Raw genomic sequence first — 143880 nt, 5'->3', positions numbered from 1 at the left:
TTCCGTTCACCTTCACACTCCTGGGCCAGACTACACTCAATCATAGGACCTACTGAAGAGATGAGTCTTCAATAAAGACTTAAAAGTTGAGACCGAGTCTGCGTCTCGCATGGGTAGGCAGACCATTCCATAAATGTGGAGCTCTATAGGAGAAAGCCCTGCCTCCAGCTGTTTGCTTAGAAATTCTAGGGACAATTAGGAGACCTGCGTCTTGTGACCGTAGCGTACATGTACAGTAGGGAGAACAAGTATTTTGATACACTGCCGATTTTTCAGGTTTTCCTACTTACAAAGCATGTAGAGGTCTGTCATTTTTTATCATAGGTACACTTCAACTGTGAGAGACGGAATCTAAAACAAAAATCCAGAAAATCACATTGTATGATTTTAAAGTAATTAATTTGCATTTTATTGCATGACATAAGTATTTAATCACCTACCAACCAGTAAGAATTCCGGCTCTCACAGACCTGTTAGTTTTTCTTTAAGAAGACCGCCTGTTCTCCACTCATTACCTGTATTAACTGCACCTGTTTGAACTTGTTACCTGTATAAAAAGACACCTGTCCACACACTCAAACAGACTCCAACCTCTCCACAATGGCCAAGACCAGAGAGCTGTGTAAGGACATCAGGGATAAAATTGTAGACCTGCACAAGGCTGGGATGGGCCACAGGACAATAGGCAAGCAGCTTGGTGAGAAGGCAACAACTGTTGGCGCAATTATTAGAAAATGGAAGAAGTTCAAGATGACGGTCAATCACCCTCGGTCTGGGGCTCCATGCAAGATCTCACCTCGTGGGGCATCAATGATCATGAGGAAGGTGAGGGATTAGCCCAGAACTACACAGCAGGACCTGGTCAATGACCTGAAGAGAGCTGGGACCACAGTCTCAAAGAAAACCATTAGAAACACACTACGCCGTCATGGATTAAAATCCTGCAGCGCACGCAAGGTCCCCCTGCGCATGTCCAGACCCGTCTGAAGTTTGCCAATGACCATCTGGATGATCCAGAGGAGGAATGGGAGAAGGTCATGTGGTCGGATGAGACAAAAATAGAGCTTTTTGGTCTAAACTCCACTCGCTGTGTTTGGAGGAAGAAGGATGAGTACAACCCCAAGAACACCATCCCAACTGTGAAGTATGTGTCAGGATTTGGCCAGGGTTGTTCCAGTTTTGGTCACTAGATGCCCCCATTGTGCTTTTTGACCCTTTTGTTTTCCCTTGTTTCCAGTTATGATTTGCACCTGTGCCTCGTTTCCCTTGAGGGTATTTAAACCCTTAGTTTTCCTCAGTTCTTTGCTCTGTGTGTGAATGTTAGCACCCAGCCCCAGCGATGCTGTGAACATTTGTTACTCCAGTTGGACTCTCTATAGGTACTCTGGTTTTGTTCTCGTTTATTTATTTTTGATTATTTTTTCAGGCTTTTTTCTGCTGTACCTACCACCTTGTGGATTTACCTTTGAGTTGGAGGATTACCTTTGTTCTCTTGGAATTACTTTTGACGTTGTGGATTTATATTTTTGCCTGAAGAACTTTCCTTTTTACTTTATTAAAACACCGTTTCCAGGACTGCTGTGTCTGCCTCATCTTCTGGGTTCTGCCGACTATTAGTGGCTCAGTTTGCTAAGTGACTGTTTCTCACACCGGAGACCTGAGTTCGTAACTGGGTCCTGACAGTATGGAGGTGGAAACATAATTCTTTGGGGATGCTTTTCTGCGAAGGGGACAAGACGACTGCACCGTATTGAGGGGAGGATGGATGGGGCCATGTATCGCGAGATCTTGGCACACAACCTCCTTCCCTCAGTAAGAGCATTGAAGATGGGTCGTGGCTGGGTCTTCCAGCATGACAACGACCCGAAACACACAGCCAGGGCAACTAAGGAGTGGCTCCGTAAGAAGCATCTCAAGGTCCTGGAGTGGCCTAGCCAGTCTCCAGACCTGAACCCAGTAGAACATCTTTGGAGGGAGCTGAAAGTCCGTATTGCCCAGTGACAGATGCAGAGCCTCAGTCTGACGCCATTAAAAGGTCATTTACCACCTTCACAAGTGCAATCTCAGTGCCATGATGGGGTCTAAAACCAGACTGAAGCATTTCGTATACATTGTTTGTCTTCAGGAAGGCAGTGAGTTGCTGTGCAACAGCTGTTTCTAAAATTGAGAGGAATGGGAGATTCGAAATAGGCCGATAGTTTTAAATATTTTCTGGGTCAAGGTTTGGCTTTTTTTGGGGGTCAAAGAGGCTTTATTACTGCCACTTTTAGTGAGTTTGGTACACATCCGGTGGATAGAGAGCCGTTTATTATGTTCAACATAGGAGGGCCAAGCACAGGAAGCAGCTCTTTCAGTAGTTTAGTTGGAATAGGGTCCAGTATGCAGCTTGAAGGTTTAGAGGCCATGATTATTTTCTTCATTGTGTCAAGAGATATAGTACTAAAACACTTGAGCGTCTCTCTTGATCCTAGGTCCTGGCAGAGTTGTGCAGACTCAGGACAACTGAGCTTTGGAGGAATATGCAGACTTAAAGAGGAGTTTGTAATTTGCTTTCTAATGATCATGATCTTCTCCTCAAAGAAGTCCATGAATGTATTACTGCTGAAGTGAAAGCCATCCTCTCTTGGGGAATGCTGCTTTTTAGTTAGCTTTGCGACAGTATCACTTTTTTTTTGGATTGTTCTTATTTTCCTCAATTAAGTTGGAAAAATAGGATGATCGAGCAGCAGTGAGGGCTCTTCGATACTGCATGGTACTGTCTTTCCAAGCTAGTCGGAAGACTTAGTTTGGTGTGGTGCCATTTCCGTTCCATTTTTCTGGAAGCTTGCTTCAGAGCTCGGGTATTTTCTGTATAACAGGAAGCTAGTTTATTATGACAAATGTTTTTAGTTTTTAGGGGGGCGACTGCATCTATGGTATTGCGCAAGGTTAAATTGAGTTCCTCAGTTAGGTGGTTCACTGATTTATGTCCTCTGACGTCCTTGGGTATATCTCCTACAACTTTCACTGTGTACTATTGTATGTGGCTAGCTAAGTTATCTAACGAACTAAAATGCATTTCCATCAGCTGTTTAGATGTGCACATCGTGTGTGGGAGCCAGCTAGGGTTGTGACTGGACTCTTCTCCCATTGTACCCTGACTTCCGTGAATACTTTCTCCACTTCCAATGTATCTCCAGCTCGTAAGAAACGCAGTCCATACAGTTCCATGGACAGCAGACGCTACTCTACACTTGTCAAGTCAGTTGTATCCCACTGAGTCAGTGCTCAAAATACCAAGATCCTAAAGGAGCCAGATGCTCAAATCTACGGACATGTGAGAAAATCCCAAACACCCTCCTAACGACTGCCACCCAAAGTGTTTAAAATGCTCCACCCGTTGCTTAACCGCAACAGGGCATTTTAATCTGGCGAAACTGAGCTTGGATGTGTGATCCATATCCTTCAGCAGACACTGTACCCGGAACAAAAGTTTTACCTGGAGAGGTGTAGGAGGAAGATGATCACTCAACTGGTAGAGGATGGCTTTAAGGAATACAATATGAGGTAGTAGGTGTAAGCAGAACCCTCTGATTGTAAAAGTTGATTTAATCATGAGGACATGATACACACAAACAAACATGTCAGATCTATTCAGGCAAGGGAAGCTTTTCCACATGACCGTGGGGAGTGTTTGCCCATTGACAACAGAGGAGGCCCCAGCAGATCCTGAGAAGGCACCAGAGGTTCCAGCAGAGGTAGAGGGGTACATGGAGAGTATGCACCATGTGTTGGAGGACGTTAGGGGAGTGAGAGCCATCGAGAGCCGTGTGCAGCATGACAAACTAGGCTATCTTTGATTTGTGGACTGAGTTGCTTTCTACAGGTGAGGATGGCCATGTTCCAGGCTAACTACATTGCAGACGACTACCAGATCTCCCAACAACTGGATAGATGTTCAACATATCAGCTAACCACATAATTTGATGTAATGCAACGTCTGCAATGTTGTCAGCCTGGAACGCGACCAACATCTTATCAAAGAAAGGACTAGAGGCTCTACCTGACCTGTAAGTTTATTTGGCCAACTCAGACTTTTAGTTATTCTTTCCAGACACAGATAAAGCCTAGTCCTGGACTAAAAAAACATGCATGCTCAATGGAGAATCTTAATTGAAAGTGCTTTTAACGGAAACAGAGGTTGAAAACTTTCCTCATCAACACGTACAACAACCCCCTACAGGTAGCAGACTATGTTGGGGCCTTAAACAACGACGAACTACAACTACCAGGTGTGAATGACCTAAACTACAACTACCATACTCTCTCATCCTAATTCACTTCCTACAGCACCTCCTTGGCACTAATCCTTAAATGTTAGCAGTTCTGAAGATTCTGGATAGGAATAAGCAGTGTAGTGATGGAGCTAACAGTATTGCTGCCACCATACAAAACATCAAAGAGTTAGGGCCAAGGTGGAAGAGCTGTGAGTTAAATGAGTCTCTCTCTCAAATGTCTTTATTTCCTCCATGGTTTCTTGCTCTCCCTGCAGGTTGAAAATGGACAGATACTAGTGAGAAAAAGATGGTTCCATGGCCCATGTACTTAGCTCAGATCCAGTGCTACGTTACTGGGAGAGATGGCTGGTAAGGCTGGAGGAGAGAGGATGTGGATTAATGGTGTCTTTGCTGCGGATGGTGCAGTTGGTTTCATCTGCATGTTTCATGTCTATGGGCGGTAGGTAGCCTAGTGGTTAGAGCATTGGGCCAGCAACCCGAAAACAATCCCCGAGCTGACATGGTGAAAATATGTTGTTCTGCCCCTGAACAAGGCAATTAACCCACTGTTCCCCGTTAGGCCGTCATTGTAAATAAGAAATTGTTCTTAACTGACTTACCTGGTTAAATAAAGGTTCAATTTAAAAATCCTTTCAGTAAGGTGATGCAAGAAAAATGTGCCCATTTGATTGCTGACTTTGAGTAAGGAGTGTGACAGTTGGCTCAGTATCTGACAATTAAGCATTTCATACTATGTCCTGTGACTGTATTTTGATCCATTACTCTATTTTGAGCCTGACACGTTTGACAACAACCATTATTTTAACGTTGTGTTATTTCAAGCTGGAAAATGCATCATTGACCTTGCACTGTGTTGAGAATGTAAAATTGTTGTCTTAAACAACCTTTCCTCTAGTCTAAATGTTTTTTTTTTTTGCTTTTCACTTCTGAGGAACTCTAACCACTTTGGTAGCATCAGCCTGTGAAGTTCAGTACTAAACAAAGATGAATAAGAAATATTTTCTATCATGTTTTACACTATTAACATGTTTTAAACTTGATAGTCCTCACTATCAACTGAATTTATTTTCAGCAAACTTAACATGTGTAAATATTTGTATGAACATAACTCGATCCAACAACTGAGACAAACTGAACAAGTTCCACAGACATGTGACTAACAGAAATTGAATAATGTGTCCCTGAACAAAGGGGGGTCAAAATCAAAAGTAACAGTCAGTATCTGGTGTGACCACCATCTACATTAAGTACTGCAGTGCATCTCCTCCTCATGGACTGCACCAGATTTGCCAGTTCTTGCTGTAAGATGTTGCCTCACTCTTCCACCAAGGCACCTGCAAGTTCCAGGACATTTCTGGGGGGATTGACCCTAGCCCTCACCCTCCGATCCAACAGGTCCCGGACATGCTCAATGGGGTTGAAATCCGGGCTCTTCGCTGGCTATGGCAGAACACTGACATTCCTGTCTTGCAGGAAATCACACACGGAATGAGCAGTATGGCTGGTGGCATTGTCATGCTGGAGGATCATGTCAGGATGAGCCTGCAGGAAGGGTACCACATGAGGGAGGAGGATGTCTTCCCTGTAATGCACAGCGTTGAGATTGCCTGAAATGACAACAAGCTCCGTCCGATGATGCTGTGACTCACCGCCCCAGACCATGACGGCCCCTCCACCTCCAAATCCATCCCATTCCAGAGTACAGGCCTCGGTGTAACGCTCATTCCTTCGACGATAAACGCGAATCCAACCATCACCCCTGGTGAGACAAAACCGCGACTTGTCAGTGAAGAGCACTTTTGCCAGTCCTGTCTGGCCCAGCGATGATGGGTTTGTGCCCACAGGTGACGTTTTCAGCCTAATGTGGACAGTGACCACTGATGGAGGGATTGTGCGTTCCTGGTGTAACTCGGGCGGTTGTTGATGCCATCCTGTACCGGTCCCACAATTCATTTTTGGATGTACCGATCCTGTGCAGTTGTTATCTTTGAAAGACAGGGTCCTGAAAAAGGGACGTTTCTTTTTTTGTTGAGTTTAAATTGTATTTATTCTATTTTTTTTTGTTTTTGTAAACATAACCTCATTTGGAATCAGAAATCTAAACAACACTGATGAAGTGTTATAGCTCAGAATACAATTAGCATATTTTACTATGCAGCATTCTAATTACACCACACTGAAAATAAGCCTTGAGAAACAAACATCATGGGGTGCCGTGTGGCTCAGTTGGTAGCATGGTGCTTCCAACGACAGAGTTGTGGGTTTGACTCCCACAGGGGACCAGTAAGGAAAAGTAAAAAAAATGTAAGCACTCTGGATAAGATTGTCGCTAAATGTAAGATAATGGAATCGTTGCCAGTCTAAAAGGTATTTGAATTGTGTGCATAGATAGTTTAGTAACTGTTTAGTAACTGTTCAAAGTAATATTTGCTCAATGTCCATCCTGCAATGATATGATCTCTTCACACACTGTCTTTTTTCGGAGATAATAGCATAGCTTTTAATGTCAACATTGATCTCTATGCACGACCTTAATCACAAACTGTTAAAGTCAAACCATGCAGCCCTGTATTGAGGGTCCTCAGTAAAGCCCAGGTTGGTGAAAAGGTTGTAGGACAGTGTATTCTCCTCCTCAACGAAGCAGTACACTGGGAAGCCCTGAGAATAGAGTCTCCTGGACATGCTGCTGACCAGGGCTTTGGCCAGGCCCTGTCCTCTGTGCTCCTGCAGGGTGTACAACATACCTGTGACGGGGTAGGAACCATTGTTTTGGTAATTGTTTCCCAGTGCGCCCAAAATAAGGAGGGACATGTAAAATGTATAAAAGCATTCATTAGTCCTATACAAGTGAGAGCTGTGTACAGTGCCTTCAGAAATTATTCACACCCTTTAACTTTTTCCATATTTTCTCTGTGTGCAATAATAATGTTCAACATGATTTTTTTTAATGACTACCTCATCTCTGTACCCCACACAGAATTATCTGAAGGTCCCTCAGTCGAGCTATGAATTTCAAACACAGATTCAACCATAGTGGTGGCTGCATCATGCTATGGGTATGTTTGTAATCATTAAGAAGATGGGAGTTTTTCAGGATACAAATTAAATGGATGGAGCTAAGCATAGGCAAAATCCTAGAGGAAAACCTGGTTCAGTCTGCTGTGCACCAGACACGGAGAAGAATTAACCTTGCAACAAGACAACCTGAAACAATGCCAAATCTACACTGGAGTTGCTTACCAAGAAGACATTGAAATGTTCTGAGTTACAGTTTTGACTTAAATCTACTTGAAAATCTATGGCAAGATCTGAACAAATTTAAAGATTTGACAGAGCTTGAAGAACTTTGAAAATAATAAAAAGGGGAAATATTGCACAATCCAGGTGTGGAAAGAGCTGAGAGAATTACCCAGAAAGACTCACAGCTGTAATTGCTGTCAAATGTGATTCTAACATTTATTGACACAGGGGGTTGAATACTTACATATCTAATCAAGATTTTACAAATGTTACATTTTTTCTTCCACTTTGACATTAGAGTATTTTGTGTAGATTGTTGACAAAAAATGACAATTAAATCCATTGTAATCCTACTTTTTAACACAACAAAATGTGGAAAAAGTCAAGGGGTGTAAATACTTTCTGAAGGCACCGTATATATTCCACATACCCATGGCACAGGAGGGATAGGTCAGAACCCAGGCTATGGGCAGCTGGCTCTCTGCATCCAGCACACAGCAAGATGGGTAGTGCCGGATCATGTTCCGGATCATCTGGAAACTGTTCTCCGTGTTCCCGAACTTCCAGGTTTTGTTGACAAGATCAGCATGGGATTCGTCCAGTGAGGATATCATTGATTCAATTGCACTGTGGATTTGAGAAGGAAAGAAAGAAGTATGAGATAGATATCATATCGTAGAGCGGCCGCCTGGGGTAACTCCGTCGGGGTCTCAAATTACCATTGAGAGTTAGAAAAGTAGAATACACAAGGTTCACTTAATATCATTAAGGACCTAAGCCACCGAGCCATGGTCTGTTCACTCTGCTACCATCTAGCAGGTGCATCAGAGCTGGGACTGAGAGACTGAAATACTACTACTATCTCAAATAAAATGTTATTTGTCACATACACATGGTTATCAGATGTTAATGCGAGTGTAGCGAAATGCTTGTGCTTAAGTTCCGACCATGCAGTAATATCTAATAAGTAATTTAACCGAACAATTTCACAACAACTACCTTATACACACAAGTGTAAAGGAATGAATAAGAACATGTACATACAAATATATGAATGAGTGATGGCCGAACGGCATAGGCATGATGCAGATGGTATAGAGTACAGTATATTATCTCCAGGCCATCAGACTGTTGAACAGCCATCACTAGCCTGATACCTGCCCGGTACTCTGCCCTGCACCTTGAGACTAATGCTCCATGTATATAGAGACATTTAACACTGGTCACTTAATTTACTTTTTATATACTGTTGTTTACTCACTGTGTATGTATACTGTATTCTCCACATAGCTCATCCTAATATACCGACTACTGTACCTACCATTTTCTTTTCCAAATGATATGTCTATACACACCATGTATTTATATTCTGGATTTTTACGTCGCTCACTCTAATATAGTATCTAATTTGGATTTTTAATTGTACTTGTTATCATTTATTGTTTAGATTTCTTTATTATTTGTGTATTGAATTTGCTAGACATTCTACTGCACTGTTGGAGCTGGTAACGTAAGCATTCACTGCACCTGCTATAACAACTGCAAATCTGTGTACGCAACCAATAAAATGTCATTTTCAATTTGGTATAGTGCATCCTCAGTTTTCCTCTTGTTATATGTCAGTCACTGACAGTCACTCAAGTAGCCCATGTCAGCATTGGTACCCCCCATGCAAGCAGTGCACTTGCCATTGATTTTGTTTGAACGTGACACTCAGATATCATAAGTCATGGCAAAATGTGTAGAATTGCAGAAAATAAGCTTTAAAATTGCAAAAATGTCTCTCCCTATGGTAAAATGAATTGAGCTGAGCCCATCATACCTTTCTACAGGTGGAAGGCGGGATGGATCCTGGAGCATCATCATGTGACTCACAGACACTTTATTCACGGGCACCTTTCTCTCAGAAGCCACCACCATCACCATCTCCTCATAGCAAAGACTGGTGCCTAAAATAGCGGAGGGCTGTAAAGTTGGCAAACAACTTCTACGAAATTGAACTTTGTGCTATATGGTGTGTGACTAATGAAACCACCCCAGATCCCAGCAGTCTAGAGACAACCAGAGACACCAGGGGCCGTATCTATCAAGCATCTCAGAATAGGAGTGCTGATCTAGGATCAGTTCCTCCTTCTTCATAATTATGCAAAACTGATCCTAGATCAACACTCCTACTCTGGCAAGCTTTATACATACAGCCCAGGTCTTTCTTTACTTGTAAAAGAGGTCTTCTGACCCCAATGGGACTTCCTGGATAAAGCAATAGGTTAAATTAATAAAACACAATGGGGAGCTCACCATCCCCTGTTTTATGTGCTCCTATCTGCTGCAGCAGGGCAAGGCTGAGATTGTGTGTAGCTCTTGTCCATGTTGTTGGTGCACATTCCTCCACTATTTTAGTAGGGGAAGGTGCAATAATGACCTGAACCAGAGCTCAGTTTGGGGGAGCATGAAAGAGAGCTAAAGAGGGCGTTACACTCCGAATGGAGAATTCTCAACATGGTACATGCATTTTAAGGTCCATGGGTGATGGTTTTAGGAGAAAGAGAAACAAGAGACAGAGGGGGGTGGGGCAAGCAGGCAAAGTGCAAGTGGCAGGTACTGTAATTACAGTGTAATTACCTAAACAGAGGAACTTTGTCCAGTCAATTATGTTGTTCTCTCCAAGGATATTCCTAAAAGAAGCTTCATCTTTAGTAAAAACACATGTGTCTTTAAATAGGTCCCCCTCCTGCAAAATGGGCAAATGAGGAGTTAAGCCAAAAAAATACACATTATTTCTATTAAGTTTGGGACATGTGTATCTTTATGAATGTATCTAATGTTACCTTCCCATATGGTGGTTTGCAGAGAATGACATTGAATTCTGGCCAGCGGTCCACAAAAACCTGAATCGGGTCAGCCATAACTCTGTTCATCAGGAAAATGTAACCATAAACCTTGACAGACAAGGCAAAATAACCCTTAGACACTACAGATCAAATCAGACATGTACCTGACAGTTCCCTAGATGCCTCCATTAGAAAACAAAGTATGAACTCTATCCTTGTTTGATATAAATGAAATACTGAATATATGTTATCTAGCATTTGTATATGTTATGTTTAAAGTCCTGTGTGGCACAGTTAGTAGAGCATGGCACTTGCAAAACCAGGGTTGTAGGTTCGATTCCCACGGGGTGCAGTATAGGAAAAAAATATTAGGAACACCTTCCTAATATTGAGCTAATATTGTTTTGTACACTCACTATGTTTTAATACCTTTATTTAACCAGGTAGGCTAGTTGAGAACAAGTTCTCATTTGCAACTGCGACCTGGCCAAGATAAAGCAAAGAAGTTTGACAAATACAGTTACACATGGAATAAACAAACATACAATCAATAATACAGTAGAAAAAAATATATACTGCCTGTGCAAATGAGGTAGGATAAGAGAGGTAAGGCAATAAATAGGCCATGGTGGCAAATTCATTACAATATAGCAATTAAACACTGGAATGGTAGAATATGCAGAAGATGAATGTGCAAGTTGAGATACTGGGGTGCAAAGGAGCAAGATAAATACATAAATACAGTATGTGGATGAGGTAGATTGTATGGGCTATTTACAGATGAGCTATGTACAGGTGCAGTGATCTGTGAGCTGCTCTGACAGCTGTGCTTAAAGCTAGCGAGGGAGATATGAGTCTCCAGCTTCAGAGATTTTTGCAGTTTGTTCCAGTCATTGGCAGCAGAGAACTGGAAGGAAAGGCGGCCAAAGTAAGAATTGGCCTTGGGGGTGACCAGTGAGATATACCTGCTGGAGCACGTGCTACGGGTGGTGCTATGGTGACTTGTGAGCTGAGATAAGGCAGGGCTTTACCTAGCAGAGACTTGTAGATGACCTGGAGCCAGTGTTGTTTGGCGACGAGTGTATGAAGCAAGGGCAAGCCAACGAGAGCATACAGGTCAGTGGTGGGTAGTATATGGGCTTTGGTGACAAAACGGATGGCACTGTGATAGACTGCTTCCAATTTGCTGAGTAGAGTGTTGGAGGCTATTTTGTAAACAACATTGCCGAAGTAGAGGATCGGTAAGATGGTCAGTTTTACGAGGATATGTTTGGCAGCATGAGTGAAGGATGCTTTGTTGCGAAATAGGAAACCGATTCTAGATTTAATTTGGGATTGGAGATGTTTAATGTGAGTCTGGAAGGAGAGTTTGCAGTCTAACCAGACACCTAGGTATTTGTAGTTGTCCACATATTGTAAGTCAGAAACGTCCATAGGAGTGATACTGGTCGGGCGGGCTGGTGCGGGCAGTGATCGGTTGAAAAGCATGCATTTAGTTTTACTTGCAATTAAGAGCAGTTGGAGGCCACGGAAGGAAAGATGTATGACATTGAAACTCATCTAGAGGTTAGATAACACAGTGTCCAATGAAGGGCCAGAGGTATACAGAATGGTGTCGTCTGCATAGAGGTGGATCAAAGAATCACCAGCAGCGAGAGCGATATCATTGATGTATATAGAGTCGGCCCGAGAATTGAGCCCTGTGGCACCCCCATAGAGACTGCCAGAGGTCCGGACAACAGGCCCTCCGATTTGACACACTAAACTCTATCGGAGAAGTAGTTGGTGAACCAAGCGAGGCAATCATTTGAGAAACCAAGGCTGTTGAGTCTGCCAATAAGTCAAAAGTCTGGCTGAGCGTGGATGAGGTTCACCCATGACCAGCTCTGAAACCAGATTGCATAGCGGAGAAGGTAAGGTTAGATTCGAAATGGTCGGTAATCTGTTTGTTAACTTGGCTTTCGAAGACTTTAGAAAGGCAGGGTAGAATAGATATAGGTCTTTAACAGTCTGGGTCTAGAGTGTCTCCCCCTTTGAAGAGGGGGATGACCGCGGAAGCTTTCCAATCTATGGGAATCTCAGACGATATGAACGAGGTTGAACAGGCTAGTAATAGGGGGTGCAACAATTTCAGAGGATAATTTTTAGAAAGAGAGGGTCCAGATTATCTAGCCTGGATGATTTGTTGGGGTCCAGATTTTGCAGCTCTTTCAGAACATCAGCTATCTGGATTTGGGTGAAGGAGAAGTGGGGGAGGTTTGAGCGAGTTTCTGTGGGGAGCGCAGGACTGTTGACCGGGGTAGTGGAGCCAGAAATCTTTCTGATTGAGAGGGGGTCAAATACTTATTTCCCTCCTTAAAATGCAAATCAATAACATTTTTGAAATGCGGTTTTCTGGATTTTGTTGTTGTTATTCTGTCTCTCACTGTTCAAATAAACCTACCATTAAAATTATAGACTGATAATTTCTTTGTCAGTGGGCAAATGTACAAAATCAGCAGGGGATCAAATACTTTTTTCCCTCACTGTATGGACTTGAAGTTTATGTCAATCAATGCCAGGGGGACACGAAACCTGTTGAAGAGGAAAGCTTTTTGTTTTTGTTTTGAAAGGACTGCAACGCAGATCTTGTATTCGTTCAAGAAACACATTCATGCAAAGAGGACTATAATTATTGGAAAAATCAGTGGGGCAATGTCATTTTTTTGGGCCCACGGGACTAGTCATTCAGCTGGGGTTGCAATTTTAGCACACAATTTCAAATGGATACCAATGGACATTGGCGAGTAGTGGTCATCAACCACATTGACAGATAATCTGTGTTGTGTAATGTATACGGATACTGTTTTAATTCTCCAAATAACTTACTTCTAGAGGAAATTGAAGAAAGTCTTAAAAGTCTTGAGAAAATATCCATCCAGTCAGATTATAGTTGGAGATTTTAATATGGTTTATTCTAATGAGACTGATAGATTACCCCATAGGCCTAACATTGGAGATCTTTGTGGGCTATACTCAGCCTTGTCTCAGGATGGTAAGTTGGTGGTTGAAGATATCCCTCTAGTGGTGTGGGGGCTGTGCTTTGGCAAAGTGGGTGGGGTTATATCCTTCCTGTTTGGCCCTGTCCGGGGGTGTCCTCGGATGGGGCCACAGTGTCTCCTGACCCCTCCTGTCTCAGCCTCCAGTATTTATGCTGCAGTAGTTTATGTGTCGGGGGGGTAGGGTCAGTTTGCTATATCTGGAGTACTTCTCCTGTCCTATTCGGTGTCCTGTGTGAATTTAAGTGTGCTCTCTCTAATTCTCTCTTTTTCTCTTTCTTTCTCTCTCTCGGAGGACCTGAGCCCGAGGACCATGCCTCAGGACTACCTGACATGATGACTCCTTGCTGTCCCCAGTCCACCTGGCCGTGCTGCTGCTCCAGTTTCAACTGTTCTGCCTTATTATTATTGGACCATGCTGGTCACATCTTGGCCGTGTTCTGTTATAATCTCCACCCAGCACAGCCAGAAGAGGACTGGCCACCCCCATAGCCTGGTTCCTCTCTAGGTTTTCCTAGGTTTTGGCCTTTCTAGGGAGTTTTTCCAAGCCACCGTGCTTCTACACCTGCATTGCTTGCTGTTTGGGGTTTTAGGCTGGGTTTCTGTACAGCACTTTGAGATATCAGCTGATGTACGAAGGGCTATATAAATCAATTTGATTTGATTTGTGTGAACAAGTTGGTGAATTTCTGCCAAAGCCTGGACTTAATTGACATATGGAGAGTTTAAAACCCTGGAGAGAAACAATACACATGGAGTAAGAGATCGTTCTCTATAATCAATAATTTATTTGTGGGTTTTAACCTCTAGTCTTGAGCCCAACACTGTAGAGATAAAAATATTGCCTGCAGTCCTGACGGATCATAAAGTCATATGGTTGACTGTAAGAATGTGCAGTGATGGTAAGAATTATGGTAAGAAATACTCGGGGGGTTATTGGAAATTAAAAAACTCATTGTTATTGCATGATGATTTTAAAAAATGTGATTATTAAGAATCTAATTTCCGTTTACTGAATTTTATAGATATCTAATGCAGAATTTGGGAAACATCGTGAACTGCTGAAATGTAAGATCCGCTCAGCCTGTATTACTTAAGGAAAACGGCTTGCTTTAAGAAGGAGATGTGAGGTAGCTGAACTCTAAGACAACTGCGGATATCGCAGAGATTGAGCATCTTGATCTTAATGAGAAAGCGAAATTGAATGACTTACAGAATCAACTAGATACATTGTATGAGGAAAAGGCTAGAGGAGCTTTGTCACGTTCTGACCTTAGTTCCTTTGTTTTGTCTTTTGTTTTGGTATGGTCAGGGCATGAGTTGGGTGGGTTGTCTATGTTAGTTTTTCTATGATTTTATATTTCTGCGTTTGGCCTGATATGGTTCTCAATCAGGCAGCTGTCAATCGTTGTCCCTGATTGAGAACCATATTTAGGTAGCCTGTTTTCCTTTGTGTTTTGTGTGTGGTTATTTTCAGTCTTTGTGTCTGCACCAGACAGAACGGTTTCAGTTTTCACTTTGTTGTTTGGTAATTTGAAGTGTTCAGCTTGGATTATTATTAAATAAAATGAACACTAACCACGCTGCACTTTGGTCATCTCCTTTTTCCACCTCTGAATGCTGTAACAAGCTTTCATAAGATCCAGAAAACAATGGCTTGAAAAAGGTGAAAAGAACAGTAGATACTTTAATTTGGAAAAGAGGAGAGGGGAACTGAACACATTTCGGAAACTGGGTTACCACTGAGGATAGAGATGTTATCAGATTATACCACTAAGTCTTATGAGAATCTTTACTCCTTAGATAACAATTTGGATGACTAAGGATCTCCTTGATTCTATAGAGAATGTTAATTCAGTTAGTGAAGAATTCAATCGGTCTTGCTGTAAAGGTTTATCCATTATGGACATCCAGTATGGGATTGCTCAGAAAATATAACTCCAGGTTGTGATTGATGGATTAACCTCTGAATTTTACAAAACATTCACTGAAGAAATAGCACCATTTTTACTTGAAACCTTTAAGGAGGCTTTAAAGAAGGGGTTATTACTTATACCTAAACCACATAAGGATCTCTTAAATATTGATAATTGGCGTACAATCACTCCTCAATAACGATTACAAAATTATAGCCTTAATCTTTGCAAAAAGGTTAGTCTTGCTTGAATGTTCTGATTGAATGTCAGAGTTTAAGGGTGCCATATATCTAATAATCTGAGACGGGTGTTAGACTTGGTTGAGTATTGTGATTTATTGGATGACTTCCCTGTTATTGTCACATTCTGACATTAGTTATTTTATTTATGTCTTTGTTTTAGTATGGTCAGTGCATGAGTTGTCTATGTTCCATTTTCTATGTTGCGTTTGGCCTGGTATGGTATGGTTCTCAGAGGGAGGTGTCGTTAGTTGTCTCTGATTGAGAATCATACTTAGGTAGCCTTTTTCTACTTGTATTTCGTGAGTGTTTTTTCTGTTCTGTGCTTTATTTCACCGTTCAGGACTGTTAGTTTGCCGTTTTATTTCAGTGTTCACTATTCGTATTAAAAGTCAAGATGAACACTTACCACGCTGCGCTTTGGTCCTCTCCTTCATACGATGACCGTTAGTTATACTATTTTGGGATTTTCAGAAGTTGTCTTTTTTGTTGTTGATGCCGCCACTCTGCATAATGGTGGATAGCTGTATGCAGAGTGGTGATTTTTTATTTTATTTTATTTTTTTACATTTTACCTTTATTTAGCCAGGCAAGTCAGTTAAGAACATATTCTTATTTTCAATGACGGCCTGGGAACAGTGGGTTAACTGCCTGTTCAGGGGCAGAACGACAGATTTGTACCTTGTCAGCTCGGGGGTTTGAACTCGCAACCTTCCGGTTACTAGTCCAACGCTCTAACCACTAGGCTACGCTGCCGCCCCGCAATACAAGGTTGTCAAATTTCACTTTTTTTTTTGTATCTCAAATTTTATGTTCATTAGTTCATAAAAGTCCATTTGAAGGCATTACATTCTAGACCAGAGAGAGATCAAGATATCCCAACTGGCAGATGAGACGTTTAAAACTTTTTTTTTTTAAGTGTCACAAGCTAGATTAGCATTGGATATCGTGAAGTAGTTCTCCAAAATCTCAGATTTGGTATTAAATCTTTCCAAATGTGAGATGTTTGTTCTAAAAGGAGCTGTCAATCCAGCAGATTGTAACATCTCTGAAAAAGATACTGTAACCTACCTCAGTGTAAAGATCACCAACAATCTTAAGGCTGTGAATGATCTTAATTTGAATCCTTTAACTGAATCTGTCTGTCACGGCCGTTGAATGAAGAAATCCAAGGTGCAGCGTGGTGTGCGTACATATTCCTTTATATGCCGCCAACAATAAACAACCGTGAAGCTATAGTGTCAACATTCCACACAGAAAGAAGGGAATAGGGCTACCTAAGTATGGTTCCCAATCAGAGACAACGATAGACAGCTGTCCCTGATTGAGAACCATACCCGGCCAAAACATAGAAACACAAAATCATAGAAAACGAAACATAGAATGCCCACCCCAAATCACACCCTGACCAAACCAAATAGAGACATTAAAAGGCTCTCTACGGTCAGGGTGTGACACTGTCTAAAACAAAATATCCTCGTGGTTAGGGAGGGATTTAAGTCTTCAAGGAAGGGTGCTTTTATCCAAAGCCGAGGGGCTATCTTTTTTTGTCTATTGACATTCCCAAATCCACTTGCTGTACCTTAGATAGGCTATTGTACAACTTCATATGGAAAAACAAGCCACATAAGATAAAAAGAGATGTTATCACCAACAGGGTTTGTGATGGTGGTCTAAATGTCTTAGACTTCACTCTCTTCAATCAGATATCAAAATCAACTGGGTTAAAAAGGTACATAAAAAATCCTCATAGCTTCTGGAATATTATACCTCAATATGTTTTTCAGAAGTTCGAAGGGCTTCATTTTTTACTACAATGTCCATATATTGTGGGTAAACTTCCTGTGAAACTGGTGGCTTTTCACAAGCAGGCTTTAATGTGCTGGGCTTTGTTGTATAAACACAACTTTTCACCTCATACTGTAAATGTCTTATATGGAACAACGGGTCGATATTACATAGAAACAAGATGTTATTTTACCATAATTGGTTCTCGAAAAACATTATCCTTGTCAGCCAATTAGTTAATATTAGTGGGAACCTATTTACGCAGAGAGAATTTATGGAAAGATACAACTTTGAGGTATCAAGCAAGGAATATGACACTGTAATTAAAGCTATACCTAGTGGGATAAACTTTACTTCAGAATAATGCATATTTTGGAATATCTCCGATTGCAAGCGATATCCAGGTGAATGGCATAGGTCTACTAGATATGAAATTCAACAATAGTTTATTAAGGGATATTTTCTACAGGAAGTCTATTCCCTCTGCGATATTTTTTTTTTTTTTTGCTTCGTCGTTTGATGTAATCTGGCACCGTGCGTGGCTCACTCCACACACATTTATGGTGGCCAATAAAGTAAAGGAGATCTCCTTTAAGATTATCCATAGATTCTATCCGTGTAATAGCTTGATTTCTAAATATATACCTGATGTTACCAGTGAATGCAGTTTTGTGAACTAGAAACTGAATCTATTGAACACTTATTGTCATTGTTTATATAGTCAAGTGTTCTGGACTGATGTAAAACTATATTGGCCTCAAATTGCATACAACCATTGACATTTCTAAGTTTGACATATTTTACTACACTGATTCCATAATTGAACGTGAGTATGTCATAAATCTCTTTATTTTATTAGGAAAATGTTTCTTTCACAAATCAAAATTTATAAAGAAAAAAACCTTTTCTCAAATGTTTTATCTAATGTGGAATGCTATTTAGAGTCATTAAAATGTATACAAAACAAAATGTTTAAAAAATGTATTCGATACATGTCTGTATTTGAATTGATATAATGTGGATTCGTTTTTTTTCTTTTTCTCATGTCTTTGTGGAATCCCTCTGGCTGTTATGTTTATGTTTCGCATGTTACTGTTAATAAAAAAATAACCCCCCTTAGCTAGTAAACTGGCTAGCATCAGTTGAGGTATTCCAGTTCGGAGGAAAATAGAAATACTTTAGAAGAAAAAAAACAGATCCACGCCATATTGGGTGAGGCGGGTTGTAGGAGAGTATTTTGAAGTTGATGATTAGGAAAAATATTAAAGAGAATGCGAAGTCTGACTGCTACGCCATCTTGGAAATCTTTAAGCTCCATCTATTCCGACTTGCCACAAATAAAGTAGTTTCCTCTAGGAAAAATTATGTTATAATATATAATAATGTAATCTATTCCAAAAATCATTATCTTTGAATTATCAAATCACATTATTTTTTTTTAAAGTGCATTTAAACCTTAATAAACTTCACAAAGTATAATTTAATAATAAAAATTAATATAATGCACACTATACTACCTTAATACCCACCTGCTGCGACTGAGGAAATAGCTCTTTCAGTTGGGTCTCAACAGTCTTCAGCTGCATTTCATTTAGTTGCTCCATTGTTGTTCCTCGTTCTGACACTTGCATGACTTGACACTAAACAAATGCGGGCAAATCATTGCTTCCTGGATTTATTACGCAATCGTGAACACTTCACTTAACACGTTTTACAACCTTCAGTACTTTACTTTCGGAGTTACGACGGAGGGGACAATGACTTCACATCGGCCACTATGCAAACATATAGAAACTATGCATAGATTAATGTGGCGAACTGCCATACTAACAGCGGTTTGAATAAAACATCCCGAATCAGCTGTGAAAATAAGGCACATGCTGCAAACACTGCATACAGGCTAGGTTGAAGATGGTATATTATGAACCAACCATGAAGATAAATATACCGTTTTAAAGCGGGCAAGAATATTAGTTGTTCATTTTATCGAAAGCTAAAGGCACAACGTAGATTCGAGCCAATTACTTAAGAAGTTGTATATGGTATTACTCCAACTTCGTGAAAGTGACAAACTGACACATTTTTTTTTTAGTCAAAAACAACTTTAAATCGAACGTGTCTATGCACATGCGCAGTTCGGCGCAAGACGACTGTTAGACCCGATGACGTATTTGTACGCTTACATTTATCTAGCCAACGTCGCCATGACATCGCCTACCAGCCTGATTGGGGATTTATATTCGAGAAACAGTTTTAGCCTGTCTTCATACTGTTGTAGTCCAACAAACAGGTAACAATTAGTTACCTCTGGTTATTTCAGCCATTCCTATGGGGAAAATTAGTCGGGATAGAATTGGGTTTTGGGATAAACGCCGAAAATAAGGTCTGAGGTTAACACAGGCTTAGGATATCTTATAAGTTTTGTTCTATGAGATAATATCAGTCAGTTAACATGACCTTTATGCTTTCTGAAGCTTTTTATGTGCTTTTTTAAATGATTACATAAATGCTTCAAAATGCTCAAAAAGTGACATCTTAATCAGTTTATCTCAGAACAAAATTGATCAAATCTGCTAAACCTTATTTTCGGGGTTTATCCAAATGCCCTTAACATGCACTTAACATGTGTAAATATTTGTATGAACATAACACGATTTAACAACTGCCCCAACTACCCTCCACCTCGATCCCGCTCCAGAGTACAGGCCTCGGTGTAACACTCATTCCTTCGACGATAAACTCGATTCCGACCATCACCCATGGTGAGACAAAACTGCAACTCGTCAGTGAAGAGCACTTTTTGCCAGTCCTGTCTGGTCCAGCGACGGTGGGTTTGTGCCCATAGGCGACGTTGTTGTTGGTGACGACTGGTGAGGACCTGCCTTTATAACAGGCCTACAAGCCCTGAGTCTAGCCTCTCTCAGCCTATTGTGGACAGTCTGAGCACTGATGGAGGGATTGAGGGATTGTGCATGCCTGATGTAACTCGGGCACCCTGAACCTGAACCTGTCCCGCAGGTGTGATGTACGGATGTACCGATCCTGTGCAGGTGTTGTTACACATGGTCTGCCACTGCGAGGATGATCAGCTATCCGTCCTGTCTCCCTGTAGCTCTGTCTTAGGCGTCTCACAGTAGGGACATTGCAATTTATTGCCCTGGCCACATCTGCAGTCCTCATTCCTCCTTGCAGCATGCCTTAGGCACGTTCACTCAGATGAGCAGGGACCCTGGGCATCTTTATTTTGGTGTTTTTCAGAGTCAGTAGAAAGGCTTCTTTAGTGTCCTATGTTTTTATAACTGTGACCTTTAGTTCATACCATCTGTAAGCTGTTTGTGTCTTAACAACCATTCCACAGGTGCATGTTCATTAATTGTTTATGGTTCATTGAACAAGCATGGGAAACAGTGTTTAAACCCTTTACAATGAAGATCTGTGAAGTTATTTGGATTTTTACAAATGATCTTTGAAAGACAGGGTCCTGAAAAAGGGCTGCTTCTTTTTTTGCTGAATTTATTTGGGTTCCATGTAGAACCATCTGTGAAAAGGATTCTACATGTATCCCAAAAGGGTTCTACCTGGAACCAAAAAGGGTTCTTCAAATGGTTCTCCTATGGGGACAGCCAAAGAACCCTTAGGTTTTATATAACTTTTTTTTTCAAGAATGTGGCTTACTTTCCAGTGCCTAACTATGCAACCTTGTAAATCATGTTTACACTGTGTTGTAGGAGTATGGATTCCTGTATGATATCAACAGAAGTAAGCCAAACACATTGGAAATAGTTATGACAGCAGGCCTGATTTTAAGGTTGTTATTGCGGACCAGACACAAAGGTGAGCTTTATGGTGTCACATAGGTCCATATTCTCTTGAATTTATCCATCCCGTATCCGGGATCGTGAATACAGCCTCAGGCTCATTACCATAACGCAACGTTAACGATTTCTAAAAATCGCAAATGAAATTAAATAAATATGCCTGCTCTCAAGCTTAGCCTTTTCTTAACAACACTGTCATCTCAGATTTTCAAAATATGCTTTTGAACCATATAAAATCAAGCATTTCTGTAAGAGTTTTGATAGCTATTGTAGCATTTAGCGTAGCATTTAACACATAACATTTTCACAAAAACCAGAAAAACAATAAAATAAAATAATTTACCTTTGAAGAACTTCGAATGTTTTCAATGAGGAGACTCTCAGTTACATAACAAATGTCCAGTTTTTCCTGAAAGATTATTTGTGTAGGAGAAATCGCTCCGTTTTGTAAATCACATTTGGCTACCGAAACGAAACGAAAATTCAGTCACCAAAACGTCGAACTTTTTTCCAAATTAACTCCATAATATCCACCGAAACACGGCAAACGTTGTTTGAATCAATCCTCAAGGTGTTTTTTCACATATCTCTTCATTGATATGCCGTTCGTGGAAGCCTGCTTTCGTCTCAGAATCCCATGGAAAAATACCAGCAGCTGAGTTTTGCGCACCAATTTCCACGCAGGACACCAGGCGGACACCTGGCAAATGTAGTCTCTTATGGTCAATCTTCCAATGATATGCCTACAAATACGTCACAATGCTGCAGACACCTTGGGGAAACGATAGATAGGGCAGGCTCATTCCTGTCGCATTCACAGCCATATAAGGAGACAATGAAAAACAGAGCCTCAAAAATCCTGCGCATTTCCTGGTTGCAGTTTCATATTGGTTTTGCCTGAAGCTTCTGTTCTGGGGCACTCACAGACAATATCTTTGCAGTTCTGGAAACATCAGAGTTTTCTTTCCAAAGCTATCAATTCCATGCATAGTCGAGCATCTTTTTTGTGACAAAATATTGCGCTTAAAACGGGCACGTCTTTTTATCCAAAAATGAAATAGCGCCCCCCTTGCTTCAACTGGTTTTAACCACCACAGTCCACACAAAAGTCAGTCATATGTAAATTATTTTAATTTAGTCACATGAAGCTTGTATGTGGACACCTGCTCATTAATCATCTCATTCCAAAATCATGGGCATTAATATGGAGTTGGTCCCACCTTCGCTGTTATAACAGCCTCCACTCTTCAGGGAAGGCTTTCCACTAGATGTTGGAACATTGCTGCGGGGACTTGCTTATTCAGCCACGAGCACTAGTGAGGTCGGGCACTGATGTTGGGCAATTAAGGCTGCCTCAGAGTCAGCGTTCCAATTCATCCCAAAGGTGTTTGATGGGGTTGAAGTCAGGGCTCTGTGCAGGCCAGTCAAGTACTTCCAGACTGATCTCGACAAACCATTTCTGTATGGACCTCGCTTTGTGCGCAGGGGCATTGTCGTGCTGAAACAGGAAAGGGCCTTCCCCAATCTAATGCCAAAGTTGGAGGCACAGAATCATCTAGAATGTAATTTTATGCTGTAGCGTAAAGATTTCCATTCACTGGAACTAAGGGGCCTAGCCCAAACCATAAAAAACATCCCCAGGTCATTATTTTCCTCCACCAAGCTATCCAGTTGGCTCTATGTATTTGGGCAGGTAGCGTTCTCCTGGCATCCGCTGAAACCAGATTTGTCCGTCGGACTGCCAGGAGGTGAAATGACTGCCGACGTTTGGCATTGTGCATGGTGATCTTAGGCTTGTGTGCGGCTGCTCGTTCATGGAAACCCATTTCATGAAGCTCCTGATGAACAGTTTTGTGCTGAAATTGCTTCCAGAGGCAGGCAGTTTTGAACTCTGTAGTGAGTGTTTCAACCCGAGGACAGATCGTTTTTATGCGCTTCAGCACTCTGCGTTTCCGTTCTGTGAGTTTGTGTGGCCTATCACTTTGTGGCTGAGCCTTTGTTGCTCCTAGACATTTCCACTTCACAATAACAGCACTTACAGTTGACCAGGGCAGTTCTAGAAGGGCAGAAATTTGACGAACTGTCTTGTTGGAAAGGTGGCATCCTATGACGGTGCTACCTTGAAAGTCACTGAGCTCTTCAGTACAGGCCATTCTACTGCCAATGTTTAGCTATGGAGATTGCATGGCTGTTCTCGATTTTATACACCTGTCAGAAATGGGTGTGGCTGAAATAGCAGAATCCACAAATTTGAAGGGGTGTCCACATACTTTTGTGTATCACTCAAAAAAGAAAAGCCCATTATGAATAGATTTTGTTTTCATGAATAGAACAAACGTGACAGAGTTCATGAAAAAAGTACATTTCTTCTGCATGGATGAAGAGATCTTGAAAAGAATGCTGACTGAAGAAAATGCCATTTCAGACGCAGTCAATATGAAGGGTTTTACCCTGGTGCAGCTTATGATGTTACCAGACCCTAGTCTCCTGCCCCAACTCAACACGTACTCACAGATTGGTTTAGTAACCTAGTGATATCTTGTGATGTATGATGTACACTGAGTGTACAAAACATTATGAACACCTGCTCTTTCCATGACATAGACTGACCATGTGAATCAGGTGAAAGCTATGATCCCTTATTGATGTCACTTGTTAAATCCACTTCAATCAGTGTAGATGAAGGGGAAGACACAGGTTAAAGAAGGTGCAACGGTTTGTGTCAAGAACTGCTACACTGCTGGGTTTTTCACACTCAACAGTTTCCTGTGTGTATAAAGAATGGCCCACCATCCAAAGAACATCCAGCCAACTTGATACAACTATTGGAAGCATTGGAGTCAACTTGGGCCAGCATCCCTTTAGAACGCTTTCGATACATTGTAGTCTATGCCCTCAGAACAGCCTCAATTCGCCGGGGAAAAAGGAGGTGCAACTCAATATTACGAACATGTTCTTTATGTTTTTTACACTCAGTGTATTTTCTAATTAAAAGCTTTGAAGCCACCGGTCGGCCATATTGGCAATCCCCAGAAGGTGTAAATATTTTAAATGTTTTATTTGAATGTTTAGTTTAATATAATTTAAATGTATGAATTAAGGTGTATGTAATAGAATATATGTGGCAAAAACAAATGTAGACATTAATGAATGAATGCATTTCTATAGCTTACAAAATATGTTTTACAAGATGGAGGCTCTGTGGCTTCCAAACAGCGGCCAATGTTAGTCATCTAATGTACATATAAATCGTTGGGTCAAACACCTTATGTGTCGTTCTCCCGGGAGGGACATTCCCAGGGGAACTATGTGGAGTGGGCATAGTGGGAGAGCAGGTGTACTGTTGGCTATTCAGGGTCACACTCCACACACAGTTCTTTATCTTAAAGATTATTTTGAATTGAAGACACATGTAACCACAAGTCTTATTTGGCTGATAGTCATTTACTCTGTTTTATTTTGTACTGTAGTGTCCTTCTCCAGGTATGTTGTCAATAGGAACAGAGGACAGGGCCTGGCCAAAGCCCTGGTCAGCAGCATGGCAAGGAGACTCTATTCTCAGGGCTTCCCAGTGTACTGCTTTGTTGAAGAGGAGAATACACTGTCCTACAACCTCTACACCAACCTGGGCTTTACCAGTTCAATTATTAGTGTTAGCCAGTGGCTGTTCAGTCATTGCGCTTCTCGATTATAAATGTGAATTGTGAAATGTAATCTACGCAGAATCATCATATTTGTTACGCTATCCATGTCTATTCACATTGAGATCAAATAAAACATGTTTATATATTTTTTAATCAGAAGTCTATTCATTTCATAAAATGTGCTTTTTTGTTGTCCTGTCCTACATTTCTTGAATGGCAAGCCAAGCAACCATGATTTAACCAACAAAAATAATGATTTTAATTGTATTGAGTCATGGACATGTCTGTAGTCTTGTATTATGAAGCCAAGACAAGATCTATCTTAGTGACGTGCCAAGCAGAAGTTATCACTGACAATTAACCAGTGGTGTAATGTGCTTAAGTAAAAATACTTTTAAGTTCTGCTTAAGTAGTTTTGTTTGGTTATCAATACTTTACTATTTTGATTTGACAACTTTACTTCACTACATTCCAAAACATAATTATGTAGTTTTTACTCCATACATTTTCCCTGACACCTAGAAAGTACTCATTACATTTTGAATGCTTAGCAGGACAGGAAAATTGTCTAATTCACACACTTATCAAGAGAACATCCCTGGTCATCCCTTCTGCCTCTGATCTGGCGGCCTCACTCAACACATGCATTGTTGGTAAATGTGTTGGATTGTGCCCCTGGCTATCTGTAAATAACACAAAACTAGAAATGTGGACTGCTTTGCGTAATTTAAGGAATTTGAAATGATTTACACTTTTGATACTTAAAATATATTTGATCAATTACATTTACTTTTGATACTTAGGTATATTTAAAACCAAATACTGTCACTGATGTGGTGTTTTATTGGAGTCATTTTCTATTTAGGTATTTTTACTCATACTCGAGTATGGCAAATGGGTACTTTTCCCACCAGTTAACACATCAGTAACGACGCAGTTATTCAACACTGCTGTCAAGACTGGAATGAGAAAAAGTTTCTCAAATACTTCAATATTGTCCCGCAAATGTGGGTGTATACCACAGCTGAGGGCTGTTCTTGCGCACGACACAATGAGGATTGCCTGGGTACAGCCCATAGCTGTGCTTTCGTGCATTTGGAAAGTATTCAGACCCAGACCTTTTCCACATTTTGTTACGTTACAGCCTTATTATAAAATGGATTAAATTGTCCCCCCCCCCCCTCAATCAATACACAATATCCCATATTGGACAAAGCAAAAACAGGTTTAGATATTTTTGCAAATTAATCAAAGTAAAAACAGAAATATCCTATTTACATAAGTATTCAGACTCTTTACTGAGTACTTTGTTGAAGCACCTTTGGCAGCGATTACTGCCTCGAGTCTTCTTGGGTATGACGATACAAGCTTGGCACACCTGTATTTAGGGAGTTTCTACCATTTTCTATGCAGATACACACAAGCTCTGCCCGGTTGCATGGTGAGTGTTGCTGCACAGCTATTTTCAGGTCTCTCCAGAGATGTTTGATCGGGTTCAGATACTGCGTTGTCTTGGTTCTGTGCTTAGGGTCGTTGTCCTGTTGGAAGGTGAACTTTTGCCCCAGTCTGAGGTCCTGAGCACTCTGGAACAGGTTTTCATCAAGGAACTCTGTACTTTGCACAGTCCATCTTTCACCTCAACCCTGACTGGTCTAAAAATAAAAAAATCCCCACAGCATTATGCTGCCACCACCATGCTTCACCGTAAGGCTGGTGCCAGGTTTCCTCCAGACGTGACTCTGCAGGCCAAAGAGTTCAATCTTGGTTTCATCAGACCAGAGAATCTTGTTTCTCATGGTCGAAGTCCTTTAGGTGCCCTTTGGCAAACTCCAAGCGGGCTGTCATATGCCTTTTACGGAGTGGCTTCCGTCTGGCCACTCTATCATAAAGGCCTGATTGGTGGAGGGCCGGAGAGATGGTTGTCCACTCTTCACAGAGGAGCGTTTTAATAGTGACCATCGGGATCTTGGTCACCTCCAATTGCTCAGTTTGGCTGGGCAGCCAGCTCTAGGAAGAGTTTTGGTGGTTCCAAACTTCTTCCATTTAAGAATGATGAAGACCACGGTGTTCTTGGGGACCATCAACACTGCAGAAATGTTTTGGTACTCTTCCCCAGAGCTGTGCTGCAATCCTTTCTCGGCACGCTACGGACAATTCCTTCAACCTCATGGCTTGGTTTTTACTCTGACATTTACTGTTAACTGTTGGACCTTATATAGTGTGGCAAACCTCTTCAAGGTTAGGAGCGTTTGTCACAAACTAAGTGGTAAACTGTCACCAAATCACCCAAGAATGAGAGTTCTTTCGAACAGGAGGTCAAGGATAGCAGGTTTTTGTACACAAATCGGGTTCTCGGTAGGTCCAGGTCCAAACAATCCAGCTCATACACGGTAAATCCAACCAATCTCTATAGTCTCTTTCTCTATTGTTCATAGCTCCTTCCAGCACTCTCTCTTCCTCTTCCTGGTTTTTCTTGACCCTTTATCTGTGAGTCGGCTCCACCTTCTGAGGGTTCCCCTTGCTAACTGGGACTTGTAGTTTTGGCGGTCCAACCATTTTGTGATCTGTAGTTCTGACAGGGGTGGCCATTTTAGTGATCGGGCAGAGCCCGTTTATTAGTTCTGCTCTCACATATCTGCCACTTATCACTCGACCCCCTTCTTTGCCACAATAGACAGGTGTGTGCCTTTCCAAATCATGTCTAATCAATTCAATTTACCACAGGTGGACTCCAATCAAGTTGTAGAAACACCTCAAGGATGATCAATGGGAAAAGGATGCACCTGAGCTCAATTTCAAGTTTCAAAGCAAAGGGTCTGAATACTTGTAAATAATGTACGTTTTTTGTTTATACATTTGCCAACATTTCTTAAAACCGGTTTTCACTTTGTCATGTGTAGATTGACATATTTGTATTAAATCCATTTGAGAAAAAGGCTGTAACGTAACAAAATGTGGAAAAAGTCAAGGGGTTTGAATACTTTCCGAATGCAATACCACAAACCCCAAAGGTATCTTATTGTTATTATAAACCAGTTACCAATGTAATTAGGGCAGTAAAAATAAATGTTTCGTCATATCCGTGGTATACAATGATATACCATGACATTCAGCCAATCAGCATTCAGGGCTTGAACAACCCAGTTTATAATAAAGTATAAATAGCCAATAATCCCTTATGATACACCTTGTTTTTAGTAGCTCCTTGTCGCTGACCTATTATCAATTTTTTAAAATGCTGTGATATACAATAGGTATGCTGCGTCACGGGGCAGACTGGTACCAGAAACCGGCCCTGACATTTCAAACACAGGCCACCCATTAGGCAGATAATGACAATTATTCACAACATAAAAAAAGTGACACACCCACTGGACTAAAAACGGGCCAGCCCATCTGTCTTATTACATTTCTGTCACGTACTGTTTTGTGGGTTCTGTGACTCATTGGGCGTGTGACTGGCAGCTGTATTTCTCAACTTTGGACACAATCATGTGAAAAGAACGCATATAGAACTTACCTTGTAAAGGAGAGGTTTGGGCATATGGCAACTAAATGAAGCAAATAACCATATGTAAACATTCCAAAACATTTATTTAGTTAACTGTTGCCTCATTTTAATACTACATTCTCAAGACAGCAATGTTTGCATTAAGTGCTTATATTAATGTGGGCATGCAATACATTTGAACATATTTTATTAGTGCGATTCTCTGAATACATCCTAGACAAGGAGGTTGAACTGCATTGGTAAGACTAACAAATAACACTAGTACTAGATAATAGTAGTTATTGGGTAGACTAGACATTGATTGAAGTTCTCTTCACTGGGTCTTAACTTTCACACTGGTTCTTGACCATCTGGATATCGCTCATCCAGGGGCGGCTCCACACCTCGAAGGTGCACTTGTAGGGCTGAGGAGACAGAAAGCAACATGAGTTGGCATAGTAACACAACCTTTTAGCAAGCGGAACACTTGACAATGGACTTGTTCGACATTGCAGCCGACTGCCTGATATACAAATCAACTTGCATCATAAATAACTACTCATTATTTGTAGATCAGTCACAATTTACACACAATATATTAGTTGTTATGATCTTGAACATGGCCAAAGGCTGCACACACAGCCTCAATTCATTAGGGCATGGACTGAATTAAGTGGATTTAACAAGTGACATCAGTTAGGGAACATAGCTTTCACCTGGTCAGTCTGTCAAGGAAAGAGCAGGTGTTCTTAATGTTTCATATACTCAGTGTATAGCAATAACTGAACTGAGCAAATTTTAATTGGTTTATCAACGGTTGTCTAAACTCTTAGTTACCAATGTGCTATGACTGTTTGTAACATGTTGCAAACAATCTATGGACCAGTCATAAGCCAGACATATAGGAAGCTCTGATAACCGACTGGCACTGGTTGAGGACAAACCGATCTGGGAACAGGCTAGTCGAGGCCCGAGTGGTCCTTACCACAGCCATCTGCGGGTCTTTGTGCACGGAGCAGATCTTCTCAACACCTCCCTTCCTGCATGGGGTCCTGCCCATCTGCACTGTGAAGATGTACTTCATCCCAGATACCACCTACAGGCAAGAGGGTGGGTTACACAAACAATCTTTTTAAATCATGGCCATCATTTTATGGGATCATATCATTCACATATACAGAAATCACACCTGCTTTCAAAGTAATTTTGAAAGTTTTATTGATTGTACATGTCATGTTAGATTAGGCCAGGGTGGCATTCTGTTTCTGTTCTTTTGCCAAATCCTGTCAGAACTGTCATGCAAAACACAGTACATTAAAGAAAAAACAGATTGGCACTCAGACCATGTTAGGCTATGAGGTCAACTAACAGAGGTGGTAAACAGCATTTTGGCCTAATTCTAGATTGGTCTTCTCCCGATCATGCACGGATGATAAACAATTGAAATGTAAAAAACAGAATCCAATTCCCTTCCGCATTCTATGCTGTGTTCTCAAATTAGTGCAGATGCCCGCCTGGTTTAGAAATGAAGTCCTCTGCATAATGGCAAATGTGCATAGATCCAGAGGGGTTGGGAAATTGGCATATAAACACAGAATCACAGAATGAGCTTTCAATGTGGTTGTACTCTTGTGTTAATCTGATGAACTTCCTGACAATAAGACCCATTCATTCCCATTTTCAGTCATTTTAGCAGGTGCTCTTATCCAGAGCGATTTAGTTAAATTACTAAACCCATTTCACTTGAGGAATGAAACATGAGCAAACACAATAAGCATGGATTGGCACCTGAGGTCTTTTGGGCATCTATGTTTGGTTAAGATTTGGTCCTGCCTCGACTGGCCTTGATTTGTCCCAATCACAGGCGTCTATGTTTCACAGCACAGTACAGAAGAGCGCAGCACAGCACAGTAGAGAAAATTAGGTACAGTTGAGTACAGTTGAATGTACCATATTGTACTCTACGGAATTAAACTATATTGTACTGTACTCTGAATAGTACTGTGCCATAATACTGTTCAAACTTGTGAAACAGCCTTGACGTCTATGATTCTTTCAGATTTGGTCTGGGCCGGACGAACCAAATTGGTACTTGTCTGTTCGTTTTTTATATATTGTAGCGACCCGCACAGACAGCTGTGTGTTATGTGTTAGGCTCGGAGGTGGTTGTGTTGTACTGACCAGTACCCGGTGTTCGCGGGGTCCGACATGTCAATCAACCTGCTATCTGCCAATCACGGGAATGCCTGGAATGTTCTGATGCCGGGCATCCTGGTGGTTGGCGGAGTGGCGTGGAGGGGGGTTGGGCAGGGGGGTGGAGCATTGGAAGTTAAGATCAGGTTCAGCCTTTGTTCTCTCTCTCTTACGTCTGGGCTTCACAAGAGAAGGTCACGTTTGGCTTGTGGGTTATCTGTCATCTATTTGGCGTGTGCTACGGCCCAAACAGTAGCCTGTGTAAAGTTGGTTTAATAAACCGTCAATGCGCAAACTCAAGCCTCTGTCTGGACAATTGTTAATTTATGATCTAGTCAGGTCATTACAATATATATATTTTTAATAACTTTTAGGTCGTTCAGTTTATCCAGAACGACTTAGTCAGTGCATTCAACTAATGTAGATATACAAAAATATATCAGTCATAACAAGAAACATTTCTATAACCGTTACAATGAATGTTATTGTAGTTGGTTTATTTTTTTCAACGTCGCTGACATCTTTAAAGCTAATTTAAAAAGCTTACATAAATGCATGTGACAGATTGGGTGGAATTTATTATAATAAATTCCACCCATACTGCAAACATCCACAAAAGACGCATTTTGAACATACATAAGTGAGAAAATTCGTATTTTCTACGTCATTTTGCTCACTGGGTAGACTACACAAACTAACAAAATGATCTTGTCGTGAACTAATACATGGAAAAGGATCTGACCTGTTTCTGTGCATTGACAACCTTGGCCACCTGCCTGACAAACATGTCGTTTGTTTTCTTGTTGTGTTCGACCACCGCGAACTGCAGGGCGTCTCTCGTTCCTTGGTCGTTCATATTTGCGTCCATGGGGCCTCCGATCAAACCGGCGTTCGCCACCGTAAAGGCCACGGCGAGCAGAGGAACGACGATCTTCCATTCCATGATCATTTTCCCGTTTGATATCTTTTTTTAATCGTCACTCCAATCGTATTAAACAAACAAATCCTTGCCTCAGACGGCTGTTATATAAACACGGTGACGTCACTGCCTGCTTGCTGAGAGTGGGGCTTGATCTTGATTCCACCAATCACCCAAAACCTAAAGAGGAGGACCCAAAAGTTTACACGTATTAAGTGCGTTTGTTTTGAAGAACGGATCTTTAAAAAATGTTTTAAACCAGGCAAGTCAGTTACAGTTTCTCAGTCGCTTTGGTGCATTTTTCACATCATCCCTAACATGTGCAAAATAATAAGTGCATTTCTCAGAACAATTTGTACAAACTGCAATATACAATAGATATGTTTCTAAAGCTAGTCAGTCACTAAAAATCCTTAGTACATCTCTCAGAAGTAAATATTCATGCCAATGATCATGTCAGTGTCATCAGAATGATAAGTCATTGAGTCATTGTTCACGAACAAGGTCGTCAAAATGTTTAGGCATGTTGTCAATGTAACTGTGTACTTTGACAGTATTACCTGATGTAAACTTAGGCTACAGTTAGGATGACAGTTACTGTATTGAAAATGCACAAGGCTGCACTTCTAAGGCATATATCAATTTCAACAGTACTATTTACATATTACTGTATGTGGGTTATTGATTGAAAGAGACTGGACAACCCAAGGGGCACAAAGGGAAAAAAACTAAATTAGAAAGAAACACAGGAAACCACCCCCAAGGCACAACTTTGCCCGCAGCACTGTTGTGCTGTCTCCACACATCCAGACGTTCCTGTCTGTTGGCCCACATATTCTCATCCACATCACACCGGATATTTTCCCTTCCAATGCAACGTGGAAATAATCTTTTGGAATGCCTTATCCATCCCCTGCAGGTGTCTACTGTGATGTCCTCACATGCTGCATCCATTGCAGCCAGCAGGGTCATCTGTGTGTATGGCTGACGATCGTACACCTTCCACCTCCATGCTGAAAATAACTCCTCAATTAGGTTAAGGAATGGTGAATAAGGTGGGAGGAATTCTACGAGCATCCTCGGGTGGGTCACAAACCATTGCCTTATGATGTTTGATCAAGGGAAACACACATTATCACAAATGACCACATACTTTGGCAAATCCTCTCTAAACAGACCCCTCTCATCATCAGGGATGAGAGCCCTGTAGAGAGTCTCTAAAAAGTTGAGTAGATGCTGGGTACAGCCAGAAGAGGACTGGCCACCCCACATAGCCCGGTTGCTCTCTAGGTTTCTTCCTAGGTTTTGGCCTTTCTAGGGAGTTTTTCCTAGCCACCGTGCTTTTACACCTGCATTGTTTGCTGTTTGGGGTTTTAGGCTGGGTTTCTGTACAGCACTTTGAGATATCAGCTGATGTACGAAGGGCTATATAAATAAATTTGATTTGATTTGGGTGTTGTATGGCCCTATAAGGGGGATATGGGTTAGGACACAATGCTCCGAAATAGCAGCACACATGGTGATATTTCCGCCCCGTTGGACTGGCAAATTCACAGTCGCTCTGTGACCGATGATATTCCGACCCCGCCTTCTGCATTTGGTCAGGTTGAAGCCAGCCTCATCCACGTATACAAAGTTGTGAGAGGGTTCACTTGATTCCAACTCCATTATACACTATATCCCAGAACACACAGTTTAATTTGTTTTGGTAAGGAAGAGTGACATAAAATGTACATATATTGCATGTTCCTTCCACAGCAATGGAAATGTGTGCAGTTTATGCTTACTGTACTATGTATCACTATAAAATGTTGCTGTAAAGTAGTTACATAGAATCATGTTTTACCTGTACATACTGGTACCGTAGCTCCTTAACTCTGTCCTCATTCCTTTGGAATGGTACACGGTACAGCTGTTTACATTTACATTTAAGTCATTTAGCAGACGCTCATCTGGTTTCTATGCAGCACCCTGTCGATGGTTGAGATGCTAACCGTATGGATGTTTTCAAAGACATCGTTGTCTTCTATAATGGTCCTTTGTATTTCCCTGAGTCTCATGGCATTGTTGACTCAGACCATGGTGCAAATAGCCTCCTCCTGTTGAGGTGTGAAAAGGCGTCCTCTGCCTCCGGTTTGAGGTAATCTTGCAGTCCTATGGGGGGGGGGAAATGCAGTGATGCATCACACTTTCACAGACAAAAACAATACGAACACACATTTTACTGTAAAACATACAGGTGGGTGCATGTAAGGTGCAGTATGTATCTGTATAGAGTATATTTCTGTATGCTGTGAAATACAAGTGGACTACTGTAATATGAAGCATTGTAGGAAGTATACAGTATACTGCTTATATACAGTAACAGTACAGTGTACATTGGTAGACATACCTGTTCTCTCTTCGAAATGTTTGAACTATTGAGGACACGGTTGATCTCTCAATATTCGGCTGCACCCTTCGACCCGCCTCAGCCATTGTAAGGCCATGATTGACAACATGGTCTACAATAGTGGCCCCTATGTCATCAGATATGCGCCTATGTCCTCTTCTGCCTCTTCCTCTGTTTTGCCTTCCACCACGCATACTTGCTCCTCTTCTTCCTCCTCTTGGCTGTTGACCCTGTTCGTTTCCTGGTCCATCCATTATTGGAAAATTGCAACTCTGTGTTGTGGTCTGTCTATATATGCTTGCCAATTGATTCTTCATGAGATGCAACTTTGAGCAATTTAGACAACTGGTTGATTGTTGGTTGAACTAACACTTTAGATTCCTTCATGAGTGAGGGTCAATTTCACCTGCACGATTCATCAATTCACATTTTTGTACAAAAGGTCTAATAGAAATGTGTAAAACTATGCTTGACAGTTTATGACAAATAGTTCAACAATTCTGCATGTAATGGCTTATGCAAGGAACTAATGCCTAGATGTTTTGAGGGGTAAGACTATTCAACAGAGAACCATCTATTATATTTTGATCAACATGACATGAGCAATTGATAATGTGGAAAAAAGCTGACACTTGTACATTATCAATTGCAATTTGTTCAAAGGAATAAGAAATTGCTTTAATGATGTGCACAAGTGACTAGCTGATTTGGAATTTGTACAAGTAGTATCAAGAATTGCATTTTTAATCTAAGAAATGCACCAAAGCGACTGAGAAACTGTACTGTCTCAATACTCACCTGCCGACTGGTTTACCCAGTCTTGTTTGCCTGGTTGTACAGCTAAATACATAATTGAAAAACACTTATGAAATGTCACGAGACCCTGCTCACCAATGGAATTGTAAAATTCAGATGCTATTACCCAGGCAGATGCTACAGGATTGTTTTGCTAGCACAGACTGGAATATGTTCCGTGATTCATCCAATGGTATTGCGGAGTATACCACCTCAGTCACCGGCTTCATCAATAAGTGCATTGACTACGTCGTCCACAGTGACCGTACATACATATCCCAACCAGAAGCCATGGATTACAGGCAACATCCACATCAAGCTAAAGGCTAGAGCTGCCGCTTTCAAAGAGCGGGACACTAATCCAAGAAATCACGCTATGCCCTCAGACGAACCGTCAAACAAGCAAAGTGTCAATACAGGATTAAGATTGAATCCTACTACATCGGCTCTGACACTCGTCGGATGTGGCAGGGCTTGAAAACTATTACGGACTACAAAGGAAAACCCAGCCGCGAGCATACCATATGAGAAAAATGCCTTTTACACTCGTTTCGAGGCAAGCAACACTGAAGCATGCACGAGAGCACCAGCTGTTCTGGTCGACTGTGTGATAATGGTCTCGGTAGTCAACGTGAGCAAGACCTTTAAACAGGTCAACATTCACAAAGCCGCGCGGCCAGACGGATTACCAGGACGTGTACTGAAAGCATGCGCGGACCAACTGACAAGTGTCTTCACAGACATTTTCTGTTATGATGAGCGAAGGGGGGACACCCACCCAAGAGCGGACTCAGCAGAGGAAACCGGGATGAATGCACAAACTGTTTATTGAACACAGAAAATGGGGAGTGCAGAACCGGGGAAGCTCAGATGAGTTGCAATAACCAGGAGTGTAGAGTGAGGTTGGAGTTGACAGGGTGGAACAGGGGAAATGGTCCTGAGGGGAAACCAAGGTGATGGTGGTGAGTAATATCCAGAGCAAGGAGGTTGGTGGTGAGATGTAGAACAGGAGACAGGAGCCGGAGACAGATCAGTACTTTAAGGAGAGGACAAAAATGATGTAAGACAGGGAACAGGCACTGTAGAGCTACCAGGATCTTGAGCTAAGACTCATTACTGACTGATCAGAGATTACGATCTGGCAGCGTGGAAATGGCAGGAATGAGTTTATGTAGAGGTCTTGATTATGGGAGATGATATGCAGCTGGTAGGGATTTGCTCCGACTCCAGCACACCTGTCTCCAACCACACAGACAGACAGACAGTTATGACAAAACCGGATGGACACCAGAGGGCGTAGTGGGAGCAGATGTGACATTTTCAACCTCTCCCTGACCAAGACTGCAATACCTACATGTTTCAAGCAGACTACCATAGTCCCTGTGCCCAAGGAAGCGAAGGTAAGCTGCCTAAATTATTATTGCCCTGTAGCACTCATGTCTGTAGCCAGGAAGTGCTTTGAAAGGCTGGTCATGGCTCACATCAACAGCATCCTCCCGGATACCCTAGACCCACTCCAATTTGCATACCGCCCCAACAGATCCACAGAAGACGCAATCTCAATCACACTCCACACTGCCCTTTCCCACCTAGACAAAAGGAACACCTATGTGAGAATGCTGTTCATTGACACAACAGTGGTAGGCCTGATCACCGACAGCAATGAGACAGCCTATAGGAAGTAGGTCAGAAAACTGGCTGCATGGTGCCAGGACAATAACCTCTCCCTCAATGTGAGCAAGAAAACGGAGCTGATTGTGTACTACAGGAAAAGTCGGGCCGAACAGGCCCTCGTTAACGTCGACGGGTCTGTAGTGGAGCAGGTGGAGAGTTTGTCAACGGTGTGCACAACTGGTTAACTGAAGTCAGATGCAGGAGAGCAGAGATAAGTGAACAGGCACACTTTATTTGGCAGAAGGAAAACAGTCAGACGCAACTGCGTAATGACACTCCCGCCAAAGGAAAAAGCAAATAGCTCACTCGTCACACAAATAATGTACAGCATACAATACCACTGGTTCCAAACAAAACCCAGCGAAAAACCATCATGAAGCGTCACACATGACACGTAACGAACAATTACACACACAGACATAGGGGGGACAAGGGATAATATACACATAGAGTGATGAGGGGATGTAAAATAGGTGTGCGGAAAAACAAGACAAAACAAATGGAAAATGAATGGTGAAGCGGCGTTGACTAGAAGACCGGTGACGTCGACCGCTGAGCGCCGCCCGAACAAGGAGAGGAGCCGACTTCCCACAATAGGCTGGGTGAATTTTGGCCCATTCCTCCTGATATAGCTGGTGTAACTGAGTCAGGTTTGTAGGCCTCCTTGCTCGCACACGTTTTTTCAGTTCTGCCAACAAATTCTCTATAGGATTGAGGTCAGGGCTTCGTGATGGTCACTCCAATACCTTGACTTTGTTGTCCTTAAGCCATTTTGCCACAACTTTGGAAGTATGCTTGGGGTCATTGTCCATTTGAAAGACCCATTTGCAACCAAGCTTTAACTTCCTGACTGATGTCTTGAAATGTTGCTTCAATATATCCACGTAATTTTCCTCCCTCATGATGCCATATATTTTGTGAAGTGCACCCCACAACATGATGCTGCAACACTCGTGCTTCACGGTTGGGATGGTGTTCTTCGGCTTGCAAGGAGACAGAACGTGACTACTTCCTGAACGATATGACGGCTCCGTGGTGTTTATACTTGCGTACTATTGTTTGTACAGATGAACGTGGTACCTTCAGGCGTTTGGAAATTGCTCCCAAGGATGAACCAGACTGTGAAGGTCTACAATTTTTGACTGATTTCTTTTGATTTTCCCATGATGTCAAGCAAAGAGGCTGAGTTTGAAGGTAGGCCTTGAAATACACCCACAGGTACACCTACTTGACTCAAATGATGTCAATGAGCCTATCAGAAGCTTCTAAAGCCATTACATAATTTTCTGGAATTTTCCAAGCTGTTTAAAGTCAGTCAACTTAGTGAATGTAAACTTCTGACCCACTGGAATTGTGACAAGTGAATTATAAGTGAAATTATATGTTTGTAAACAATTGTTGGAAAAATGACTTGCATGAAGTAGATGTCCTAACAGACTTGCCAAAACTAGTTTGTTAACAATACATTTTTGGAGTGGTTGAAAATCAAGTTTTAATGACTCAAACCTGTCAGTGTATGTAAAAGTGTATGTAAACTTCCGACTTCAACTGTATACAGATGGCCTATCCAAATAGTGTGACCGGGACTTGGAAGACGGGGGGGCACAGTGCTCCACAATGACATTGAGGCTGTTGGCTTTCTCTCTACAGGGCCTATCATTTAATACCTGTTTAATGGAAACAGTAATGCCACTTAATATGCCATAAGTAACTTACTGTACATTTGTAGTTGTATGTGATCCTTGCAGGACTTGAACCCATGACCAACTGAATTACAGAGCTCTAATCATGCTTGCTTTGTTAAGATAGCAGGCTCCCAATAATTAGGGTCTCTAAGTGGTCGTTTGACCTACTTTAGTTGACTGATTCTAATTCACCCTGGGAAAGAGCGCCTGCTAAATGAATGTCTGCTGTGAATAAAATGTACTTGTGTTGCAGCGTTTGTTCTCTCTCGTGTCCTCGGGAAGATGGTGTACAGTATGTGCCTACAGGCTTAGCGACGTTCCTTAATGAGATAATGCATGTGCCCCAGGTTCAGGAACATCTACTCCTACATCCCCCAAGGAAGCCACTTCGCTGCCTTCAAAGAGGCATGGCTCTTGGCCGACGACCTGCTGCAGTTTGTTAGGAAGGTGAAGTTGTTTTAGGGCTGATGCAACAACAGCCAGTCCCAAATTGCTCCCTACCACAAACCCCTCGATGTTTGCAGTTCTGTAGATTCTGGATAGGTATAAGAAGTGCAGTGGTAAAGCTCACACCATGTTTGCTGACACCTTAATGAAGATCTGCAGAAATGAAGGGTTAGGGCCAAGGAAGAGAGGTAGGAAGCATTTGGGACTGTCAGGGGAAGGGGTGGGACATGGGTTTGGTATGTAATGAACACAACCCAGGTGTGTACACTGCACTCTCCAGCCAAGCGCCAGGAAGAGAGCCAACAGAACTTCAGGGACTTAGTGTTCTCACAGACGTGCACAACTAACTACTAATAGTCCAAGTTTCTCTAAAACCATTTTATACTGTTATCAAAGCTCAAAATCAAACTGTCTTATCAAGTCAATATTTGAAATACTCTGTCAAACAATGCTATTATAATTTAAGATCAATGTCATATGAATAAGACTTAGTCATTTGATAATGTGCACTATCAGTCAAAACATAATTGACCAGCACTAACACATTCAGGTTACAAATGTCTGCCATATTGAACAAGAACTGTGGAAGCAACATAATCACAGATGTTTCAGCTCTTTCCTTCTCTTGTCCTTGTTGTAATAATGCACTACTGCTGTAATCATGTCTATTGTGACAACCCTGTAATGTCTGGCTTGTTAAATATTTTGTAGTGTCTAATATTGGTGGGGCTGGTTTCCCAGAATAACCCGGACACAGCTTAAGTCGAGTCCTGGGATGTCTACTATAATTCAGCTTTTAGCTGCAGATGTGTACAATTCAAATTAATCGGAAATAATTTAGTGATCATGCTAAAACTGACATACACACTGTATATTTACAAAATATTGTTTCAGACCTCCATTTTTAAGCAATTGAAAACCATGACACGTCAATGTACAGTACAGGTACAGCCAGTGTTGCGTCTCAAACAGATGAAAAGTAGGCATACTGTCCATAACATTTTTTAGAAAGCTATATTATACACAGTAAAAGCACCAACACTGCTTTCATTACAGCACATAGCCAAGCTAAAAGTAAATACACAGCTAAAAGACAACATAATTCATTAAAAATAATTCTGTACAGATCCCGAAAGTTTTTCATATGAATTGTAATAAAAACACAGTCCCTGGACTAGGCTACGGGTTACATATGCTGTTTACACAGGCATCACAATTGACCATTTTTAAATTTCACATGAGATCTTTTTCAGAGCTGATCTGATTTGTCAAAAGACCAATTAGTGAAAACAAGATCCGAATTGGACTGCCTATGTAAACGCAGCCAGAGAGACAGGGGTCCCTGAGAGAGAGAAAGGTATGGCAAATGTGTAACTCCGCTCAGTCAACACTTGGGCTGCCTTTACACAGGTCCATATTCACAGCTGATCTAGGATCATGTGCCCTAGGTCCATATAATGTTAGTCATTGTGATCCAAAAGGTCAAACTGAACCTAGATCAGCACTCCTACTCTGAGACACTTCATGAAGACGGGCCCAGTTTTGCCTTCAGATCAGTAAGAGTAGGATTATATAGACGGGGGGGACCTGATCCTAGATCAGCACTCTTACTTTCAGATTCTGAATACAGGACCTTGTCTCATCTCATACTATACTATGGCTGTGGGTTAGAGTACCTTCCTTGTACCTTGTATGTCACTTGCTGAAGCCTTTGATAGTCAAGGGGGCCTGAAACCACACATAGTCCTGCCAGGCAGTCTGCCTTCCTCCCTCAGACGCCCCAGACCCAGAGACACTACTGGGGTCACAAGACAGAGAAATAACCTGGCTCTTCACCCGTGTGGGGACCTTGAAATCCAGCTTGGGCCGGAACCACCCCACACCACAGTCCCTGTGGGCCAGAACCATGACCGTCGTGGCTGTGAGCCGGACAGGTTTAGCGTCAGACAACAGGTCGGCCACGAAGAGCGTGCGGAAGACTTGTCGTAGACACGAGGAGACGCGTAGGCTACGGTCGCCGGTGGCTAGTATCACATCCTCCATGTTGACTTCGTACAGCTCCTTGGGAAGGAGGAGGGAGCCGCCGAGCAGGAGGAGCACACGGGGGACCAGGGAGAGGGAGAAGAGCACATCCAGTTGTTGTAGCACCTGCTCAAGGTCTTGGAGGGTACGCTGGCACCTCCTCCAGTCCAGGCCTTCTACAGTGGACTGACCGGGCCTCCAGGCCACTGCCTCCTCATTCTGGGGGAAAGAGGAAGAGAGAGGGCCTGGCGTCAAACAGCAACTCATAGATCCTAGACAACACTGCTAGGAGTAGGGCTATTATAGCAGCCAGTATTTATTCGGTTGGAATAAATCTGTATTGCAGGAGGTTCCCAGGGTTCATCCCCTCTGACCTTCTCCAATGCATTTTGAGAAGGTGGTGAGAAGAGATGAAAAAAGGAATCAAAGAAAGACAAATATGGAAAACAGTCATTGATGTTAAATAAATAGTGAGAGAAACATGGTTGAGAACGTCAGAGGCATCACTGCCCAGCACTCACCTGCATGGCAGCTTGCTGTCTCTTCTGAGAGTAAACCAGCTGGTCATAGGTCATGGGCAGCTGTTGTCTTTGGTAAAGGATACACTTCAGTATCTCACTAACGAAGCGGCAGCAGCCCTCCTGTGTGACCAAACCTGGGAACATTACCTCCACACGGCCCTCCTCCCTGGCCCTCCGTAGCGTCTCTGCATCGTCAGCCTCAGCCTGCTTGGAGGGGGTCAGAGGGGGGAGAGTGGTGGCTGTGTCTGTTCTTCTGGTCTCGGTGATAACCTGACAGGTACTGCCTGCAGATGACGGATCTGTGGATAGAACACAATAGAATCATCTGATAGGTCCACCTCAGAATTTGAGCAGATCACTGTCAAATAACACACTGTTAAATAACTTTTTAGGAGATAGGTTCTGGGTTTCCCGACTAATGACAGCCACCATGGTGGCAGGCAACCAGTCAGAGACTAGGCTGTCATAAGTGTTGTTGGTTCAATAAGCTTATTTTACTACAAAAAAACAATTCTACAGCTGTTTCAAAGTATTGATCTCCTGACATATCATGCGTATGACCTGGCTGACTGACGTATGATACATTTATCATGGACACAGAGAGATATCGTAGCTACAAGTACTGTAACTACCTACGAATAGCAACACGTGAACATCATGCGCAAGTGAATAGGAATAGAAGAGAGACTGACCAACATCAGAAACACAGGAGATTATGTAGTTTTCCTTATTTTCCGTGGTTACTACGATATCTTTGGAGTTAATCTCATCTGACTTTGAGCTGTTTGGTGTGTTACATTTGCTTGCTGTTGTCGGTGTTTCCTGGGATAGTCGCCCCGAGGTTTCCGTAGCTGATTGTTCGTCTGAGAAGTCGTTTGTCCGGATCGCGACGTAACATTTGGTCTCGGATTGAATGTGTATGTTGATCCCTTTTCCTTGCGAAGTTGGGAGACACATTTTTGATCGGAGGTTGTGATCATTTGTGAATGTATTCGTTGTCTCTACACTCCCGGTGACCACCTCCCTGTTTGTTTGTTCCGCCATCGCTAACTCGTTTTGAAAAATTCCACTCAGTGCGTTGCATCATGGGAAGACGAATGGAAACCGGTCATTGCTTGAAGGGATCCAGCTCCTTCTTCTTCTTATTTGAGGTTCAACGGCGGTTGGCATCAAATACATTTAGCATTTCCGCCACCTACTACACTGGAGTACAACTCCCTTATACTTCACTTGAGTCTTTTTTTAAAATAAATCAACAAATACCCTACCATCTAAACCTACCAACCGACTCCACTATTTAAATCTATTTAGTTCTACTTAAGGCCAACAGCCTGAAAGGATGGGACACCACCACTTAACATAGCCTGTAACTCTTCTGATGTCAAGTCTCGCAAGCCCAAATACCTCCTGGCAGCTGCCACCACCACCTCAACTTTCTTCACTGCCTCAGCATAAGACAACTTCTGCACTCCTCTAACCCTGGAAACCTCAACCTGCCTCTCTTGACCAGACATTTTAGATCCACAGCCCCATGGACACCCCTACAATTAACACATACCACTACATTCCCCAGTGCTACACATTCCTTTGTCTCATGCCCTTCTGCACACTTCTCACACCTAGGAACCTCCCTACATACTGCTGTGACATGCCCATAAGCTTGACACCTGTAACAAAGTAAAGTATTTGGCACAAAAGCTTGCACGGGATAACTTATATATCCTACCATCACTATGTCAGGCAAAGACTCAACATCAAAACTGAAAAGGACAGACCGATTCTTCTTTTTCACCACTCACGCCACCCTGCGTTGCACCAAACGACGAGCATCACAAAAAAACAGGAATCTTAAGGGATCCAGCTTTAGTCAAATGAACGTCAAAAATAGAATTTGGAGGGGATTTTAACTAACCCTAAACCTTTTCTAAACATTTACCTAATTCTCTTAAACCTGCTACATGTATTATCACAACCTACTCCCTAAGTTCTCTTAAACCTGCTACATGTATTATCACAACCTACTCCCTAAGTTCTCTTAAACCTGCAACATGTTTTATCACAACCTACTCCCTAAGTTCTCTTAAACCTGCTACATGTATTATCACAACCTACTCCCTAAGTTCTCTTAAACCTGCTACATGTATTATCACAACCTACTCCCTAAGTTCTCTTAAACCTGCAACATGTTTTATCACAACCTACTCCCTAAGTTCTCTTAATCCTGCTACATGTATTATCACAACCTACTCCCTAAGTTCTCTTAAACCTGCTACATGTATTATCACAACCTACTCCCTAAGTTCTCTTAAACCTGCTACATGTATTATCACAACCTACTCCCTAAGTTCTCTTAAACCTGCTACATGTATTATCACAACCTACTCCCTAAATTCTCTTAACCTGCTACATGTATTATCACAACCTACTCCCTAAGTTCTCTTAACCCTGCTACATGTATTATCACAACCTACTCCCTAAGTTCTCACAACCTACTCCCTAAGTTCTCTTAACCTGCTACATGTATTATCACAACCTACTCCCTAAGTTCTCTTAACCTGCTACATGTATTATCACAACCTACTCCCTAAGTTCTCTTAAACCTGCTACATGTATTATCACAACCTACTCCCTAAGTTCTCTTAACCTGCTACATGTATTATCACAACCTACTCCCTAAGTTCTCTTAAACCTGCTACATGTATTATCACAACCTACTCCCTAAGTTCTCTTAAACCTGCTACATGTATTATCACAACCTACTCCCTAAGTTCTCTTAACCTACTCCCTAAGTTCTCTTAACCTGCTACATGTATTATCACAACCTACTCCCTAAGTTCTCTTAACCTGCTACATGTATTATCACAACCTACTCCCTAAGTTCTCTTAAACCTGCTACATGTATTATCACAACCTACTCCCTAAGTTCTCTTAAACCTGCTACATGTATTATCACAACCTACTCCCTAAGTTCTCTTAACCTGCTACATGTATTATCACAACCTACTCCCTAAGTTCTCTTAACCTGCTACATGTATTATCACAACCTACTCCCTAAGTTCTCTTAAACCTGCTACATGTATTATCACAACCTACTCCCTAAGTTCTCTTAAACCTGCTACATGTATTATCACAACCTACTCCCTAAGTTCTCTTAAACCTGCTACATGTATTATCACAACCTACTCCCTAAATTCTCTTAACCTGCTACATGTATTATCACAACCTACTCCCTAAGTTCTCTTAACCCTGCTACATGTATTATCACAACCTACTCCCTAAGTTCTCACAACCTACTCCCTAAGTTCTCTTAACCTGCTACATGTATTATCACAACCTACTCCCTAAGTTCTCTTAACCTGCTACATGTATTATCACAACCTACTCCCTAAGTTCTCTTAAACCTGCTACATGTATTATCACAACCTACTCCCTAAGTTCTCTTAACCTGCTACATGTATTATCACAACCTACTCCCTAAGTTCTCTTAAACCTGCTACATGTATTATCACAACCTACTCCCTAAGTTCTCTTAAACCTGCTACATGTATTATCACAACCTACTCCCTAAGTTCTCTTAACCTGCTACATGTATTATCACAACATACTCCCTAAGTTCTCTTAAACCTGCTACATGTATTATCACAACCTACTCCCTAAGTTCTCTTAACCTACTCCCTAAGTTCTCTTAACCTGCTACATGTATTATCACAACCTACTCCCTAAGTTCTCTTAACCTGCTACATGTATTATCACAACCTACTCCCTAAGTTCTCTTAAACCTGCTACATGTATTATCACAACCTACTCCCTAAGTTCTCTTAAACCTGCTACATGTATTATCACAACCTACTCCCTAAGTTCTCTTAAACCTGCTACATGTATTATCACAACCTACTCCCTAAGTTCTCTTAACCTGCTACATGTATTATCACAACCTACTCCCTAAGTTCTCTTAAACCTGCTACATGTATTATCACAACCTACTCCCTAAGTTCTCTTAACCTGCTACATGTATTATCACAACTTACTCCCTAAGTTCTCTTAACCTGCTACATGTATTATCACAACCTACTCCCTAAGTTCTCTTAACCTGCTACATGTATTATCACAACCTACTCCCTAAGTTCTCTTAACCTGCTGTGAAAAGTCAAATCTGACTTTAATTTGACAAAATCTCCATTATGAAAAAAGATTGCAGACAGAGTGTAGTATAACTGCAGTATGCGACAAATACTGCGTCCAAAATACCATAGTCGACTGCAGTTACTGCACTTTGACTGCAGTTTCAAACTCAAATCTTTTTTTGGATCAAAGGTGTTTATAACTAACCCAAGACAGACCACAGCACTTCTTCTTTTTCTTCTTCTATGATATCATGGCTGCAAATAAATGTTTAAAGTGCATGCCGTCACCTACTGTGCTTGAATGTCCGATCAATCATGATCTGCCCAATTCTATACTACCATGAAAATTCTAAACCAAAATAAATCCCTACTAACTTCTACCACAGTCTCTCCCCCAAAAAAACTCCCCAACCCCATTAAACTTGATCTATATTATGCTGAAAAAAATCCACCCTTAGGAGTGTTCAGCATGTCAGCAGCCATTTCAACAGTAACATATGTTACCCACAATATCTATTTTGCCATCTCCACAATAACCTTCATCCTGGCATTTCTGCTTTCCACAACCGAGTCGTATTGATAACCTTACCAATTAAAGCTATGAAGTCAACTTCATTAATTATCAAAGTGTCATTTGACACTGCACATTCATGAGTTCAAGATTTTATGAGCAGGCCTCAAAACCATGTCAAGACCAGTAGAAGCACTGACTACAGTTGCTACTCCAGGAACATCCATGTAAGCTCCATCAGTCCGCACTGTAGTTCTACCAAAGGAGCAGCTACTCTTCCTGGGGTCCAGCAAAATGAAGGAAGTTTATACAATTTTAAAACACAATACATTCACAGATTTCACAACACACTGTGTGCCCCAGGCCCCTACTCCCCCATTACCACATATCTACAGTACTAAATCCATGTGTATGTATAGTGCGTATGTTTTCGTGTGTGTGTGTGTGTGTGTGTGCGCGTGTGTGTATGTATATGCATGTGTCTGTGCCAATGTTTGTTTTGCTTCACAGTCCCCACTGTTCCATAAGGTATTTTTGCATCAGTTACTTGATGTGGAATAGAGTTCCATGTAGTCATGGCTGTATGTAGTACGGTGTGCCTGTCATAGTCTGTTCTGGACTTGGGGACTGTGAAGAGACCTCGTGTGGCATTTCTTGTGGGGTATGCATGGGTGTCGGAGCTGTGTCTACCAGCAGTTTAGACAGACAGCTCGGTGCGTTCAACATGTTTATACCTCTCATAAATAAAAGTAGTGATGAAGTCAATCTCTCCTCCACTTTCAGCCAGGAGAGATTGACATACATATTATTAATATTAGCTCTCTATGTACATCCAAGGGCCAGCCATGCTGCCCTGTTCTAAGCCAATTGAAATGTTCCTAAGTCCTTTTTTGTGGCACCTGACAACACCACTGAACAGTAGTCAAGGTGTGACAAAACTAGGGCCTGTAGGACCTGTCTTGTTGATAGTGTTGTTAAGAAGGCAGAGCATCGCTATATTATAGACAGACTTCTCCCCATCTTAGCTACGACTGCATCAATATGTTTTCACCATGGCAGTTTAGAATCTAGTGTTACTCCAAGTAGTTTAGTCATCTCAACTTGCTCAATTTCCACATTATTTATTACAAGATATAGTTGAGGTTTAGGGTTTAGTGAGTGTTTTGTTTCAAACACAATGCTTTTAGTTTTAGAAATATTTAGGGCTAACTTATTCCCTCCACACACATAGAAACTCTGGCTTTACTCAAAGTCAGTGACAATACAGTGCATATGGGACAAATTCTCAAACATTGAAACTAAGGAATCCTATCTGTACATTTTCTTTAATATCATCTATGGACATAGATATTGTGACCCCATTGATGACTCCACTCAACACAGCATAAGCACCAGGTAAGCATTTCATTGTAAGACCTATTGTATTTAATACATTGCTTTTAATCTTCTTCCCATTAAGCTTTTCCATTTGCAGAATCTTCCCTTGCTGGCTATCCACAGACTGTCGTTTTCAATGGGAACAAATTAGTCATAGTAGGCAGAACAATGAAGGGGACAGAGCCAAGCACGAGCAAGCGCAACCTGCCTATTGCAGCGTTCAAGCACGTATTTGGCTTTAGGGAACGCCTACTCTAAAATGCGCGTGTGCGATAAACGCAATTTTTTTAAACCTATGGCAAATGGTAAAGACTACAAAACTTAGTCCACTCTGTTCGTAATAAATTATAGTTTTGGTAGCGGAAAACTGTTGAGATCAAATGTTTCATCGATGAGAACATTTGACAGAATTTCGTCTACAAAACATCTCACTCCATCTTCTTCCACTGGACACTGGGCCTTCTCTAGCCACCATATAAAGGTAGTGAGTAGAAACGCCAAGCGGATGCTTCACATTTATACATCCGGCTAAATATCTGTCTCATTGTTCTATCTGTGTCGGAATATCTTCTTGACCTGCCCGTGGAAGACTGGAGCCCAAATCCTATGAACTCAAATCAGGTAGAGCCACCTAGCGGTGAGTCTGTGCAGACGGGGACAAGCACAGTTGCAGCATCGCGCAGTTAATCAAGTTGATATCAGTCCGTTCTGAGAAGTAAAATATTGGAAGAGGCCTGCAAACGAGTAAGTTTCCCACAGCTATTAAAACTGAATCAGTATGTTGCCATTTCAAAGTTAACGGATTGTAGCTACGCATGTGACTGACACGGTGCACTTCTCAGGTGACTTGGAAGAAAGTGCGCTGTGACATGGCGTCAGTGCGTGTGGCTGTCCGTGTAAGACCCTTGATCAAGAGGTCTGATGGAGTCAGTCAATACGCACTATGGCAACGTTAATGAACAGTATTTCCAGCACTTCTACACAGTTTGACATGACTTATTATTGTTCTCTTGGGTACATTGAGCGGCATTTTGAAAACAGTATAAGTGGAAAGTAAAAATGTTGCAGTTTTAAAGTAACTGCGCAGTTACTATCTCATATGTTCATATTCTGTTAACTCCTACCCAAATAATGTTGTTGCCTCATCCTAGTGGTATTTGTGGCCAAGGCATATGTTCTAGAAGAAACACTTTCAAAAACTCCACCTCAAACAGCCCGTTTAAAACATGCTTGTGATTTCCTCAGAGGATGATGTCTGGCCAATCAGCAGTCTACTCACCTTAATATTTTTAATGACCAGTATACACCTGCACCATTCTGTTGTTGGGGTGCTTCCACACTATCAACACAGAAAAGCTGCTTTTTAACATACGATTTCACTTGTCATTAATTATAGGTCATATGTCAGACATTTGCAAACATCGGACAATCACTTTAAAGGTTGGCTTTGGGTAAAAACTCAAATACTTAATTTAAACTGTGTACCTGATTTAATGTACTATCACAGGATTTCCCAAACTCATATCTCATTTTTCAACTAGGCCTTTATTATTATTATTTTAACCTTTTATTTAACTAGGCAAGTCCAGTTAAGAACAAATTCTTATTTTCAATGACGACCTATGAACAGTGGGTTAACTGCCTTGTTCGGGGGCAGAACGACAGATTTTGTACCTTGTCAGCTCAGGGATTCAATCTTGCAACCTTTCGGTTACTAGTCCAACGCTCTAACCACTAGGATACCTGCTGGTTACTAGTCCAACGCTCTAACCACTAGGATACCTGCTGGTTACTAGTCCAACGCTCTAACCACTAGGATACCTGCTGGTTACTAGTCCAACGCTCTAACCACTAGGATACCTGCTGGTTACTAGTCCAACGCTCTAACCACTAGGATACCTGCTGGTTACTAGTCCAACGCTCTAACCACTAGGATACCTGCTGGTTACTAGTCCAACGCTCTAACCACTAGGATACCTGCTGGTTACTAGTCCAACGCTCTAACCACTAGGATACCTGCTGGTTACTAGTCCAACGCTCTAACCACTAGGATACCTGCTGGTTACTAGTCCAACGCTCTAACCACTAGGATACCTGCTGGTTACTAGTCCAACGCTCTAACCACTAGGATACCTGCTGGTTACTAGTCCAACGCTCTAACCACTAGGATACCTGCTGGTTACTAGTCCAACGCTCTAACCACTAGGATACCTGCTGGTTACTAGTCCAACGCTCTAACCACTAGGATACCTGCTGGTTACTAGTCCAACGCTCTAACCACTAGGCTACCTGCTGGTTACTAGTCCAACGCTCTAACCACTAGGCTACCTGCTGGTTACTAGTCCAACGCTCTAACCACTAGGCTACCTGCTGGTTACTAGTCCAACGCTCTAACCACTAGGCTACCTGCTGGTTACTAGTCCAACGCTCTAACCACTAGGCTACCTGCTGGTTACTAGTCCAACGCTCTAACCACTAGGATACCTGCTGGTTACTAGTCCAACGCTCTAACCACTAGGCTACCTGCTGGTTACTAGTCCAACGCTCTAACCACTAGGCTACCTGCTGGTTACTAGTCCAACGCTCTAACCACTAGGATACCTGCTGGTTACTAGTCCAACGCTCTAACCACTAGGATACTTGCTGGTTACTAGTCCAACGCTCTAACCACTAGGATACCTGCTGGTTACTAGTCCAACGCTCTAACCACTAGGATACCTGCTGGTTACTAGTCCAACGCTCTAACCACTAGGCTACCTGCTGGTTACTAGTCCAACGCTCTAACCACTAGGATACCTGCTGGTTACTAGTCCAACGCTCTAACCACTAGGCTACCTGCTGGTTACTAGTCCAACGCTCTAACCACTAGGATACCTGCTGGTTACTAGTCCAACGCTCTAACCACTAGGATACCTGCTGGTTACTAGTCCAACGCTCTAACCACTAGGCTACCTGCTGGTTACTAGTCCAACGCTCTAACCACTAGGCTACCTGCTGGTTACTAGTCCAACGCTCTAACCACTAGGCTACCTGCTGGTTACTAGTCCAACGCTCTAACCACTAGGCTACCTGCTGGTTACTAGTCCAACGCTCTAACCACTAGGCTACCTGCTGGTTACTAGTCCAACGCTCTAACCACTAGGCTACCTGCTGGTTACTAGTCCAACGCTCTAACCACTAGGCTACCTGCTGGTTACTAGTCCAACGCTCTAACCACTAGGCTACCTGCTGGTTACTAGTCCAACGCTCTAACCACTAGGCTACCTGCTGGTTACTAGTCCAACGCTCTAACCACTAGGCTACCTGCTGGTTACTAGTCCAACGCTCTTACCACTAGGCTACCTGCTGGTTACTAGTCCAACGCTCTAACCACTAGGCTACCTGCTGGTTACTAGTCCAACGCTCTAACCACTAGGCTACCTGCTGGTTACTAGTCCAACGCTCTAACCACTAGGCTACCTGCTGGTTACTAGTCCAACGCTCTAACCACTAGGCTACCTGCTGGTTACTAGTCCAACGCTCTAACCACTAGGCTACCTGCTGGTTACTAGTCCAACGCTCTAACTACTAGGCTACCTGCTGGTTACTAGTCCAACGCTCTAACCACTAGGCTACCTGCTGGTTACTAGTCCAACGCTCTAACCACTAGGCTACCTGCTGGTTACTAGTCCAACGCTCTAACCACTAGGCTACCTGCTGGTTACTAGTCCAACGCTCTAACCACTAGGAATGTACAGTCATGTTGACATATCAGTATTTTTTTGTTTGTCATATGACTTAGCCCTTTAATGGATTAAAGAAGCCTAATGTTACTCTTTATAGGGGTAGGGTTCCCACATAGCCATATGTCCATGTTACAGAGCTTGTTTACAGAAAACAGAGCAGAGTGTACTATCTGTGCTAATCATCTGCGTCTACGAACACCTGTGTTCAATAGGAATACACGTGTTGTCACTGAAAAAGAGGGGGCTTTATGTTTCTAGAACAATATTGCAATTGAGAATTGATTCACGTTTAGATGAAGTATTTGGCTGCCACAGCCAATTCTCCCCTAAACAGAACATTTAAGATCCTTGGACTATTGATTCACACAAAACATGTTGAAGTCCAATGGTGATTTTTCAAAGAATAACTGCACAGTTCAAAATCTAATTACCTGATGAGAGGGGGATTTCTGATTCAAGTAAATTATCATCATGACACTGACTGTTTTATCAAGGCATTAACAATCAATTGGCTGTAGGCCTACATTGGGCATTGTATTCAGTTTTCTACATAAAACAGCCTGACTGACTTCAAGTAAACTGCTCAAAATTCTACATTAATTTCACAGAGAAAAGCTAGTGTCTGCGAAGGTCATTATCCACATGGAGGGGAGCACCACTTCTATAGATTGCAACAAAAAGGTGATTGATTAATGTCAATTGCTACACACACCTGTTCTGAAAGAGACTGCAACACCACTAAGCAAGGGGCACAACCAAGCAAGGGGCACTATAAAACCAAGGAGCTCTCCAAACAGGTCAGGGACAAAGTTGTGGAGAAGTACAGATCAGGGTTCAACTAGGCCTTTATTATTATTATTTTAACCTTTTATTTAACTAGGCAAGTCCAGTTAAGAACAAATTCTTATTTTCAATGACGACCTATGAACAGTGGGTTAACTGCCTTGTTCGGGGGCAGAACGACAGATTTGTACCTTGTCAGCTCAGGGATTCAATCTTGCAACCTTTCGGTTACTAGTCCAACGCTCTAACTACTAGGATACCTGCTGGTTACTAGTCCAACGCTCTAACCACTAGGATACCTGCTGGTTACTAGTCCAACGCTCTAACTACTAGGATACCTGCTGGTTACTAGTCCAACGCTCTAACTACTAGGATACCTGCTGGTTACTAGTCCAACGCTCTAACTACTAGGATACCTGCTGGTTACTAGTCCAACGCTCTAACCACTAGGATACCTGCTGGTTACTAGTCCAATGCTCTAACTACTAGGATACCTGCTGGTTACTAGTCCAACGCTCTAACCACTAGGATACCTGCTGGTTACTAGTCCAACGCTCTAACTACTAGGATACCTGCTGGTTACTAGTCCAACGCTCTAACCACTAGGATACCTGCTGGTTACTAGTCCAACGCTCTAACCACTAGGATACCTGCTGGTTACTAGTCCAACGCTCTAACCACTAGGATACCTGCTGGTTACTAGTCCAGATCAGAGAAGTACAGATCAGGGTTGAGTTCTAAAAACTATCAGAAACTTGAAACATCCCATGAAGCACCATTTAAATCCATTATTAAAAAATGGAAAGACTATTCCACCACAACAAACCTGCCAAGAGAGGGCCACCCACCAAAATTAACGGACCAGGCAAGGAGGGCATTGATCGGAGAGGCAACAAGGAGACCAAAGATAACCCTGAAGTAGCTGCAAAACTCCACAGCGGAGATTGGAGTATCTGTCCATAGGACCACTTTAAGCCGTACGCTCCACAGTGCTTTACAGACGAGTGGTCAGAAAAAAAGCCATTGCATAAAGAAAAAAAATAAGCAAACATGTTTGGTCTTTGGCATGTGGGAGACTCCCCAAACATATGGAAGAAGGTACTCTGGTCAGATGAGACTAAAATGTAGCTTTTTGGCCATCAAGGAAAACGCTATGTCTGGCGTAAACCCAACACCACCTCATCCCGAGGACACCATACCCACAGTGAAGCATGGTGGTGGCAGCATCATGCTGTGTAGAGGTCGACGGATTCCGATTTTTCAAAGCCGATACTGATTTATTGGAGGACCAAAAAAAAGCCGATACCAATTAATTGGACAATTTTTATTTGATATATTTGTAATAATGACAATTACAACAATACTGAATGAACAATGAACACTTGTTAATATAATACATAAATAAAGTATATTTAGTCTTAAATAATGAAACATGCTTAATTCTGTTTAAATAATGGAAAAACACAGTATTGGAGAACGAAGTAAGTGCAATATGTGCCATGTAAAAAAGCTAACGTTTAAGTTCCTTGTTCAGAACATGGAAGCTGGTGGTTCAATATTCCCAGTTAAGAAGTTTAGGTTGTAGTTATTATAGGAATTATGACGCGTCGACTATTTCCCTCTCTACCATTTGTATTTCATTTCCTTTGACTATTGGATGTTCTAATAGGCACTAGTATTGCCAGCCTAATCTCAGGAGTTGATAGGCTTGAAGTCATGAACAGCTTGTGAATCAAGCATTGCTAAGAGCTGTTGGCAAACGCAGTAAAGTTTGAATGAATGCTTACGAGCCTGCTGCTGCCTACCACCGCTCAGTCACTACTATATCAAATCATAGACTTAATATAATAAACACAGAAATACGTGCCTTAGTTTCCGGATTTGACCATATTAATAAACAATCATTTTGAAAACAAATGTATTCTTTCAGTGAAATACGGAACCGTTCCGTGTTTTATCGAACCGGTGGCAACCTTAAATCTAAATATTGCTCTTACATTGCACAACCTTCAATGTTATGTCATAATTATGTAAAATTCTGGCAAATTGTTTCGCAACAATCCAAACTGCCCAAACCGTTGCAAATACCCTGACTCGGCATGCAATGAACGCAAGAGAAGTGACACAATTGACCTAGTTCATATTGCCTGCTAACATGAATTTCTTAACTAAATATACAGGTTTAAATAAATATACTTCTGTGTATTGATTTTAAGAAAACCATTGATGTTTATGGTTAGGTACATTAGTGCAACGAATGCTCTTTTGTTAAAACATCACCCATTTGGTGAAGTAGGCTGTGATTCGATGATAAATTAACAGGCACTGCATTGATTATACGCAACACCGGACAAGCTATGGTTGATGATATTACTAGGTTAATAAGTGATTGTTAAAATAGATTTTTGTTTTTTTTAATAAGATAAGTGTAATGCTAGCTAGCAACTTACCTTGGCTCCTTGCTGCGCTCGCGTAACGGGTGGTCAGGCTGCCACTGTTTCCTTGTGGAATGCAATATAATTTGCAGATTTACCGATTGTTATGAAAATTTGAAATCGGGCCTAATTAATCGGTATGGCCGACTAATCAGTCGACCTCTAATGCTGTGGGGATGTTTTTCATCGGCAGGGACTGGAAAACTGGTCAGAAATGAAGGAATGATGGACGCTAAATACAAGGAAATTCTTCAGGGAAACCTGTTTCAGTCTTCCAGAGATTTGAGACTGGGACAGAGGTTCACCTTCCAGCAGGGCAATGACCCTAAGCATTTTGCTAATGCAACACTCGAGTGGTTTAAGGGGAAACGTGTAAATGTCTTGAAATGGCCTAGTCAAAGCCTAGACCTCAATCCAACTGAGAATCTGTGGTATGACTTAAAGATTGCTGTACACCAGTGGAACCCATCCAACTTGAAGGAGCTGGAGCAGTTTTGCCTAGATGTTCGAAGCTTATAGAGAAATACCCCAAGATACTTGCAGCTGTAATTGCTGTAAAAGGTGACTCTACAAAGTATTGACTTTTGGGCTGGGGGAAGGGGGGTGAATAGTTATGGATGTTCAATTTTCATTTTTTTGTGTCTTGTTTCACAAGAAAACTGTTGCATCTTCAATGTGGTAGGCATGTTGTGTAAATCAAATGATACAACCCCTCCAAAAATCTATTTTAATTCCAGGATGTAAGGCAACAAAATAGGAAAAATTCCAAGGGGGGTGAATACTTTCGCAAGCCACTGTAGGCAGGTTACCTTAGTGTTCTTGGGCACAGGGACTATGGTGGTCTGCTTGAAACATTTTGGTATTACAGACTCCGACAGGGAGATATTGAATATGTCAGCGAAGACACTTGCCAGTTGGTCAGCGCATATAGTTGCATGTGTTTAAGGACTTGCACTATGATGCTTCTGTGTCATTGCAGGTGTTTAAAGACTTGGGCTGTGATGTCCTGGAGGCAGCGTTTGATGGTTATAACGCCTGTGTTTTCACCTATGGACAAACGGGATCAGGGAAGTCTCATACCATGATGGGAAGCCCAGTAAGTCACTTTTGAGAAGCCATGATAATATGCACTATTGTTGATTCACTCCGGTCACAGAGCTGTTTGTTGAGTTAGTGTTTGCCACAGAGATCCTATTAAATAATATGCAGTTCTATGTAGTGTTGCCTTCAATTATTCCATTTCAATTCAGTAAATTCTGTAAGAAACCCTTAAGTTAATTAATCTTAATGGTTGTACAGTCGTCTCAAATAAAACTGTGAAGGACCTCGGCGTTACTCTGGACCCTGATCTCTCTTTTGAAGAACATATCAAGACCATTTCGAGGACAGCTTTTTTCCATCTACGTAACATTGCAAAAATCAGAAACTTTCTGTCCAAAAATGATGCAGAAAAATTAATCCATGCTTTTGTCACTTCTAGGTTAGACTACTGCAATGCTCTATTTTCCGGCTACCCGGATAAAGCACTAAATAAACTTCAGTTAGTGATAAATACGGCTGCTAGAATCCTGACTAGAACCAAAAAATTTGATCATATTACTCCAGTGCTAGCCTCTCTACACTGGCTTCCTGTCAAAGCAAGGGCTGATTTCAAGGTTTTACTGCTAACCTACAAAGCATTACATGGGCTTGCTCCTACCTACCTCTCTGATTTGGTCCTGCCGTACATACCTACACGTACGCTACGGTCACAAGACGCAGGCCTCCTAATTGTCCCTAGAATTTCTAAGCAAACAGCTGGAGGCAGGGCTTTCTCCTATAGAGCTCCATTTTTATGGAACGGTCTGCCTACCCATGTCAGAGACGCAAACTCGGTCTCAACCTTTAAGTCTTTACTGAAGACTCATCTCTTCAGTGGGTCATATGATTGAGTGTAGTCTGGCCCAGGAGTGGGAAGGTGAACGGAAAGGCTCTGGAGCAACGAACCGCCCTTGCTGTCTCTGCCTGGCCGGTTCCCCTCTTTCCACTGGGATTCTCTGCCTCTAACCCTGTTACGGGGGCTGAGTCACTGGCTTGCTGGGGCTCTCTCGTGCCGTCCCTGGGGGGGGGGTGCGTCACCTGGGTGGGTTGATTCACTGTTGTGGTCGGCCTGTCTGGGTTGCCCCCCCCTTGGGTTGTACCGTGGCGGAGATCTTTGTGGGCTATACTCGGCCTTGTCTCAGGATGGTAAGTTGGTGGTTGAAGATATCCCTCTAGTGGTGTGGGGGATGTGCTTTGGCAAAGTGGGTGGGGTTATATCCTTCCTGTTTGGCCCTGTCCGGGGGTGTCCTCGGATGGGGCCACAGTGTCTCCTGACCCCTCCTGTCTCAGCCTCCAGTATTTATGCTGCAGTAGTTTATGTGTCGGGGGGCTAGGGTCAGTTTGTTATATCTGGAGTACTTCTCCTGTCCTATTCGGTGTCCTGTGTGAATCTAAGTGTGCGTTCTCTAATTCTCTCCTTCTCTCTTTCTTTCTCTCTCTCGGAGGACCTGAGCCCTAGGACCATGTCCCAGGACTACCTGACATGAGGACTCCTTGCTGTCCCCAGTCCACCTGGCCATGCTCCTGCTCCAGTTTCAACTGACCTGAGCCCTAGGACCGTGCCCCAGGACTACCTGACATGAAGGCTCCTTGCTGTCCCCAGTCCACCTGACTGTGCTGCTGCTCCAGTTTCAACTGTTCTGCCTTATTATTATTCGACCATGCTGGTCATTTATGAACATTTGAACATCTTGGTCATGTTCTGTTATAATCTCTACCCGGCACAGCCAGAAGAGGACTGGCCACCCCACATAGCCCGGTTCCTCTCTAGGTTTCTTCCTAGGTTTTGGCCTTTCTAGGGAGTTTTTCCTAGCCACCGTGCTTTTACACCTGCATTGTTTGCTGTTTGGGGTTTTAGGCTGGGTTTCTGTACAGCACTTTGAGATATCAGCTGATGTACGAAGGGCTATATAAATAAATTTGATTTGATTTGATTTGAAGTTACAATTTTCCTCATTTAAAAACACTTTCTTCCTGAATGAACCAATTGTATCCATGTTTTAAATATCTCTCTCTGCAAATGGATCCTGGACTTCCTGACAGGCTGCCCACAGGTGGTGAGGGTAGGCAACAACACATAGGCCACGCTGATCCTCAACACGGGGCCACCTCAGGGGTGTGTGCTCATTCCCCTCCTGTACTTCCTGTTCACTCATGACTGCTTGGCCAGGCACGACTCCAACACCAAGTTCTCCGATGACACAACAGTGGAAGGCCTGATAGCCAACAACGATGAGACAGCCTATAGGGAAGAGGTCAGAGACCTGGCTGTGTGGTGCCAGGACAACAACCTCTCCCGCATCGTGGTCAAGACAAAGGAGATGATTGTGGAATACAGGAAAAGGAAGACCGAGCATGTCCCCATTCTCATCGACGGGACTGTAGTGGAACAGGTTGAGAGCTTCAAGTTCCTTGGTGTCCGCATCACCAACAAACTATCATGGTCCAAGCACACCAAGACAGTCGTGAAGAGGGCACGGAAAAGCATATTCCCCTTCAGGAGACTGAAAAGATATGGCATGGGCCCCGAGATCCTCAAAACGTTTTATAGCTGCACCATCGAGAGCATCCTGACCAGTTGCATCACTGCCTGGTATGGCAACTGCTCAGCCTCTGACCGCAGGACACTACAGAGGGTAGTATGTACGGCTCAGTATCTTACTGGGGCCAAGCTTCCTGCCATCCAGGACCTCTATACCAGGCTGTATCTGAGGAAGGCCCTAAAAATTGTCAGACTCCAGCCACCCTTGTCATGGACTGTTCTCTCTGCTACTGCATGGCAAGCGGTACCAGAGCGCCACATCTAGGTCCAAGAGGCTTCTAAATTGCTTCTACTCCAAGCCATAAGACTCCTGAACGGCTAATCAAACGGCTACCCAGACCCCTCCTAAGCTGCTGCTACCCTGTTTATTTGCTATGCATAGTCACTAACTCTATCTAAATGTACATATTACTAACCGGTGACCCCACACATTGACTCTGTACTGGTACCCCCTGTATTAAGCATCACTATTGTTATTTTACTGCTGCTGTTTAATTAGTTGTTACTCTGATTTTCAATGTAACTTATTTTCCTCCTCTTAAAGCATTGTCGGTTAAGTGCTTGTAAGTAAGCATGTCACTATGATCTGCACCTGTTGAATTCAGCGCATGTGACATAAAATTTGATTTGTTACTCTCCACTAATCAGAACATGTGATGAGTGGAGTTGTCTGAGTCCCGTCCCTTTAGTCTCTCTCCCAGATCTCTCTCTCCTCCTTGCACAGCACAGGAAACACTCAGTACACAAGTCAGACCGTCTGAGGCTAATGAGTTTTCTGCTTGTCTAACCACCAGGAGACTTTTATACAAGGTCAACGGCACCATGCAGAGCTGCTGTCAACATGTAGGATAATCATACAGGGTTGTTAATAACATTATTCACTATCTGCAGTGTGTGCTAATTAGAAACAAGGACAGGACATCACAAATCAGAGTGGACCGACGTGCTGTTACGCCTCAGTGACGCTAACTCCACATTAGATGCCCTGGCTGGCTGGCTAGTTGGTATTTGTAGGCTGTTAAAGCAGTTGCCTGAATGGATGAGTCTGTGTGTACAGGACAGAAGAGGAGATGGAATATAGGAAACGTTTTACCACAGCCTCTAATGGTGAACAGGGATAGTACTAAGGTTCAATCAAATACAGTTTTAATTTATAATAAATGTAAATCATTCTGAAGGGTATTATATAATTACAGTATGTATGTTTAGCAAATATAAATGTAAGTCCTCTGTCATACTTTCTACTGTTGCAGGGAGATTTTGGTCTGATTCCACGGATCTGTGAAGGCCTGTTCTGTCAGATATCAGAGAAGAGCCAGGGGGATGGGGCCTCCTTCCGCACAGAGGTCAGGTAAGAGTCAGCACTGCTGCGCAACAAACAACAACAACCAGGATGCTGTCACGGAACATTTTATGGTGACGCAAGAGATGTCTACAAGGTACAGATTTCCTCTGGGGGACCAGTAGCAGTTTAAATACGTCTGGCAGACACCGTGGTCCAATGGTCTTGGCTGGAGGGCATATTAATTAAGCTCCTCTCTAACAAGTTACTAATTACCTGACAAGTGAGGAATGGACCATGTGCGGCCATCTCTGTTGGTTTTTGCTGTGTTTACCTGACTAGACTTTTAGCCAGTAGTGCAGATAAGAACAATATGTGGAGGATGCCCCAACTGGAAGTCTGAGGGATAATAGCTAGCTATCCGCTAGCTGAATTCATTGCCAAACCCCATAGATAAGTGCTAGCTGACCTGACTGCCAATCCTCATAGGAAAGGCTAGCTGAGCTAATTGCTACAGTAGCTGACCTGACTGCCAATCCTCATAGGAAAGGCTAGCTGAGCTACTTGCTACAGTAGCTGACCTGACTGACAAGCCTTAAGCTTCTGCCTTAATAGACTTCTGCCCATTGTGAATGATTGAGGAGTACAGAGTGCATACAGTATGTCTATGCCAATGAGCATAAAGAAACGCTGTAATTTAACATCTCTCCTGTCAGTAATAATTATTTTTGCTTTTGACTAAATAAAAACATTTCCCCAGCCACTGTCAGAATAAATGGGTTGTGAGAACTATTGTAATTCAATAAATAGCATCTAGGCGTTTTAAAATGTATTCAGGTGGAAGTTGTTTCAGCTTTCATTTGTGTGCTCACAGAGAAATCATTGTGAGCATTAAAGTAGGCAGGTCGTTGACTCGAGTTTTCCAAACAACTGAGCAATAACATTCACTGTCATTTCCTCTCGCTAACAAACGAACAGAGTCTCTGTTCAGGCGGTGAATATGATTTTCTCTGAATTTAGTGTCTCTTTAATCTCTGTCAGTACAACAATCGATGAGAAAAATCATGGATTTTAATGTGTTTTTCTGATATGGTTTAATTGGGTAATTCGTTAACTGTGAGCTGAAAATGAGCTTGAAAATACCATTTATGTCAGTGGATGATTTGGATCTAGTGATAAGTTGTGTTGATATTATTCTTCTGGTTGAATGAAAGGAGCCATGTTAGTGTGACAGATATCAGGAAATGGAGTAGCTTTCTAACGTCTTCACAGACTGATGTAATTCTCTGAGGTGTGATAGTGGAATGAAGACTAGTAGTTTAAACCACAAATAGCAAACCTCTTTAGAGCATTTAGCTACTGAAGGAAGCTTGTTCTGCAGCCTGACGATGGTGACGTGTTCAATGTTCCTTTGTTAGTTACCTGGAGATCTATAACGAGCGTGTGCTGGATCTTCTCACGACTAAGAAGAGCCCAGAGAATGGGTCAGGACTCAAGGTCAGAGAACACCCCAAGGATGGGCTGTATGTGGAGGGTAAGACTTCCTCTCTCACAACCATACTAACCCATTGATTAAGAACAGACCAGTGATATAATCTTGATGTTGACAAGCATATAAATAGAATGAATAGAGATGGCATCTCCAGTCAAGTCAATGATGGCATAATGGGTGGACTGGCAGCCATTTTGAGTATAGTAGGTAAAAGCTGAAAGTGTACACTTCAATTTGTGCTGTGATTTGTTGAGTCAACTCAACTGACACTGAAAAAATACATTCCATTCTAAATTACCATGGCAATCCAGCATCAGTTGATAGAACATTCCAAAATGCCATGGAAATTATTGCATCACAATACCAGGCAGCCATTACGAGTTTCCCCATGATTTTACCAGTCAAATTACCAGGGTTATAGATTCCAAGACCATTCTATTCATTATATTACCCGTTATAGACTGAATGCCGATACAGTGATGTGTCGATAGCAACAATTGATAACCTTTAAGAGAATTTAAAAAAAGTTTTGCATCAGGAACATCTGTACTTTTTCAGACAGTAGAACTCTCCTCTGGCGTAGAATGTTTTGTATGTTTCCCTGACCACATTAGAAATAGCTGATTTTACTGCAGTGTCATTTTTTATGGTATGGTAGCTAGATGTTTTATTTCTACTAAATGTCTTGTTAAGTCACAGTATTTAATAAACCTTATAGCATCCCTTTTTTTAAGGAGAGTGGTCTGAGTGCTGGCAGCTGGAGATGATTTAATTGACAGTTCTGGTGATGGACGTTAGTCCCACAAGCGGCATTCCTTTACAGACAAGTAAAATGGCTGTTCAGTGGCGCTTCGAAACAATCTCCAGAGGTTTCATGGCAGGCATTTAAAAAGCTGTAGTGTACCTTTGCAGACAAACAAACATGTCGTAGCCGAGGTGCTTTCAAGGTGGCACTTTCCGTAAGTCTGGAAAGGGTATAGTTCTATGTTGACAAGGCTCCTTTCTCTAGTGAGATTCTCCTACTGGTATGGGCCGTAGACAGACATGATGCTAACCAACTCAGACAGGTCATAGTGGCTAACAGGATCTGAGCATGTCAGCATATGTGATGTGTTGGGTGTGACTCTCCTTGGGGTGTGTGTACAGACCTGTCGAAGCACCTGGTTCAGAACTACAGGGATATAGAGAAGCTGTTGCATGCTGGGAAAGCCAAACGCACCACGTCGAGCACGGGCATGAACGATGTTAGCAGCCGCTCGCATGCCATCTTCACCATCAACTTCACACAGGTACACACACACTGTTAGTGACCAAGTGTTCAGTACATATATTTAGATTAAAATAACAATATATGCTACTTTTATCCAAAGCATCTTACTGTACATTGAGTCATAAAAATGATCACTGTGTGATCCCTGTAGGGAATTGAACCCACAAGCATGCTTATAACCTTATCAAGTGGTGTGTGTGGTTGACACTTGATTTTGTAAATACATTATTTTCTAGCCTTAGGGTGCAACTGAAGACCAGCCCTCAAGAGCCAGTTAGTCCATTTATTGAGTAAATTTGTCCAATATTAGTATTGAACATGTTTGCTTTGAGCCACATCCAGCTATATATGTTAAGTAGCACAGTATTGATTGTTAGTTCCCCTCCGTTAAATGGATGGTTTGCTTTGGATCCTTCTCTCCCTCTCTTCATTCCCATGGATAACAGCTCAGAGTGTATGTACCCATCTCCAGGCTCGTTTTGATGCAGAGCTGCCATGTGAGATGGTGAGTAAGATCCACCTGGTAGATTTGGCAGGCAGTGAGAGGGCTGACGCCACATGCGCCACCGGTGCCAGGCTGAAGGAAGGAGCCAACATCAACAAGTCCCTGGTCACACTGGGCATTGTCATCTCTGCTCTTGGTAAATGATGCTTAGTACACACACACACCAGGGTTTCTGTTAGCCGGCTTTTAGCCGATTACATATTTTCTTAATGTAAAGCCAATAAATAAAATTGCTGCTGATCAATTGTCTGGGAGAAGAAAAACAATCGAATTGCGAAATTATGCTTTTTAGCCTATTCATTCATGGAAATCCTACTCGATGGAAATGCATATTACTGTTCATGCTTATCAGTCTATAGGTTAATTTGCTAATTGTTTTGCGTGAAGTATATTCGTTATGGATCTTATTTATCACACGGGTACAGGATACAGAGCCTTTGAGCGGAAAATCTGTCAGACAGCGCGAGAGCTGCTGCTACAGCATCTCAAATGGCAAAGGCAACGAAAGGCAAGCTTCATCAGCGCGTCTCACACCACTAATGAGCAGTATGCATTTGAAAACATATACTTAATTGTTTTGAAACCTGAACATTTTATTACATGTTATGAGGCATGTCTTGCTTCAAAGAAGCCTAGCCAAACCAGACCACATCCGTGGAGGCAATTATTTTATATAAACCTTCTTTCATTGTCTAGTATGCAAAGGCACAATCTTAGTCATACAGTGGGGCAAAAAAGTATTTAGTCAGCCACCAATTGTGCAAGTTCTCCCACTTAAAAAGATGAGAGGCCTGTAATTTTAATCATAGGTACACTTCAACTATGACAGACAAAATTAGAAAAGAAATCCAGAAAATCACATTGTAGGATTTTTCATGAATTTGGTGATGCGTTGTGCAGACCTCACTACCCTTTGGAGAGCCTTACGGTTGTGGGCGGAGCAGTTGCCGTACCAGGCGGTGATACAGCCCGCCAGGATGCTCTTGATTGTGCATCTGTAGAAGTTTGAGTGCTTTTGGTGACAAGCCGAATTTCTTCAGCCTCCTGAGGTTGAAGAGGCGCTGCTGCGCCTTCTTCACGACGCTGTCAGTGTGAGTGGACCAATTCAGTTTGTCTGTGATGTGTATGCCGAGGAACTTAAAACTTGCTACCCTCTCCACTACTGTTCCATCGATGTGGATAGGGGGGTGTTCCCTCAGCTGTTTCCTGAAGTCCACAATCATCTCCTTAGTTTTGTTGACGTTGAGTGTGAGGTTATTTTCCTGACACCACACTCCGAGGGCCCTCACCTCCTCTCTGTAGGCCGTCTCGCCACTGTTGTGTCGTCCGCAAACTTGATGATTGAGTTGGAGGCGTGCGTGGCCACGCAGTCGTGGGTGAACAGGGAGTACAGGAGAGGGCTCAGAACGCACCCTTGTGGGGCCCCTGTGTTGAGGATCAGCGGGGAGGAGATGTTGTTGCCTACCCTCACCACCTGGGGGCGGCCCGTCAGGAAGTCCAGTACCCAGTTGCACAGGGCGGGGTCGAGACCCAGGGTCTCGAGCTTGATGACGAGCTTGGAGGGTACTATGGTGTTGAATGCCGAGCTGTAGTCGATGAACAGCATTCTCACATAGGTATTCCTCTTGTCCAGGTGGGTTAGGGCAGTGTGCAGTGTGGTTGAGATTGCATCGTCTGTGGACCTATTTCGGCGGTAAGCAAATTGGAGTGGGTCTAGGGTGTCAGGTAGGGTGGAGGTGATATGGTCCTTGACTAGTCTCTCAAAGCACTTCATGATGACGGAAGTGAGTGCTACGGGGCGGTAGTCGTTTAGCTCAGTTACCTTAGCTTTCTTGGGAACAGGAACAATGGTGGCCCTCTTGAAGCATGTGGGAACAGCAGACTGGTATAGGGATTGATTGAATATGTCCGTAAACACACCGGCCAGCTGGTCTGCGCATGCTCTGAGGGCGCGGCTGGGGATGCCGTCTGGGCCTGCAGCCTTGCGAGGGTTAACACGTTTAAATGTCTTACTCACCTCGGCTGCAGTGAAGGAGAGACCGCATGTTTTCGTTGCAGGCCGTGTCAGTGGCACTGTATTGTCCTCAAAGCGGGCAAAAAAGTTATTTAGTCTGCCTGGGAGCAAGACATCCTGGTCCGGGACTGGGCTGGGTTTCTTCTTGTAGTCCGTGATTGACTGTAGACCCTGCCACATGCCTCTTGTGTCTGAGCCGTTGAATTGAGATTCTACTTTGTCTCTGTACTGACGCTTAGCTTGTTTAATAGCCTTGCGGAGGGAATAGCTGCATTGTTTATATTCGGTCATGTTACCAGACACCTTGCCCTGATTTAAAAGCAGTGGTTCGCGCTTTCAGTTTCACGCGAATGCTGCCATCAATCCACGGTTTCTGGTTAGGGAATGTTTTTATCGTTGCTATGGGAACGACATCTTCAACGCACGTTCTAATGAACTCGCACACCGAATCAGCGTATTCGTCAATATTTTTATCTGACGCAATACGAAACATGTCCCAGTCCACGTGATGGAAGCAGTCTTGGAGTGTGGAGTCAGCTTGGTCGGACCAGCGTTGGACAGACCTCAGCGTGGGAGCCTCTTTTTTAAGTTTCTGTCTGTAGGCAAGGATCAACAAAATGGAGCCGTGGTCAGCTTTTCCGAAAGGGGGGCGGGGCAGGGCCTTATATGCGTCGCGGAAGTTAGAGTAACAATGATCCAAGATTTTACCACCCCTGGTTGCGCAATCGATATGCTGATAAAATTTAGGGAGTCTTGTTTTCAGATTAGCTTTGTTAAAATCCCCAGCTACAATGAATGCAGCCTCCGGATAAATGGTTTCCAGTTTGCAAAGAGTTAAATAAAGTTCGTTCAGAGCCATCGATGTGTCTGCTTGGGGGGGGATATATACGGCTGTGATTATAATCAAAGAGAATTCTCTTGGTAGATAATACGGTCTACATTTGATTGTGAGGAATTCTAAATCAGGTGAACAGAAGGATTTGAGTTCCTGTATGTTTCTTTCATCACACCATGTCTCGTTAGTCATGAGGCATACGCCCCCGCCACTCTTCTTACCAGAAAGATGTTTGTTTCAATCGGCGCGATGCGTGGAGAAACCCGTTGGCTGCACCGCCCGGATAGCGTCTTCCCAGTGAGCCATGTTTCGGTGAAGCAGAGGACGTTACAGTCTCTGATGTCCCTCTGGAATGCTACCCTTGCTCGGATTTCATCAACCTTGTTGTCAAGAGACTGGACATTGGCAAGAAGAATGCTAGGTAGTGGTGCGCGATGTGCCCGTGTCCTGAGTCTGACCAGAAGACCGCTACGTTTCCCTCTTTTACGAAGTCGTTTTTTTTGGGGGTCGCTGCATGCGATCCATTCCGTTGACCTGTTTGTAAGGCAGAACACAGGATCCGCGTCGCGGAAAACATATTCTTGGTCGTACTGATGGTGAGTTGACGCTGATCTTATATTCAGTAGTTCTTCTCGACTGTATGTAATGAAACCTAAGATGACCTGGGGTACTAATGTAAGAAATAACACGTAAAAAAAAAAAAACTGCATTGTTTCCTAGGAACGCAAAGCGAGGCGGCCATCTCTGTCGGCGCCGGAAGAGGTTGTTAGAAATCGTTAACGTTGTGTTATGGTACTGAGCCTGAGGGTGTAATCACCATCCCGGATCCGGGATGGGTAGGATCAAGAAGTTGGGAGAACTTGCACAATTGGTGGCTGACTAAATACTTTTTCCCCCCACTGTATTAGCAACCTATGTTAGTTGTTGCATATTAAATCTCCCCTCTTTCTAAATGCCCACAAAAAAATGCAGCAGATTAGAACGTTTGCCTTAAAATGTTGATAAACTATTGTTTCTTCACATTATAAACACAGCAATATTATAATCTCTGTCATATGAAACCGCTTTGCTGTGCTTTTGACAATTGCATTATGGAACGAAGATTCACCTGTATCAACATTTTAAGCTGAACGTATGTTGCATCAGATACATTATATTTATTTTTTTAGAATTTTTGTACTTTTTACCCCTTTTTCTCCCCAATTTCATGATATCCAATTGGTAGTTACAGTCCTGTCCTATCGCTGCAACTCCCGTACGGACTTGGGAGAGGCGAAGGTCGAGAGCCCTGGGTCCTCCAAAACACGACCCTGCTAAGCCACACTGCTTCTTGACACACTACTTGCTTAACCTGGAAGCCAGCCACACCAATGTGTCGGCGGAAACACAGTACAACTGGCGACCGAAGTCCATTTACAGGCTCCCGGACCACCACAAGGAGTTGCTAGAGTGTGATGGGACAAGAACATACTGGCCAAACCCTTCCATAACCAGGATGACGCTGGGCCAATTGTGCACCGCCTCATGGGTCTCCCGGTCATGGCCGGCTGTTTGTAGTGGTGCCTCAAGCACTGCAATGCAGTGTCTTATATCACTGCACCACTCGGGAGGCGGAATTACCATATTCTAAATGTGATTTCTGACGACTGTTGTTGGATGCACTAATCAGGTTACGCCCCCAATGCATATGGGTCCAGTACGTTTCTCAATGTCCATTTTTAAAGAAATTCTACCGTTCAAATGTCCAGTGCCACAGACATGATACACACACGCATGTGCCACACCACATGCCTGATGCCAACCATGACACAACAACTTACTCAATTTTAGACTCAGTAAGGCTATTAATAAGTTAACACCAATTAGACTCTGGATAAGGATTCATTTTTTTTTTAAATCGGTCTGCTGCACAAGTGGTAGCTACATGTACTTATGATTCCATTTCTATCTGCCCAGTTTTGTGGCATATTCTTACATGCTTTTGTAGTTGGCTTTGGAGAGGATGTTTGTGTAATTTTCTATTTCAGTTTTGTGTGTGTCTCTACATGGAGGAGGAGTTGAAGGGGTTACCAAGAGGAAAAAGCAGCTCTTTGTCCCCCTATAAAGACTTGTCCTAACTCCTCTTTCTGTCTGCGTGTGTCCTCCTAGCTGATATAATTGGAGCATTAGGGAGTAAGTGAAGCCTCTCAGTCCCAGACCATGGGAAGAGGAGGAAGCAGCTGTTTATCCCCTACAGAGACTGTTCTGACCAGGCTTTTTCTGTCTCCCGCTCTGTGTCTGTGTATGGCTGGAGGAGGAGATAGAGGGAGCTCCCACAAGGGAAAAAGGAAGAAGCAGCTCTTCATCCCCTACAGAGATTCTGTTCTGACCTGTGGCTCCTGAAAGACAGCCTGGGAGGAAACTCCAAGACCATCATGATAGCAAGTATGGTTGATCTTAGTCAGTGGTATTCAAATTGGTGTCACAATCCTATATTTAAAAAACTTATAAAAATAAGTAAGAGGACATATTATTATAATAGAGACTTTTTGAGAATAATACATTGAAAAATAACATTGTGAGTAAATATAATTATTGGATAACTTGATTTTGATGAAAATGTAATGAATTGAAGGTTATTTCTTGATGTAAAAAATAGAAATGTACTGATTTTAAAGGTTGCCATTAGATTAAGGGTTGAGGTCATGAAATAAATGGTGTCCCTACTGAAAAAGTTTTAATACCACTGATCTAATTCCTACCTCTGACACTACACAGTGTAACACATTCTTTGTTCCCTCCACCAAGCCATTAAGCGATGTCTTTACATGTTGATAAGGGGGAACTAGTAATGTAACCTATTTGGTGGGGAATATTCATAGTATTCCTTTGGGTATTACTGTTTAGCACAGCTGCTGATTTAAATACAGGCTTGAGTTAGTTATCCTTCTTTGCGACGGATTTATGTTATATTGATTTTTACAATTTGATTTCGTATTTTTTGGGGGGAGATGTATATTAAATATGAATCCAATATTGAAAAGGGATGGAATTAGTCTCATTTAATACATGATGGTTATTACTTTTTCATTACATGAAAGGGAAGGTTAACACTCGGCGTGTCGGAATTCCTAAACTACTAGAATGAAAATGTATTGATTGATCCAGAAGCGCATAAGTAAATACTAAAATAAGATGATAATGTATTTTCTGCTTGTAAGACAGTAGTTGTCTGTCCAGATAATGCCTGACCCAAACTAAGCCTAAACTATATTGAAACTAAATTCACACACATATTAGATGTAGTCGAAAGACAAGATTAAATTGACAGTAGTCTGATGGGTATAAAATTGTCTTAATATCATTTAAAGAAAATACAAATCTTTGACGTTCCTTAACAAAATATTAATTAATTAGTGATATATTTTAAATGGATTTATTTATTTAACTCATCTATTGTTACTTGTGGACACCTGGCTCTTTTACTGTTAATATGCATAGTCATTTTGAGGTAAAAATGCAAGTTGTATTTTTGGCTTATTTATCTCAAAGTACTACTACTAAAATACACATTTAGGAAAAGTCAGGGACAGGTATGTTTTTATTGAAATTCAGTTATTAAAATTACTAAATTGAAAACGGTCAGATTTTTGTGGTGTTTCTACTGTTAACTTGGCCCCAGACAGTCGATCTGAGATCGTTTTACGCTTCAGTTATGGGATTATAATTTGCTTTAACTCCTGTACAGGGTTTTTTTAGTAAGCGATGTGTTCCTGTCAATGTTCCCGCCCAGCTCTTTCACCCGCTGACGTGAACTACAGTGAGACACTGAGCACGCTGCACTATGCTAACAGAGCTAAGAATATCTTCAACAAGCCCACAGTCACCGAGGACAGCAGTGTTACAGTCATCAGAAAACTGCAGGAGGAGATTGTCAGACTGAAACGTCTAGTGGAGAAGAACAACCAGGTAGATGGGGAGGGTGGGTGTGTATGTTAAAGCATTTGGCTAATATCTGTACATGTGACTATCCAGCAAAGCAACCAGGTGTGTGTGTGTGTGTGTGTGTGTGAGATGATGTAAGGGTATGTTGAAGTACAATGCTCATACAGTATGGCCTCTCCCTCGCCAGGCTTGCCTTTCTCCTCAGGATCTCTCCAAGACACTGAAGGTGGAGGAGAAACTTCACAAGAATGAGGTCAAAGTGAGTGCACTTTTCAGGCCTACAGGAAGTGTTCCTGAGTTGACTTGTGTATGTTTCTGTATGACTCCTAAGGTCTTGGGTTCTATTCTTGCTGGGATCGTCATACACATTCTAAAGCTGGATGCATTCACTGTAGCCTATTGTGTCTGCCAGTACCTAGTGGAATGTACTAGAGGTCGACCGATTATGATTTTTCAAAGCCGATACCGATTATTGGAGGGCCAAAAAAAACCGATACCGATTAATCGGCCGATTTTATTTATATTTTTTTTAAATGATTATTTTTAACTTTTTAAAATTATTATTATTTTTTTTTTTTAAATGTGTGTGTATATATATATATGTGTGTGTGTGTATATCACATTTTTGTAATAATGACAATACTGAATGAACAATGAACACTTTTATTTTAACTTAATATAATACATATGGGCTTTTGGATGGGTGTTAAGGTGATTCCACAGGGTGGTATTTTTTTATTTAGCCGTTGCTGACCCCATGCTTACATCTTTATCACAAATAAGACACTTTGCTTTCCCTGGTGCCAATTCCATGTAATAGTCCCACACTGGTGCTCTGCTTTTCTCTGCCATCTGTAAAACACACACACAACTCTGACAATGATACTGAAGAGTCTGCTTAGGAGACAAATACACTCAACTGTTTGAATAAAAATAAAGTAAGTTACCTGTGATGAATGTTGAAAACAAAAACTGTAATTTCTATATGCAGGAAATCCTATTTTAATAATTGACATGGTAAGAATTGACTACCAAAGTGCGAGTCATAATTCCCATGACACCTAGCAAAATCTGAAAAGCGGTTCCTTCATTTATTTATCCCTAGAATATTTTTAGATTCACTTAAAATAAGGTCTGTTTCTCATGTAGGCTCACACCACCGCGCCAATTTTAAAACTGTGTAGATATCCATAGGACAAGGTAACTCTGATAAATATTGGCTAAATGTAAGCGAAGATCATATACAAGCGAAGATTTTTTTTGTAGAGTGGATTTATGAAAATATTTTGACAAACATTACCTTATCCTAGTGAGATTTACACGGGTATCAAAACGCCGAAGCGGTTTAAGCCTGAACCCTAACCTGCACGAAACACAGACCTTATCTGAAGTAGATAAAGACATTCTCTATGGAAGGCATGAACGGTAAAATAACGAAGGAACCCCTTTCAAGTTCAGCCGCAAGTTATTACAGGAATTATAACGCGTCAACTATTTCACTCTAAACCATATACCTTTGACTATTACGAGCCTGCTGCTGCCTACCACCCCTCAGCCAGACTTAACTATAATAAACACACAGAAATACGAGCCTTAGGTCAAATCCGGAAATCACCTCAAAAACAAAACGTTTATTCCGTTCCGTATTTTATCTAACGGGTGGCATCCATGAGTCTAAATATTCCTGTTACATTGCACAACCTTCAATGTTATGTCATAATTACATAATTTCTGGCAAATTAGTTCGCAAAGAGCCAGGCAGCCCAAACTGCATATACTCTGACTCTGCGTGCAATGAACGCAAGAGAAGTGACAATTTCACTTGGTTAATATTACCTGCTAACCTGGATTTCTTTTAGCTAAATATGCAGGTTTAAAAATATACACTTGTGTATTGATTTTAAGAAAGGCATTGATGTTCATGGTTAAGTACACATTGGCGCAACGACAGTCGTTGATTGTTTTTTATAAGATAAGTTTAATGCTAGCTAACAACTTACCTTGGTTTACTGCATTCGCGTAACAGGCAGGCTCCTCGTGAGGCAGGTGGTTAGAGCGTAGGACTAGTTAATTAACTGTAGGGGTTGCAAGATTGGATCCCCCGAGCAGACAAGGTAAAAATCTGTTGTTCTGCCTCGTTCCTAGGCCGTCATTGAAAATAAGAATGTGTTCTTAACTGACTTGCCTAGTTAAATAAAGGTGTACATTTAAAAAAAAAAAAGTAATAATAATAATCTGCAAAATCGGCGCCCAAAAATACAGATTTCTGATTATTGTGAAAACTTGAAATCGGCCCTAATTAATCAGTCGACCTCTAGAATGTACTGAATGTGTTTCTCTGCAAATATGAAAAGTTGCATGTCAATGTTTTGTGACTATAGATCTGTTCTCAACAGTTCTCTCAACAACTGGAAATGCATAAGTTTAGCTTTTTTAATTAGAAAATCAACAATTATTTCTGGTTGTTTATTAAAGTTAGACCGCTAACTCATTTATCCTGCTTTGTAGTAAACCCTTCTGTGCTCTCCCACAGGTGTTAGAACTGACCAGGGAGTGGACCAACAAGTGGGGGGAGACCCAGAACATTCTCAATGTACGCAAATATGTCAGTTAATCATTTATTTTTTTACAATTTATTTGACAATTGAGAAATGCTACAACCACACATGTGGCGCAATGGATTTCAAATGATGATGACCAGGTCAAACACATTTCCATTGTGGCCCTGAACAATTATGGAGATTAATAAAACAAAATTACATTTTAGCTTTTTTTCTTATTTTTTTTGGTGGAAGGAGTATGCCCACTCATGGTGAAGACTGGTGGCAACCCACTTCAGTTCGATGATGGTTTGATGATAGTGATGCCAGATGGTGGTGGTGATGCAGTTGGCAATCCTTCCTCTGTTACTGTTTTGGATCTAATCCTTCGTACAACATTTTCTTTGACTCACACAATTTATGCGAGATGAGAGATGCTCTCTCTCACTCATCCCCATCACTGGCATATCGGTTAATACATTGGCTGACTCATAGGTCAGCAGCAAATGCTCTCCACTAGATAGATGATAATATCATGTACTAATTTTCTAGCATCTGGGGTATGCTGGAATGTAGAATGAGTCTTGGGCGCTGGAATGTCAGTCAGTGTGTAAACCTAGTGAACAGTAAGACATTTGAACCTTTTCTTTCCTCCATTTTCGTTCTCTCCATTTGTGTGATTATCGGTCACACTTTCTCAGACACATGCGCGTGCGTACACTTCTCCCAGTAGATCAGTCGAAAAAGATGTCAGTGTCTGAGCTTTGGGCTCCGTCTGACCGTCTGTCTAGATCCACGGCTCCCTCAGAAGGCTATAGGCATTTGACATGTATAAGCACTATTTATCTTTTAGGCTGTATCCCAAATGAAACCTATTCTCTTTATAGTGTACTACTTTTGGTCAAAAGTAGTGCACTACATAGGGTGACATTTGGGACTCATACTTAGTCTTGGCTGCCTGGCGTCTCATCTCACACAATTCTGTTGCTAGAATCATCTCTTGTTTGTGTGGCAGCCAAATAAGATTACAAAAAAGTTCTTAAATATCCAGGGACCAATTTGCTGTTGGTTCTGTCAACTCAGAATCTCTATCCCAAATGGCACCCTATTCCCTTTATAGGGCTCTGGTCAAAAGTAGTGCACTGCATAGGGAATAGGGTGCCATTTGGGATGTGGTAACAGAGGCTCAGCAGGCTTCATAGTGCTGTCTGGTGTATGGAAATGAGTTGGTTGATACTCTGCACAGTATAATCACTTGATGTAGCAGGACTTTGGTGGAGTATATTCTAGTTTTCCAGTAAATGAACATTTTGTTTTTTGCTTATTAGTTCTTCTGTCGTAGACTGATTAGCTAGCTATGCTGATTATGAACTAAATAATGTTGCTTGGAAAGAAGAACCAAATTGTTTGGAAATTAAATTTGGGGTATTTTGTAAGTAAACTTTGTTTGGGGGATTTTGCAAGATTGTTATAATACAATTGCTCTAAGCCACACTGGCCACTTGATTTAATACTAAAACTTGCTCGTCCATGTACCCTTTTGTCTTCTTAACGATCAGCCCTTCGATTGGGTCTGTTAGTTTACCCACTTCAATCAGTGTAGATGAAGAGGAGGAGACAGGTTTAAGAAGCATTTTTAAGCCTTGAGACAATTGAGACATGGTATTGTGTATTGGTGCCATTAAGAGGTTGAATGGGAAAGACCAAAATATTTCAGTGCCTTTGAACAGGGTATGGTAGTAGGTGCCAGGCACACCGGTTTGTGTCCAGAACTACAACGTTGCTCGGTTTTTCATGCTCAACAGGTTAATTAAGGTAATATGTACATGTAGGTAGAGTTATTAAAGTGACTATGCATAGATAATAAGAGTAGCAGCGGTGTAAAAGAGGGGGGCAATGGAAATATTCTGGGAAGCATTTTGATTTAGATGTTCAGGAGTCTTATGGCTTGGGGGTAGAAGCTGTTTCGAAGCCTCTGTGACCTAGACCTGGTGCTCCGGTACTACTTGCCGTGCGGTAGCAGAAAGAACAGTATGACTAGGGTGGCTGGAGTCTTTACACCAGAGGAAGGTCCTAAAAATTGTCAGAGGTCCTGGATGGCAGGAAGCTTGGTCCCAGTGGTGTACTGGGTCGTACGCACTACCCTCTGTAGTGACTTGCGGTCGGAGGCCGAGCAGTTGCCATACCAGGCAGTGATGCAACCAGTCGGGATGCTCTTGATGGTGCAGCTGTAGAACCTTTTGAGGACCAATGCCAAATCCTGCCAAGTTGACACAACAGTGGGAAACATTGGAGTGAACATGGGCCAGCATCCCTGTGGAATGCTTTTGACACATTGTAGAGTTCATGCCCCGATGAATTGAGGGCAAAAGGGGAGGAGGGGGTTTGTGCAACTCAATATTAGGACGATGCTCCTAATGTTTGATATACTCGGTGTATATACACAACCGGTCTAAAGTTGTTTTAGAACACCTACACATTCAAGGGTTTTTCTTTATTTTGACTATTTGCTTCATTGTAGAATAATAGTGAAGACATTAAAACTATGAAATGACACATATGGAATCATGTTGTAACCAAAAAAGTGTGAAACAAATCAAAGTAGCCAACCTTTGCCTTTGACAGCTTTGCACACTCTTGGCATTCTCTCAACCAGCTTCACCAGGAATGGTTTTCCAACAGTCTTGAAGGAATTCCCACATATGCTGAGCACTTTTAATTCACTCTGCGGTCCGACTCATCCAAAACCATCTCAATTTGGTGGAGGCCAGGTTATCTGATGCAGCACTCCATCACTGTCCTTGGTAAAATATCCCTTACACGGCCTGGAGGTGTGTTGGGTCATTGTCCTGTTGAAAAACAAATGATAGTCCCACTAAGAACAAACCATATGGGATGGTGTATCGCTGCAGAATGCTGTGGTAGACATGCTGGTTAAGTGTGCCTTGAAGTCAAAATAAATTAGACCGTGTCACCAGCAAAGCACCACCACATCATAACACCTCTTCGTCAATGCGGTGGGAAATACACATGCGTGAATCATCCGTTCACCCACACCGCGTCTCACAAAGACACGGCAGTTGGGAACAAAAATCTCCAATTTGGACTCCAGACCAAACTATACATTTTCCACAGTTCTAATGTCCATTGCTCATGTTTCTTGGCCAAACAAAGCAAGTCTCTTCTTATTGGTGTCCTTTAGTAGTGATTTCTTTACAGCAATTCGACCATGAGGGCCTGATTCACGCAGTCTCTGAACAGTTGCTGTTGATGTGTCTGTTACTTGAACTCTGAAGTATTTATTTGGGCTGTATTTTCTCAGGCTGATAACTCTAATCGTCTGCATCAGAGGTAACCTTGGGTGTTCCATTCCTGTGTGGTCCTCATGAGAGCCTGTTTCATTATAGCACTTGAAAAAGCTTTCAGAGTTCTTGAAATATTCCATATTGACTGACCTTCATGTCATAAAGTACTGATGGACTGTCGTTCACTTATTTGAGCTGTTCTGGCCATAATATGGACTTGGAGCTATTTGGTAAAAGACTATCTTCTGCATGCTACCCCTACCATGTCACAACGCAACTGGTTGGCATTATATTCTACAGACTTAACAAGGGACACGTGTAAATTGGGACACGTGTTAATTGAAATGCATTCAGGTGACTACGTCATGAAGCTGGTTGAGAGAATGCCAAGCGTGCAAAGGGGGGTTACTTTGAAGAATCTTAAATATAAATTATATTTGGACTTGTTAACCCTTTTTTTTTGTTACTACATGAATCCATATGTGTTATTTCATAGTTTTGATGTCTTCACTATTATTCTACAATGTAGAAAATAGTAAGAATAAAGTGAAACCCTGGAATAAGTAGGTGTCCAAACTTTTGACTGTGTGTGTATGTCTGTATGCTGGAATACTTATAAAGGGTCATAAAGCAACCCAATATAGAGTTAGTTGCAGGTTTACCTACATTCCAGTTGCCTGTTTACAAAACAGTCGAACCAGCATTTCCCTTTCTTCCTCGTTCCGTCTCATGTAACTGCTGCTTATAGTTCCTGTATCCTACCAGCGGGTGTCAGTGTTGCTCTGCTGAACCTCAACATGGCGTTGCTATTTAATTTTCCAGCTATTTAGCTTAAATGGCATCCAGCTGACATTATAGCTGCTTAAATGGTCCTGAAGTCAACATCTGACACTGGGAGAAGAGTGAGGGAGAGAAGGGGAAACTCATCAGACATGCCTAATCACTTACTCTCTCTACATCCCATATGGCTCATCAGTGTGCCGGAGAGAGAGTGGGAGAGAATTTCAGTCTTCACACTTAAGCGTGCAAACCTAGAGTTTTAGTTGATGCTACTCAGGCCCAATGAAAGAGTTAGTTGATGTTCACTTCAGCTTCACAGAGTTAACAGGTTTTGAGGCAAAAGTTGGAAAAAGCGTTCTAGGGGGTGGGGAAAACGCATGTCACGCAGCCACTCCATTTGAATCTCAATTGCATTTCCTTGATTCCTCTCGTCTCCTGCTCAAAATCCATTGGATGAGAAGTTGAGGGGAGAGACCTCTGACCTTCTCAGTCAATGGATTTTGAAAAGGTGAGGAATCAAGGAAAAGCAGTTGAGTTTCTCACATGGACAAGTTGAAAATGACTCCATTTACTTTCACATTGAAATTGGTTCAACTTCTCAAGTAGCTCTTGTTCAGGCCTACAGTGTCTACATGGACTAGTCCTAGATGGTGTTTGTTCCCCACATGGGGAACATGACCCTCAAAAAGAGAGGGTCATACTCTAAGGCTTGAAAATATTGGGTATAAACCAGTGGAGGCTCCTCAGAGGAGGAAGGGGAGGGCCATTTTCAGTGAATTTCATAAAACAAAAAATAGTGGAACATTAAATGTTATCCTTTTCAGATACAACTATACTACATATATTCACGTCACTAAATAATGGATAAAAACAGGTCTATCCTCAACAGCACACAAAATTAAGGAAAAGCGAGAGAACATTGCTTGCTAGCTATATCTATATATAAATAAAATACACAGTTGAAGTCGGAAGTTTATATAGTCATTAAAACTCGTTTTTCAACCACTCCACACATTTCTTGTGAACAAACTATAGTTTTGGCAAGACGGTTAGGACATCTACTTCGTGCATGGCACAAGTATCTTTTCCAACAATTGTTTACAGACAGATTATTTCACTTATAAATCACTGTATCACAATTCCAGTGGGTCAGAGGTTTTACTTGCACTAAGTTGACTGTGCCTATAAATAGCTTGGAAAGTTCTAGATAATTATGGCATGGCTTTAGAAGCTTCTGATCAATTGGAGGTGTACCTGTGGATGTATTTAGAGGCCTACCTTCAAACTCAGGACCTCTTTGCTTGACATCCTGGGAAAATCAAAATAAATCAGCCAAGACCTCAGAAAAATAATTGTCGACCACAAGTCCTGTTCATCCTTGGGAGCAATTTCCAAACGCCTGAAAGTACCACGTTCATCTGTACAAACAATTGTACGCAAGTATAAACACCATGGAACCACGCAGCCGTCATACCGCTCAGGAAGGAGCGGTATGACCTGTCTCCTAGAGATAAATGTACTTTGGTGCGAAAAGTGCAAATCAATCCCAGAACAACAGCAAAGGACCTTGTGAAGATGCTGGAGGAAACGGGTACAAAAGTATCTATATCCACAGTAAAACGAGTCCTATATCGACATAACCTGAAAGGCCGCTCAGCAAGGAAGAAGCCACTGCTCCAAAACCGCCATAGAAAATCCAGACTACGTTCTGCAACTGCACATTGGGACAAAGATTGTACTTTTTGGAGAAATGTCCTCTGGTCTGATGAAACAAAAATAGAACTGTTTGTCCATAATGTCCATCGCTATGTTTGGAGGAAAAAGGAGGAGGCTTGCAAACAGAAGAACACCATCTCAGCCGTGAAGCACAGGTGTGGCAGCAGCATGTTGCGAAGGTGCTATGCTGCAGGAGGGACTGGTGAACATCACAAAATAGATGGCATCATGAGAGAGGAAAATTAGTTGGATATATTGAAGCAACATCGCAAGAAATCATTCATGAAGTTGATGCTTGGTCGCAAATGGGACTTCCAAATGGACAATGACCACAAGCATACTTCCAAAGTTGTGGCAAAATGGCTTAAGGACAACAAAGTAAAGGTATTGGAGTAGCCGTCACAAAGCTCCAATAGAGAAAATGTGTGGGCACAACTGAAAAAAATGTGTGCGAGCAAGGAGGCCTACAAACCTGGCTGTTACACCAGCTCTGTCAGGAGGAATGGGCCAAAATTCACCCGACTTATTGTGGGAAGCTTGTGGAAGGCTACCCAAAACATTTGACCCAAGTTAAACAATTTAAAGGCAATGCTACCAAATACTAATTTGAGTGTATCTTCTGACACACTGAATGTGGTGAAAGAAATAAAAGCTGAAATAAATAATTCTGTTTAGTATTATTCTGACATTTCACATTCTTAAAATAAAGTGGTGATCCTAACTGACCAAAGACAGGTAATTTTACTAGGATTAAATGTCAGGAATTGTGAAAAACTGAGTTTAAATGTATTTGGCTAAGGAGTATGTAAACTTCTGACTTCAACTATATATATATATTTCACTTAGCTTGCAATGCAGCTAGCTAGTTTAGCCTACTCAAACACCAGGTTCAAACAGAGAGGGATGCTATTTTAGCTAGCTGGCTTTGGCTATCCAACATTGAAACTCTTCCAAGTCAAAGTAAGCTTTTGGTTTTATTAATTTACGGCATGATTTGGTCAACGCATTAGTTCTAGTAGCCATGTTGACTGACGTTAATATTGTAATGACCTGGCTAGATCATAAATGAACAATTGTCCAGACAGAGGCTTGAGTTTGCGAATTGACGGTTTATTAAACCAACTTTACACAGGCTACTGTTTGGGCCGTAGCACACGCCAAATAGATGACAGATAACCCACAAGCCAAACGTGACCTTCTCTTGCGAAGCCCAGACGTAAGAGAGAGAGAACAAAGGCTGAACCTGGTCTTAACTTCCAATGCTCCACCCCCCTGCCCAACCCCCCTCCACGCCACTCCGCCAACCACCAGGATGCCCGGCATCAGAACATTCCAGGCATTCCCGTGATTGGCAGATAGCAGGTTGATTGACATGTCGGACCCCGCGAACACCAGGTACTGGTCAGTACAACACAACCACCTCCTAGCCTAACACATAACACACAGCTGTCTGTGCGGGTCGCTACAATATGGTGAAAACGATGCAGGCTTGGTGTAGCGGTTATGGTATGAAAGGTTTTTTTTCTATTTTTTTTTCACCTAGTCACAGACAGCTGTTGTACATGTAACTGATGTGAAATGGCTAGCTTGTTTGCTGTGGTGCGCGCTAATAGCGTTTCAATTGGTGACGTCACTTGCTCTGAGACCTTGAAGTAGTGGTTCCCCTTGCTCTGCAAGGGCCGTGACATTTGTGGAGCGATGGGTAATGATGCTTTGTGGGTGTCAGTTGTCTATGTGTGCAGAGGGTCCCTGGTTCGAGCCTGGGTAGGGGCGAGGGGATGGACTAAATTTATACTGTTACGTACACACCCTTGATTACACATAACTAGCAGCCACATATAAACCGCATTCACTTTGCTCATTGTATATATAATTCCTTTTTCCGTCTATGCTCGCTCTTCCTCTCACCTTTCCTCTTTGCTTGTTGACTTCAGTGCACAATACAACAGCTGTAACCCAATCATGCACTACTGTGTACAGCAAGCATGTTAGCAGTTACAATTGCGGGCCCCGGTAACAATAAATTAGCCAGCTAGCTAACATAGCATCCCTCTTTGTTTTGAACCGGGTGTTATGAGTAGGCTAAACTAGCTAGCTGCATTGCTAGCTAAGTGAAAGTTTAAAAAAAAAATACAAACACATAGCTAGCTCGCTCTCTTGCTTCTTAGACATTAATTTGTTAAACTATTGTCTTTCTCTGAATCAACTTCAAACCACATGTTATGCACTGCAGTTCTAGCTAGCTGTAGCTTGTGCTTTTCATTACTAGATTCCTTCTCTGATCCTTTGTTCTCTGCAGGAGCTCTGATAGGTTGGAGGATGTACTCCGGAGTTGTCATAATTACTGTGTACGTCTATGGAAGATGGTGAGAACTATGAGCCTCCTAGGTTTTTTGTATTGAAGTCAATGTACCCAGAGGAGGACAGAAGCTAGCTGTCCTCTGGCTACACCATGGTGCTACCCTACAGAGTGCTGATGAGGCTACTTTAGACCTACATTGCCAAACAGTGTGTTTTGAATCAGTTATTTAATGATGTGAATATATTTAGTATAGTTCCATCTAAAACGGTTAACTTTTGAAAATGTTTCACATTTTATGCAATTCACTGAGGATGGTTTACTGAGGAGCCTCCACTGATTCTCGCCAAAAGATGTATAGTTCGAGTGGAACAGCGTCCACCCTCCATTGCACAGTCGAAGACTGCATGATTTTGTTCACTTTTTTAAAAACTATAAAATATGTATTTCATTCCACCTGTGGATCGTTTATAGACATACAATGGCCAGACCCTCCTTTTTGACTTGTATATTTGTATGGCTTACTGATGCTGTTGCCTTTGTTGTTTTAATTTTAGATTTGATTTGCATCCATTATGTGTGGATGGATTGGTTCCGCTAAGAATCTGTTACCATACCTGTCTATACCTCGGAGTTGTGCTTCTTGATCCTGGTCCTTGGGACCCATCAAACTTCTCATTTGGGTTGGGTGGGGGCCAGGGTAGGGAATATGTGCACCCCTTTGGGTGCAGGAGTTGGGAAGCATTTCCCTTCAACAATGTAAAAATGCCCGTGTCCTTGAATATACACGACCCATCTGAATGCACACAGTACCAGTCAAAAGTTCAGAGGAGACTGCGTGAATCAGGCCTTCATGGTTGAATTGCTGCAAGGAAACCACTACTAAAGGACATCAATAAGATAAAGAGACTTGGACATTAGACCGGGGGAAATCTGTCCTTTTGAGTCAAAATTTGAGATTTTTGGTTCCAACCGTTGTCTTTGTGAGAGGTAGAGAAGGCAATGCAAATAGTCTTGGTGGCCATTTGATTAGATGTTCAGGAATCTTTTGTCTTGGGGGAGGAAGCTGTTTAGAAGCCTCTTATACCTAGATTTGGCGCTCCAGTACCGCTTGCCGTGCGGTAGCAAAAAGAACAGTCTGACTAGGGTGGCTGGAGTCTTTGACAATTTGTAGGGCCTTCCTCTGGCACCGCCTGGTACAAAGGTCCTGGATGGCAGGAAGCTTGGCCCCAGTGGTGTACTGTGCCGTACGCACTACCCTCTGTAGTGCCTTGCGGTCGGAGGCCGAGAAGTTGCCATACCAGGCAGGGATGCAACCAGTCAGGATGCTCTCGATGGTGCAGCTGTAAGAACCTTTTGAGGATCTGAGGACTCATGCCAAATGTTTTCAGTTCTGAGCAGGATTAGGTTTTATCGTGCCCTCTTCACAACAAAACCCTTGAATGAGTAGGTGTGTCAACTTTTGACTGGTACTGCGCAAGTGTGCACACACTGGTATGTCCGTGTTTTTCCATGTTAAACGTTCAGCACGACACCCTGTGACACCCGGTCTGAAAGGCCACTGTACTGGCAAGCGGCAGGCATACTGATGTTGCCATAATGATAAGTGTTTGATGAACAGCTTTATGGATTTGACATTTTGTCTTCCGCTATTTTTGAATTCTGTGCAGGGTGACGAGTGGTAGAACCAGCCATGGAGCCAGGGGTACGGTGTGGAATGCAGGGGAGGTATTAGTGGCTATAGTGTGTGTGTGTGTGTGTGTGTGTGTGTGTGTGTGTGTGTGTGTGTGTGTGTGTGTGTGTGTGTGTGTGTGTGTGTGTGTGTGTGTGTGTGTGTGTGTGTGTGTGTGTGTGTGTGTGTGTGTGTGTGTGTGTGTGTGTGTGTGTGTGTGTGTGTGTGTGTGTGTGTGTGTGTGGAGATGGGTTAATTCTGTTGATGAGAGCTGCTTCGCTTCTCCCTGAAAGGGAAAGGCTATGAGACTCCCACCATGGGCGGCAGGGTAGCCTAGTGGTTAGAGCGTTGGACTAGTAACCGGAAGGTTGCGAGTTCAAACCCCCGAGCTGACAAGGTACAAATCTGTCGTTCTGCCCCTGAACAGGCAGTTAACCCACTGTTCCCAGGCCGTCATTGAAAATAAGAATTTGTTCTTAACTGGTTAACCTGGTTAAATAAAGGTAAAATAAAAAATATTAGGCTCCTAAATCTACCTGAGAAATGGCATTAACCTTGTGTTTACACTGCTCTCTTTCTATATATGAAAGAATATGGCACAACTTTTGACTTATGGTCATAAGTAGTGCACTAAATAGGGAATGGGGTGGCATTTGGGACGCAGTCAAAGATTGGTTGCAGGGTTTGTGGGAAAGGCAGCCTCTTGGAGGGAAGTAGGGAAGAGGTGGAGGGAGAAAGATGCCAAAATGTTCTCATTTCCTGCTGTATCCTTTCACACATGCACACACAAGATTGCAGGATGTACCTGCACATGTTTGGGGAGAGGTGGCGCAGATGATTGCAAACCTGTTCTTGTAGTGTTGGTAGCGTCCCAAACGTCCCTATCCCCTATATCGTGCCCTACTTTAGTTTAAAAAGTGCACTATATACGGAATAGGGTAGCATTTGGGACACACTCTTGGAATGAAGAACATGATGCAAAAATATGAGGAGCTTTGCCCTCTTGATTTGCGGAAAGGGAAACTGTTACTTTCTGGAAGTTTTATATTGTCGTGAGAGCCAGTGCCAACGGAACTGTTACTTGGGTTGGATGAATGTCTCTGTGTGTGTGTGTGTGTGTGTGTGTGTGTGTGTGTGTGTGTGTGTGTGTGTGTGTGTGTGTGTGTGTGTGTGTGTGTGTGTGTGTGTGTGTCTCGCTCTCTGTGTGTCTGTCTGTGTCATCAGACTCCTTTTGATCGTGCTATGTTGAGCACATCGGACAGTAGAGATTAATACATGTAAACATCGGTTTCTGATACTCCCAAATGGCACCCTATTCCCTATATTGTGTGTGTATATATATATTTATTTATTATTATATATTTTCAGTTTTTAAACAACTAGTTGAGTTCCATTTCTTTCTGATTTCTTTTCTGTCAGCTCAAAGCACACATCGCACAGTTTCTCTAGAGAGAAATCACTTCCAGCCTGAAGATGCAATGTAGTAGGGAGTTGTAGTTTCCATCAGGCTAATATTCTACGTAGTTTACCCCATACAAAATGGTAATTAACTACATTGCGCATCTACTTGTCCGGTCTGTGTTTCAAAAGACCATACGCCTGCTACAGAAGAGACAGTAATCCGTGATCGATCGTGAGGAGATCTAGATAGAGCTGCTGTTGCTTCGTGAGGTATCTAATCTCTACCTGAAAATACATGATCAAAGTGATTTTGAAGAACTACAAAATTGTGATTTCTGTCAGAGCATACGCAGCAGCTCTAAAGAGATGAGATTATAACTTGGAATGAAAAGTCTTCAAATAAAACAAATGTAATATACACAACATTAAATATTTTAGGAAAGTAATGTGAATAAAATACTGGTAATACTGGTAAGTGATAGACAGTAATGGGCATTCACTACCATCGGACATTTATTTAAATATATTTTTTTATTCTCTTACAGCATTTACCAAATAATCTAGATCGAAAAACCATGATTGTTTTTGATAGTCGAACCAACCACAAAAAGCACTAATCGCTCGCTCAGTACTACATCTGGGTTATCCCCACAGACTGTCTTCGGTTATTCCGCCATTGTCTTTGGTCTGTTATTTCTACATTATATTTAATCATTAAGGGATTCCATGACATTCTAGTATCCACCCTGTCAGCAGTTAGGTCATCTCAAATGATACATCAAGGCCTATGTGATTGTTCTATCTATAACCTTTACATGAGCGATAGAGCTCAATTTCAGATGGCTTGACTCGACTTGACTCGCAGTGGAAATCAATAAGCATTCAAGTTGCTGCTGTTTTTGAGCCCTTAACTTCAATCAAGTCCACAGTAAATCCCATTAATGCCTAGATATGTAATCTATGAGCTTCATTCTAATGTCTTTGGCGACTTCCCTTAGACCTGCCCCGAATGGAGAAGTCTTGTGCTTTTTTTTTATTGAAGTGTTTCAGTATGGGTTTCTGTACGTGAGCTGGACAGACTGGTGACTTTCTTGCAAGCTGGACAGGTGCGTTGCTGTCCAACTGTGTAGTTTGTTTGTTTGATATGTAGAGTAAAGTAGGGAAACTCCTAGGTGTCTGGAGATGCTCAGAAACCCATTTAAAGATGGAATCTGTATGTAGGGTATACGGGGCAACTGTCCGTCCCACGGCAATTATTGTTTTGTTGCCGAAGCAGAGCTGGGGAGCGTTGCACATCGTCATTTTTTGTTTTTTTGTTGTTGCAGTACATATGCTTGTGTGTGTGTGTGTGTGTGTGTGTGTGTGTGTGTGTGTGTGTGTGTGTGTGTGTGTGTGTGTGTGTGTGTGTGTGTGTGTGTGTGTGTGTGTGTGTGTGTGTGTGTGTGTGTGTGTGTGTGTGTGTGTGTGTGTGTGTGTGTGTGTGCAATGATGTTGGAGGTGTAAAAACAACAGCGCTAGCAGTAACCTTTTTGTTTAAATATCGCGAACGGACATGTCAGTTTCACCATTATGGAGTCTAGCTTTAAAGACATCTGCAGTTGGGTGACATTTTAATAATGCAATGTTTGCTCTCAAAGCCTCAAGCATTTTGTTGCAACTCCTAAATATAAAACCCAATAATGCAAATATCTGTGATGTGTGAACTTAATTTCAACTTCTTTTGGAGAGATATCCCCCCCAAGTTACCACAATACTGTTTCATTTTGAGATGGCCTACTGCCCTCTGCTATCTCTGTGGGAGGACGTTTTATTGATGTGTTGTAGTGTGGGCTCCTGACGGATTAACTAAAGTTTGTGCCATATTTTATAAAATATATTGGAAATCTTACTCACTAGTTTTCTCATCATAGCTCTCTGATGGATAGAAGCTCTCATCAGAGCTCTCATGGACAGGTGGTAGGCTGACCTTGCAGTGGAGTTACTTTTAATTTATGTAAAGTGAAGTAGAGAAACTCTGAGTGGAAGTGCTCACAAATGCATGAAAGCCATCATCTGCAGTTGGGTGAAATTTTAATGCGAGTGTAAATGCTGCCCAAGCCTGGCTGATAGATGAGGTGTGTGTGAGTGTTTGTGCCCAAGCCTGCCCAAAAGATAATTACGTCCACCACCTGCCTCAATCAATGGATGGAGAGTGGCATCATGCTGCATATGGCATGGCCCTATACTCTGATTTGGTCTGACTAAGAAAGAGAATCTCATCTACCCATCCTGTCTCAGGGAAGTGTGTTTCCAGGCTGGTAGTTAATTAAAGGGTTCCTTCACAGACTTCATTAGAGGTGAAGAGAGGAGCCTGGCAGATTAATGCACTGTGTCACTTCACTGAGACAGGACTGGGAGATGAGACACACAGACACACACTGAAGGAGTTAGTTTGTTATTCAGCAGGAGCCACTGACTGGAAGGAAAAGGCCGTTTAGCCTTGAACCCAAGGTGGGAAGTCTGCTCTGTTTTTAATGTCTGGTGCCATTTCATCAATGTCAATAGTCATAACACTGGTGACTTGTAATTCTGTTTGTTTTTCAGCCTCTATTATAGAATACACACACACACACACACACACACACACACACACACACACACACACACACACACACACACACACACACACACACACACACACACACACACACACACACACACACACACACACACACACACACACACACACACACACACACACACACACACGGCTGTCGACTCCCTCTCTCAGGATAGTTTCCTGACATTAGCCCAGCTCCCATACTGTGGGCAGTGAAGCAGACAGATCACCGATGGAAATGTAGAATTGTAGCTCTCTGTACTAAAGCTTTAAAAATGTCTTCCACAGATCAATTCCATTTATCCTGCCTCTTATCACCCTCTTCTGACGTGCAGAAACCTAAAATGCATTAAATACATATTTAGCAGGGATTTCTGGACAAGCGGCATGGATTTTTCCACCTGAACATTCATTGATTTGAGGCTGACTTGAGTTTCTGATGCGACCAAAGGCTAACGTGGGGGTGTGACTGCCGGTAATGTGAATGTCAGCACTATAGGGCAGCATTCATCACACACACACACACACTATAGGGTAGCATTAATCAGACTCGTGTGTGGCGTAGGGACGTTAAAAACCCTTCTATTAGTCAGTGTTTGACATGGAGGTTTCTGTGTGAATAAATAAAAAATGTTCAGAAAGGAAAATGGTTGATACGGCCATGAAATTGTTAAAAAATGATTCATATTCACCCAATCTTTCCTCGGGAAGATGGTGCATTGAAAGATAATTTGGCGCAAAGAAAATGCATCACTTGTTATATAAAGGGCTTATAAGTAAGCATTTCACTGTAAGGTTGTATTTGGCGCATGTGACAAATACGATTTGATTACTAGGAGGGCAACATGCAGTGCCTTCAGAAAGTATTCCTGCCCCTTGACTTATTCCACATTGTGGTGTTACAACCTGAATTCAAAATAGCAAACATTGTTTCTCTCACCCATCTACACACTACCACATAATGACATTGAAAACATGTTTTTAGACATTTTTGTACAGAAATATCTAATTTACACAAGTATTCGCACCCCTTAGTCAGTACATGATAGACTAAAGCTGTGAGTCTTTCTGTAAGAGCTTTCCATACCTGGAAAATTCTTCATTCTGTTAAGTTGGTTATTGATCATTGCGAGACAACCATTTTCAGGTTTTGCCTTAGCTTTTCAAGCCGTATTAAGTTAGTTTTAACTTGACTACTCAGGAACATTCAATGTTGTCTTGGGAAGCAACTCCAGTGTATTTTGTTTTTGCCTTGTTTTAGGTTACTGTCCTGCTGAAAGGTGAATTTTTCTCCCAGTGTCGGTTGGAATGTAGACTGAACTAAGTTTTCCTCTAGGATTTTGCCTGTGATTAGCTCTATTCTGATTATTTTTTATAAAAATACAAACAACTCCCTAGTCCTTCCTGATGACGGGCATACCCATAACATGCTCCAGTCACCACCATGCTTGGAAATATGAAGTGGTACTCAGTGACGTTGGATTTGCCACAAACATAACGCTTTGTATTCAGGACATAAAGTACATTTACTTGCCACTTTTTTGGGGCAGTTTAGTGCCTTATTACAAACAGGATGCATTTAGGATATTAGCCTAGTAGTTAGAGCATTGGGCCAGTAACTGAAAGATTGCTGGATAGAATCCCCAAGCTGACAAGGTAAAAATCTGTCATTCTGCCACTGAGCAAGGCAGTTTACCCACTGTTCCCCGGACGCTGCCGACATGGATGTCGATTATGGCAGCCCCCCGCACCTCTGATTCAGAGGTGTTGGGTTAAATACGGAAGACAAATTTCAGTTGAATGCATTGTACAACTGACTAGGTATCCCCCTTTTCCTAGTATTGTGGACTAACAATGTTGTTCCATCCTCAGTTTTCTGCTATCACAGCCATTAAACTCTTAACTGTATTTAAGTCACCATTAGCCTCATGGTGAAGTCCCTGAGCAGATTCCTTCCTCTCCGAAAACTGAGTTAGGAAGGACTCCTGTATCTTTAGTGACTGGGTGTAGTGCTACACCATCAAATTAAAACTAATATACTGTTTGCTTTGGTATTTTTATTTTTTCCCATCTATCAATAGGTGCCCTTGGAAAACCTCCATGGTCTTTGGTTGAATCTTTATTAGAAATTCACTGCTCAACTGAGGGACCTTACAATTGTCTGTATGTGTGGGGTACAGAGATCAGGTAATCATTCAAAAATCATGTTGAACACAGTGAGTCCATGCAACTTATGTGACTTAAGCAAATCTTTACTCCTTAACTTAATTAGGCTTGCGATAACATAGGTTGAATGCTTATTGACTCAAGACATTTCAGCTTTTCATTTTTTATACATTTTTAAACTGTTCTGAAAGCATAATTCCATTTTGACATTATGGGGTATTTTGTGTAGTCCAGTGACAATCTCAATATATCAATTTTAAATTCAAGCTGTAACACAACAAAATGTGGAAAACATCAAGGGTAGTTTCTGAAGGCACGCTATACCTAGTTGGTTTCTGAAGGCACGCTATACCTAGTTGGTTTCTGAAGGCACGCTATACCTAGTTTTTTTCTGAAGGCACGCTATACCTAGTTAGTTTCTGAAGGCACGCTATACCTAGTTAGTTTCTGAAGGCACGCTATACCTAGTTAGTTTCTGAAGGCACGCTATACCTAGTTAGTTTCTGAAGGCACGCTATACCTAGTTAGTTTCTGAAGGCACGCTATACCTAGTTAGTTTCTGAAGGCACGCTATACCTAGTTAGTTTCTGAAGGCACGCTATACCTAGTTAGTTTCTGAAGGCACGCTATACCTAGTTAGTTTCTGAAGGCACGCTATACCTTTATATTCAGAAGAGGTGAAAAGGGTTTTGAGGGTGTGCTTAGAGTAACAAAATCGCTGCCAAGGCAATGTCTACTCTTCCTGGGGTCCAAACAGGAAACACAAATAAAATGAATAATATACAGTACATAATACAATACAAAATATAACTCTGTCTCTGGCGGGAATTCCACTAACGGATCGTATGTAGCCAAACGTAACTGCTGTTCATTCTGTTCCGACGACATACGTTCTGCTTCCATGAGCAGATCCAATGCTAGCATCAGTAATTCTACATTTGTTGTTAGCCCAGCTAGTATGGACACTGGCAGTTGTGAATCTGATGCAGCCGAAGAGCTACTGCCCCCTTCCCCGGGAAAGCATCGAATAACAGACAGGGACGTTGGACCATCGAAGAGGCGCAAATATGATGAACTACATTGATTTGTGGTTCACTTATATTAGGAGCAGTGCCTTTTCTCAGCCACAGTGAGTTTTTTATATGTGCAAAAGTAATCTCTCAACTCAATGAAACCTTCACTCTTGCACAGACATTTAGAAACAAAACATGCGAAGTTGAAAAATAAGACACAAAGTTTGAGTGAAAATGTAAGACTTTTGAGTAGTAAGACGTATAAAAGCAACAGATACCATGAATGAGAAGGGTCTAGAAGCGTCTTATATGGGGAGCTACCGAGTGGCTAGGACAGACAAGTCCCATACTATTGTGGAAGTCTTCATTCTTCCTGCTGCCGTGGATATGGCTGGGACAATGGTGGGGGAAAAGGCCCAAAAAACTGTACAGACAATGCCTTCATCAAACAACACTGTTTCACGATGCATCAGTGACATGGCAGGAGATGTTTTGAAACAATTACTGTGTTGTGTACAAGCCAGTGAATTCTATGCATTACAGCTGGATGAGTCAACAGACATGGCGGGCCTGACACGGCTCCTGGTATATGCCCATTACGTTTATGGGGGATCAATTAAGGAAGACCTCCTCTTCTGCAAACCACTGGAAACCAGGACAACAGGAGGATGATATTTTTGTAAGTACTGGACAGCTTTGTGACATCAAATGGACTGGTCAAGATGTGTTGGTATATGCACTGTGATGGCACAAAAGCCACAAAATAGTGGAGTGGTAATGCACGTGCAAGCAGTTGCTCCCTGACGCCACTTGGGTACACTACAGCATCCACCGAGAGGCTCTTGCTGCCAAGGAAATTCCTGACCACTTGAAAGACGTTTTGAACACTACAGTGAAAATGGTTAACTTTGTTAAAGCAAGGCCTCTGAACTCTTGTATATTTTCTGCACTATGCAATGATATGGGCAGCGACCATGTAACGCTTTTAAAATATACAGAAGTGTGCTGTATGTGTCTTTTGACTATGTATGACTGTAATGGCGTTCTTCGTTTGTAGAAAGAGAGTCGGACCGAAATGCAGCGTGGTGGTTACTCATGTCTCTAATGAAGAAAAACGGAACGATACATGAAATAACTAATAAATACAAAAACAACAAACGGAACGAGAAACCTATTACAGCCTATCTGGTGAACACTACACAGAGACAGGAACAATCACCCACAAAAATACACAGTGAAACCCAGGCTACCTAAATATGGTTCCCAATCAGAGACTACGAGAATCACCTGACTCTGATTGAGAACCGCCTCAGGCAGCCAAGCCTATACAACACCCCTACTCAGGCGCAATCCTTATAACTACAAAACCCCAATACGAAATACAACAAAATAAACCCATGTCACACCCTGGCCTGACCAAATAATAAACGAAAACACAGAATACTAAGACCAAGGCGTGACAGAACCCCCCCTAAGGTGCGGACTCCCGGACGCAACTCAAAACCATAGGGAGGGTCCGGGCGTCTGTCCATGGTGGCGGTTCCGGCTCGGGACGTGGACCCCACTCCATTAATGTCATAGTTCCTCCCCTTCGCGTCCTGGGATAATCCACCCTCGCCACCGACCATGGCCTAATAGTCCTCACCCAGAACCCCACTGAACTGAGGGGCAGCTCGGGACTGAGGGGCAGCTCGGGACTGAGGGGCAGCTCGGGACTGAGGGGCAGCTCGGGACTGAGGGGAAGCCCAGTACTGAGATGAAGCTCAGGCAGGTAGTAGGCTCCGGTAGATGCTGGCTGGCAGATCTGGAAGATTCTGGTTGACGAGCAGATCTGGAAGATTCTGGTTGACGAGCAGATCTGGAAGATTTTGGTTGACTAGCAGATCTGGAAGATTTTGGTTGACTAGCAGATCTGGAAGATTCTGGTTGACTGGCAGATCTGGAAGATTCTGGTTGACTGGCAGATCTGGAAGATTCTGGTTGACTGGCAGATCTAGAAGATCATGGTTGACTGGCAGATCTAGAAGATCATGGCTGACTGGCGGATCTAGCTGCTCTATGCAGACTGGCAGCTCTTTGCAGACTGACAGCTCTGGCTGCTTCAGGCAGACTGACAGCTCTGGCTGCTTCAGGCAGACTGACAGCTCTGGCTGCTTCAGGCAGACTGACAGCTCTGGCTGCTTCAGGCAGACTGACAGCTCTGGCTGCTTCAGGCAGACTGACAGCTCTGGCTGCTTCAGGCAGACTGACAGCTCTGGCTGCTTCAGGCAGACTGACAGCTCTGGCTGCTTCAGGCAGACTGACAGCTCTGGCTGCTTCAGGCAGACTGACAGCTCTGGCTGCCTCATGCAGACTGACAGCTCTGACTGCTCCATGCAGGCTGACAGCACCCTGCAGACCGACAGCTCCTTGCAGACCGACAGCTCCTTGCAGACCGACAGCTCCTTGCAGACCGACAGCTCTTTGCAGACTGACAGCTCTGGCTGCTTCATGCAGACTGACAGCTCTGGCTGCTTCATGCAGACTGACAGCTCTGGCTGCTTCATGCAGACTGACAGCTCTGGCTGCTTCATGCAGACTGACTGTTCTGGCTGCTTCATGCAGACTGACAGCTCTGGCTGCTTCATGCAGACTGACAGCTCTGGCTGCTTCATGCAGACTGACAGCTCTGGCTGCTTCATGCAGACTGACAGCTCTGGCTGCTCCGAACAGGCAGGAGGCTCCGGCAGCGCTGCAGAGGAGGAAGGCTCTGATAGCGCTGAACAGGCGGGAGACTCCGACAGCGCAGGAGAGGAGAAAGGCTCTGATAGCGCTGAACAGACAGGAAACTCCAGCAGCGCTGTAGAGGAGGAAGGCTCTGATAGCGCTGAACATGCGGGAGACTCCGACAGCGCAGGAGGGAAGGAAGGCTCTGATTGCGCTGAACAGACAGGAGACTCTGACAGGAGAGGCGAGGCGCACTGTAGGCCTGATGCGTGGTGCTGGCACTGGTGATACTGGAGCGAGGACACGCACAGGAAGCCTGGTGCTGGGAGCTGCTACCGGAGGACTGGTGTGTGGAGGTGTCTCTGGATAGACCGGACCGTGCAGGCGCACTGGAGCTCTTGAGCACCGAGCCTGCCCAAACTTACCTGGCTCGATGCCCACTCTAGCCCGGCCAATACGAAGGGCTGGTATGAACCGCACCGGGCTATGCACCGTGCGCTCCATAGCATAACACGGTGCCTGCCCGGTCTCTCTAGCCCCCCGGTAAGCACAGGGAGTTTGCGCAGGTCTCCTACCTGGCATAACCATACTCCCTGTAAGCCCCCCCCCCAATAATTTTTTTGGGCTGCTTTTCGGGCTTCCATCCGCGTCGCCGTGCTGCCTCCTCATACCAGCGCCTCTCCGCTTTAGCCGCCTCTAGTTCTTCCTTGGGACGGCGATATTCTCCCGGCTGAGCCCAGGGTCCTTTTCCGTCTAATATCTCCTCCCAAGTCCAGAAGTCCTTTGATCGCTGCTCCTCACAATTAACAGGGAGAGTTGGCTCAGGTCTGAACCTTGACTCTGCCACACTCTCCCTGAGCCCCCAATACATTTTTGGGGGTGACTTTCGGGTTTCTTTCTGCGCTGCCGTGTCTTTCTCTTCGACTCCATTCTCCTATAGCCCTCTTCGCACTGCTCCAGCGAATCCCAGGCGGGCTCCGGCACTCTCTCTGGGTCGACCGCCCACCTGTCTATTTCTTCCCACGTAGTATACTCCATACCTCCACTGTCCATAACGTCCTCCCATGTTCATTCTCCGAATAATTCGTCCTCCTTTCGCTGCTCATGCTGTCGCTGCCTGTTACCACGCCACTCGGTCCGTGTGAGGTGGGTGATTCTGTAACGGCGTTTTTCGTTTTGTAGAAAGAGAGTCGGACCGAAATGCAGCGTGGTGGTTACTCATGTCTCTAATGAAGAAAAACGGAACGATACATGAAATAACTAATAAATCCAAAAACAACAAACGGAACGAGAAACCTATCTGGTGAACACTACACAGAGACAGGAACAATCACCCACAAAATACAAAGCGAAACCCCGGCTACCTAAATACGGTTCCCAATCAGAGACAACGAGAATCACCTGACTCTGAGAACCGCCTCAGGCAGCCAAGCCTATACAACACCCCTACTCAGCCGCAATCCCAATAATTACAAAACCCCAATACGAAATACAACAAAATAAACCCATGTCACACCCTGGCCTGACCAAATAATAAACGAAAACACAAAATACTAAGACCAAGGCGTGACAATGACTGTCTGTGTGACACTACCGTTCAAAAGTTTGGAGTCACTTAGAAATGTCCTTGTTTTTGAAAGAACTTCTCGCATGGAATAGCCTTTATTTCTTGATAAAGGCTATTATAAAAAATAATTATAAAAAATAAAGGCCAGTTTTATTGCTTCTTTAATCAGTACAACAGTTTTCAGCTGTGCTAACATGATTGCAAAAGGGTTTTCTAATGATCAATTAGCCTTAAAATGATTAACTTGGATTAGCTAACACAACGTGCCATTGAATCACAGGAGTGATGGTTGCTGATAATGGGCCTCTGTACACCTATGTAGATATTCCATAGAAATAATCAGTTTCCAGCTACAATAGTCATTTACAACAATAACAATGTCTACACTGTATTTCTGATCAATTTGATGATGTTGTAATGGACAAATGTGCTTTTCAAAAACATGGACATTTCTAAGTGATCCCAAACCTTCGAATGTTGGTGTGTATGAGACGACAGTGTTGGACTTACCTCACCTGTCTATTAATCTCCTGCTATATAGGGGACTGTAGCTCTGAGGACGCAGGGCATAGGTGTAATGCTGGGTTAACATGTTATCATAATAGTAGTACTACCCTGTTCTGTGTCTGCTACTATATAGGAGGAGACTGTAGCTCTGAGGAAGCAGGGTATAGGCGTGGTCATGGACTCCAAACTACCTCACTTAATCGGCATCGATGATGATCTTCTCAGCACTGGCATCATTCTCTATCATTTAAAAGTGAGTAAGACAAATACATACAGTGGGGAGAACAAGTATTCGATACACTGCCGGTTTTGCAGCTTTTCCTACTTACAAAGCATGTAGAGGTCTGTAATTTTTTATCATAGGTACACTTCAACTGTAAGAGACTGAATCTAAAACAAAAATCCAGAAAATCACATTGTATGATTTATAAGTCATTAATTTGCATTTTATTGCATGACATAAGTATTTGATCACCTACCAACCAGTAAGATAAAATCAGGGATATAATTGTAGACCTGCACAAGGCTGGGATGGGCTACAGGACAATAGGCAAGCAGCTTGGTGAGAAGACAACTGTTGGCGCAATTATTAGAAAATGGAAGAAGTTCAAGATGACGGTCAATCACCATCAGTATGGGGCTCCATGCAAGATGTCACCTCGTGGGGCATCAATGATCATGAAGAAGGTGAGGGATCAGCCCAGAACTACACGGCAGGACCTGGTCAATTACCTGAAGAGAGCTGGGACCACAGTCTCAAAGAAAACCATTAGTAACACACTATGCCGTCATGGATTAAAATCCTGCAGCGCACGCAAGGTCCCCCTGCTCAAGCCAGTGCATGTCCAGGCCCGTCTGAAGTTTGCCAATGACCATCTGGATGATTCAGAAGAGGAATGGGAGAAGGTCATGTGGTCTGATGAGACAAAAATAGAGCTTTTTGGTCTAAAATAGAGCTTTTTGGTCTCCACTCGCTGTGTTTGGAGGAAGAAGAAGGATGAGTACAACCCCAAGAACACCATCCCAACCGTGAAGCATGGAGGTGGAAACATCATTCTTTGGTGGACGACTGCACCGTATTGAGGGGAGGATGGATGGGGCCATGTATCCCGAGATCTTGGCCAACAACCTTCCCTCAGTAAGAGCATTTAAGATGGTTTGTGGCTGGGTCTTCCAGCATGACAATGACCCGAAACACACAGCCAGGGCAACTAAGGAGTGACTCCGTAAGAAGCATCTCAAGGTCCTGGAGTGGCCTAGCCAGTCTCCAGACCTGAACCCAGTAGAACATCTTTGGAGGGAGCTGAAAGTCCGTATTGCCCAGCGACAGCCCCGAAACCTGAAGGATCTGGAGATGGTCTGTATGGAGGAGTGGACCAAAATCCCTGCTGCAGTGTGTGCAAATCTGGTCAAGAACTTCAGGAAAGGTTTGATCTCTGTAATTGCAAACAAATGTTTCTGTACCAAATATTAAGTTCTGCTTTTCTGATGTATCAAATACTTATGTCATGCAATAAAATGCTAATTAATTACTTAAAAATCATACAATGTGATTTTCTGGATTTTTTAGATGTTTTAGATTCTGTCTCACAGTTGAAGTGTACCTATGATAAAAATTACAGACCTCTACATGGTTTGTAAGTAGGAAAACCTGCAAAATCGGCGGTGTATCAAATACTTGTTCTCCCCACTGTATATAGAGTATACTGTATACACTGAGTATATAACATTTTATGAACACCTTCCAAATGTTGAATTGCACTCCCTTGTGCCTTCACAACAGCCCCAATTTGTCAGGGCATGGACTCTACAAGGTGTCAAAAGCATTCCACAGGGATGCTGGCCCATGTTTACTGCAATGCTTCCCACAGTTGTCATTGGCTGGATGTCCTTTGGGTGGTGGACCATTCTTCATAGACACGAGAAACTGTTGAGCGTGAAAAACCCAGCAGCATTGCAGTTCTTGACACAAACCGGTGTGCCTGGCATCTACTACCATAGCCCATTCAAAGGCACTTAAATATGTTTTCTTGCCCATTCACCCACTGAATGGCACAGATACACAATCCATGTCTCAATTGTTTCACGGCTTAAAAATCCTTTAACCTCTTGTCCTTTCCTTCATCTACACTGATTGAAGTGGATTTAACAAGTGACCCCTGTTCAGTCTGTCATTGCAGGTGTTCCTAATGTTTTGTACACTCAGTGTACTTTCTCAATGGGTCTGTGGTGCTAGCCAATAATGTAGCTTGTTTTAAAACTACTGCTAAATGTGGAAAATCCATATTAGTTTATCCACAACTGGTCTCTTAGTCTACATCCCAAATGTCACCCTCTTCCCTTTAAAGTGCACTCCTTTTGACCAGGGCCATAGTAGTGCACTATATAGGGAATAGGATGCCGTTTGGGATGCAGCCTTAGATTTGGATTCTCCCGTGAGCAAATCAGCTTACGATCAGGCAGACCTAATGACATTGGCCTTGTGATCTGATTGCAGGAGGGCAGGACGCTGGTGGGTCGAGACGAGGCTTCACCCAATCCGGATATTGGTGAGTCAGTAGGCAGACAGGATATCTGCTGTGGGTTGTTGCTTTGGGTTCATGTGAGTTTAGTGTTATTCCAGAGCATTAGGCACTCATTTTTTTTTGCTCATTATATGATCAAGATAAGTGATTCTGAGCCTCACCTTAACTGACCCCCTTAAACTCATGCTTTTTCTACATCAACCTCTGACCACTTCCCTCCCTTTATTCCCTGCAGTGCTCCATGGTATTGGTCTGCAGGAGGAACACAGCTTTTGAATTTTGACCCCTAACCCTGTCTCCCACCATGCAGTACTCCATGGTGCTGGTCTCCTGGAGGAACACTGTGTGTTTGAGAACCGTGATGGAGTTGTGACTCTGATCCCCCAGACGGGGGCGCTGTGCTCTGTCAACAGACGGGAGACGACCCAGCCCTGTCAGCTGACACAGGGTAATGATGTGTGTGTGTGTGTGTGTGTGTGTGTGTGTGTGTGTGTGTGTGTGTGTGTGTGTGTGTGTGTGTGTGTGTGTGTGTGTGTGTGTGTGTGTGTGTGTGTGTGTGTGTGTGTGTGTGTGTGGAGACTCTGCAAGATAATGTGTACAAAATCCTCTCTCTGACCCTGGGAGTTAGGGACAAACTTTGTGACTGGTCATTTACGTCCTCTAACCGGGGCACTGGGACAGTTGTACCTATAATCTAAACCGGCACACCTCTCTTTCAATGCTAAACCTGTAATGGCTGCTCCAACTTTGGAGACCATCTTTCCCCTTCTTACTTTGGGACTAGACAACACAACTCTTAACTTTCAGGCAACTTGACAAATAAATAGAAAAAGTTTTACTCATTTTCTCAGTCCTTTGCCGTGGTAAAGTGAATACATTGCCATGAAGTACACAATCTCTCTGACATGATTGGCTTTCGTCAAGACCCCGGCTGGGTGATTTACCGAAGGTAATAGGCTAGAAAAACTCTAGGATGTGTTGTAAAGCCATGGAATAGAGGCTGATATTGGAGGCTTATATATCTAGCAGGCTCACACTTATAAGATTTTCTCCAGGTCTCCTCTCTTTCTCATAGGCACGCTCTCTCTCCTTCTTTTTGTGCATAAAATACTAATCTTGCTTTGATTAATGGCTTCTGACGAGTGACAATGCACCTGAGCTGCAACAGGAGCAGAAATTACTGTCATTTGTTGTGTAGAAAATGGCCTGAGATGCAGTTGCTTCGGGGGGACTTTTGGGTCAATTTGAAATGGCTATGAAGGAGTAGTGGCAGGGACCTTTTGATGTGGGGTGCTGGGACTCTCACTCTTTCTCCTCTATATCCTCTCTCACACACACACACACACACACACACACACACACACACACACACACACACACACACACACACACACACACACACACACACACACACACACACACTCACAGCTGTTCTTTATATTTCTGAGTCAGAGCGGGTTGGTGTAAGCGAGGCTACGATGGAAGAAAAAAAAGCTTGCAGACAGACCTGGCAGAGCTAACTGAATAGTGTTTTTTTCTATTGGGGCCAAAGTTAGCTCTTCAGCTCTCTGCCTGCCTGGCTGGCTCTATTCCCACTTCTGTAAAGGTTGATCCTGGTCTCTACTTCAGAACCCACTCTGCTATCACCACCATCTGCCAATTGACCGGAGAGGCCTGGAGCTTTGTTCAGGGCTTTTTACAAGGCCTCTCACCCTCAAATGTTTAGTAAAAGAAATGTCATCTGCCCTGTGGAGAAGGGATGGGAGCGTGGTTCACAGCCACTCCTGACTGGTAACACTGAATGCTTCAGAGGTAGACAGAATGCAGGAATTTGAAGTGGATACCATGAGAAGAGGTGAAGAGGCAGCACTTTAATCTTAACAACATTTGGGAGAGATGTGTTGTGTGCCTCCCACTAAAACTGAACTCACTATCAGCTTTTAATAATGTTCCAATTACCAACCATCCACTGCCATAGCACTCAACTCATGGCTGGTTTCCCAGACACCGATCAAGCTTAGTCCTGGACTAAAAAGCTATTTCAAAAGAGATTCTCTTTAGTCCAGGACTAAGCTTGATCTGTGTCCAGGAAACCAACCATCGATGTAAAACTTTGTTCACGGTATAATAACTCATGTGCCATTTACATTGAGCATGTTTGTCTCTGTGTCTGGTTGGTTTCAGGTGCAGTAATCCAGCTAGGTAGAGTGACTATATTCCGTTTCAACCATCCTAAAGAAGCTGCACATCTCAGAGAGCAACGCAAGGTGAGTCACACCACAACCACTCTTACTAACCCAAACCCCCCAGACCACACCACAACCGCTCTTACTAACCAAACCCCCAGACCACACCACAACCGCTCTTACTAACCCAAACCCCCCAGACCACACCACAACCGCTCTTACTAACCCAAACCCCCAGACCACACCACAACCACTCTTACTAACCCAAACCCACCAGACCACACCACAACCGCTCTTACTAACCCAAACCCCCAGACCACACCACAACCGCTCTTACTAACCCAAACCCCAGACCACACCACAACCGCTCTTACTAATCCAAACCCCCAGACCACACCACAACCGCTCTTACTAACCCAAATCCCCCAGACCACACCACAACCGCTCTTACTAACCCAAACCCCGCAGACCACACCACAAACGCTCTTACTAACCCAAACCCCCCAGACCACACCACAACCGCTCTTACTAACCCAAACCCCCAGACCACACCACAAACGCTCTTACTAACCCAAACCCCCAGACCACACCACAACCGCTCTTACTAACCCAAACCCCCCAGACCACACCACAACCGCTCTTACTAACCCAAACCCCCCAGACCACACCACAACCGCTCTTACTAACCCAAACCTCCCAGACCACACCACAACCGCTCTTACTAACCCAAACCCCCCAGACCACACCACAACCGCTCTTACTAACCCAAACCCCCCAGACCACACCACAACCGCTCTTACTAACCCAAACCCCCAGACCACACCACAACCGCTCTTACTAACCCAAACCCCCCAAACCACACCACAACAGCTCTTACTAACCCAAACCCCCCAGACCACACCACAACCGCTCTTACTAACCCAAACCCCCAGACCACACCACAACCGCTCTTACTAACCCAAACCCCCAGACCACATCACAACCGCTCTTACTAACCCAAACCCCCAGACCACACCACAGCCGCTCTTACTAACCCAAACCCCCAGACCACACCACAGCCGCTCTTACTAACCCAAACCCCCCAGACCACACCACAACCGCTCTTACTAACCCAAACCCCCCAGACCACACCACAACCGCTCTTACTAACCCAAACCCCCCAGACCACACCACAGCCGCTCTTACTAAACCAAACCCCCCAGACCACACCACAACCGCTCTTACTAACCCAAACCCCCCAGACCACACCACAACCGCTCATACTAACCCAAACCCCCCCAGACCACACCACAACCGCTCTTACTAACCCAGACCACACCACAACCGCGCTTACTAACCCAAACCCCCCAGACCACACCACAACCGCTCTTACTAACCTAAACCCCCCAGACCACACCACAACCGCTCTTACTAACCTAAACCCCCCAGACCACACCACAACCACTCTTACAAACCCAAACCCCCAGACCACACCACAACCGCTCTTACTAACCCAAACCCCCCAGACCACACCACAACCGCTCTTACTAACCCAAACCTCCCAGACCACACCACAACCGCTCTTACTAACCCAAACCCCCCAGACCACACCACAACCGCTCTTACTAACCCAAACCCCCCAGACCACACCACAACCGCTCTTACTAACCCAAATCCCCCAGACCACACCACAACCGCTCTTACTAACCCAAACCCCCCCAGACCACACCACAACCGCTCTTACTAACCCAAACCCCCCAGACCACACCACAACCGCTCTTATTCTCTTAGAGCCAGGTTCCCCGACACCGACTAAGCCTATCCCTGGACTAAAAAACACTTTCAATAAACAATTTACATTGAGCATGCTCTTTATTCCAGGGCTAGTTTTGTATTAATATTTTTGGGAAACCAGTCCTTGCAACCCAACCAACTCTTATTTCCAGACCAGATTAAACTCCAGCCCAGAACATAACCTTACATTTCCCTAACTTTTCTGTTTTTGATCAGTTAAACTTGAGCAGAAATCACAAGCTATCTAACCCAGTACGTAAAGTCATTTGCATTTCTTCGTCTCGGAGTCATAATTAGTGCTGTGCCGTCGGCTATATATCAAACAAGGAAAAAACACATTTTCAAAGAAATGTATCTTCCACTTCCTCGAAGCTATCACTGTAAATACTGTATCTCCTCCTGCTTCACCATGTCTGTACACACCACATACGCACACAGAGATGTGAAGCACTTCTGGTAACACCTGCTGGCATAATACTTCATAGCTTGTTATCAACAAGTATTTATTTTAATAAGGCATATAATATGCTCTCAAGGTGGCTGGTATTTAGTCAGGAACATGAGATGATTCTAAGACATAAGGGGGTCATATATTGTATGCTTATGACAAGTCTAGTCTAACTGAATTAAAATGCATTATATACCTGCTGGTTTAAGTACTGTAAAGTGTTACCGAACTGCTTCTTTGGATAATGGGCTGTAACTGTCAGGTTCCAGGCTCAGTGCTCTTTATAGTGTCCTACTTTTGACCAGGGACCATAGGGCACTTCGTAGGGAATAGGGTTCCATTTGGGACGCTGACATCCATTTACTGAGGCAGGTTCAGCAGGTAATGATAGAGTTCCAGGTTGTTAAGTCATTTTAATGTAGAGTATATTTCATGAAGCCAGTGACTGATGCAAGAGTTTCTATACCAACAATTCTAGTGCTCACATTTGTAGTTATTCATTTGTATTGTGGACACAAAATCGGGTAATAAAAATGGATCACAAAAAGAAATTGAGTTATGTGAGTCTTCCTTCCTGTATGCATTTGTGGGGATGAAATTAAGATAAATTGTTTCAATATGTTCAGAGTGCCTAGTGAAAGTCTACACACCCCTCTTCACATTTTGCTGCCTTTAAAACTAAAATGGGAGTAAATTGGATGTTCTCCTACTGATCTACAAAACCTTCTCCACATTTTCAAAGCCAAAGAGAAATTATAGGTCATTTTCCAAATTAATAAAAAAACAACCGGAGGAGATGGTTGCCGTTTTTAGGGGCTCCTAACCAATTGTGCTATTGTTATTTTTAACTTACTTTACATAATGTTTCTGCCAACGTCTCTTATGACCGATAAGAGCTTCTGGATATCAGGACAGCGATGACTCCCCTCGCACTGGATGAAGTTTTTTTTCTTTAATGAGTCGACGCAAAGGATTTACTTCAGACACCGGGACGAGGCCCACATCCCTGTCAATCGCTTGAAGAGACAGAGATATCAGGGACGTAGTTTGGGATGCCTTGTAAGGATCCGAAGGCGAGTGGAAAATCCGCCTCGACCATCAGTCCTATTAGCCAACGTGCAATCATTGGATAATAAAATCGATGTGCTCCGATCAAGACTAACCTACCAACGGGACATTAAAACCTGTAATATCTGATGTTTAACCGAGTTGTTACTGAACGACAACATGGATAACATGCAGTTGGCTGTGTTTTCCATACATCGGCAACATAGAACAGCTGCCTCCGGTAAGACAAGGGGTAGTGGTCTGTCTATGGTTAAATAACAGCTGGTTCACAAAATCTAATATTAAGGAAGATGCAAGGTTTTTCTCATCTGACGTAGAGAATCTCATGATAAGCTGTAGGCCACACTATTTACCAATAATTTTGATTTATATTTTACATAGTGCCAACATCGGTTTATGGTGGTAAATAGACAGCTAAGACCACACTCAACGAGCTGTATAAGGCCATAAGCATCCAGAGGCTGCCCTCTTAGTTGCGGACTTTAATGCAGGGAAACGTTTAAATCAGTTTTACATCATTTCTACCAGCATGTTATATGTGCAACCTTAGAGGAAATAAACTCTAGACCATCTTTACTCCACACACAGATATGTGTACAAAGCTCTCCCTCGCCCTCCATTTGGCAAATCTGACCATAACTAAAGCAGTAAGTACCCGTGACTCGCTCAATATGGAAGCGCTCAGATGACGCAGATGCTAAGCTACAGGAATGTTTTGCTAGCACAGACTAGACGTTTCCGGTATTCTTTCAATGGCATTGAGGAGTACACCACATCAGTCACTGAATAAGGACATCGATGATGTTGTCCCCACAGTGACTGTACCTACATGAATGGATTACAGGCAAAATCCTCACTGAGCTAAAGGGTAAAGCTGTCGCTTTCAAGGAGCAGGACTCAACCCGGAAGCTCAGAAGAAATCCCGCTATGGCCTCCTACGAACCATCAAACAGGCAAAGCGTCAATACATGACTAAGATTTGATTGTACTACACCGGCTCCAACACTCGTCGGATGTGGCATTGCTTGCAAGCTATTACGGACTACAAAGGGAAGCACAGCCGCGAGCTTCCCAGTGACACAAGCCTACCAGACGAGCTAAATTACTTCAATGCTCGCTTCGAGGCAAGCAACACGGAAACATGCATGAGAGCACTAGCTGTTCCAGATGACTGTGATCACGCTCGCCGTAGCCGATGTGAGTAAGATAGATCAGCATTCACAAGGCCACAGGACCAGACGCCGACTGAGATGGCCGCCTCGCTTCGCGTTCCTAGGAAACTATGCAGTTTTTTGTTTTTTTACGTGTTATTTCTTACATTAGTACCCCAGGTCATCTTAGGTTTCATTACATACAGTCGAGAAGAACTACTGAATATAAGATCAGCGTCAACTCACCATCAGTACGACCAAGAATATGTTTTCCGCGACGCGGATCCTGTGTTCTGCCTTACAAACAGGACAACGGAATGGATCGCTTGCAGCGACCCAAGGAAACGACTACGAAAAAGAGGGAAACGCGGCGGTGTTCTGGTCAGACTCCGAAAAAGGGCACATCGCGCACCACTTCCCAGTATTCTTCTTGCCAATGTCCAGTCTCTCGACAACAAGGTTGATGAAATCCGAGCAAGGGTGGCATTCCAGAGGGACATCAGAGACTGCAACGTTCTCTGCTTTACGGAAACATGGCTTACTGGGAAGACGCTATCCAGGGCGGTGCAGCCAACGGGTTTCTCCACGCATCGCGCGGACAGAAACAAACATCTCTCTGGTAAGAAGAGTGGCGGGGGCGTATGCCTCATGACTAACGGGACATGGTGTGATGAAGGAAACATACAGGAACTCAAATCCTTCTGTTCACCTGATTTAGAATTCCTCACAATCAAATGTAGACCGCATTATCTTCCAAGAGAATTCTCTTCGATTATAATCACAGCCGTATATATCCCCCAAGCAGACACATCGATGGCTCTGAACGAACTTTATTTAACTCTTTGCAAACTGGAAAACATTTATCCGGAGGCTGCATTCATTGTAGCTGGGGATTTTAACAAAGCCAATCTGAAAACAAGACTCCCTAAATTTTATCAGCATATCGATTGCGCAACCAGGGGTGGTAACACCTTGGATCATTGTTACTCTAACTTCCGCGACGCATATAAGGCCCTGCCCCGCCCCCTTTCGGAAAAGCTGACCACGACTCCATTTTGCTGATCCCTGCCTACAGGCAGAAATTAAAACAAGAGGCTCCCACGCTGAGGTCTGTCCAACGCTGGTCAGACCAAGCTGACTCTACACTCCAAGACTGCTTCCATCACGTGGACTGGGACATGTTTCGTATTGCGTCAGATGGGAATATTGACGAATACGCTGATTCGGTGTGCGAGTTCATTAGAACGTGCGTCGAAGATGTCGTTCCCATAGCAACGATAAAAACATTCCCTAACCAGAAACCGTGGATTGATGGCAGCATTCGCGTGAAACTGAAAGCGCGAACCACTGCTTTTAATCAGGGCAAGGTGTCTGGCAACATGACTGAATACAAACAGTGCAGCTATTCCCTCCGCAAGGCTATTAAACAAGCTAAGCGTCAGTACAGAGACAAAGTGGAATCTCAATTCAATGGCTCAGACACAAGAGGCATGTGGCAGGGTCTACAGTCAATCACGGACTACAAGATGAAATCCAGCCCAGTCCCGGACCAGGATGTCTTGCTCCCAGGCAGACTAAATAACTTTTTGCCCGCTTTGAGGACAATACAGTGCCACTGACACGGCCTGCAACGGAAACATGCGGTCTCTCCTTCACTGCAGCCGAGGTGAGTAAGACATTTAAACGTGTTAACCCTCGCAAGGCTGCAGGCCCAGACGGCATCCCCAGCCGCGCCCTCAGAGCATGCGCAGACCAGCTGGCCGGTGTGTTTACGGACATATTCAATCAATCCCTATACCAGTCTGCTGTTCCCACATGCTTCAAGAGGGCCACCATTGTTCCTGTTCCCAAGAAAGCTAAGGTAACTGAGCTAAACGACTACCGCCCCGTAGCACTCACTTCCGTCATCATGAAGTGCTTCGAGAGACTAGTCAAGGACCATATCACCTCCACCCTACCTGACACCCTAGACCCACTCCAATTTGCTTACCGCCCAAATAGGTCCACAGACGATGCAATCTCAACCACACTGCACACTGCCCTAACCCACCTGGACAAGAGGAATACCTATGTGAGAATGCTGTTCATCGACTACAGCTCGGCATTCAACACCATAGTACCCTCCAAGCTCGTCATCAAGCTCGAGACCCTGGGTCTCGACCCCGCCCTGTGCAACTGGGTACTGGACTTCCTGACGGGCCGCCCCCAGGTGGTGAGGGTAGGCAACAACATCTCCTCCCCGCTGATCCTCAACACGGGGCCCCACAAGGGTGCGTTCTGAGCCCTCTCCTGTACTCCCTGTTCACCCACGACTGCGTGGCCACGCACGCCTCCAACTCAATCATCAAGTTTGCGGACGACACAACAGTGGTAGGCTTGATTACCAACAACGACGAGACGGCCTACAGGGAGGAGGTGAGGGCCCTCGGAGTGTGGTGTCAGGAAAATAACCTCACACTCAACGTCAACAAAACTAAGGAGATGATTGTGGACTTCAGGAAACAGCAGAGGGAACACCCCCTATCCACATCGATGGAACAGTAGTGGAGAGGGTAGCTAGTTTTAAGTTCCTCGGCATACACATCACAGACAAACTGAATTGGTCCACTCACACTGACAGCGTCGTGAAGAAGGCGCAGCAGCGCCTATTCAACCTCAGGAGGCTGAAGAAATTCGGCTTGTCACCAAAAGCACTCACAAACTTCTACAGATGCACAATCGAGAGCATCTTGGCGGGCTGTATCACCGCCTGGTACGGCAACTGCTCCGCCCTCAACCGTAAGGCTCTCCAGAGGGTAGTGAGGACTGCACAACGCATCACCGGGGGCAAACTACCTGCCCTCCAGGAAACCTACACCACCCGTTGTTACAGGAAGGCCATAAAGATCATCAAGGACATCAACCACCCGAACCACTGCCTGTTCACCCCGCTATCATCCAGAAGGCGAGGTCAGTACAGGTGCATCAAAGCTGGGACCGAGAGACTGAAAAACAGCTTCTATCTCAAGGCCATCAGACTGTTAAACAGCCACCACTAACATTGAGTGGCTGCTGCCAACACACTGTCATTGACACTGACCCAACTCCAGCCATTTTAATAATGGGAATTGATGGGAATTATGTAAATATATCACTAGCCACTTTAAACAATGCTACCTTATATAATGTTACTTACCCTACATTATTCATCTGATATGCATATGTATATACTGTACTCTACATCATCGACTGCATCCTTATGTAACACATGTATCACTAGCCACTTTAACTATGCCACTTTGTTTACTTTGTCTACACACTCATCTCATATGTATATACTGTACTCGATACCATCTACTGTATGCTGCTCTGTACCATCACTCATTCATATATCCTTATGTACATGTTCCTTATCCCCTTACACTGTGTATAAGACAGTAGTTTTGGAATTGTTAGTTAGATTACTTGTTGGTTATCACTGCATTGTCGGAACTAGAAGCACAAGCATTTCGCTACACTCGCATTTAACATCTGCTAACCATGTGTATGTGACAAATACAATTTGATTTGATTTGATTACCAGGACGTGTACTCCGAGCATGCGCTGACCTACTGGCAAGTGTCTACACTGACATTTTCAAACTGGCCCTGACCGGGACTGTAATGCCAACATGTTTCAAGCAGACCACCATAGTCCCTGTGCCCAAGAACACAAAGGCAACCTGCCTAAATGCCTACCGACCCGTAGCACTCACATCTGTAGCATCAAGTGCTTTGAAAGGCTGGTCATATCTTACATCAACACTATTATCTCAGAAACCCTAGACCCACTCCAATTTACATACCGCCCCAACAGATCCACAGATGCTGCAGTCTCTATTGCACTCCACACTGCCCTTCCCACCTGGACAAAAGGAACAACTACGTGAGAATTCTATTCATTGACTACAGCTCGTGTACAACACCATAGTGCCCTCAAAGCTCATCACTAAGCTAAGGACCCTGGGACTAAACACCTCCCTCTGCAACTGCATCCTGGACTTCCTGACAGGCCACCCCCAGGTGGTAAGGGTAGGTAACACATCTACCATGCTGATCCTCAACAAGGAGGCCCCTCATGGGTGCATGCTCAGTCCCCTGCTTTACTCCCTGTTCACCCATGACTGCATGGCCAAGCACTACTCCAACATGATGTTTGCCGACGACACAACAGTGGTAGGCCTGATGACTGACAACGATGAGACAGCCTATAGACCTGGCAGTGTGGTGCCAGGATAATAACCTCTCCCTCAACGTGTTCAAGACAAAGGAGATGATTGTGGACTACAGGATAATGAGGGCCGAGCACGTCCCCATTCTCATCGACAGGGCTGTAGTGGAGCAGGTCGAGAGCTTCATGTTCATTGGTTTCTATGTCACCAAAAAACTATCATTGTCCAAACACACAAACAGTCGTGAAGAGGGCATGACAATGCGTATTCCCCCTCAGGAGACTGGAAAGATTTGTCATGGGTCCTCAGATCGTCAAAAGGTTCTACAGCTGCACCATCGAGAGCATGGTTACATCACTGCCTGGTATGACAACTGCTCAGCCTCTGACTGCGCCTCAGCCAAGCTTCCTGCCATCCAGGACCTCCACTGGTGTCAGAGGAAGGCCCTAAAAATTGTCAGACTCCAGCCACTCTAGTCATAGAATGTTTCCTCTGTTATGCACAGAAAGCGGTACCAGAATGATAAATCTAGGTCCAAATTGGCTTCTTAACAGCTTCTTCTTAACACTCCCAAGCCATAAGACTCCTGAACAGCTAATCAAATGGCTACCCGAACTATGTTTAGTCACTTTTTTTTTTATTTACTTCAGTTCATTTTAGTAAATAATTTCTTAACACTTATTCTTCTTACAAGCCCTTATCCAAGAACGTACTTAAGTAAGCATTTCACTGTAAGGTTGTATTCGGTGCATAAAACTTTGATTTAAACTTCTCTGCTTTTCAAGCAAATTGAATTCAGGACTGAGACTGGAAGACTCAACACCTATTGGAAAGCCATTTTTTTATGATTTGAAAGAATTTCAATACATTTTCTTTCACTTAGAAAATGTGGATTAGATTGGTAGGAAAACATCTAATGTAATATTTTTTAAATTGCGTTTTACATTTACATTTACATTTAAGTCATTTAGCAGACGCTCTTATCCAGAGCGACTTACAAATTGGTGCATACACCTTATGACAACCAGTGGAACAGCCACTTGCATCTAAATCTTGTTGGGGGGGAGAAGGATTACCTACCCTTACTTACCCTATCCTAGGTATTCCTTGAAGAGGTGGGGTTTCAGGTGTCTCCGGAAGGTGGTGATTGACTCCGCTGTCCTGGCGTCGTGAGGGAGTTTGTTCCACCATTGGGGGCCAGAGCAGCGAACAGTTTTGACTGGGCTGAGCGGGAACTGTACTTCCTCAGTGGTAGGGAGGCGAGCAGGCCAGAGGTGGATGAACGCAGTGCCCTTGTTTGGGTGTAGGGCCTGATCAGAGCCTGGAGGTACTGAGGTGCCGTTCCCTCACAGCTCCGTAGGCGAGCACCATGGTCTTGTAGCGGATGCGAGCTTCAACTGGAAGCCAGTGGAGAGAGCGGAGGAGCGGGGTGACGTGAGAGAACTTGGGAAGGTTGAACACCAGACGGGCTGCGGCGTTCTGGATGAGTTGTAGGGGTTTAATGGCACAGGCAGGGAGCCCAGCCAACAGCGAGTTGCAGTAATCAAGACGGGAGATGACAAGTGCCTGGATTAGGACCTGCGCCGCTTCCTGTGTGAGGCAGGGTCGTACTCTGCGGATGTTGTAGAGCATGAACCTACAGGAACGGGACACCGCCTTGATGTTAGTTGAGAACGTCAGGGTGTTGTCCAGGATCACGCCAAGGTTCTTAGCGCTCTGGGAGGAGGACACAATGGAGTTGTCAACCGTGATGGCGAGATCATGGAACGGGCAGTCCTTCCCGGGAGGAAGAGGAGCTCCGTCTTGCTGAGGTTCAGCTTGAGGTGGTGATCCGTCATCCACACTGATATGTCTGCCAGACATGCAGAGATGCGATTCGCCACCTGGTCATCAGAAGGGGGAAAGGAGAAGATTAATTGTGTGTCGTCTGCATAGCAATGATAGGAGAGACCATGTGAGGTTATGACAGAGCCAAGTGACTTGGTGTATAGCGAGAATAAGAGAGGGCCTAGAACAGAGCCCTGGGGACACCAGTGGTGAGAGCGCGTGGTGAGGAGACAGATTCTCGCCACGCCACCTGGTAGGAGCGACCTGTCAGGTAGGACGCAATCCAAGCGTGGGCCGCGCCGGAGATGCCCAACTCGGAGAGGGTGGAGAGGAGGATCTGATGGTTCACAGTATCGAAGGCAGCCGATAGGTCTAGAAGGATGAGAGCAGAGGAGAGAGAGTTAGCTTTAGCAGTGCGGAGCGCCTCCGTGATACAGAGAAGAGCAGTCTCAGTTGAATGACTAGTCTTGAAACCTGACTGGTATGGATCAAGAAGGTCATTCTGAGAGAGATAGCGGTAGAGCTGGCCAAGGACGGCACGCTCAAGAGTTTTGGAGAGAAAAGAGAGAAGGGATACTGGTCTGTAGTTGTTGACATCGGAGGGATCGAGTGTAGGTTTTTTCAGAAGGGGTGCAACTCTCGCTCTCTTGAAGACGGGAGGGACGTAGCCAGCGGTCAGGGATGAGTTGATGAGCGAGGTGAGGTAAGGGAGAAGGTCTCCGGAAATGGTCTGGAGAAGAGAGGAGGGGATAGGGTCAAGCGGGCAGGTTGTTGGGCGGCCGGCCGTCACAAGACGCGAGATTTCATCTGGAGAGAGAGGGGAGAAAGAGGTCAGAGCATAGGGTAGGGCAGTGTGAGCAGAACCAGCGGTGTCGTTTGACTTAGCAAACGAGGATCGGATGTCATCGACCTTCTTTTCAAAATGGTTGACGAAGTCATCTGCAGAGAGGGAGGAGGGAGGGGGAGGATTCAGGAGGGAGGAGAAGGTGGCAAAGAGCTTCCTAGGGTTAGAGGCAGATGCTTGGAACTTAGAATGGTAGAAAGTGGCTTTAGCAGCAGAGACAGAGGAGGAAAATGTAGAGAGGAGGGAGTGAAAGGATGCCAGGTCCGCAGGGAGGCGAGTTTTCCTCCATTTCCGCTCGGCTGCCCGGAGCCCTGTTCTGTGAGCTCGCAATGAGTCGTCGAGCCACGGAGCGGGAGGGGAGGACCGAGCCGGCCTGGAGGATAGGGGACATAGGGAGTCAAAGGATGCAGTAAGGGAGGAGAGGAGGGTTGAGGAGGCAGAATCAGGAGATAGGTTGGAGAAAGTTTGAGCAGAGGGAAGAGAAGATAGGATGGAAGAGGAGAGAGTAGCGGGGGAGAGAGAGCGAAGGTTGGGACGGCGCGATACCATCCGAGTAGGGGCAGTGTGGGAAGTGTTGGATGAGAGCGAGAGGGAAAAGGATACAAGGTAGTGGTCGGAGACTTGGAGGGGAGTTGCAATGAGGTTAGTGGAAGAACAGCATCTAGTAAAGATGAGGTCAAGCGTATTGCCTGCCTTGTGAGTAGGGGGGAAGGTGAGAGGGTGAGGTCAAAAGAGGAGAGGAGTGGAAAGAAGGAGGCAGAGAGGAATGAGTCAAAGGTTGTAAGGCTGTAAAATGTGGGGTGTTGACTTTCACTAAACACTGTAATTGCCCGGTCTAGATCAGGAACAGCATGTTCGATGTCTCTATATTTTCAAAACCATTTGGAGCTTAGTTTCCATTATGTCCATGATGTCCTTTGGTGGGACCTCTTATGTTTGCAACATCCAGTTGTTTTTACTAGTGAAAGGGTGTGTGTGTGTAATACTGTGTATCTTATGTTTTCTCCCAGAGTGGCCTTGTCTCCAGCCTTTCCTTGACCGACTTCTCCAGGCTTTTCCATCCTGGGTGAGTTAACACACACACACACACCTGAACTCCCTCTCCACTCCCACTACAATGCAACTACACTAACATGGCATTGGATGGGTATTCTAATTTCTGGGTAACAATTAGATATCTTACTGTAACGGTTTTCCATTTAAAATGGTAAAAAAGACAGGCGGTAGTTTCGTCAGCTGTTGTGCAATATGATTTTTGAATGCACTGGGCCTATAAGACTAGTAGGCTTCTCAATAAATACAATACTAGTAGACGTCACAATAAATACAAAATTGAGGATCTAAAAACCATAAAGGCGGAGGCTTATTTACATTGTGGTCCTCCCCAGCGTTGCTTATTGCCTAGTGTTGATCAGTCTGGCATGAAGACTAAATAAAACCCATTGCTCCATCTGTCTGGCATGAAAACCAAATAAAACCCATTTGTCACTGCTCCCGCCAATTGAAGTGTAAGTGGGGAGCACACACACACCCTCTCTCTCTCTCTCTCTCTCTCTCTCTCTCTCTCTCTCTCTCTCTCTCTCTCTCTCTCTCTCTCTCTCTCTCTCTCTCTCTCTCTCTCTCTCTCTCTCTCTCTCTCTCTCTCTCTCTCTCTCTCTCTCTCTCTCTCTCTCTCTCTCTCTCTCTCTCTCTCTCTCTCTCTCTCTCCTGTAGACCACTGATGGAGTAGGACACAGCAGGCTTCTCTCTTCTCTCAGCCTCTGTGTGGGGGGGATCACATTAGGCCTGTGTTCTTTGGTTTCTAGGCCTGGTTGTGTGATCTGGTGTTACAGCTACTACTCCTGTCTGACTTGTAATTTACTCCGCAAGACAACGTCCCCTAACAGCGGCACAGCACTTTCTCCTGCAGGCTTTAGACAGAAGATATGATTTGGAGAGGGGATTGAGAGGGATGGATGTAGTGGGAGGGAGGGAGTGTGAGGAGAAAAGATGGAGGGTGAGTGAAGGAGACAAAGATAGAAGACAGGAGATGGAGAGAACGAGCTAGTCGAATGAGATGGATGTCTGCTCGTGCTAGTGGGTGATATTGAGAATGCAAACTTGGAGAAGTTCAGAGGTTGTATATCCTTGTGGGGTTCAGAGGGATAAGATACAACCAACACATCTCTAACACTGAAAGATAGCAGACAGACAAAACAAAGCTAAAACACAGATACGACAACATGCAGCCACCATAGTTACCACACACACTGAAGCCGGGTGGACAGTTTCTCACATTAAACCACCTTTTTTTTGTCTTGCCACGTAATGGTGCGCAGACTAAACTGTAGCACAGACGGGTGTCGCACACTACAAGATTCTTCACTTGGTCGTGAGAATTCTCTAAGGTTGTTTCGCAAAAATGTGATTAGATTTAACATAGCTATGAGCTGTGGCTCAAATCAAATTTTATTAGTCACATGCGTGAAAATACAACCCGTGTGGACCTTACAGTGAAATGCTTACTTATGTGTTATTGACTGTACTTTTGTTTATCCCACATGTAACTGTTGTTTTTTTTGTCACACTGCTTTGCTTTATCTTGGCCAGATTGCAGTTGTAAATGAGAACTTGTTTTCAATTGGCCTAGCTGGGGAAATAAATAATTTAAAAAACAACCGTTAAAAAAAATACAAATAAGAAACAGGGGTACCGATACGGAGTCTATGTGCGGTAATATGTACTTGTAGGTAAAGTTATTAAAGATGAGAGTAGCAGCGGTGTAAAAAAATAGAGGGGGGGGGGTAATTTGATTTAGATGTTCAGCAGTCTTGTGGCTGGAAGGGAAGCTGTTTAGAAGCCTCAGCGCCAGGTCTAGGTCCAAATGGTACCGCTTGCCGTGCGGTAGCAGAGAGAAATCTATGACTGTTTTTATTTTTTTTTACCCCCAATTTCGTGGTATCCAATTGGTAGTAGTTTGTCTTGTCTCATCGCTGCAACTCCGGTACGGACTCAGGAGACGCGAAGGTCGAGAGCCATGTGTCCTCCGAAACACAACCCAACCAACCAAGCCGCACTGCTTCTTGATACAATACACATCCAACCCGGAAGCCAGCCGCACCAATGTGTTGAAGGAAACACTGTACACCTAGAGACCTAGTCAGCGTGAACTACACCCGGGCTGCCACAGGAGTCACTAGTGCGCAATGAGACAAGGATATTCCTGCCGTCCAAACCCTCCCTAACCCGGACGACACTGGGCCAATTGTGCGCCTCCCCATGGGCCTCCCGGTCGCGGCAGAGCCTGGGCTCGAACCCAGAATCTCTGGTGGCACAGTTAGCATGGCGATGCAGTACCTTAGACCACTGCGCCACCCGGGAGGCCCTGTGAGTTTCTGACTATTTTTAGGGCCTTCCTCTGACACTGCCTATAGAGGTCCTGGATGGCAGGAAGCTTGGCCCCAGTGATGTACTGGGCTGTATGCACTACCCTCTGTAGAGCCTTGCGGTCGGAGGCCGAGCAGTTGCCATACCAGGCAGTGATGCAACCGGTCAGGACGTTCTTGACGGTGCAGCTGTAGAACCTTTTGAGGACCCATGCCACATCTTTTCAGTCTGCTGAGGGGGAGTAGGTTTGGTTGTGCCCTCTTCACGACTGTCTTGGTGTGCTTGGACCATGTTAGTTTGTTGGTGATGTGGACACCAAGGAACTTGAATCTCCACTACAGGCCTGTCGATGAGAATGGTAGCCTCATAAATGACATTCAGACATTCATGCTTGCCATACAGAGTTGAAATATCTAGCCAACATTTTGAATTGAATAACATTGATTGTGAACTTCAGAGCCCTTCCCATTACGTCTTTGACCTGCTCAAATTAAACGAGTGCCAGTTGCGCGCCCAGAGAAAGCAACGACATGGTGATTTTTTTTTGTTGTCCAATCTCAAAAAAATTGTCAGGGACATCTAAATCATGGCCAAAATCGTGTAGTGTACACCCGGCTGAACAGATACTAGACTGAGACGACTGGGATCGTTTTGGCTGCTCTAAAATGAGGTGTGTGCGTGTACAGTATATCGAGACACACTCACACAGACAAATATATACATACATTGAGACACACACACACACACACACACACACACACACACACACACACACACACACACACACAGTTGAAGTCAAAGTTTACATACACTTAGGTTGGAGTCATTAACTCGTTTTTCAACCACTCCACACATTTCTTGTTAAACTATAGTTTGTTATATCTACTTTGTGCATGACACAAGTAATTTTCCCAACAATTGTTTACAGACAGTGAATTAAAAGTTAAATAATCTATCACAATTCCAGTGGGTCAATCGTTTACATAGTCTAAGTCTAAGTTAACTGCCTTTAAACAGCTTGGAAAATTCCAGAAAATTGTGTCATGGCTTTAGAAGCTTCTGATAGGCTAATTGACATCATTTGAGTCAATTGGAGGTGTACCTGTGGATGTATTTCAAGGCCTACCTTCAAACTCAATGCCTCTTTGCTTGACATCATGGGAAAATCAAAAGAAATCAGCCAAGACCTCAGAAAACATTGTTGACCTCCACAAGTCTGGTTCATCCTTGGGAGCAATTTCCAAACGCCTGAAGGTACCACGTTCATTTGTACAAACAATAGTATGCAAGTATAAACACCATGGGACCACGCAGCCGTCATACCGCTCAGGAAGGAGATGTGTTCTGTCTCCTAGAGATGAACGTGCTTTGGTGCAAAAAGTGCAAATCAATCCCAGAACAACAGCAAAGGACCTTGTGAAGATGCTGGAGGAAACGGTGCAAAAGTATCTATATCCACAGTGAAACGAGTCCTATATCGACATAACCTGAAAGGATGCTCAGCAAGGAAGAAACCAAAACCACCATAGAAAATCCAGACTACGGTTTGCAACTGCACATGGGGACAAAGATCATACTTTTTGGAGCAATGCCCTCTGGTCTGATGAAACAATAGAACTGTTTGGCCATAATTATGTTTGGAGGAAAAAGGGGGAGGGTTGCAAGCAGAAGAGCACCATCACAACCGTGAAGTACGGAGGTGGCAGCATCATGTTGTAGGGGTGCTTTGCTGCAGGAGGGACTGGTGCACTTCACAAAATAGATGGTGTCATGAGGTGGTAAAATGGCTTAAGGACAACAAAGTAAAGCTATTGGAGTGGCTATCACAAAGCCCTGACCTCAATCTTATAGAACATTTGTTGGCAGAACTGAAAAAGCATGTGCGAGCAAGGAGGTCTAAAAACCTGACTCCGTTACACCAGCTATGTCAGGAGGAATGGGCCAAAATTCAACCAACTTATTGTGGGAAGCTACCTGTAACATTTCACCCAAGTTAAACAATTTAAAGGCAATGCTACCAGATACACTTAATTAGTATGTAAACTTCTGACCCACTGGGAATGTAATGAAATAAATAAAAGCTGATATAAACCATTCTCTCTACTATTATTCTGACATTTCACATTCTTAAAATAAAGTGGTGATCCTAAGACAGGGAATTTTACTATGATTAAATTTCAACAATTGTGAAAAACATACATACATATACACACACACACAGCCGGAATTCTTACTGGTTGGTAGGTAATAAAATGCAAATTAATTACTTAAAAATCATACAATGTGATGTTCTGGATTTTTGTTTTAGATTCTGTCTCTCACAGTTGAAGTGTACCTATGATAAAAAATTATAGACCTCTACATGTTTTGTAAGTGGGAAAACCTGCAAAATCAGCAGCAATCAAATACTTGTTCTCCCCACTACACACACACACACACACACACACACACACACACACACACACACACACACACACACACACACACACACACACACACACACACACACACACACACACACACACACACACACACACGCACACACACACACACACCTCTGTCTTAGTAGTGCACTATACAGGAACCAGGATGCTATTTGTGACGCAACCTCTATCTGGGAGTGTGGGGGGGAGGAGAACACCGAGCAAAACCAAATATACAGCTCAAGAAGTTATCTGACAGCAGACTTAGCGAGGGCTAGATGTATTACGATAATAGTGTGTGTGTGTCTGCACATGTGCACAAGTCTCTTGTGTCACAGCATGAAAATAATTTAAATCGCTTTTGGAAAAGAAAGTTACTGCCAGTGGGATAAACCCCCAATTGCTTTGAACCTCCACCCCTCGTCTTTTATATATTGTTAGGTTCTAATTTCTGAGTAAACTTGACGGACACTGAATGCTTAAACCAAGTTTATTTATTCCCAGAGGATCAATACAGCAGCATTAGACAAAGACATTGTTCACACAAGCACTGATATTTAACCCTAGTCTCCTACGCTGAGTTGAGTCAATTTCTCCTACTGCTAGGCAGGAAACTAAGTAATGTGCCCGTAAACTTTTCTTTCTCCCTTAACGTGACCTGACCTCGACCCCCTTCATCACTAATCCATGGCTCTCTCCCCTTATCAATGACTGCCATGTGATCACTTTCCCTGCACTCAGCACATTCCAAGCTTAATTGCACACACTATTATACCTCCCTCCTACAGATAACTTCTGGTGTAGACCCTCTAAACCTAGGCACTCAATATTTCAATAGGATACCTGATAATTAACCCTATCCCAAGTTTAGGAGTTAGTACCCAGAGTCTATCGATCTAGAGGAAGAGAGAGATCCATGTCCTCTGGCTTAACCACTGCCTTATCGAGATCCTATTAAATTACTTTACCAATATGGATGATTTCTAGTGTTCTAATTCTTAATTATATGGCTACCTCCTTCTCCAGCAACAGGATGGATGTGTTCGCTGAAGCAGGAGAGAAGGGAGACTCTAGACAACAGAGGAGCTCTGTGCTCTCTCCTCAACTACAGAGCTGTACGGTTATGGTACGTACACACACAGTGACATAAACACGTACATTCATAGATGGATACTGTGCTAGTGGATGGGCAAACCTTTTACTAACTAACAATGGGGCGAATTTGCAAAATGTTTCTAACAAAAAGGTAAAATAGAGATTAAGTGTTTAAGATAAACCCACTTCACATGTTGTCTCAGACTATGGTGTAGGCTGCGTATCTATCTCCACAGCATGCCCAATACATTATTCCATGTGTATGTGAGTGCTCTGAACGTCGCCATCTCAGCTCTAGTCAGGTCGGGTTTCACATCTTTGCAAATTGTTAGATAATAATGTAATGGCTACTCCTCTCCCCTGCCTCGGCCTAATGCATTCACGCACGCACACACAGCCTAATACAGACTTTTATGGAGCATGAAATGCCTGTTCCCTTGGCTTGTTTTCTTTGTTTAATATGCACATATTTCAAACCCATTACCTTCCTGCAGGGCTTTCAGAGCCCACCTCAGAGAAAACGACTAGCGTTTTGTGATAGCACATTGTACACAAAGCAAGACGTTAGTGTATTTACATCTCTCCCCGTCTCTCTCTCTCCCACTCCCCCCTCTCTCTGATCCTCACTCCATTGGCTTGTTAATGCTTTGATTAATGTTTTTTCTACAGAAGAAAACAGACATGCTTTAATAGATACTTGAAAAGGTTTTTTTTTTTTCACTGGCAATGTGGGTTAACTGTGGCTTTCTTATCAGTCCTTTTACTTTCGAATGAACAATTTCTGTTAAAAACAAGCAGGCTACCTGGTTATGAGGAATGACTTGTTTCAAAAATTTGAAACATGAAGCAGAAGTTATTTATCATGTTTTTCTCTCTCACCCAGACAAAGGCTAGGCCTATGGAGGCTCCTGTCTCTCGTCATCCTCCAGCATGTTATGCTGTACCTCTTCAGATTGGAGCCAGAGCCCTTCAGCATCTGCAGGCCGTCTCCTCTCTGCAGGCTGGGGTATACGGGTGGAGCTTCGGTGCGGCTGAGGGCCATGAACGTCCCTGCAGTAGTACTAATGTAGAGAGCCAGAGGAGGGCCAGGCCCTCCCCAGTCCACCGGACAGGGACTCCTACACTCACTTCCAACCCCACTCTCACTCCCACTGCCTTGGAATGGGACAGCCTGCAGCAGGGATTGGAAGGAGAGGTGGTGGAAGAGTGGGACTTGTGTCATCAATCAGCGTCTGGGGTTGGAGTGTCTGATAGGTGGCTGGAGGGAGCTCTACCTCTGCGTAGAGCGAGGGAAGAGGGAGGACTCTATTGGGGTGAGGAGGCCTGGTCTGAACCTGGGGACAGAGACGAGGAAAGGAATCGGACCCTCCAGCAGACACCTGTCCTCCTGGTCCAGCAGACTGATGTATTTACCGTTGGGCCGAAGGGGCTACCGGGGCCTGCTAACAAGAGCCCAGGTGTCCTGTCAGGCCTACCTGATGGCTGCAGGATCCTGGGAGGGGTCCTGGCAACTGACTGCTGCAGAGGAGACCTGTCCAGGGCCGGAGCCCACTACGGTGGCCCTGCAGGGACCTCATTAAGCACTGCTGTATCCTATCTGCAGAGAGGAGACGCAGGAGGAATAGATGGGTGGACGGAGGAACGAACGGACCGTGCCCACCTCCCACAGGCCAGCAGCAGCTCAACATACACACAGACCTCTCCCTCTCGGTTTAACACACACACACCCTCTGTGTCTCAGCTCGACAATCACAGCCAGGCAACACACACTGCCTCTGTCTCAGATTGACACACACAATTGCAGCCAGGCAACACACACTGCCACTCGGCAGGACAGACACAGACGCAGCCAGGCGGTACGCGGCCTACCGCTAGAGGCTTTGGAGGGCCAGTTCAGTCGTGTCATGATGGATCGATCCAGGATGACGGTGGAGGGCCACAGGGAGAATGACAAGGAGGGGGATGCTGGGGCTAGGAGGGAAGAGGTCGAGCAGAGCTTCAGGCTGGGCGCTCCGGTTAGCAGGGTGTTTAGGGAGGAGGAGGAGCGGAAGGAGGAGCCAGAGGAGGAGAACCAGTTCTCTGTCTCTAGACTAAGTGCTCTAGTTAGAAGGGTATGCCAGATCTTTGGGATTGGAGGGGAGCAGGAGCAGGAGCTAGACTCTCTGGGGGAAGAGGTCTCTGGGATGGGTTCTCTGGTCAGCAGGGGGCTCTCCTGGATGTTTCCGGACACAGGCCGTCTCTTTCACAGCTCCACCCCCAGGATCCTGCAGCAGGTCTGGGAAGGTACAGGAGTTCTGCAGCCCGCAGCTGGGGGAGGGGCTGGGAGTCTGCAGCCTGGAGCTGGGGGAGGAGCCAGCTCCAACTGGTCCAGTCAGGTTGTGAGGGAAAGTCAGGTGCTGTCGGTGGTCAAAGATAGCCAGGTCTTCTCATTGGTCAGAGAGAGTCACATGTACTCCCTGGTCCAAGACAGTCAGGTGTTCTCTATGGTCAGTGAGCTGCCGTTTGTGCATCACATCAGCACAGAGCTAACTCAAGACTTCGGGATCATTCACAATAAGCTCACTCAGGTTCTACAGCCAGTGGAGTCAACTGGACTCCAGCAGAAAGATATTGACCTCAACAAAACACCAGAAATAAAACTGCCCCTAGTCCACAACACTGTCCTCAGCACAGTACCGAGCCTGTACCCAGCCCACAACACCATAGAATTTGCAAATAAACAGAGCACAGGTAAAGAAGTGGATTGGAGAACAGAGGACCACAGTCCCATCAGTGAACTGGCTTGTACATCGGAGCAGGAGGGCAAAGAGGAGGCTCTAGCTAAGTCGGAGGAACAGAGTCCTGTCAGAGAACTGCAGTGTACATCAGAGCACCAGGGCAGAGAAAAATCTCTAGCTAAGTCTGAGGAACAGAGAACCATCAGAGAAGTGGAGTCTACATCGGCGCAGGAGGGCAGAGAGGAACCTCTACCTAAATTGGAGGAACAGAGCCCCATCAGAGACGTGGAGTCTACATCGGCGCAGGAGGGCAGAGAGGAAGCTCTAGCTCAGTCGGAGGAACAGAGTCCCATCAGAGAACTGCAGTGTACATCAGAGCACGGGGGTGGAGATGAAGCTCTAGCTAAGTCAGAAGAACCAAGTCCCATCAGAGAAGTGGAGTCTACATCGGAGCTGGAGGGCAGAGAGGAACCTCTACCTAAATTGGAGGAACAGAGCCCCATCAGAGAAGTGGAGTCGACATCGGAGCTGGAGGGCAGAGAGGAAGCTCAAGCTATGTCGGAGGAACAGAGCCCCATCAGAGAACTAGAGTGTACATCGGAGCTGGAGGGCAAAGAGGAAGCTCTAGCTAAGTCGGAAGAACCAAGTCCCATCAGAGAACAGGAGTGTACATTGGAGCAGGAGGGTGGAAAGGAAGCTCTAGCTATGTCGGAGGAATGGAGCCCCATCAGAGAAGTGGAGTCTACATCGGCGCAGGAGGTCATAGAGGAAGCTCTAGCTAAGTCGGAGGAACAGAGTCCTGTCAGAGAACTGCAGTGTATATCAGAGCACGAGGGGGAGATGAAGCTCTAGCTAAGTCGGAGGAACAGAGTCCTGTCAGAGAACTGCAGTGTATATCAGAGCACGAGGGGGAGATGAAGCTCTAGCTAAGTCGGAGGAACAGAGTCCTGTCAGAGAACTGCAGTGTATATCAGAGCACGAGGGGGAGATGAAGCTCTAGCTAAGTCGGAGGAACAGAGTCCTGTCAGAGAACTGCAGTGTATATCAGAGCACGAGGGGAGATGAAGCTCTAGCTAAGTCGGAGGAACAGAGTCCTGTCAGAGAACTGCAGTGTATATCAGAGCACGAGGGGGAGATGAAGCTCTAGCTAAGTCGGAGGAACAGAGTCCTGTCAGAGAACTGCAGTGTATATCAGAGCACGAGGGGGAGATGAAGCTCTAGCTAAGTCGGAGGAACAGAGTCCTGTCAGAGAACTGCAGTGTATATCAGAGCACGAGGGGGAGATGAAGCTCTAGCTAAGTCGGAGGAACAGAGTCCTGTCAGAGAACTGCAGTGTATATCAGAGCACGAGGGGGAGATGAAGCTCTAGCTAAGTCAGAAGAACCAAGTCCCATCAGAGAAGTGGAGTGTACATCGGAGCAGGAGGGCAGAGAAGAAGCTCTACGTAAGTTGGAGGAACAGAGTCCTGTCAGAGAACTGCAGTGTACATCAGAGCACGAGGGTGGAGAGGAAGCTCTAGCTAAGTCTGAGGAACCAAGTCCCAGCAGAGAACTGGCTTGTACATTGGAGCAGGAGGTCATAGAGGAAGCTCTAGCTCAGTCGGAGGAACAGTCCTGTCAGAGAACTGCAGTGTACATCAGAGCACGGGGGTGGAGATGAAGCTCTAGCTAAGTCAGAAGAACCAAGTCCCATCAGAGAAGTGGAGTGTACATCGGAGCAGGAGGGCAGAGAAGAAGCTCTACGTAAGTTGGAGGAACAGAGTCCTGTCAGAGAACTGCAGTGTACATCAGAGCACGAGGGTGGAGAGGAAGCTCTAGCTAAGTCTGAGGAACCAAGTCCCAGCAGAGAACTGGCTTGTACATTGGAGCAGGAGGTCATAGAGGAAGCTCTAGCTCAGTCGGAGGAACAGTCCTGTCAGAGAACTGCAGTGTACATCAGAGCACGGGGGTGGAGATGAAGCTCTAGCTAAGTCAGAAGAACCAAGTCCCATCAGAGAAGTGGAGTCTACATCGGAGCTGGAGGGCAGAGAGGAACCTCTACCTAAATTGGAGGAACAGAGCCCCATCAGAGAAGTGGAGTCTACATCGGCGCAGGAGGGCAGAGAGGAAGCTCTAGCTCAGTCGGAGGAACCAAGTCCCAGCAGAGAACTGGCTTGTACATTGGAGCAGGAGGTCATAGAGGAAGCTCTAGTTAAGTCGGAGGAACAGAGTCCCATCAGAGAACTGCAGTGGACATCAGAGCATGAGGGTAGAGAGGAAGCTCTACCTAAGTTGGAGGAACAGAATCCTGTCAGAGAACTGAAGTGTACATCGGAGCTGGAGGCCAGAGAGGAAGCTCTAGCTCAGTCGGAGGAACAGAGTCCTGTCAGAGAACTGCAGTGTACATCAGAGCACAAGGGCAAAGAAGAAGCTCAAGCTCTGTCGGAGGAACAGAGTCCCATCAGAGAACTGCAGTGTACATCAGAGCACGAGGGTGGAGATGAAGTTCAAGCTCTGTCGGAGGAACAGAGTCCCATCAGAGAACTGCAGTGTATATCAGAGCACGAGGGTGGAGATGAAGTTCAAGCTCTGTCGGAGGAACAGTGTCCCATCAGAGAAGTGGAGTGTACATCCGATCACGGGGGTGGAGATGAAGATCTAGCTAAGTCTGAGGAACAGAGTCCTGTCAGAGAACTGCAGTCCTCATCAGAGCATGAGGGCAGAGAGGAAGCTCTACCTAAGTTGGAGGTACAGAATCCTGTCAGAGAAGTGGAGTGTTCAGCAGAGAACAAGGGTGGAGATGAAGATCTAGCTAAGTTGGAGGAACAGAGTCCCATCAGAGAACTGGAGTGTACATCAGAGAATGAGGGTGGAGAGGAAGCTCTATCTAAGTCAGAGGAACAGAGTATAACCAAGAAGGCGTTGTGGCCATCAAAGGACCAGATCGAGATTGTGGAGGACAAACATTGTGTCACTTGTGGAGCAAAGAGCACCAAGTCACAGCCCCCTCCATAGCAGCGTAACAACACCAGTTCCACAGGCCCAGAGAATATCTTTATTCCTGGGCATGGAAATCAGAGGACTGATGATGTTCAGGTGTATTATGGGGTGTGTTTTCTTTTCGTAAAAAAACATAGAATACTTGTGATTAAATAATAAAGCCTTCGCTGCTATTGATACCATGGGTGCGTTCACTACGAGGAAACGGTTTCCAACGTTTAATTCAATGGAGATGGCACTGTATTTAACGACCAGAACAGTGTGATTATGGTAGCCCAGAGGGAGATTTTGTATGGTGTTTTCTGCACAAGTTTTACGATTTCAAGTGGTCATACCCATATTGATCTGGCCACACCGTAAAGGCTGCTGAAGAACGATGTGCACCGTTTTGGGTAAACGTGACGTTCAGTGCAAACGTCAAGCAACGTAGCAAACGTTGAATCAAACTGAACGCACATATGTAACATTGCTTTAATAAAGTAAACCATTTTCTCTTTCTTTCAGAGCCTGGTGGAGTTCCCAGAGGCTCTGGTTAAACACCAGTCCCTTCCCGTATCCAACCTCCTGGGCTGTCTCCAGTCTGTCCTCCCCTCCGTCTTCACCTCACAGAGACTACTGGCTCTCTACTGGCTGGGCGTGGCTAACTGCAGCCAGCCCCACCCACACCTCGCCCTTGTTCTCCTATTGGAGTCCTGCCTCTACGCCCTGACCTTTGACCCTGACCTTTGACCCTGACACGACAGATCAGACAACGCCTCTGACAGTGTTCCAACACCTCCCCCTGTTACAGGTTAAGGAGATCCTGGTAGGCTGTTTTTTTTATTTGAAAAAATGTATATTATATAAATGTTATTGTTCTACCAATGAATCATTTTTCTTTGTACCTACTAAGATTTTTATCTATCTTTATCAGCATCCAGATTTTTCAATATATTCACTATATACACTACCGTTCAAAAGTTTGGAGTCACTTAGAATTGTCCTTGTTTTTCAAAGAAAAGCACATTTTTTGTCCATTAAAATAACATAAAATTGATCAGAAATAGTGTAAACATTTAATGTTGTAAATTACTATTGTAGCTGGAAACGGCTTATTTGATTTTTAAAAAATGGAATATCTACGTAGGCATACTATGTTGGAACATTTCAAGATTATGTTATAATACTTTTATTGCATCAAATGGTTGCTTTATGCATCAGAAAAGAGTATTCTTATAACTATTGTGTGTGTGTTCTACTGAGGATGGGCCTCTGGGAGATGGCACTGACAGGAGATTTACCATGTCTTTTGGGTGATAAAACCTAAAGGTCATTCCAGAGTACGACCCATTCTATACATCTGTTGATCGTCATGTATGTTTAAAGGGGTGTATCTTTGCTATAAAAGTGCTTTGTACTTTTGTCTCGGGGCTCTCAACAATCACTTGATTACAGCCATCGCTTGATTACAGGCTCAAAATGGCCAGAAGAAATGGCCTTTCTTCGGAAACTCGTCAGTCTATTCTTGTTCTGAGAAATGAAGGCTATTCCTTGCGAGAAATTGCCAAGAAACTGAGAATCTCGTACAACGTTGTGTACTACTCCCTTCACAGAACAGCACAAACTGGCTCTAACCAGAATAGAAAGAGTGGGAGGCCCCGGTGCACAACTGAGCAAGAGGACGAGAACAGACGGCTCACAAGTCCTCAATTGGAAGCTTCATTAAATAGTACCCGCAAAACACCAGTCTCAATGTCGATAGTGAAGAGGCGACTCCAGGATGCTGGCCTTCTAGGCAGCGCTGCAAAGAAAAGCCATATTAAGATGGGCAAAAGAACCCCGACAATGGACAGAGGAACTCTGCCAAGAAGGCCAGCATCCTGGAGTCGCCTCTTCACTGTTGATGTTTACACTGGTGTTTTCTGGGTACTATTTAATGAAGCTGACAGTTGAGGACTTGTGGGGCGTCTTTAATCAGCAGAACAGTTTTCAGCTGTGCTAACATAACTGCAAAAGGGTTTTCTAATGATCAAGTAGCCTTTTTAAAATGATAAACTTTGATTAGCTAACACAACGTGCCATTGGAACACAGGGGTGATGGTAGCTGATAATGGGCCTCTGTATGACTATGTAGATATTCTATTTAAAAAATCAGGCGTTTCCAGCTACAATAGTCATTTACTACAATGTCTAAACTGTATTTCTGATCAATTTGATGCTCTTTTAATGGACAAAAAATTAGCTTTTCTTTCAAAAACAAGGACATTTCTAAGTGACCCCAAACTTTTGAACGGCCGTGGATATACAAAAGTATGTGGACGTGCTTTTGAATGAGTGGTTTTGGTCATTTCAGCCACACCCATTGCTGACAGGTGTATAAAATCGAGCACGCAGCCCATGATTTTGGAATGAGATGTTTGATGAGCAGGTGTCCACATACTTTTGGTGATGTAGTTTATATCCATCCAGGTGGGTTTTGGCGGTCAGAGCCTGCGTCTGAAGGCCTCCAGTGAGGAGTGTGTCCTCACCCTCTACACCCACAGGTAAAGGACCAAGGTGCGTAACTCTTATCCTCTAAACAAATAAATGGGCGCTTGGAGCCAACAGTGGATCAAGAACGATCGTTAATCAAACGGTCCATTTTTTTCCAGATAGGCCAGCACTTGAATATAAGTAGATTGTAAAGTACTTTACTAAGAAATGTTGCTTAAATAAAGATTTTATTTTTTAAACAAAGCTTCAGTTGCACCCTATACCTCCAAACCCACAGCCAGACCCTCACCCAGGCCCTCACCCACACCATGCTTGGGGACCTCTGTCCTGGGGACCAGAGAGTGTCCCAACACCCCCTCCTGGTAGAGAACCTGATGGTTCTGTCTCTGGACTGGAAGGCCCAGGCACCTGACCTGCTGCTGAATGCTGAACTCAGGCTGTCTGGCCAGTACCACAGGACCCTAGCTGACCTGGTCTACCTCGTCCACTGCAACTTGAACCGGTATGGTGGTAGTAGTAGTAGTAGTGGTAGTCTCAGGCTGTCTGGCCAGTTCCACAGGACCCTAGCTGACCTGGTCTACCTCGTCCACTGCAACTTGAACCGGTATGGTGGTAGTAGTAGTAGTAGTAGTAGTAGTAGTAGTAGTAGTAGTAGTAGTAGTAGTAGTAGTGGTAAACTCAGGCTGTCTGGCCAGTTCCACAGGACCCTAGCTGACCTGGTCTACCTCGTCCACGGCAACATGAACCGGTATGGTAGTAGTAGTAGTAGTAGTAGTAGTAGTAGTAGTAGTGGTAGTCTCAGGCTGTCTGGCCAGTTCCACAGGACCCTAGCTGACCTGGTCTACCTCGTCCACGGCAACATGAACCGGTATGGTGGTAGTAGTAGTAGTAGTAGTAGTAGTAGTGGTAGTCTCAGGCTGTCTGGCCAGTTCCACAGGACCCTAGCTGACCTGGTCTACCTCGTCCACTGCAACATGAACCGGTATGGTAGTAGTAGTAGTAGTGGTAGTCTCAGGCTGTCTGGCCAGTTCCACAGGACCCTAGCTGACCTGGTCTACCTCGTCCACGGCAACATGAACCGGTATGGTGGTAGTAGTAGTAGTAGTAGTAGTAGTAGTAGTGGTAGTCTCAGGCTGTCTGGCCAGTTCCACAGGACCCTAGCTGACCTGGTCTACCTCGTCCACTGCAACATGAACCGGTATGGTAGTAGTAGTAGTGGTAGTCTCAGGCTGTCTGGCCAGTTCCACAGGACCCTAGCTGACCTGGTCTACCTCGGTCCACGGCAACATGAACCGGTATGGTGGTAGTAGTAGTAGTAGTAGTAGTAGTAGTAGTAGTAGTAGTAGTAGTAGTAGTAGTAGTAGTAGTAGTAGTAGTAGTAGTAGTAGTAGTAGTAGTAGTAGTAGTAGTAGTAGTAGTAGTAGTAGTAGTAGTAGTAGTAGTAGTAGTAGTAGTAGTAGTAGTAGTAGTAGTCTCAGTAGTAGTAGTAGTCTACCTCGTAGTGAACGGTAGTCGTAGTCGTAGTCCTGGTCTACCTCCACGGCTCAGGCTGTCTGGCCAGTTCCACAGGACCCTAGCTGACCTGGTCTACCTCGTCCACGGCAACATGAACCGGTATGGTAGTGGTAGTCTCAGGCTGTCTGGCCAGTTCCACAGGACCCTAGCTGACCTGGTCTACCTCCCTAGCTGACCTGGTCCACGGCAACATGAACCGGTATGGTGGTAGTCTCAGGCTGTCTGGCCAGTTCCACAGGACCCTAGCTGACCTGGTCTACCTCGTCCACGGCAACATGAACCGGTATGGTAGTAGTAGTGGTAGTCTCAGGCTGTCTGGCCAGTTCCACAGGACCCTAGCTGACCTGGTCTACCTCGTCCACTGCAACATGAACCGGTATGGTGGTAGTAGTAGTAGTAGTAGTAGTGGTAGTCTCAGGCTGTCTGGCCAGTTCCACAGGACCCTAGCTGACCTGGTCTACCTCGTCCACGGCAACATGAACCGGTATGGTAGTAGTAGTAGTAGTAGTAGTAGTAGTAGTAGTAGTGGTAGTCTCAGGCTGTCTGGCCAGTTCCACAGGACCCTAGCTGACCTGGTCTACCTCGTCCACGGCAACATGAACCGGTATGGTGGTAGTAGTAGTAGTAGTAGTAGTAGTAGTGGTAGTCTCAGGCTGTCTGGCCAGTTCCACAGGACCCTAGCTGACCTGGTCTACCTCGTCCACGGCAACTTGAACCGGTATGGTAGTAGTAGTAGTAGTAGTAGTAGTAGTAGTAGTAGTAGTAGTAGTAGTAGTAGTAGTGGTAGTCTCAGGCTGTCTGGCCAGTTCCACAGGACCCTAGCTGACCTGGTCTACCTCGTCCACGGCAACATGAACCGGTATGGTGGTAGTAGTAGTAGTAGTAGTGGTAGTCTCAGGCTGTCTGGCCAGTTCCACAAGACCATAGCTGACCTGGTCTACCTCCTACACAGTAACATGGCCAGGTAGTAGTATTTCCTGTTCTTGAAAGGATAGCTCAAATATTATAGCGCTATTTCTTCTATTCAGTGTCAGTGTTTCAAGGAAAGCAAGTCAGTGGGCAGTTGAGAGGTAAAGTGTGTATATATAGATATATATAGAGATAGATAGATAGATAGATAGATAGATAGATAGATAGATAGATAGATAGATAGATAGATAGATAGATAGATAGATAGATAGATAGATGGAGAGATAGATAGATGGAGAGATAGATAGATGGAGAGATATATGGAGAGATAGATAGATAGATAGATAGATAGATAGATAGATAGATAGATAGATATATGGAGAGATAGATAGATAGATAGATAGATAGATAGATAGATGGAGAGATATATGGAGAGATTTATAGATAGATATATATAGATATATATACTGCTCAAAAAAATAAAGGGAACACTAAAATAACACATCCTAGATCTGAATGAATGAAATATTCTAATTAAATACTTTTTTCTTTACATAGTTGAATGTGCTGACAACAAAATCACACAAAAATGATCAATGGAAATCAAATCCAGACCTTCATGGGTTGATAAATTTGGAGTCACACTCAAAATTAAAGTGGAAAACCACACTACAGGCTGATCCAACTTTGATGTAATGTCCTTAAAACAAGTCAAAATGAGGCTCAGTGTGTGTGGCCTCCACGTGCCTGTATGACTTCCCTACAACGCCTGGGCATGCTCCTGATGAGGTGGCGGATGGTCTCCTGAGGGATCTCCTCCCAGACCTGGACTAAAGCATCCGCCAACTCGTGGACAGTCTGTGGTGCAACGTGGTGTTGTTGGGTGGAGCGAGACATGATGTCCCAGATGTGCTCAATTGGATTCAGGTCTGGGGAATGGGCGGGCCAGTCCATAGCATCAATGCCTTTCTCTTGCAGGAACTGCTGACACACTCCAGCCACATGAGGTCTAGCATTGTTCTTGCATTAGGAGGAACCCAGGGCCAACCGCACCAGCATATATGGTCTCACAAGGGTTCTGAGGATCTCATCTCAGTAACTAATGGCAGCCAGGCTACCTCTGGCGAGCACATGCGCCCCCCAAAGAAATGCCACCCCACACCATGACTGACCCACCGCCAAACAGTTCATGCTGGAGGATGTTGCAGGCAGCAGAACATTCTCCAAGGCGTCTCCAGACTGTCACGTCTGTCACATGTGCTCAGTGTGAATCTGCTTTCATCTGTGAAGAGCACAGGATGCCAGTGGTGAATTTGCCAATCTTGGTGTTCTCTGGCAAATGGAAAAACGTCCTGCACGGTGTTGGGCTGCAAGCACAACCCCCACCTGTGGACATCAGGCCCTCATACCACCCTCATGGAGTCTGTTTCTGAATGTTTGAGCAGACACATGCACATTTGTGGCCTGCTGGAGGTCATTTTGCAGGGCTCTGGCAGTGCTCCTCCTGCTCCTCCTTGCACAACGGCGGAGGTAGCGGTCCTGCTGCTGGGTTGTTGCCCTCCTACGGCCTCCTACACGTCTCCTGATGTACCGGCCTGTCTCCTGGTAGCTCCGCAATGCTCTGGACACTACGCTGACAGACACCACAAACCTTCTTGCCACAGCTCGCATTGATGTGCCATCCTGGATGAGCTGCACTACCTGAGCCACTTGTGTGGGTTGTAGACTCTGTCTCATGCTACCACTAGAGTGAAAGCACCGCCAGCATTCAAAAATGACCAAAACATCAGGCAGGAAGCATAGGAACTGAGAAGTGGTCTGTGGTCCCCACCTGCAGAACCACTCATTTATTGGGGGTGTCTTGCTAATTGCCTATAATTTCCACCTATTGTCTATTCCATTTGTACAACAGCATGTGAAATTTATTGTCAATCAGTGTTGTTTAATTGTTCCCTTTTTTTTAGCATATATATATATATACACACACCTTAGCCAAATACATTTAAACTCAGCTTTTCACAATTCCTGACATTTAATCCTAGTAACAATTCCCTGTCTTAGGTCAGTTACTTTAAGAATGTGAAATGTCAGAAAAATAGAGAGCATGATTTATTTCAGCTTTTATTTCTTCCATCACATTCCCAGTGGGTCGGAGGTTTACATACACTCAATTAGTATTTGGTAGCATTGCCTTTAAAATGTTTAACTTCAGTCAAACGTTTCGGGTAGCCTTCTACAAGCTTCCCACAATAAGTTGGGTGAATTTTGGCCCATTACTCCTGACAGCTGGTGTAACTGAGTCAGGTTTGTCGGCCTCCTTGCTCGTACACGCTTTTTCAGTTCAGCCCACAACATTTCTATAGGATTGAGGTCAGGGGCCTTGTGATGGCCACTCCAATACCATTACTTTGTTGTCCTTAAGCCATTTTGCCACAACTTTGGAAGTATGCTTGAGGTCATTGTTTATTTGGAAGACCCATTTGCGACCAAGCTTTAACTACCTGACTGATGTCTTGGGATGTTGCTTCAATATATCCACCTAATTTTCCTCCCTCATGAAGCCATCTATTTTTTGAAGTGCACCAGTCCCTCCTGCAGCAAAGCACCCCCACAACATGATGCTGCTTCACGGTTGGGATGGGGTTCTTCGGCTCGCAAGCATCCCACTTTTTCCTCCAAACATAACGATGGTCATTATGGCTAAACAGTTCAATTTTTGTTTCATCAGACCAGAGGACATTTCTCAAAAGAGTACGATATTTGTCCCCATGTGCAGTTGCAAACCGTAGTCTGGCTTTTTTATGGATGGTTATGGAGCAGTGGCTTCACAGCCTAACAGGTTATGTCGATATAGGACTTGTTTTACTGTGGATATAGACTTTTTTGTACCAGTTTCCTCCAGCATCTTCACAAGGTCCTTTGCTGCTGTTCTTGGATTTATTTGCACTTTTCGCACCAAAGTACGTTCATCTCTAGGAGACAGAATGCGTCTCCTTCCTGAGCTGTATGACGGCTGTGTGGTCCCATGGTGTTTATACTTGCGTACTATTGTTTGTACAGATGAATGTGGTACCTTCAGGCGTTTGGAAATTGCTCACAAGAATGAACCAGACTTCTGGGGGTCTACAATTTTTTTTCGGAAGTCTTGACTGATTTTGTTTTGATTTTCCCATAATTTTGCACGCCCAATTTTTCAGTTTTTGATTTGTTAAAAAAGTTTGAAATATCCAATAAATGTCATTCCACTTCATGATTGTGTCCGACTTGTTGTTGATTCTTCACAAAAAAAATACAGTTTTATATCTTTTATGTTTGAAGCCTGAAATGTGGCAAACGGTCGCAAAGTTCAAGGGGGCTGAATACTTTCGCAAGGCACTGTATCAAAATAAAACTAAAATATTTTAGTCTTTTCAGAGAGAAGCCTCATCTGGGAGAGGTTAGGCTGCTGCTTTACACCAGTGTTGGTGTGACAACGACCCCTGACCCCAGACCTGACCCCTGGGCCCAGCTCCTCCTCACAGACACACACCTGGGACTGGTGCAGGTACATTAACTATGTCAAATATATTTCTTAGTAAATTAATACATTCATTAATTTATGCAGGAGGATACCATGCGCAAAGCACTCACTCACACGTTCACTTAGGAGGATACAGTGTTCCACCCCGCCCCCCACCACGTCCCCCTGCTGTCCCGCCAGGCCCAGTTCAAGGGGGTGACCCTCCGTTGCCTCTCTGACGTCCAATGTGTGATAGTCCGAGACGGGGTTGGGAGCTCGACCAGTGTGTGTGGAGATGGAGCCGGGGACGAAGGTATTTATTTGGCCATTTAAAACACAATTCAACCATACATATGGATACAGTTTATTTAAATGAATCAACAAAAACAGTTGAACAACTTGTTTCTGTATGGTCTTAGGTGGGGCAACCAGGCTGGACATCATCCTGTCTCAGGACTGGAGGACCAGGAGAGAGAGGCCTAGAGGTCACCCTGAAAGAGGTGCTGAAGCTGATGGAAGTGCGGTAGGGGGGGTAGCTGGAGCTAGTGTCCTGTCTGCTGCCTCTAATTCATGTCCTCCGCAGCAGCAGGCTGAAGTATGGAAATTACATTTCAGCTGCTCCTCCGAGGCCGCCTGTCTGATTAATCACTTGTCAAACGTCTGAATGGTCACTGATCAAGGACTAGAGGACTGGACAGAACATAATGAACTACAGCTTAGACGGGTACCAGTTCTGTCCGGTCCTAACTCTCATCGAGAGAACGGCAGGGTGTGTGTTTGCTCACTGAGTGGCAGTTAAGGGTCCAATGTATCTCAAGCAAACAATGGAGAATATCGCTACCATTAAATTATTTAGGGCCAGTTTCCCGAACACAGACTAAGGCTAGTCATGGACTAAACAGCAGGCTCAAAAGACAATATCCTTATTCCTTATAGTCCAGGGAACAGGCCCATGGAGTATAGTAATACATTGATGTTTTTAAGTTTTGGTGAATGTTTCCATGCACATAGTTCTAGGAAATTTCTAAATCAAATGTGCCACTTACTTTCACATTCATTTAAAGAGACGCAGGAACATGACGTGGTAGTGGTCCATAGTGAGTCAATTTCCGCAAAAACTAAGAGCATTGAAGCACGAGGCTCAACTTCTCCTCTCTTTGTAGCTACCAGCGAACACATGCGCATGAGCAGATATTGTGTGACTGAGAGCGAAGTCCAGAATCTCACTCATCACAATATTTGTGGAGCTGCTTGTGGCCACATAATTTAGCAGTCTATCTTTTTAAGTCTTTCTGAACTGCACTATATTTATTTGTTTATCTTCTGTTCAACGCTGTGTTAGTCTGTTCATGCTGTTTTTGTTCACACTGTGGAGGGAACACAGGACACTTGGTTCTACAGAATGTAAGCTATTTTAAGGGAAGATGTGAAGGGCACAAATAATAGCAGGGTAAGCTTTTTAAGCATATTTGCACATTTGACCACAAAACAGACCAGTGTTAAATATTAAAATGTTTGCGTTTTATGGACATGTATACAATTAATGTATTTTATACCAAATAAAGTCATGCAATTTAAATAAAATATTCAGAATATTTGCCTGTCATAATTTGACACTCGTGTGTAAAAATGCATGTATTAAAATGATCATGTTTACAATGCTGCAGGTGACAAGGCATTGTTTTGTTTTTGTTTGTAAACGAATAAAAGTAATGTTTTGATTTTTCAGTCAATTGTTCATAGTAGACTTGTGTGAAGGGTTGAAACTCTTCAGAATGAAGCTGACGCTACTCATTCTCTGAATCTCTCTGGCACCATGATCTAATTTCCCTTTGTTTTCTGGTCTTTCACACAAATTCTCACTCATCTCTCTCTCCATCTCTGTCTGGCTGTCTTTCCTCCCCCCCTTCTGTCTCTGTCGATCTTTCGCTTGCGCTCGCTCTCTCTGTGTGTGATAACTCTGTCAGTAACTTGCTTCCTCTTGTCCCTCAGGACCCAGCCTAGCGTAAATCAGTATTCTACTCCAAGCTCGGCACCACACACCTGTCTAAGTGCCTGAGGTCAAGGTGAACCTTTTAACTGCTATTTCCCAGCTCCTACACCCAATACCCAATAGATGTTCCCTTGCCTTTCCAGTTAACATTGTGCTGCACCAATGGATAGGCCTTTTGTAGTGGATAAAAACTGATGAAGATGTTGGTTTAACAGCTGATCCATCTGATAAACTCATTTAGAAGCTGACAGGTAGACAGGCTGAGTGCACGTACACTGAGATCAGGACTGACTGTGCTCCAATACAGCCTGCTAAGTTACAGGCCCAGCAGCAGCAGAGTGCAATAAGTCCTGCTTTCTCTTCCTTCTCTCCTAGTCTGAATGGGATGACGGGGAGAAAAAGGTGTGTGCATGGGGACAGAAGGTTTGGGCAATTTGAGGCACTATGCTTTTACTGGTATTTCCAGCAATGTCCACTAGTTTTCCTGCAGGTAGGAATCCTAGGAAATGTTCTACGATTGACACAATCAATGTCTGGTTTGTGCGTGTGTGTTTGGCAGGAGGATTGCCTAAGCTAGGGGAAGTGTGGCTCTGAGACTCAATCGCACAAAGCCTATTTGGCAGGGAATACTATTAAATAGATGTGATTCTACACCTCGCTTTGTTCAAACTGATCCACTCCAACAGACTTGGGAAGTTATAGCTAAAAATGTGTCAATTAGGCACAGTTAATGGGTGACATGATTAAACCAAACAATGAAGTATGTTTTTGTGAATTCGGGGGTAGCCCTGACCAGGACTCAAACCCAGGTCCAGCGACCGTTAAGCCAACACCTTAACCATTACGCCAAGAGGGCCAAACCTCTTCGCATACGGTTAAAGTGTTGGCTTGACAGTCGCTGGCTCTGGGTTTGGGTCGGGGCTACCCCCAAATTCACTGCCCTTTTAACTGTTCCTAATTTACCATTTTTTTCCCGGAACTTCTGAGTCCATTGTCCTTTCAAATGATCAAAGATTGATGAGTTGGTTATTTGAATCAGCTGTGTAGTTCTAGGGCAAAAACCAACATGTGCACCCCTTGTGGTCCAGAGGAAGGAGCTTGGGAAACACTGATGTAGGGAATAGGGTACCAGTTGGGGGTTGGGGGGGGGACCCTGTTCTCCTCTTCAGATTATACCAGGCTGTGAATGTACACGAGATGTATCACACCTCTTTACAGGTCTCAGTTTTAGATGGGCTGAAAGCCTCCGGAGAGTAATAAAAGGCTCTTTACTTTCTCTCGTCTTCTCTTCCTCCCTGTTCTCTTCCTCTTTCTCCCCTGAGTGCTGAAAGACATTTCATTAGTGCACTCAAGCCATCCATCTGTCCTTCGTTGTGTATTTTGACATCTCATCCCCTTAATCCCTCTTTTGTATCAAACATCCAACAAAATGAGAAGAAAAAAAATCATAACCTAATGTTGCGTATTAAAATGTAGATCCATGCTCTAACAACCTGCAAGGGAAAATCTGAATGATGTTTTCATTGTCTTCGCCCCTGTGGCTCATTTTAAATTCTGAAGCTGTATTGGGGGGGGGGGGCTAATGTATTGTAAATATTTGTGCAGGTCCTGAAAGGGGTTGTTAATATACTGTAGATGAGAGAGGAGACTATCCTCTAGTAGATAAGCCTATAAAGTGGAGTCTGTAATTGAAAACACAGCGTAAGTTCATTCAGTTCTGAATTAGACTTCACCTCACACACACTTTATGAAGGTCCATATAACAAACCAGTTGAGATTTGTGATTGAAAAATAATCATTGATCATTCTCTCCCTCCTCTATGTCCCAAACGGCACCCTATTCCCAATCTAGTGCACTACTGCCCTATAGTCCCTGATCAAAAGTAGTGCACTACATATAAAATAGGGTGCCATTTGGCATATATGCCATCTCTTAGTAGAGAAGCAGTGAGATGAGAGAGAGAAGGACTGTTCTGTCTTACTAAAACCAGTCACTCTAACATTTCATCTTAAGTAACCCCTCGTGTTCTCTTCTGCCATATCAACCTGAGACCTTCAAAGTTTTTCTTTGTAACTGTGCTGCTTTGAACATTCATGGAAGAAATAAAAAATATCTGTGTAAAAACGTGTCTAATCTTTCAGTGGTTGTCATCTTGGTATCTCTCTCAAAATAAAATAAATAGTGGTTTTGTTTGGGACATCAAGTTCAGACGGTTCTGTATCATAATGCACTGTATCAATCATACCATCACTCATGGCACAGACTAAATATTTTATCAGACCGAAAGTATAAACGTGTTGTAGGCTAAATGTCCATGCCCAGCACCAAGTTTTGGTGCCAACAGATCCTTCCTCCAGCCTACAGAAAATGTCATATTGGTTGTCAAAATGTTATCAGATAAAGTATTCACACACAGGTATAAATTACTCTGCAGGTAAAATTAGCCTATAGGCCACGTGTCAAATACAAGGCCCCTGGGCCAAATCTGTCCGGCCCTTGGAATTCGTTGTTCTTTTCAATATGCCTCTTGGAATTCATTGTTCTTTTCAATATGCCTCTTGGAATTCATTGTTCTTTTCAATATGCCTCTTGGAATTCGTTGTTATTTTCAATATGCCTCTTGGAATTCGTTGTTCTTTTCAATATGCCTCTTGGAATTCATTGTTCTTTTCAATATGCCTCTTGGAATTCGTTGTTCTTTTCAATATGCCTCTTGGAATTCGTTGTTCTTTTCAATATGGCTCTTGGAATTCGTTGTTCTTTTCAATATGCCTCTTGGGATTCATTGTTATTTTCAATATGCCTCTTGGAATTCGTTGTTCTTTTCAATATGGCTCTTGGAATTCGTTGTTCTTTTCAATATGCCTCTTGGAATTCATTGTTATTTTCAATATGGCTCTTGGAATTCATTGTTATTTTCAATATGCCTCTTGGAATTCATTGTTATTTTCAATATGGCTCTATGCTGATTGCGTTTGATACCCCTGCTACAGGCCTACAACAAGTTAGTACAAACCACCATTCTGCCCATCTTTCATTTAATTGGACCCAAGTCACAGTAGTAAATATATAAGCTATTTCAAGTATTTTGTTCTAGGCTATGCATCTGTAAAGGAGCTTGGCTTTTAAGAGACAGTAGAATTTAACAGGTGACCAGAATATTTTGCATGGAAGTCTGTAGTCTACCACTGTAAGTAGGCCAAGTGTATTTGTATTTTTTTCAGAGTAGACAATGTTATTCAAATGATTCAAATGATCTGTTTACAGGTCCACAACCATTTGGAAATGTTTTTGTCTTTCAGAGAAATGGACACACAACAAATGTCACTGCAAAAGAAAACATTCTGTCAAGACCTCCAAAGACATGTAATCAAGATCGCCACTGCTTTTTCCTTTAGATACTGTCTTGTCCTGATTACAATACTTCCAAAGTATACATTCAGTAAGGGCGTTTTTCAGGCTGTGTTATAATGCTCTTTCACACGCACACTTTTTTACGACAGGTCTGATTTATGCCAATGTATGGCGTGCACCAAGTTGATAAATCTCTGTTTTTGTACAGTACCAGTCAAAAGTTTGGACACACCGACTAATTCCAGGGATTTCTTTATTTTTACTATTTTTATACATTGTAGAATAATAGTGAAGACATAACAACTATGAAATAACACATGGAATCATGTAGTAACCAATAAAGTGTTAAACAAATGAAAATATATTTTATATTTGAGATTCTTTAAAGTAGCCCCGCTTTGCCTTGATGACAGCTTTGCACACTCTTGGCATTCTCTCAACCAGCTTCATGAGCTAGTCACCTGGAATGCATTTCATTTAACAGGTGTTCCTTGTTAAAAGTTCATTTGTGGAATTTATTTCCTTCTTAATGCGTTTGAGACAATCAGTTGTGTAGTGACAAAGTAGGGGTGGTATACAGAAGATATCCAAATTTGGTAAAAGACCAAGTCCATATTATGGCAAGAACAGCTCAAATAAGCAAAGAGAATAATGACAAACAGTTAAACATACAGGGAGGACAGGGGATCAATCACATCTATTTATAAAGCCCTTTTTTACATCAATAGATGTCACAACGTGCTTATACAGAAACCCAGCCTAAAACCCCATACAGCAATGTAGATGTATGTCCCATGTACCCTCTTCCTCTGTCCCATGTCCCCCTGTCCCCAATCTTGTGCCCTGTCCCCTCTACCCTTTTCCCCCTGTGCCCCATGACCCCTTTTTCCTGTCCCTGTCCCCTGTATGTGTTCACTGTGTGTCATTATTATTTTCTGTAAAAGATGGCCGGGCCACAGTCAGGGTTTAGGTTACCTCCGCCCCAGGCAACTTCGAGCGAGACTATGGTTTAGGAGACACTGGATGCATCCCAAATACACTCTGTATAGGAGACACTGGCTGCAGGCTCTGGTCAAAAGTAGAGCACTAGAAAGGGAATAGGGTGCTATTTGGGATGCAAGCCACTCATTCTTAGCATAGGCATCAGGCATGGAGATATTCACAGGTCAAAGCTCTGAATTCTAATGCTTACCGTTGTTGGATTTCTCTGCCTCCAGTATCTGTGTTCTGAATCTGAACACTGTTGGTTCCCTTCACAATTTAATCATAAACAAAGCTGTCAGTTCTCAGTGTATTCAGCCTGACCTGTGAATGTAATGTCCTCTCAAGGCTTTGTATTCTAATGCCATAGACTTAGACAACTCTAGTGCCCCAAAACACATTTTAGCATGGGCAGTGCCATTGAGGACTTAAACCATTTTGAAGTAGTCAACTGGATGGGACTTCCTATGGGTCAAGGACGGATCATATAATTCCATCCAGATCATCAGGAGGGATCAGGCAATTAATTATAGTCTCAAGATAACATTCCATACCTGCAGGTGTCCATAAATCATCAACCTTTATACCCGTTAAAACAACACACTCCAGGTGGCAGTATGCTCCCTTAAAATGAGTTTACCAGTTCATAGAAGTAGTAGAAGAACAAATTGACTACTTTAAAATGGAGATAGCCTCAATAGCGTTGCCCATGCTGTCAGAGATGCTATAATGGAGCAGATACAAAGATGAGAAGTCAAGCTAAGTCTATGTATAAAGCTCTGTATTGTTTGAGTTTATCTGTGCTCATTATTCATAGTTTGTGTACCTCTTAATTTAGTCATAAATGGAGCTGTCAGTCTTCAGTCAGATTTCTGAGGTTGAGCTCACTTGATCACTCTATCCTTAGAGGGCAAAATTAATGACCCAAGACGTACACAATCCAAATCATGCGAAAAAGTATAAAGGCTGTTTCTGCTGTTGCTCCATTAGCCAATGGATATATAAAGGCTAAATTCAGTAAGAGATATACTGGAAAATATTAAAACTAGTTGAATTATCTACAGTATAATAGCTGTATTCTTTGTTCTGTTTTCAGTGGCGGGTTCTTCACAGTTCTACTTTAACACAGCGGCAGGGTAGCCTAGTGGTTAGAGCGTTGGACAAGTATCCGAAAGGTTGCAAGTTCATATCCCCGAGCTGACACGGTACAAATCTGTCGTTCTGCCCCTGAACAGGCAGTTAACCCACTGTTCCTAGGCCGTCATTGAAAATAAGAATTTGTTCTTAACTGACTTGCCTAGTTAAATAAAGGTAAAATCAATAAATAAACACAGAAGGAGCGTTGCACTGAGTGTGTGAGTATCTGAGTGTGTGAGTATCTGATCTGAGTGTCTGAGTGAGTGTGTGAGTATCTGATCTCAGTGTGTGAGTGTCTGTCTGAGTGTGTATCTGATCTGAGTGTGTATCTGAGTGTGTGTCTGAGTGTGTGTGTGAGTATCTAATTGTCTGAGTATTTTGTGTCTTAGTGTGTGAGTAAATTAGTATCTTGTGTGAGGGTGTGAGTATCTGATCTCAGTGTGCCTGTGTGTGAGTATCTGATCTCAGTGTGTGAGTGTCTGGGTGTGTATATGAGTGTGTGAGTATCTGATCTCAGTGTGTGAGTGTGTGAGTATCTGATCTCAGTGTGTGTGTATCTGAGTGTGTGAGTATCTGATCTCAGTGTGTGAGTGTCTGAGTGTGTGAGTATCTCAGTGTGTGAGTGTCTGATCTCAGTGTGTGAGTGTCTGAGTGTGTGAGCGTGTAAATGTGTGTGTGTCTGAGTGTGTGAGCGGGTATATGTGTGAGTGTCTGAGTATCTTGTGTCTGAGTGTCTTAGTATCTTGTGTCTGAGTGTGTGAGTATCTGAGTGTGTGTCTGTCAGAGTGTGTGAGTATCTGATCTCAGTGTGTGAGTATCTGAATGTCTAATTGTCAGAGTGTCTGAGTATCTTGTGTCTGAGTATCTTGTGTCTGAGTGTGTGAGTTTGTGAGTATCTGATGTGAGTGTGTGAGTGTCTGAGTATTTTGTGTCTTAGTGTGTGAGTAAATTAGTATCTTGTGTGTGAGTATGTGAGGGTCTCAGTGTATGAGTGTGTGCGTGAGTATCTGATCTTTGTGTGCCTGTGTGTGAATATCTGAGTGTGTGAGTGTGTGAATATCTGATCTCAGTGCCTGAGTATCTGATTTCAGTGTCTGTGTGTGGGAGCATCTGTGTGTGGGAGTATCTGAGTGTGTGAGTATCTGTGTGTGTGTGTATCTGAGTGTGTGTGTGTGTGTGTGTGTGTGTGTGTGTGTGTGTGTGTGTGTGTGTGTGTGTGTGTGTGTGTGTGTGTGTGTGTGTGTGTGTGTGTGTGTGTGTGTGTGTGTGTGTGTGTGTGTGTGTGTGTGTGTGTGTGTGTGAGTATCTGAGTGTGTGAGTATCTGAGTGTCTGAGTGTGTGAATGTTTGAGTGTCTAAGTGTGTGAGTGTGTAAGTATGTGTGTCTGAGTATGTATGTGTGAGTATCTGAATGTCTGATTGTCAGAGTGTCTGATTGTCAGAGTGTGTGAGCGTATAAGTGTCTTGTGTCTGAGTGTGTGAGTATCTGGGTCTGTGAGCGTGTGCGTTTCTGAGTGTGTGAGTATCTGAGTATCTGAGTGTCTGAGTATCTAAGTACCTGAGTGTCTGAGTATCTGAGTGTGTGAGTATCTGAGTGTGTGAGTATCTGAGTATCTGAGTGTCTGAGTGTGTGAGTATCTAAGTATCTGAGTATCTGAGTGTCTGAGTATCTTAGTGTCTGAGTATCTGAGTGTCTGAGTATCTAAGTATCTGAGTGTGTGAGTATCTGAGTGTGTGAGTATCTGAGTGTGTGAGTATCTGAGTATCTGAGTGTTTGAGTATCTAAGTATCTGAGTGTCTGAGTATCTGAGTGAGTGAGTATCTGAGTGTGTGAGTATCTGAGTATCTGAGTGAGTGAGTATCTGAGTGTGTGAGTATCTGAGTGTCTGAGTATCTTAGTGTCTTAGTATCTGGGTGTATGTGTCTGAGTGTCTGTGTGTGGGAGTATCTGTGTGTGGGAGTATCTGAGTGTGTGAGTATCTGTGTGTGTGTATCTGAGTGTGTGTGTGTGTGTGTGTGTGTGTGTGTGTGTGTGTGTGTGTGTATCTGATTGTGTTCGTCCCTGAGTGTCTGATTGTCAACTTGTGTCTGAGTGTGTGAGTTTCAGAGTGTCTGATTGTGTGAGTATCTGATCTCAGTGTGTGAGTGTCTGAGTGAGTATCTGAGTGTGTGAGTATCTGATCTCAGTGTGTGAGGTCCTGAGTGAGTATCTGAGTGTGTGAGTATCTGATCTCAGTGTGTGAGTGTGTGAGTATCTGATCTCAGTGTGTGAGTGTCTGAGTGAGTATCTGAGTGTGTGAGTATCTGATCTCAGTGTGTGAGTGTCTGAGTGAGTATTTGATCTCAGTGTGTGAGTGTGTGAGTATCTGATCTCAGTGTGTGAGTGTCTGAGTGAGTATCTGAGTGTTTGAGTATCTGATCTCAGTGTCTGAGTGTGTATCTGATCTGAGTGTGTGAGTGTGTGAGTATGTGAGTATCTGGTGTGAGTGTGTGAGTGTCTGATCTCAGTGTGCCTGTGTGTGAATATCTGAGTGTGTGAGTGTGTGAGTATCTGAGTGTGTGAGTGTGTGAGTATCTGGGTGTGTGAGTGTATGAGTATCTGAGTGTCTGAGTCTCTTAGTGTCTTAGTATCTGAGTGTATGTGTCTGAGTATCTGTGTGTGGGAGTATCTGAGTGTGTGAGTATCTGTGTGTGTGTGTGTGTGTGTGTGTGTGTGTGTGTGTGTGTGTGTGTGTGTGTGTGTGTGTGTGTGTGTGTGTGTGTGTGTGTGTGTGTGTGTGTGTGTGTGTGTATCTGAGCGTGTGTGTGTGTGTGTGTGTGTGTGTGTGTGTGTGTGTGTGTGTGTGTGTGTGTGTGTGTGTGTGTGTGTGTGTGTGTGTGTGTGTGAGTATCTGATTGTGTTAGTGTCTGAGTGTCTGATTGTCAACTTGTGTCTGAGTGTGTGAGTTTCAGAGTGTCTGATTGTCAGAGTGTGTCTGAGTGGCGGAGTGTGTGAGTATCAGTGTCTAATTGACAGAGTGTGTCTGAGTATCTGAGTGTCTGATTGTCAGAGTGTGTCTGAGTATCTGAGTGTGTGAGTATCTGAATATGTGAGTATCTGAGTGTGTGAGTATCTGAGTGTGTGAGTATCTGAGTGTGTGAGTATCTGAGTGTCTGAGTGTGTGAGTATCTAAGTGTGTGACTGTCTGACTGTCTGTGTGTGTGAGTATCTGTGTGTGTGAGTATCTGAGTGTTTGTGTGAGTATCTGAGTGTGTGAGTATCGGATCTCAGTGTGTGAGGTCCTGAGTGAGTATCTGATCTCAGTGTGTGAGTGTGTGAGTATCTGATCTCAGTGTGTGAGTGTCTGAGTGAGTATCTGAGTGTTTGAGTATCTGATCTCAGTGTCTGAGTGTGTATCTGATCTCAGTGTGTGAGTGTCTGAGTGTGTATCTGAGTGTGTGAGTATCTGATCTCAGTGTGTCAGTGTCTGAGTGTGTGAGTATCTCAGTGTGTGAGTGTGTGATCGGGTATATGTGTGAGTGTCTGAGTATCTTGTGTCTGAGTGTCTTAGTATCTTGTGTCTGAGTGTGTGAGTATCTGAGTGTGTGAGTGTGTGAGTATCTGAGTGTGTGTGTGAGTATCTGATCTCAGTGTGCCTGTGTGTGAGTATCTGAGTGTGTGAGTGTGTGAGTATCTGAGTGTGTGAGTGTGTGAGTATCTGATATCAGTGTCTGAGTATGTGTGTGTGAGTATCTGAATGTCTGATTGTCGAAGAGCGTGTGAGAGTATGAGTCTGTGAGTGTGTTAGTGTCTGTGTGTGTAACTGTCTGAGTGTGTGAGTATCTGAGTGTGTGAGTATCTGAATGTCTGAGTGTGTGAATGTGTGTGTGAGTGACAATCAGACACTCAGATACTCACACTCTCAGATACTCAGACACTCAGACACTCATACAATCAGATTGAGTGTCTGAGTTTCTGTGTGTGGGAGTATCTGAGTGTGTGAGTATCTATCTGAGTGTGTGAGTATCTGAGTGTCTGAGTATCTTAGTGTCTTAGTATCTGAATGTATGTGTCTGAGTGTCTGTGTGTGGGAGTATCTGAGTGTGTGAGTATCTGTGTGTGTGTGTATCTGAGTGTGTGTGTGTGTGTGTGTGTGTATCTGTGTGTGTGTGTGAGTATCTGATTGTGTTAGTGTCTGAGTGTCTGATTGTCAACTTGTGTCTGAGTGTGTGAGTTTCAGAGTGTCTGATTGCCAGAGTGTGTCTGAGTGTCTGAGTGTCTGATTGTCAGAGTGTGTCTGAGTATCTGAGTGTGTGAGTATCTGAATATGTGAGTATCTGAGTGTGTGAGTATCTGAGTGTGTGAGTATCTGAGTGTCTGAGTGTGTGAGTATCTAAGTGTGTGACTGTCTGACTGTCTGTGTGTGTGAGTATCTGTGTGTGTGAGTATCTGAGTGTGTGTGTGAGTATCTGAGTGTATGAATGTGTGTGTGTGTGTGTGTGTGTGTGTGTGTGTGTGTGTGTGTGTGTGTGTGTGTGTGTGTGTGTGTGTGTGTGTGTGTGTGTGTGTGTGTGTGTGTGTGTGTGTGTGTGTGTGTGTGTGTGTGTGTGTGTGTGTGTGTGAGTGTCTGAGTATGTGAGTATCTGAATGTCTGATTGTCGAAGAGCGTGTGAGAGTATGAGTCTGTGAGTGTGTGAGTGTCTGTGTGTGTAACTGTCTGAGTGTGTGAGTATCTGAGTGTGTGAGTGTCTGAATGTCTTAGTGTGTGAATGTGTGTGTGAGTGACAATCAGACACTCAGATACTCACACTCTCAGATACTCAGACACTCAGACACTCATACAATCAGATTGAGTGTCTGAGTGTCTGTGTGTGTGTGTATCTGAGTGTCTGATTGTCAGAGTGTGTCTGACTGTCTGTGTGTGTGAGTATCTGTGTGTGTGTGTGAGTATCTGAGTGTGTGAGTATCTGAGTGTATGAATGTGAGAGAGTGTGTGTGTGTGTGTGTGTGTGTGTGTGTGTGTGTGTGTGTGTGTGTGTGTGTGTGTGTGTGTGTGTGTGTGTGTGTGTGTGTGTGTGTGTGTGTGTGTGAGTGTCTGAGTATGTGAGTATCTGAATGTCTGATTGTCGAAGAGCGTGTGAGAGTATGAGTCTGTGAGTGTGTGAGTGTCTGTGTGTGTAACTGTCTGAGTGTGTGAGTATCTGAGTGTGTGAGTGTCTGAATGTCTGAGTGTGTGAATGTGTGTGTGAGTGACAATCAGACACTCAGATACTCACACTCTCAGATACTCAGACACTCAGACACTCATACAATCAGATTGAGTGTCTGAGTGTCTGTGTGTGTGTGTATCTGAGTGTCTGATTGTCAGAGTGTGTCTGACTGTCTGTGTGTGTGAGTATCTGTGTGTGTGTGTGAGTATCTGAGTGTGTGAGTATCTGAGTGTATGAATGTGAGAGAGTGTGTGTGTGTGTGTGTGTGTGTGTGTGTGTGTGTGTGTGTGTGTGTGTGTGTGTGTGTGTGTGTGTGTGTGTGTGTGTGTGTGTGTGTGTGTCTGAGTATGTGTGTGTGAGTATGTGTGTGTGAGTATCTGAATGTCTGATTGTCGAAGAGCGTGTGAGAGTATGAGTCTGTGAGTGTGTTAGTGTCTGTGTGTGTAACTGTCTGAGTGTGTGAGTATCTGAGTGTGTGAGTATCTGAATGTCTGAGTGTGCGAATGTGTGTGTGAGTGACAATCAGACACTCAGATACACACTCTCAGATACTCAGACACTCAGACACTCATACAATCAGATTGAGTGTCTGAGTTTCTGTGTGTGGGAGTATCTGAGTGTGTGAGTATCTATCTGTGTGTGTGTGTATCTGAGTGTCTGATTGTCAGAGTGTGTCTGAGTATCTGAGTGTCTGAGTATCTGAATGTGTGAGTATCTGAGTGTGTGAGTATCCGAGTGTGTGAGTATCTGAGTGTGTGACTGTCTGACTGTCTGTGTGTGTGAGTATCTGAGTGTGTGTGTGAGTATCTGAGTGTGTGAATGTGTGAGTGTGTGTGTGTGTGTGTGAGTGTCTGTGTGTGTGACTTTCTATGTGTGTGACTGTCTGTGTCTGAGTGTGTGAGTATCTGAGTGTGTGAGTATCTGAGTGTCTGAGTGTGTGAATGTCTGAGTGTCTAAGTGTGTGAGTGTGTGAGTATCTGAGTGTCTGTGTGTGTGAGTGTGTGAGTATCTAAGTGTGTGAATATTTGAGTGTCTAAGTGTGTGAGTGTCTGAGTATGTGTGTGAGTATCTGAATGTCTAATTGTCAGAGCGTGTGAGAGTATGAGTCTGTGAGTGTGTGAATGTCTGTTTGTGTGATTG

The 143880-nt window shown here is 43.7% G+C and overlaps 5 protein-coding genes and 1 pseudogene across 8 annotated transcripts; 3 read left to right on the top strand and 3 right to left on the bottom strand.

Annotated features, from left to right (window-relative positions):
* Window positions 1-6751: 6751 nt before the first annotated feature.
* Window positions 6752-19437, bottom strand: si:dkey-76k16.6 (uncharacterized protein LOC566817 homolog). Of its 4 annotated transcripts, none has more exons than XM_035760416.2 (6): window positions 18847-19437; window positions 10346-10456; window positions 10140-10248; window positions 9340-9466; window positions 7948-8144; window positions 6752-7021 (listed from the first exon to the last, which is right to left on the bottom strand). In XM_035760416.2, the coding sequence occupies exons 1-6, from the start codon at window positions 18958-18960 to the stop codon at window positions 6813-6815; spliced, it is 867 nt and encodes a 288-aa protein (XP_035616309.1). In that variant the 5' UTR covers window positions 18961-19437; the 3' UTR covers window positions 6752-6812. The 4 variants fall into 4 exon arrangements, with proteins under 4 accessions (XP_035616309.1, XP_035616312.1, XP_035616310.1 ...); XM_035760419.2 differs by having other exon boundaries at window positions 10346-10405; window positions 18859-19436; XM_035760417.2 differs by having other exon boundaries at window positions 18859-19432.
* Window positions 19438-28368: 8931 nt separating this feature from the next.
* On the bottom strand, window positions 28369-31543 carry LOC118374066 (cystatin-like). Its single transcript, XM_035760406.2, has 3 exons — window positions 31217-31543; window positions 29267-29377; window positions 28369-28706 (listed from the first exon to the last, which is right to left on the bottom strand). The coding sequence occupies exons 1-3, from the start codon at window positions 31421-31423 to the stop codon at window positions 28626-28628; spliced, it is 399 nt and encodes a 132-aa protein (XP_035616299.1). The 5' UTR covers window positions 31424-31543; the 3' UTR covers window positions 28369-28625.
* A 7200-nt stretch (window positions 31544-38743) lies between these two features.
* Window positions 38744-42036, bottom strand: mad2l1bp (MAD2L1 binding protein). The gene is made up of 3 exons (XM_035760408.2): window positions 41622-42036; window positions 40930-41228; window positions 38744-40627 (listed from the first exon to the last, which is right to left on the bottom strand). The coding sequence occupies exons 1-3, from the start codon at window positions 41971-41973 to the stop codon at window positions 40082-40084; spliced, it is 1197 nt and encodes a 398-aa protein (XP_035616301.1). The 5' UTR covers window positions 41974-42036; the 3' UTR covers window positions 38744-40081.
* Window positions 42037-47109: 5073 nt separating this feature from the next.
* On the top strand, window positions 47110-117787 carry LOC118374072 (kinesin-like protein KIF16B; annotated as a pseudogene).
* LOC127910081 (uncharacterized) lies at window positions 117787-122342 on the top strand. The gene is made up of 2 exons (XM_052473089.1): window positions 117787-121798; window positions 122195-122342. The coding sequence occupies exon 1, from the start codon at window positions 117900-117902 to the stop codon at window positions 119562-119564; it is 1665 nt and encodes a 554-aa protein (XP_052329049.1). The 5' UTR covers window positions 117787-117899; the 3' UTR covers window positions 119565-121798; window positions 122195-122342.
* A 100-nt stretch (window positions 122343-122442) lies between these two features.
* Window positions 122443-131789, top strand: LOC118374075 (uncharacterized). Its single transcript, XM_052473105.1, has 6 exons — window positions 122443-122495; window positions 124139-124225; window positions 124440-124664; window positions 130001-130130; window positions 130233-130398; window positions 130505-131789. The coding sequence occupies exons 3-6, from the start codon at window positions 124471-124473 to the stop codon at window positions 130747-130749; spliced, it is 735 nt and encodes a 244-aa protein (XP_052329065.1). The 5' UTR covers window positions 122443-122495; window positions 124139-124225; window positions 124440-124470; the 3' UTR covers window positions 130750-131789.
* The last annotated feature ends 12091 nt before the right edge of the window (window positions 131790-143880 follow it).

The sequence above is a fragment of the Oncorhynchus keta genome, chromosome 2, assembly GCF_023373465.1.
Source record: "Oncorhynchus keta strain PuntledgeMale-10-30-2019 chromosome 2, Oket_V2, whole genome shotgun sequence".
Taxonomy (NCBI): Eukaryota; Metazoa; Chordata; class Actinopteri; order Salmoniformes; family Salmonidae; genus Oncorhynchus; species Oncorhynchus keta.
The sequence above is the reverse complement of the archived record's forward strand: the minus strand, read 5'-3'. Positions and strand labels throughout refer to the sequence as shown.

Bases quoted from the DNA above. Each gene is read 5' to 3' on its own strand.
- si:dkey-76k16.6 (XM_035760416.2), bottom strand. From the start codon at position 18,960: ATGCAAGTGTCAGAACGAGGAACAACAATGGAGCAACTAAATGAAATG. The intron at 10,249-10,345 runs GTAACATTAGAT...CCCATTTTGCAG, and splicing joins GCAAACCACCATATGGGAAG to GAGGGGGACCTATTTAAAGA. The intron at 9,467-10,139 runs GTAATTACACTG...CCGCTATTTTAG, and splicing joins GACAAAGTTCCTCTGTTTAG to GCACCAGTCTTTGCTATGAG.
- LOC127910081 (XM_052473089.1), top strand. From the start codon at position 117,900: ATGATGGATCGATCCAGGATGACGGTGGAGGGCCACAGGGAGAATGAC.
- mad2l1bp (XM_035760408.2), bottom strand. From the start codon at position 41,973: ATGGCGGAACAAACAAACAGGGAGGTGGTCACCGGGAGTGTAGAGACA. The intron at 41,229-41,621 runs GTCAGTCTCTCT...TTCTATCCACAG, and splicing joins CTCCTGTGTTTCTGATGTTG to ATCCGTCATCTGCAGGCAGT. The intron at 40,628-40,929 runs GTGAGTGCTGGG...TCTTTCCCCCAG, and splicing joins GACAGCAAGCTGCCATGCAG to AATGAGGAGGCAGTGGCCTG.
- LOC118374075 (XM_052473105.1), top strand. From the start codon at position 124,471: ATGCTTGGGGACCTCTGTCCTGGGGACCAGAGAGTGTCCCAACACCCC. The intron at 130,131-130,232 runs GTACATTAACTA...ACGTTCACTTAG, and splicing joins CACACCTGGGACTGGTGCAG to GAGGATACAGTGTTCCACCC. The intron at 130,399-130,504 runs GTATTTATTTGG...GTATGGTCTTAG, and splicing joins AGATGGAGCCGGGGACGAAG to GTGGGGCAACCAGGCTGGAC.
- LOC118374066 (XM_035760406.2), bottom strand. From the start codon at position 31,423: ATGATCATGGAATGGAAGATCGTCGTTCCTCTGCTCGCCGTGGCCTTT. The intron at 29,378-31,216 runs GTCAGATCCTTT...TCTTGCCTGTAG, and splicing joins TTGTCAATGCACAGAAACAG to GTGGTATCTGGGATGAAGTA. The intron at 28,707-29,266 runs GTAAGGACCACT...CTGTCTCCTCAG, and splicing joins AAGACCCGCAGATGGCTGTG to CCCTACAAGTGCACCTTCGA.